This window comes from Rousettus aegyptiacus, unplaced genomic scaffold, assembly GCF_014176215.1.
Source record: "Rousettus aegyptiacus isolate mRouAeg1 unplaced genomic scaffold, mRouAeg1.p scaffold_m13_p_10, whole genome shotgun sequence".
NCBI lineage: Eukaryota > Metazoa > Chordata > Mammalia > Chiroptera > Pteropodidae > Rousettus > Rousettus aegyptiacus.
Window position 1 is genome coordinate 28067338 of NW_023416285.1, and position 144179 is coordinate 28211516.

Here is a 144179-nt window from a genome sequence, read left to right on the forward strand (position 1 = left end):
TGTAGATTTCTTTTCTACTTCTCGATCTGAATATTGGAATGGCCCAGAGCATTTCGTCCTTGGGCATCTTTTCTCTTTGATCTACATTCCTCCTTAGGTGATGTTATCTTCTGAGGGCTCAAATGCCGTCTTATGGTCATGACTCCTGCATTTGTGCCTCCAGCCACACTTCTTCCCTGCACTCTAGATTTTGTTTCCACTTGACTTTTTGGTAGCTCCACTTGGATGTTTAGTGAACATCTCAAAGTCAACATCTCTGAAACTAAACTCTTAACTCTTTCCACCCCCGCCCCCCCCACCAAACCTTCTCTTTCTAGCCTTCCTGTTTGAATGTCATTCTTCCCTCCTGAGTAAATAGTAATCTCAGTCTTTTGGTTGCTCAAGCCAAACGCTTTGAGGCCATGCTGACTTTCCTACTGTTACACTCACATCCCTGGTTCAACCACTTGTCATCGCCTCTATCACCCGGGTCTCTTATTTGGCTCGTTACAGCAGCCTCCCATCTGGTTTCCTTATTTGCATCTTTTCCTTCTTAAATTTTAAATTAAATTTTAATTTTAAACCCAGCTTTATTAAGATATAATTGACACTCAGCCCTGTATACATTTAAGGTGTAAAATGTGTTTATTTGATACATTTATATATTCCCATGGTGCTTATCTTCATATTTATCTTATTCTGTGTCTATCTCTCTCAACTAGAATATAAGCTCCTAGAGGATAGGGACTTATAGATTTTGTTCATCCCTGAATGGCTAAGTCCTAGAATTTAGCTGACACCATTTTTAAGAGTGGGTATTTAAACATATTTGCAAATGAATGACTAAAGGAATGATTTTATAAAATCAGAGTGTTAAGAAAGGTGATCTCTAAGGTCTCATTCAAATCTCCTTATCCATGATTTTGTACAGTTAATAAGTACTTTCTTTGTCTCACTAATTGCTTGCAAATGCATATAAAGCCACATGGTAAGAAAGAACAACCTTGAATATGTTTAAGTCAAGGAAATTGGCCAGACCCTGAAATGAGTTTACATATTGGTAGTTGCACTCAGATGTGAATAAAGAAAGAACAACCTCAGCTGAACTAATTAACATAATTATAATAGCCAGCTTTTTCAAAAGTTCTTCCTATGTGCTTTATATTATCTCATCTATTCCTCAGAACAACCTTGTAGGATAGGTATTATTATTTTTATTCTCCAGATGCAGAAATGGAGAAAAAGAAAGAAAGGATTAGCACCTAGCTTGAGGCTACACAGCTACTAACTGACAGAGCCAGCACTTGAACCCACAGCTATAGTTCTTTATTGCATATCACCTCCTAGGGAATACAAAATGAAATTCTTTTAAAGTCAATGGTACATAACATTTAAAATATAATTCATATCAACCTTCTATTATAACATACTCTGCCATAAAAACATTTTAATATACATCTTTGAAACATGGATATTATAAGCATTAATTCCATGAAATATGATTATTAACAGGTGACATTATAAGTAATGGAAATAAAAATATTATAATTTCCTCCATTTATTTTTTTTTTTCTGTTTGGTTGATTTTCATTCTGCTTTTAACTCCTAAATTGTTTGAGCTTTTTATTAGTCTTCATGTATTTGGCATATTAGGAACTGTGATGCCATTCCAACTAATGGAGTTTTCACACAATCATGAGGGGGCGTTATTAACTCATCTGAAAATCAATGAGCCTTTACAAGATTACAGGACAGGATTATTTCCTTGTTTTGTCACTGTCTTCTTTTTAGCTTTGAGGTCCCAGTGATGTTTCATGATCAAGAGCTTTTATGTTTTTGTGTAACCCTGTTCTGTCAGGTGAGGGAGTCAGGGGTCCTGCCCATGGGGAGGAGCGAGGGGGACTACAGGAGTGAGCGAGGTGAACTCTAAGCTATGGTCCGTGGAGTGAACCCCCTAGCATGATGCAAGGGAGAGGGAGATAAACACCTTTGTGAGTATAACAGTTTATTGTAGTTTGTGCTTAAAGCTTTATATTCTCATTAATCTTCAGTTACACGCCTGTGAGGAATGTGCTTTTTACAGGTGAGGCTTAGTGACACACGACTAGTAAACTGCAAGGCTGAATTGAAAGCCAGGTGCTTCCTACTACACTGTTCCTTGTACATCATTGTATTCTTTAGAGCTGAACCAAGAGCTGCCCATGAGAGTAGGGTGAGGGCACCACTGGTATCTCAAGTTTCAAGCAACAACATCCATGTTCCATTCATGTGACTATTCTGTACCAGGAATAAAAAGCAAGTGCTTGGTGAATATTGCCTATAAATCCTTAATTCTGCGAATTTAAATAATCTGAATTCATTTTTGTGGGGTAGGGAAGAAGCAGACTGTCTTTATGCAACTACTATTTTACTTAACGCCTAAGTAGAAATCTCATTTTGGTTTGAATTAAGAGTTGATTAAAGAGTAAAATGTCAAATTGAGTTGAGAAATTCCTTTTGATATAGCATAAAAGGAAGTCCCTAAAGAGCATATTTGTCAAGTGTATATACAAGGAAGAGAGTGGTCCTTTCAAGAGAAAATGTTGGGCTAGACAAGCAAAGAGATTTGTGAGAAACTGTCTGTAAGAGGGAAATGTAGGCAGGTGGCCTCGAATATGTGGGAACAAAAGTATCTTTGTTCTTCGAAACTGAAGAGGGCTGGTAAAACTGAAATAATCTATAATTGCAGTTAATTCTCTTCTAAGCATCTTTTGTGAATGCTTTTTCGCCACTCTAACAAACAGCAAGTGTGTTTCTCAGGGGAGGGAGGGGACAGGGGCCATGCACCCCCACCCCTTACTGGTGACTAAAGTTAGCAAGCATCTTTATACAGCAGGCAACTCTCCCCTCACATTAATTTTTCTGGGTGGAAAAAAAAGATGCTTCCCCAGACCCTCCCCCCCCCCTTTTTTTTTGCTGGATACTCACCTCCAGATGGCCTTTTAAATCAACAAAACCAAATTAAAATTCTCAGCGGCTTGAGGAGTAGGTGCCTTAATGAATAAGGTCTTTTCTCACTGAGTCTGGTTCTCACACAGCTGATCAAGTAAGGAGCAGTAGAGTCAGGCAGGAGTCAAAACTAAGCTAGAATTACCCAAAGCAGGAGGGCGTTTTCATGATAAGCCATCCGGAAAGACTAAGGAAAGGAGCAGTGGCACTGTGTACGACAGGGCAGCTGTGTGCATGCCTGCATGTGTGAAAAAGTTCATTCTTGGCAGTTATTTCCAGAGGAGGCAAGGGGCCAATAAAGCTTTGTGAATGCTGGCTCATCTGTCATTTCCAGCTGTCTTCCCTGTTCAAGTCCACCTGCAGGCTCCTAGCAGCAGGCCTACCTGCACCTTCATTTACAGCACACCAGCATCACCTGCCTCAGGCAGTCAGGATCGGGTACGGCCCTGGCAAGCAATGCTTTTGAGCTTATGGAATTTTAAATTCCCATTGCCCTGGGCAGTGGAGACTAGCAGATGAGAAGAGCGGGATGTTCCCAAGGTTCAGCCAGAGGATGGATGGTAAAGTAAGGGTTGGCAATGTCCCTAGAGCATTGAAATAAAAAAAAAAAAAAAAGAAAAGAAAAAAGAAAAAATCAAATCATTGGATCACTGCTTTATAACAGTGATATTTTTGCTTCTTTTAATATCCTGGCTTTGAGTAGCATGCTGGAGGAATCAGCTGGTCAACAAGCACAAAGTTTACTAAATGGTAGTCATTTCCTGGGCTCAGAGATGACTATTTAAATCAAATTTGGCCCAGGCTAAAGAGAGAGGAATATATGGGAAAGGGGATTCTCTCATTTCATGCATGGGGAAGATGATTTCTCTGCCAATTTGGGAAGGGATAGGAGTGGGGCCTGGAAGACTCCCATAACTATACCAACTGTTTAATATCGTTTCTAGGAAGTGTTTCGGTGGGGGTGCACTTGTGCTGTGTGAAGCATGAGTCACATGATAGAGAAGGGGCAGGGGTGAGGACGGTCTAGTCCCTAGCTCCCTGAAGCCACGTAGAATTAACAGGGACACGCACATTGGTCTGGTGCCTCCCAGGCCACCTCTCCCCTGTCCTCTTGCAAAATAAAATAGGTTAAAACATAAGCTGGGAAAAAAAGAAGTTGAATATCTAGACTATTTTGGCCTTAATTATGTAAATATTACTTTAGATATAGTTTAACATTAAGAATCATTATCTAAAAATTATCTTTAAAAAGCAAATTCTTTTCATTCCTTTTGCCTCGTTGACGTGGCAGTGATTGGGCAGCAAACAGAAACTTCAACAAGACAAAACTTAGAGTGCATTAAATAAATATAAATTTTATTAAAAACACTCACATAGCGTTATCAGGAATGATATAATAATAAACGCTTTCAAATAACCTGCATTCATAACATTACAATACTTACAGTATTTATAACCCTCCTCAGATTTTATGGACAAACCAAACATCTCATGAAAATGAAATGAAACTAAGTTTTTTAAAAAGCATAGAAAAATGCACACAGATTTCATTATCTTAGTGTCAAACTGCAAAAGTTTCCTACACAAGTTGACCACTAGCTTTAGAAGTGAACTGTACACCACTGTGCGTCAATCAAGATGAAAAATTCATTCAAGTAAAGTTGACACCACTCAGAAGCATTTTCAAGTATGGCTATATAGTCAACCTGATATTCCTATATAAGCAAATTGGATTTCTGCTTTCCATTCATTCTGAGGCAGGTTGATATTTACAATTATAGATCTGATATTTACAATATGCCACTCAATTTCCTCTTCTCCCTACCTAACCTCTCCCCAATCCCCAATATTACACTTTCTGCTCTTGTAGGCCAGCAGTTTGACAAGTGACAGTGGGTGATATAGAAACCAAATATTCATATAGGGATGACTGACTCAAAACCAAGAGATGTGCATGTAGTAACCAAATATTTGGGTTAGATATAGGGTATACACAAAATATTAAAAACATGTGGTTTGACATATGCAAAGCAAACATTTTTGAAATTTTTGTAAATTGGTCACAGCCAAAAACCAAAAACAAATTTTTTTAAAGACAAAAGCCATGTCATAAAGATTTGACCAATAAAACTCAAAGGCTTCCTCTGATTAAAAATTTATTTGAAATGTTAGTAAGCAAAAATGTACTTAGACCAAAATATAATTGTACAGTCGATTGTACACCACACCCCTAAGGGTTTTACCTGTTTGGAGAAGTCCTCATGGATCTGTATGTATACTGATTACAGGATCAAAAATTCTTTATTTAGAGAGTTGAAAGACTTTAGCCAACAATCACTTGCCAAACTCCTGCCTTACAATTTTCCCTTTATCAACTCAGTGCATTCTGTTTTCATGTAATTTTCTTCCTGCTAGAAACAATCAAAATATTCCCCAAACTTTTAAAATGCTTTTCTTTACAATAAAAAGAGCCAACAGATTTACAAAATGAGTTTAGTTACATTAGGACATTTACAAGAAAAATAGAAGGGATTCAAAATAAACAAGTTAAATCCCTGAAAAAGAATATATTTATTAACCTACAACAATTTTACATAAACACAGGTGACATGTTGGCATAAGGAGAACACGAGCTGAAATATCCCTGATTTTTTAGAACAAAAAGGTTGACGTTCAAGTTATACTTGCTAAGAAATCAAGTATTGAAAAAAGTTATGCTTTTTTAATAATAAAAAAGACTTGGAAAAAAACGATGGTACACAATGCTATAAGCTTTCACTCTCAGTTCAATATCCTATTGCCAAACTAGTGTTGAGGTATATGACAAGTAGGAGCATCACTCAAACCTTTAATGAATTCTTAGCTCACATTATGATATATTTGTAGCAGGCTGAGTAGCACCATCATGATGTGAATTCTGCTTCAAATCCATATATATATAGATATATATTTTATTTATTTATTTAATTTTTTTACAGTACTAAAATACTAAAGCATCGTGTTAAAAAAGTTTTGTTTACAATTTAATTTACTTACTATACATCTCTTTCTTTCTTCTTTATACAAATTAATGATTTAAAACCATCACAGCAAACCAGCTGCCCGTTTTCTCTTTTTAATTAACAGATTCACATGGAACTAACCCTGTTTATTTATCTTATGCAGGCATCAGTCTGCCCAATCTCTCTGGTAAAGAGGACACTTAAGCTAAGAAATGACATCACAATGTACAATTATCAACACAAAGGCAGACTGTCATTCGGTTTGCTGAAGAGCAGACAGATCCATAAAATTGCTTCACATAAGTGAACAGCTTGGTTGAGTCTGTATAGCATGCAGTTAATTATTACCTGCAGTTGATAGAAAATTCTTAAAACTCTACATATTTGAGCAATGAACTTGTCATACAATTTTGTATAAAACTTTTACAGTATAGCATGTGAGATGAGCACCAGAAAACATATGTTTTGTGTACTAATGTATTCCCTTGAATCCAGTAAGCCACCTTTGGATTTAACTGGCTGTGTTAAAAATGGACACTCTGCTCATCAGCAGATGCATGGCTAAAAGCAAAAATATTTTAAAAGCTTTCCTTTCCTTAAAAAAATCAACTCTGCATTCTAAAATGAAAGTAAACTTTTTTTTTTAAACATCTCAGTACCTTAGCATTGTTCAAGTTGTCAAAGCTTAGGTAGGCAAAGTGCTTCTAAGACACCATTTAAAATATTTATACATATACATGTGTGTACATATACATATGTATGTTGTGTGTGTGTGTGTGTGTGTATATATATATATGTACAAATATATGTTTATTGTCCTACAAGGACTTCACTGGAGGAGCAAAATCCAGAAGCCTTTAAATGTCCACATTTTAAAAACTAAGCTTGTGTAAGAATAGGTAATTATGATAAAAACTTGAATGAAAAGGAACCCCTATTATTCAAGGGCATTGGAGTACACTGATAGCATCTTGATGATATAAAGGCATTAAATTTTCAACTGTTAAAGACACCATTTTCTTAGCACCATTTCTTAGAACATCCAAACAAATTCAATGTTTTGCTGTCTATTCATTTACTCTTCTTGTAGCTATTTTGATAAATAAAAGTTAATATTAAGATTACAGTAAAAACTGCATGTTAAAATGCCATAATTCCAGTATTTCAGTATATATATTCAGCACCAGATGGTATTTAAGAGTCCTGCCACTGTAATACTACAGTACTTGTGTTCCATGACTATGCAAACTCGGTATTATTAAAAGTGGTCACAGATGTGTAGAGTTGCATGGGAGAAAAAAGTCACATTTACATATCATCTCATCCAATAATAGAACCAGTGTTTAAAAATGTAAATGGTGGAACACTTTCTTCCCCACCTTCTTTTTGCATAGAATGCTTTGGTCTTTTGCCTAGATGCCATCTGTGACCACTTAGGAGTCAGTGGAAATTAAGTGCTATGGTAAGATGACCTCTTTTTTTGCTGGTGAGCTGAGGTTCTTCCTACCCCATTTGTCATGAATACTGTGTCCTTTCCCCACTGTCCATGTCATGAGAACTATACTATGGACAGGTTGGTTGTGGTCTTTACAAATGAGGTAACCAACGCAAGGGGCGGTATCATATGTATCTGTTGTAAGGCCCTGTGACCCGAGTGAAGGCGTAGGGAGACGTGGTGACTGTGGAGTCTGTGGTCACGGACATGGTCCTTTCAGCAAGCGACTTGACGAAGCGCAGGTAAGTGGGCTCCGAGGGTTCGTGCGGCTCAGAGGGCTCCCGTTTCACTTTTTTGCCGTGGGTCTTCTGAGGCACATAGTCCGGGCCATACTTCTCACACTCTTCTTCTTTCTCGCGGGCTTTCTCGGCCATCTTGGCTTCCCAGAGCGCCAGGCCGTGCTTGGGCTCGTTCATGCTCTTGTGCTGGTAAAAGACAAGCGAGATCCTGGTGGGGTGATTCCTGTTGGGATTCTTCAGGGGGGTGGTGGCGTGAAGCTCACGCTTTGCACACTCAATGAGAATCGACCCGTGAGTCGGAGCCACAGCCACTCCCCCGATGTCGGGATCCAGAAAGCTCTGCTCGCTGTCCGACCAGACCTCGTCGTTGTCCTCGGCGGCGGGAGGCGGCCTCTCCTGACCGCCGGCCTCCGCGAGCTTGTGTGCGTCCTCCTGCCCCGAAGCCGTTCGGTCGTGCTGGAGAGCCGGGAGCATCTTCGATAACCCGTTGGCCGTGTGGGAAAGCAGGTCACTGTCCTTGCTTTGGAGATGCAGGGCGTGGAGAGAGCTGTTGAACACGCCTGAAGCTGCGGTGTAGTTATGGATTATATGAGCGGACGGGTGATGGTCACCATTTTTATAGTCTATGTTCGGACTGCTCAAATTGGGTGGTAGTCTAGGGGTGGCTCCCACGAAGTGACCATCCATCTCATGAGTGGAATAAGGAGGAAACGTCCCTGCATGGTGTATGTTTGGCCTAATAGTACAACTGCTAAAGGTATCTCCCTGCATATTTTGGTTCCCGTAACCTAAGTACTTAGAAGTAAAACCCTGGCTATTTCCAAACCTTGGCTGGTAAAATGTATGAATGGGTGGTAGATTTAACTTAGAGAGAGGGTTTTGGTTTGGATACCTATATAGATCCATGGGCTGAGACTGAGGAGAATAAGAACCCAGATACCGGGAGCAGTTGTCCATTGACACGTTTCCATTGCACTGATATGATGGATACTGGTTATTCTGATTTAAAAGCCTAGAGTAGGGGTTCATGGGATTAGAAGAATTCAAATATGAACCTGCAGCTTGGGATGAGGTGGAACAGAAGTTCATAGGGTTGGCACCTCCATAAGCATCTGAAGTGTGTGAAGAGCTCGGATACGGACTAACTGGATTGGGCCGTCTCATGTATAGACTGGAGGATCCAGAAGAGTAAGAGTTGACAGCCTCTGACTGAGGGTTATTAGCCAAGGGGTGATGTGGTGGCAGCTGCTGCTGCTGGGGCTGCTGCTGGGGTCGCGGCTGGGGCTGGGGCTGCGGCTGGGGCTGCGGCTGCGGCTGGGGCTGCGGCTGGGGCTGGGGCTGCGGCTGGGGCTGGGGCCGCGGCTGGGGCTGGGGCTGAGGCTGGGGCTGAGGCTGGGGCTGCTGCGGCTGCGGCTGCGGCTGTGGCTGTGCCTGGGGCTGGGTCTGTGGCTGTGGCTGTGGCTGTGGCTGGGGTTGCGGCAGGGGCCGCTGCAGCTGTGGTGGCTGTGGTAGCTGCTTCTGTGGCTGTGGAGGTTGCTTCTGTAGTTGTTGGGGTTGCAATTGGGGCTGGGGCTGCTGGGCCTGCTGTAAGACTGGTCCTGAAAGTCGCAAAAGTTCTGTGGACATGATAAGAAAGAGCAGTGACAAGTAGGTTCATTATTTTATGAAAGCCAGTGAAGATGCGTAAATATATGTTAAGAACCACCACAAAGATTATGCAACACTAATCAAACAAAGACAAGAGCAAAGTTAGGGTTCTGATCACCGTCTGGCATAATATTTTCATGTCTAAAGCATTAGAAATAAAAAGGGAGACCACATAACTACTATCTGGTGAGCAAAGAAAAATGTAATAAACATCCAAAAGCCATTCCATTGAGAGCATCATATTTTCTGGAGCTTCTGGGTTCTGACCGTGACACCCCCATCTCTACTTGAAGTGCCCTCCTCCCTTCACTCATCTCCCTGCCCCCTTTAGCATAGTCATCCCTTCCTTGAGGAAGTCTTCTACAACCTCATCTTCTAGTGCTTTTGCAGTAAATACCCACTGCAAATATAAGTCAGATAAAGCAACAGTCATCATGTACTTTAATTATCCATTTCTAGTACCCTCTTTACCCTCCTGTAAAGTAGTTCCTTGTGGGAAGGGACCACATCTTATTTTACTTTTTTTCTCCATTGCCTGGCATGCAGTGAAATTGGTTAAATCGTTAAAGTAGTATGAAATTTGTTATGGAAGATCCAGCAATCCTATGAGAATAGAATGACATTCATTTAATCGCCCAAAGCATCTTACAGAATATGTGAGCCCTATTTCTTTAGCACACTTTGGAGAAAGGAAATTTACACAGTTGTAGTTTTATTAAAACTTTAATGAAACTTTTAGCTTTGCAAATGAAATTTTTAAAAGTCATACTACTGTTTCATGACCTCATTTACAAAAGTAATGTGAGGTAAGAACGTGTAGAGCTGCAGTGAGGTTGTGACCAATGATTACTGCTGAAACTGGTTAGAAAGGACTAGAGGCCAAGTTCTACTCAATTATACTGCACAGCTAATGTAAAGGAGATGCCAGGGACTGGGCAGGACTAACTTCTTATAGGGTGTGCCAACCAATCAACAATTATTTATTAAGCATCTTTAGCATATTGTTCTAAATTACTTAGTTTCTTTGAGCTTCGAAATGAATCAGCAGAGAAATTTGACTTTGTGAAGCACAGATGGTTCATTCTAAGCAAACTGGGACACTAAACCTAAAAGATATACATTTTTTTGTGTGTGTTAAAGGCCAGCCCAATACCATCTTTAAAATTTGGATATGGACATTATATTATTGTAGGAGTTTTCACAGTACTGACTGCAGACGTAAAGCAAAGGGGTTTGGAAAGAAAATATCAGCTTAGTAAATAATGCTCTGTTGCTACTACTATAGATGTGATCTATTTTGATGGGTAAAAGCTTTATAAAAACTACATGTGGATCTATCTCCTAAACCTCAGACTGAATACAGCTAAAGAAAGGTATCTGGAAGGTGATTTTTTATATGCCCTTCTGGTCCCAAGATTATGGCCAAGAATAATTTGGAGGTTGACAAGGACTTGTTTTAAAGTGTTTTCAAGTCTGATCGAGAATGCTGACATTTAGAAACAAATAAGAAGATATGAATATTTAAAGGCATGTTTTCTTTTCAGGATTGATTTTAAAGAAACTACTCCACACAGGAAAAAAAAAGAAAGAAAAAGAAAAGTATCTTATTCTCCTGCCCTCCCCCCATTAATCCTATTTCCAAACTTATCTCAATAAATAGTACTGTTTTATAATCTAGGCTTAAAACTTTGCGGTCATCCTTAAATTTTTCTTCACTTGCATTCCAATGTTTTGTCACCAGCATATTGATATTCATTTTGGAAGAATTTGCTTCCATCATTTTCGCTATATCTTAATTGCTACCAAAATTCAAGCTCTTATTAGCTCACTCTTGGTTTACTGTATCTGTCTGCAGACTATTATTAGCCTCTCTACCTCTATTGTGGCCTACCTGCTATTGCTACATTAACACTAATTTCACCATATCACTTACCTATCATAACATTTTGACATTTACTACAGAATAAAATCCGAACTGTCCCATCAAGCTAGGGATGATGGTACCATCTCCAAGAGCAAAGCCTAGCCCTTGCAACTTTAGAGAAGATTCTGGTACAGAACTAAGACCATGATGAAATGTAACCTTCTGAAATTAACAACATTCATGTTTAACATAAGTATTATATAACACATATATCCACAGTGCTTCATGTTAAGTTTACCTGCTAGTTGTTTAGCCTGGGTTGCATTTTCCGTCTGTTTTGTACGCGATGAGACTGACTTTTCCTTTTCATTCTTACTTGCGCTGTTCTCCAGAGAGGAAAGCTTTTCAGCTGCAGCTTTCCTGGCTTCCAGCTTCCTTTGTCGGCATGTCTTGACTGGCTCTGCTAACATCCTGACTTTCCGCCGAAAAGAACTCAGTACCTGAATGGCACCATTTCGCTTTTTCTCCTCCTGAGCTTCTACACTCCCAAACTCATCCACATCAGAGACTTTGTAGAGAGGCAGAACGTGGAGCTGCTCATCCTCGGGGTTTCCTCCAATTTCTCGATTGTCTTCTCTAGTGAGGGTGCACACCTGGTAGGGAAATAAGATAGTACAGCCTCAGTTTCAGTCCATAAGAAAAGCATGTACATGTGGATATGTGTGCCTGTGTGTGTATGTATCTTTCTTCATCTCAGTATTTAGACTTGTGGTGGTAGTCTACTGGATCGGATCAGTGACCATAAAACCATGCCTCTCTGTTACTAATGAAGATTGTTATCCAAATGGTGTAGGGAGATGGACAAGTTCACACTGAGCTTTTTGTGTACGTGTGTGTCTATCAGGAACTGTTACCTGTGGTGACTCTGTTCTTCACATCCATTTCTAACTCTAAGAGAAGTGGCACTACTCCTACCAAAGTGAAGCAATTCCCCACTTTCACACTTCAAAAATAGATGTGATAGATGTGAAGCCTCTTCGGAAAGAAGCTGAAAGTGTGTTCTACCAAATGACTTCCTCTGTTTTTGGTAATATCACATTTGCCTCATCTCATACTTTTGTACACAAAGAAATTTTAAATCTTTCTCTCTTATCTGAGTCCTAACTCTCCTCCACTGTGTTTAAGAAATTTTTACAAAATACTGAAGTGAAATCTAAATAATATAAAACTGGAGATTTGGTTGACATTATCATCAAACATGTAACCCAACACTGCTCCTATCTTCCCTTTCTCTCCTCTGTCCCTTTAAATCTAACTTGTTGTTTCTCTTCTACCTCATTTCTTTTCTGAGCTATCACTACATAAAGGGGGTACTCCGAGAAGGGAAAAAAAGCAATTTCTGTTGCTTTGATAATTTAAAGGTACTTTTTTTTTTTTATTAGCCACGATCACATTGGTTTTGATGAAACATTATTTGTTGCTTCTAAAATACTAGCTTTTCATTTTTAGTTTTTGATTAGTGGGAAAAAAATGTGACCATAGTTATCTAAAACCTAAGGTAATATAAAATTGGAAGATACTCTTGAAAAAAAACATGATCATGATTATGACAGACGTACCTTTATAAATAAGTTTATTACAAGATGGTATTAAAATTAAAATGAGTTTTTTTTATTTCCTACAGATAAGTCTTCCAAATCCATATCTGAGTATCTTTCACCTTTTCCCACACATATTCATCCCTACTCAGTTCCTGTCTAGTGCTTCTTTCCATTTCACCTCATAGAACCTGTGACCTATCAGAGGCAAATTCCTCTTCATTCAAAACATCTTCCTCATCCTCTGCCCACTCTCCCTCACCTTGCTGGAGTGAAACATGGTTCTCTTCAGGGCCTGCTACAGCTCCAGCTACCATTTATTTCTTTTACTTCCTAGAATCTAGCATAGCCTCCTAAGAATGAGCAGGTGCTTAATACATGATTGGTGATGATTTTAGATACTGCAGATGTTAAGCCTTATATTTGTTCTTTTGGATCGGAAATCAGCAAAACAGGGTCTGGGGCCAATCTGCCTCACATCTTGTTTTTGTATGACCTGTAAACTAAGAATGGTTCATGCATTTTTACAGGATTTTTAAATTAAAAAAAAAAATCCAAAGAATGTACCCTATAAAAACCCTACGTATCTGCAAAGTCTTTGACAGAATATTTACTATCTTGCCTTTAACAGAAAAATTTTCTGACACCTGCTCTAGACCATTAAACCAATACCTTCTTCTCTGCTTCTCAACAAAAACTTTTAGCGCCAGCCTCCTTGAATTACTTCCAGTATTGCCGACTATGTTTCTGAAGTCTTTTCTACCCTAGAATATAACATTAGTGCTTGTCTTCTATTTTTCATCTTAAGTCTCACTGATCATCTTCTTGAACTGTAACGATATCTATGTTGATGACACATCAGGTTGATTAATTTATGGTTTCTTCATTTGAACTCTCTCATTCTTTATTTCTACTCTGAAGCATTTCTGCATAGGCACGGCCATACCCTGGACTTTGTCAGTGTGGAATGTTGCCCTACCCTAAGACTGTATCCATTTTCTCCCCTTATCATAAATCCAATGATAAGGCCCTATGCATTTCACCCACTGTGATATGGAGTTCTAATGGATTCTTTCGAACTTTGAACCGTCTATAGTAGTTACTGTGATCATGACAATGCGTTTTTTCATTTGTACTTCTCACTGCAAGGTGACTCGGTACCTTGGCTCGTAAATGGCTTTTCGTTTAACTGATTATAACCTATCAGATATCTGACATTGAATTATGAAATATTTGTTGGCAGCTAATTGTAGCTGGCAATGCAGGGTTGCTGGTTTAGATTAGCACCAAGAATTTCCATGATTTTCATGGGCTTGTCAACACAGTTTTCCACTAATGTGCCAACCTGTTATGAGAGTACTATTTATGCCAAATAATTATGCAACAGGAGTTCATTCATGAAAACACTGTTATGCAGTATGACACCTGCGGAGAACATATTACCCTAACCAAATGCTATTGAATTCCAGCCCTCCGCTCTTCAACAGGATATGCTGCTAGCCTGTCCTCAGCCCCACTCACCAATGTGCTGCCATTCTGCATGTTGTGCAAGTCTCTATGGGCATGAGCACAGAAGTCCAAACATGCAGTGACCCCTGAGAACGGACGGCCTTCCTTCAGACCCAGGCGGCATTCTGGTGCTCTGTGTTCATATTCAATCTGAAAAATAAAAGTGTGTGACTGGGGAGGTACTTAGGTGTTTGAAATTCTTATGCATATTTGCTGAAAAAAATACAAGACCTATGTACTGAATAGATCAAAACGACACAGTATTTAGGTTATTTAGAACTTTTAGAAATGCTGCTTACTTTTTATCCAAAAACCCAAATGATGAAATGACACAAAGCAAATACCTTGTCACGGTAAAGTTTTTATTTTTCAGTGTTATTGAAGTATAACTGACATACATTAAATGAAATATATTTTAAGTGTACTATTTGATGAATTTTGACATATGTATGTATGAAACTATTGCCACAATCAAAATAAAGTACACATCCATCACTCTGAAGTTTCCTCCTATCCCTTTATAATTCGTGCTTCCCTTGTGTTTTCAGGCAACTACTGATCTGCTTCCTGTCACTACTGATAAGTTTTCATTTTCTAGAATTTTATATAAAGGGATCTATTTTTAGTTAATTTTTATACATGGGATGAAATTAAGAGTAAAGGTTTATTTTTTCTGTATGGCTATTCAAATGTTCAAATATCACTGGATGAAAAGATTATCCTTTCTCCTTTGAATTGCCTTTGTTGAAAATTAATTGACTATACATACTGGATTTATTTCTAGACTCTATTTCTGATCTTTTGGTACATAATGGTATGTTTGTGTGTATATACCACTACCAACTGTCTTGATTACTAATAAGTGTAGATTTTTAGTAAATCTTGAAATCAAGGAGTATGAATCTTCAAATTATGCTCTTGTTTTAAAAACTATTTGACCATTCCAGGTCCTTTGCATTTCTATGTGTTTTAGCATCACCTTGTGAATTCCTTCAAAATGCCTGGTGATATTTCAGCAGGTCATGTATTGAATTCATTGATTAATTTGGGGACAATTAACATCTTAATAATACCGTCTTTGTGACTCATGAATATGGTCGTCTACAATTACTCTTAGCAATGTTTTGTAGTTTTCAGTGTACAAGGCTTGTACATTTTTGTAAAATGTATGCCTAAGAATTTGATATTTTTGATGCTATTTTAATTGCTATTGGTTTCCATTTTAATTTTTGTTTATTGTAGAATTAGAAATCCAATTGATCTTTGTGTTTTGCAACTCTGCTAAACCATTTATTAGTTCTAGTAGGTTTTTTTTTGGGGGGGGGGAGATTCTCTGGGATTTTCTATGTAACCAAGTGTGTAGTCTGCAAATAAGCACAGTTATATCCTTCCTATCCAATCTATATTCTTTTTACTTCTTTTCCTTGCCTATTGCACTATCTAAAATCTTCAGCTGGATGTTGAATAGAAGTGGTGAGAGTGAAGTCTTGTTTCTTCTAATCTTAAGGGCAAAGTGTTCAGTTTTTTACCATTAAATATGATTTAGCTTTAGGGGTTTGTTGTTGTTGTTGTTGTTTTGTTTTGTTTTTTAAATCTATGCTCTTTATCAGGCTGTTGAATTTTGTCAAATGTTTGTTTCCTATTTATTAAGATAATCGTACTTTCCCCGTTATGTTGGTTATTATGATGAATGATAGTGATAGATTTTGAGTGTTAAATGAACCAAGCATTCTTGAAATAAACTCCATTTGATAGTGATGTATTATCCCTTTTATATACTGTCAAATCTAATTTGCTATAATTTGTTAAGAATTTTCACATTGCTATTTATAAAGAACATTGGACTATAGTTTTCTTTTTCTTTAACGCTTTCATCTGGTTCTAGGATCAAAATATTTCCAGCCTCATAGAATGAGTTTGGATGTGTTTACTCCTTTTCCACTTTCTAGAAGAATTTCCTGTTGAATTGTTATTTCTTCTTCCTTAATTAATGGGTCAAATTTGGAAGGAAAATCATCTGGGCCTGGAGTTCTGTGGAAAGTTTTAACTACAAATTCAATTTCTTAACAGATATAGGACTAGTATATTTTTTTCATTACTAAACTTTGATAATTTCTCTTTTTCAAGGACTTTGCACATTTCAGCTAAGTTGTTGAATTTATTGACATAGAGTTTTAATAACATGTCTTTACCATTCTTTTAATGTCTATAAAATCTGTAGTAATGTCTCATCTCTAATTCTTGATATTGGCAATTTGTAGCTCTATTTTTCCTAACTGAATTGACTCAAAGTACCAACTTTTGATTTCACTGATTCATTCTCTTGTCCTCTGTATTTTATTTCATTAATTTGTTTTCTTTAGTTTTTCCTTCGTTTTGTTTTTTAGGGCCAAAATTGCTCTCCTTTTTATGTTTCATAGGGTAGAAGCAAAGATTATTGATTTGAGACATATTTTTTAATATCAGTGTTCAATGCTATAAATGTCTCTCTAAGCAAGGCTTTATAGCTTCATTACACAAATTTCAATGTCGTGTCTTAATTTTCATTCCATTTGAAATACTTCAAAATACTAATTTCCCTTGTAATTTTTTCTTTGATCCATAGGTCATTTTGAAATATGTTGCTCAGATACCTGGGGATTTTGTAGGTATCTTTCTGGTATGTACTTTTAATATAATTTAATTGGCTTTAATTTAGTGAATGCTTGCTTTAAAGTTTATAGTGTATTCTTTAACTTATCACAATCTACATTCAAGTACTGCTCAATACAGAAAATAAGAACCTTATAACAGTATCTCCCTCTTATCCATAATTTTGCCTTCCACTGTTTCAGTTACCCACAGTCAACCATGGTCCAAAACTATTAAATGGAAAATTCCAGAAATAAACGATTCATAAGTTTAAAATTGCAGACCATTTTGAGTAGTATAATGAAATCTCGCACCGTTCTGCCCAGTCCTAGTTGGGGCATGAATCATCCTTTTGTCCAGAATCTCCAGATGTATGCACAACCCTACTTGTCCATTAGTCTATTAGTAATCATTTTGCTAGTAGATCAACTGTTGTGGTACCCAGTGCTTGTTCAAGTAACACTTATTTTACTTAATAATGGCCCAAAACACAAGAGTAGTAATGCTGGCTATTTGGATATGCCTAAGAGAAGCTGCAATGCTCCCTTTAAGTGAGAAGGTGAGTACAGGGTAATAAGATATTTTGAGAGAGAGACCATATTCACATAACTTTTATTACAGTATATTGTTATAATTGTTCTATTGTTTATTATTGCTGTTAATCTCTTACTGTGACTAATTTATAAATTAAACTTTATCATAGGTATGTATGTATAGAAAAAAACATGTATATATAAAAACGTGTGCGTATACATGTATATACATATGTACATATATATGTGTGTGTGTGTGTGTGTATATATGTGAGGTTCCATACTATCTATAGTTTTAGGCATCCTCTGGGGGGTATCGAAATGGATCTTCTAGCGACAGGGTGGGGGAGGTAACTGTTGTACTTCCAAACCCAAAACCTCTTTGCTACTTCTACCTTTTATAAACCTCAAGTACACTGTTAACATATTTTTGGCAAATAATCTTTTAAAGAAAGTTTTAAAATAAGGAAAAAAAGTTTTTCCTTCCATATCTACTACTTATATTTTTCATTCTTTTTGTCAATCCAGATTTCTATCTGGTATCATTTACTTTTTTACCAGAGGGCTTCTTTTAACATTTTTGATGTGTTAGTCTGCTGGTGGTAAATTATTTTAGCTTTTGTCTGGGAAAAAAAAACTTTATTTTACCTTTACTTTTCAGTTGTTTTCACTGGTTTTCTAGGTTGACAGTTTTTTCTTTTAGTACTTTAAAGATATTTCTCCTCTACCTTCTTTCTTGCATTTTTCTTTGACATGAAGTCTCCTGTGTTTATTATCATTTTCCTCATTATATGTAATATTTTTTTTCTCTATCTGCTTTTTACATTTTTCTCTTTATCACTGACTTTAAGCAACTTGATTTTAATGTACCTTTCATATAGTTTTCTTCATGTCTCTCTCCCCACTCCCCCTTTACTAGGGGTTTGCTGAGCTTCTGGGATTAATGAGATTATAGTTTTAAACAAATCTCAAAAAAAATTAGCTATTATTTTTCCTGTTTTGTTTTTTCTCTGTATTTCATATTGGAAAATTTCTATTGCTATGTATTCCAGTTCACTAATCTGCTAATTCCATCTAGTGTATTTTTTTTTTAATCCAGACATCATATATTTTCATCCTTAGAAGTTTAATGTCTTTTTGATTTCTCCTTTAGCTTTATCATGTTCATACCTTCCTCTGTTGTCTTAAACAAATTATATATGTGATATATATTTATATATAATTTTAATGGTCTTGTCTATATATTCTTATCACACATCATTTCTGGAACTATTGCTATTGATTACCACACCCCTCCCCCCATTATGGGTCATATTTTCTTGTTTCTTTGTATGTCTGGTAATTTTTGATGGGATGCTAGATATTATTAATTTTACCTTGTTGTTTTTGGGATTTTTTTAAAGTATTTTTCTGGGATGCTGCTAAATTACTTGGAATCATTACTTGGAATGATCCTTTCCAGTCGTGATTTTTAAATATCTTTAGATGGGACCAGAATAGCCTTATCGACTCCTGCTACCAAGCCATAAGATTCTGAATATGCTATTTGTCATCTTGTATGTTAGGAGGTCTTTTCCTTCTGAGTGGTAGTAACAAAAACTATTCCAGGTCCTGTATGAAACCAAGAGAATGTTCTGCCTTTTCCTTTTGATAGTTTGTTCCACAGCCTTGGTAAGCTCTTCATATGCATGCACTGTTCAGTACTCAGCTGAAGACTCAAGCAGAACTCTCTGCAGATCTCTGGAGAGATGTAGATGATGCTCTCTCCTCCTTGGTACTCTGAGTAGCGAATTCTATGAGCTTACTTCCCCAAATTCTGAACTTTGTCTCCTTAATGCAGAGATAACCATGGGGTCTGTTTTGGTTCCATCTCCCTAACCTGGAGCCTAATGTGCTCTTCAGGAAACAGGATGGGATAACCATAGGTTCACCTTTTTTATTTTTATTTCTCTTTTCTCTAGTGTTACTGCCTTGTGCTTCTTGTCTTATATAAAAACAACTGTTTCATTCATATACATATATATGTGTGTGTGTGTATATATATATATACTTTTACATGTATGTATGTATGTATGTGTGTGTGTGTGTGTGTGTACACACACATACATACACACAATCCAGTTGGTCATTAGACAGACATGCCATTTTATAAGAAATACCATGGAGGGACTTGTGATATGAATTACTGAAAATTCATCTCCATGTTTGGAAGGCAATTCTAAGTGCATGGCTTCCTGATGATGTAAAGCCTTGCTGTTCAATATGGTAGCTCCTAGCCACATGTGGTGATTTAAATTTAAATTAATTAACATAAGAATAAAAATTCATTAACTCACCTGCATTAGCCACATATCAAGTATTCAATAACCACATGTGGCTAGCAGCTTTGCACTCAACTTGTAGACAGAGAATGTTTCCATTGCCATAGAAAAGTTCTCTTGGATAGCACTCGTCTATAAGTCATTTTTACATATGATGAAAGCACATGATTTTGAGATACAAACCTGCTAATTGAGGCCTAAAGTTTAATGGTAAGACAACTATAGAAAACACGGAGTGAATGTAAGCTCATTGGGTAGATATGAAGAAAGAATATTTAAATTGAGAAAACGTATGTTCTAATTCCATGGAGTTGTTGACAGAAGAAATGCTGTAAAGACCCAATAAGATTTTGGGTCTTTAACTTTACCAATAAGATTTTGACTAAGAAATCAAGGAATAAAGCAAGGGAGCACATTTAGTTGGAAGGAGGCAAATCGAATTGCAAGCTTTGACAGCATCCATAACCTCAAAAGGTCCTCCCATATACTGTGTGGAAAGATCACATGGCTGCTTTATTTTTTTCAATCTCAAAACCATATTAAGGCATATAGATAAACATTATCAATAGTACCTACCATCCAATATAAAATACACCTTATTCAGTCACAGCCATTAATTGATTTTTTTATATAGACATTACATCTATTTTTTATGTATCAATGTAGTATTTAAATTTTATTGTGGTAGGAGCACTTAACATTAGATCTACTCTTCTAACAAAATTTGAAGTGTCCATTAATTATTGTTGGCTACAGGTATACATGTACAGCAGCTCTCTAGAGCTTATTCATTTTGTTTAACTGAAGCTTTATGCCCAGTGATTAGCACATCTACATTTATTCATTTATAAATATTGAAACACATCTCAGGAGTTATGCCTAAAATAATTCTCATAGACATTCACATACATTTCTTAAAACCTAAGTTGTGACACAAAACGACTTATAAACAGACCATCATTATTAAATTTGCTTCCTTTGCTGCCATTAAAAAAAAAAAAAAAAGAGTCGACGTGTAGGGAAAGTGTTAACATCCACAATGGAAACAAGAGTAGCTAAATCATTAATTAGGATTGGTCCCCTGCATCTGCTATGTAAACTAATCTAATCCTATGAGTCTTCAGTGTTTGTCAGTGTACTACTACCCTTCATGCTTCCCCTCACCCCTTTCTGCTGTGTGCTCTGCTCCACACCTTCTTATTATCTCTAGCCTTCCTCCATCTCAGTCTCCCGCTTTCCGTTCAGTCTTTTAACCTCTCCTACTCTATTGCTCTTACTCCTAGCACTGACTTCACTGGTGTCTCTTCCTCCACTCTCCCCTAAAATGTTGATATGTTCCAGAATCCCATCAGTATCATTAGCCCCTCCTCCTCTTTATACTCTCCACTCCGAAAAATGGTATTTACACATATGTATTCAACTTGAACTATTTCCTGCATTTTTGATAACTCTCAAATCTACAGTGCTAGCCTGAATTGTCTCCCAATTTTCCATCTATTATCCTAGGAGTACATCAAACCTAGCACATCCAAAGTGAAATACGTCATCCTCCCGCCTCCCCCAACTTTTCCTCACTGATTCTGATACTAGGTAATAGAGCAACCTGTCCAAGCCAGACATTTAGTGGATCTTCAAAATCCCTCTTTTTCTGATCCTCAAATCTGGTCACTAAGTTCTATAAGTTCTACCTCAAAATATTTCACATACTTCCTTTTCTCCACCACTACTGCCATCTCTTTTAGGACCTTCACATCCCTTACCCAATGATTGTAATAGCTTATTTCTTTTATAAGTTAATCATATACTAATCTAAGTTATATTTCATCTATTTGGCTAATTGAGTGCCCTTTTTAAATTAAATCACTTCACCCTCCCCTATCCTGAACATACCGTTAACACAGGCCAATGGTAGCCCAATGGTACCTAGAAGATAAAGTTCAAAGATCTTTATGTGGCCTCAAGGACATTTGTGACCTTACATCTCTACTTTCAAGGAGAACCTTCATTTCTTCAGAAATGTGTGCATACCTCTCTCCCAGGTGTTATAGCATTATGTTGCTATTTTACATATGTATCCTCTAAAGAATTCCATATACGAAAACCTGTTAGAAACCAGACACTGTCTTTAGCAAGGCTCATCTTTATGTCCATGACGGCTAAACATAGTATCTCATTTGTAACAGGTTTTCATTTAATGCTTTTGTTGTTATTACTGCAACACGAATGACTTTATAGTCTTTTATTTCCTTCATGAGCATTTCTGAACAAATCAGCTGGCCTTCTAAATAGGTACAGTCTAGAAAACACATTAAATAGGCAAAAAAAAAAAAAAAGCCCCCCCACCAAAAAAAAAGGAAAAAAAAATCTACATCTAGCAAAAGATGGCATATCTGGACACATATGTGTATACTTACAAAGCAGTACTCCTACAGCTTTATATGTATAAACTTCCTATAAAAACCATTATGAGGTGGTTAGAGCCTATAGTTTGGATCACATAATTTTAATCGATCATCAAAGTCTGTTTGCAGGGACAAAATTATTTGTATGAGAACAAGATCAGTAGATATCACAAGCCTTAAAAACTCATATATACATATTTTAAAGGCCAAAATACACTCTATGTATGGTGTAATTTTCATAGACCAGAAACAGAACACTGCTGTGGCTTCAACAACTGGAAAGAGAAAAAGTTAGAAAAATAAAGGAAAATCATTGTTTCAAAATATTTTTGGAAGTAGGTAGGTAAGTCATCAATAATGAGTAAGTTGATGGTTCCAATCACTGTCAATAAGTATTTAAACTTACTTGATTATTATATGCATCAGGTGCAAGTTTCTTGTACGTTGGCGCCATAAGAGTAGACAGGTTTTGTAAATGAGACTCCAATTTCTCTTCCTGTATAAAATGAATAATTCTACATATTAACTTCTAAATCTATTCTCTCTGTATATGAGAGAAGCTATCAGTTAGATTCTCTCCCCTACCCCCATATCTTGGATCCAAATAACTATGTACTATCTTTCTTATTAATAATTAAAGCATGTTAATATGACTATTTCTAAGTGAAAGTGTACGTAATATATTATCTATTTTTGTATGTGTTATTAAATCTAGTTGGCAGATATTTGGCATTTTAAAATATAAGCCTATACTGACAGTAAGGTTAGGAAAATGAAGCCATCTGGTCTTAAAGAGGTTACATTTTTCACTCCCTCTCCAATGAACTGTCGAAGAAGGTGGGCTATTGAAAGGGGTTGTTTGGTTTAATTTGTCTATTTCTAATCATTATACTTTTAAACATCTACCAAAATAGCATTTCTAAATTTGAAATACTTCCTACATATCACAACTAAAAATTACTAGACTAGACGCTTCAAATACAGACAGAACTTTCAGAACTAGAATGTGGTAAACATGAAAAACTTTGTAAAGTTCATTTGAAAGGAGAAATGTTCGGTTACTCTCTCTCCCCAACAAAGAACAGATTTTTCAAAGTAATATGCTTTTAAAAATTGTTGGGGATATTTAATTGTTCCATTCATGCTTAGAAGTTCTCATTTCACATTGATATTTCTCTAAAAGTCTTGAGAGATGTGACCATCTGGCAGAGATGTACTTGTTTGCATTTTATACAGTGAGAAGGTCTGAGTGGGGCCCTCCTGCATAACTGAGGGAGGATGTTGCTAGTTATTACCTGGATATGATTTACATCAAATAGTGGTGAAAAAAGCTCTCCAGTGTGAAAAATAAAAGTGGCTGATGGACTGCAAAACAGCTATTCTTCATTAGGCATATTAAATATTCATGTTTTTCTTATGAAAAGAGGACATCAAGTATGTTTAAGTAATATTTAAGAAATTTTTAATGTTTATGAAAATTATGATCCTATGAAAACAATTTATATCATGATTTTAAGAGTTTTTGCAGATTATTAAATTTCCACTTATTATAGTCATAAATAATAAAGTTAATAAAGTTTTCTTTTAGAAGGACATATCACTATTGAAATATCCATAGCATACTGCATATTATAAGCTGCAGAGTCACTAAAAATTTGGTTGTATCTAAATGCTAAATATACTGAGGTTTTCTGATTATTCAATTAGTATACTCTAGAATGCATACTACCCGAAAGTTGTTAAATTTGATACTAACCTGCAAGTTATATTCTGAGGAATATCTATTCTTGAGGAAAGACAAAAAACTGACTTCAATGAGAAATCAGTGTTCATTTATTTCAATTATACTTTTATATTAAAAATCTAAATATATTTTAGTTACTTGAGTCCATTCATTTAAGTTACTTTAAACTGTCAAATCTCATGATGTGAAAATGTTACCAGAGATGGTCTTTTCTGAATGTGGCAGTTATGAGCATGACTTCTATTATTCACCTTCAAAAATGGAATTTTAAGGCTGAAGTGTTTACATTTAGATTTAATACTGAAATGACAGCGGTTTAAAACTCTGGACTTAACATAAAAGAGAAAGAATATAAAAGGCCATAAGTATGAACAGTTTATGTTACTCAAATTTTATCTATTACTTTGGTATAATATGGTTATTATACTAACTTAATAAATTGTTATAATGTGTCTACAGTTTAGCAAAATTTTTGTTGCTTCATCTCTGAGATGAAATTCTTTGTTAATAAGGGAGCTTAATGGAGTATGTCATATTGTTCATCTGTGCTCATCAATTCTCCATGAAAAATAAAGAGATTATACATCAGGAAGTAAACAAACCTCTTTTGGGTCATCCCCAAGCAGCTTAAATTTTCTTGGTATCTTGCTTCTGGCAAACTTACATCCATTGTAGTACATGCTCCACGAACAACCAAAAGAAAAGGAGGCACCACAGGTCTCTGGGTCCAGCCCTTGACAGGCACAGGTTCTCCTGAGAAATCAAAGGACCAAGTTTACGGCTATGGATAGCATTATCTAGGCTACCAATCTCATATTCTGGGTGTCTGCATGTAAAAATGAGTGCAAAATAGTTTTTAGTAATGCTCGATCTAACTCTATATTAAGCTGTAACATAACCACATCAGAAAAGAACGATTTCAATTGACTTTAAAACACAAATTAAGCAAACTTTTTATTGTAGTATAATACACAGAAAAGTACATAATTTTACAGCTTACAGATGCTCACAAATGAAATAAATACCCAAATGAGTAATAACCAAACTAAACATATACCTGCACCCCAGAATTTCCTTAAGTCTTCCTTCCAGGCATTGTCCCCTAACAGTAACTCCTATCAGAAGAAATTAGCTTTGCCTATTTTTGTTATAAATACACATGTATAGCTTTGACTATTTTATATATTTTACATTATATGTAGGATACTATATATCTACTGAATATGTGTATGTATACATATATATGTGTGTATATAGTTTTGCCTATTAGTATAAAAATACTATACTAAAAATACTAGTATTAAATATATATATAGTATTAAAATAGGCAAAACCGTATACATGCATGCACACATATACATGCACACATGTTTATGAGATTATATAGCATAAGCTTATTTTGTGTCTTGCTTCTTTATGTTTGGGATATCCATCCATATGGCTGAATGTTTTGCATTTTATTTGTATATTTTTTCACTGAGTACAGTTTTCCATCATATGAACATGCCACAAATTAATCATTCTATTACTGATGGGCATTTGAATTCTTTTTTGTTTGAGGCTAAAATGTAGTACTGTGACTTTATAGCCCAAGTCAAATATATCCTAAGAGCAATAAAGAGGCAAGCAGAGAAGCCAAAAAACAAACAAAAAATGGTAAACCATCTACTAGGAAAACTATATCTAGCAGGTATTTTTCAGCTTTATTAAGGTATAATTGATAAGTGAAATTGCGATATTTAAAGTGTACAATATGATGATATATGTATACATTATGAAAGGATTCCTTTACCTTTTTTTTTTTTTTTGGTGGAAAGAACATTTAAGTTCTCCTTTCCTAGGCAATATCAAATATATACTAAATGTTATCAACTTTAGTCCCCACATTATACATTAGATCCTCAGATCTTAACTCATTTTATAACTGAAAGATTTTATCTTTTATCAACCTCTACCCTCAGCCTCTTGGCAACCACTTTTCTACTCTGTTTCTATGAGTTCAATTTTTTTGTTTCCAAATATGTGATACTATGCAGTATTTGTCATTCCCTGTCTGGCTTATATCTCTTAGCATAATGCCCTTCAGGTATATTCACTCTGCAAAACATCAGAATTTCCTTTTTTAAGGCTGAACCTAGAAGGGTAGAGGTAAGTTTCTTCCTCCCCTAAACCTCTTATGCTTTCTTCTAAAAGTTTTACAGTTTCAGATCATATGTTCAAGATTATGATTCATTTTCGGTTGATTTTTGTGTAATAATGACAGGAGTCCAGTTTTCATTCTTTTGCATGTTGACATCCAATTTTCCCATCACCATTTATTGAAGGTACTATCCTTCCCCCACTGTATAGTCTTGGCTCCTTTGTCGAAATAAGTTGGCCATATATGCATGGGTTTATTTCTGGGCTCTGTATTCTGTTCCATTCATCTATATGTCTGTTTTGATGCTAGTACCATACTATTTTGATTACTATAGGTTTGTAATATAGTTTGAATTCAGGAAAGTATGACAACTCCAGCTTTGTTCTTCATTCTCAAGATTGTTTGTTTAATTTGGGTATTTTTGGTTCCATACAAATTTTAGGATTTTTTTTTTTATTACTATGAAAAATGCCATTGAAATTTTGATGGAGATTGCACTGAATCTGTAGATTTCATTAAACAGAATGAGCATTTTAACAATATTAATTTTTCCAATCCATGAACATAGAATATCTTTCCATTTATTTTTGTCTTCATCAATGTCTTTTCATCAGTATTTTATAGTTTTCAGTGTACAGATCTCTCATCTCCTTGGTAAATTTATTTCTAGGTATTTTATTCTCATATGCTGTTATGAACAGGATTATTTTCTTAATTTCTCTTTGTGTCAGTTCATTGTTAGTGTATAGAAATACAACTGACTTTCATATATTAATATTGTATCCTGACGCTTAACTGAATTTGTTATAACAGTTTTTTGATGTAGTCTTTAGAATTTTCTATATCTATCATGTCATCTGCCAATAGTGATGGACTTACTTCTTTTCTGATTTGGGTGCCTTTAATTTCCTTTTCTTTCCTGATTACTCTGGCTAGATTTCCAGTAGTATATTGAATAAAAGTAGCGAAAGTGGACATTTTTGTCTTATTCTTGATTTCAGAGGAAAAGCTTGTAGCTTTTGATCACTGACTATGATGTTAGCTGTGACCTCATATATGGCCTTTATTATGTTGAGGTACATTCTTTTTATAATAAGTTTTTTGAGTTTATCTTGAAAGGATGTTGAATTTTGTCAAATGCTTTTCCTGCACCTATAAAAATGATCCTATGATTTTTATCCTTCATTTTGTTAATATGGAGTATTGCAAAGATTGGGTATGTTGAGCTATTCTTGCATCCCTGGGATAAATCCTCTTGATTATGGTATATGATCCTTTGAACATACTACTCAACTTGATTTGCTAATATTTTGTTGAGGATTTTTGCATCTATGTTCATCAGGGATATTGGCTGGTAATTTTCTTTTTTTTGTAGTGTCTGTCATTTTGGTATCAGGGTAATGCTAGCCTTGTAAAATGAGTTTGGAAGTTATCCCTCCTCTTCAATTTTTTGGAAAATTTTGAGGACAACTGCTATTAAATAACTAAATGTTTGGTAGGATTCACGATTTGGTTCTGGACTTTTCTTTCTTGTGAGGTTTTTGATTACTGATTCAATATCCTTATTAGTAATTGGTTTGTTAAGATTTTCTATTTCTTTATGATTCACTCTTGGTAAGTTCTGTGTTTCTCGAAATTTATCCATTTCTTCTAGGTTGTACAATTTGTTGCTATGTAATTGTTCATATTCTCTATAATCCTTTGTATTGCTGTGGTACACCAATACATTTGCCATTGTATATCTTTGAGATTTTTTTTTCTTGATAAGTGTAGCTAAAATTTGACTATGTTTGACTAAAGCTTGTTTCTATTTTTTTTTTTAAAGTTCTTAGTTGCATTCTTCTTTTCTATTGTCTTTTTAGTCTCTATTTATTTCAACTCTGATCCTTGTTATTTATTTTCTTCTTTCTGCTAACTTTGGGCTTAGTTTGTTTTTCATCAAGTTCTTTGAGGTTCCAAGTTAGGTTATCTGAGACTCCCCGCTCCCACCTCCAAATGTAAGTATTTATTGTTATAAAGTTTCCTCTTAGAACTGCTTTTGCTGCATCCCTTAAGTTTTGGCATGTTTGTCTCAAGGCATTTCCTGAGTAAGCTTTCTGCTTCTAGCACCATATAATGGTCCTATAAATCATGGTGTCCTATAAATCTTTTAAGCTGTCTTCACTCTTTTTCATTCTTTGTTTCTTTTTTCTCCTCTGACTGGATAAATTCCACTGCTCTTTTCCCTGTCTTTGATTTTGCTAATCTTTTTTTCCCTTGATGTGGTCTACTGCTGAACCCTTCTAGTGGAATTTTCAGTTTAGTTATATATTTTTCAGCTTTGTAATGCTGTTTGGTACTTTTTAATATTTCCTATCTCTTTGTTGAAATTCTCATTTTGTTCATGCATTACTCTCCTGACCTCACTGAACATCAGTAGTCTTACTAGTAGTGATATTTTGAAATTACTTCTTTATATTGTGACAAGAAGAGACCCTGTTAATGTCAAAAAACAAGAATTTAGATAAAAATAAAAGTGTGAAAGTTAAGTAAAATATCCTGTAATCTTAATTATGAATAGGAAATGATAGTATGAACTCATGATTTTAGTTAAAAAGCTCATTTCTCTTTCTAAAAAATAATTATTTCCTATGTCTGCTCACTAAAAATGTCTAAAAGGTAAAAATAGCAATGAGCATATCTGGATGCTTATTCTGATCTCTAAATATCATTTCTCTTGAAAATGAACATAGGTTAAAATCTATGAGTTAATAATGACAGTAAAAAGAAATAACAAACTAATTGATAATTTTGGGGTGCTTATTAAGGCACCAAATCACTACTTGGAAATTTCACATCTAAAGATACCATTAATTTATTCTGTCTTTGTTTACAAACTATATTTAATAGTAACCTAACAGTTGGTAAGGAAAAATTCTCTAAAGAATTCCAGTTAATGAGTATAGAAGGAATGTTATAATTAGAAATTATCATTTTATAGATGTCAGCAAAGATGGCCAAATAAGAATCTCTGAAAGTTTTCTCCATCATAAAAGCAATGAAAATACTGGTAAATGTTACCAAAATCAACTTTTGAGAAATCTTGAAATTAAAAGGCTTGCAGCTTTCTAGGAGCATTTATTCAAGAAAAGCAATGGAATTTTGATGAGAAGAATAAGTTTTATGGTGTTCTAACCTACCCTATTCCTACTGTCCCCAGAACTTCACAATAGCCTTGAAAACTACTAATCCACACTTGTGCATACCAACATGTGCATAATGGGAGTCCCTGAAATAGAGGAAAGAGTGTAAGACAGTATGAAGCGGAAAGATCGTTTAAATAAATAATGGCCCTGAAAGTTGCCAAATTTGATGAACAACATTAACCTACATATTTGAGAAGCTCAACCACCTCCAAGTAGCAAACTCAGTACTCCACTCCCAGAAGCATCATAATCAAGCTGTTAAAAGTCAAAGAGAAAGAGAATCTTAAAAGCACCAAGAGAGAAAAGTAACTTTTCACGTACAAAGAGTTTCAATAAGCTGATGTTTCAACAGCTGATGACTCATCAGAAACAATGAAGGCCTGAAGGCACTGGGATGATACGTTAAAGTGCTGCAAGAAAAGGACTGTCAACTATGAAATTCTATATCTTGCAAAACTATCCTTCAACAGTGAATAATAAATTAAGGTATTCCTTGATAAATAATCTGAGAGTGTTTACTGCTATTAGGCCTGCCCTATATGAAATACTGATGGAGTCTTTCAGGCTGAAAGGAAAGGAGACTAGACAGTAACCTGAATCCACATGAAAACACCACCAGTAAAAGTAAATACACAGTTAAACAGAAAAGACCTTATGCATGTATTTTTGTTTTTAACTTTTTTCTCCTATCAGATTGAAATTGCAATTATTATAGATCTCTGTTAATGCACACAAAATGTGTAAAACATCACTTGTATAACAATAATAGCACAAAGGAAAAAAAGGAAATGGAGCTGTGTAGGAACGTAGTTTCTGTACACTATTATAATTAAGTTAGTATTTCAAATTAGGTCATTATAAATTAAGATGTTAATTGAAATCTCCAGGGAAACCACTAAAAATATAACTTGAAATAATAAATTAAAAGAAATAATAAGGGAGTTATAATGGCATACTGGAAAATATCTATTGAACACAAAATAAGGCACAAAACAAAGATATAGACATCAATGATAAATTGGCAGACATAAATCTGACTTCGTCAGTAAGTACATTTATGTATATGGAATAAATAATACAATTAAAATGAAGAGGCTAAAAAATGGATTAAAAACAATCCAATTATATGTTGCCTACAAGAGAAATGCTTTAGCTTCAAAGATGCAAATAGGCTGAAAATAAAAGGGTATGCAAAAAGAGATATGCAAATAGTAATCAAATGCGAACTGCAGTGAGTATACTAATATCAGACAAAATAGAATTTCATACAACATTATTGTCTTAATAGTAAGTACTTAATAGGTCGAATAAAGAATTACATTTTATAATAAAAGGGCCAATCCATTAAGATGTAAAAATTGTAAACACATATGAACTTAAGAACAGAGCACCAAAATACATGAAGTAAAAAAATGACAGAATTAAAGGGAAAGATAGATAATTCATACTTCACTTTCAATAATGGATAGAACAATTGTACCAAAAATCAAGGAGAAATAGAAAAGATGAAAAGCACTATAAATCAATTAGAATTAACAGACGTTTAGAAAGCACTCCATTAAAAAGTAAAATACACATTCTTCACAAGTGAACATGGAACACTCTCTAGGACAGACTGTGTCAGATTATAAAACATCAATATAATATGCAAACTAGTTCTCTTAACAATGGAATAAAATTATCAATGAATAAGCAATGTTGGGTAATTAATAAATATGTAGAAATAAAACAACGTATTCCAAATCAGTGAGTCAAAGGAAAAATAAGGGAAATTACAAAATACTTTGTGAAAAATGAAAATGAAAAGTGATCATACCAAAACTTTATGCAATGCAGCTAAAGAAGGCTGAGGAAAACTTATAGTTTTAAATACCTACGTTAAAAAATAAAAAATTTCTCAAATTAATAAACTTCCACTTTAAAAAAAAAACTTGAAAAAAGAGCAAACTAATCTCAAAGCAAGCAGAATGAAGAAAATACTAAAAATTAGAGTAGAGATTAACAAAATAGAGGAAAGCAATAGAGAAAATCAAAGAAATCAAGTTAGTTCTTTGAAAATATCCACAAAAATGACAAAAAAATATCTAGACTAAGAAAAAAAGAGAGAAGACCCAAATTATTAAAATTAGTAATGAAAAAGGACATAACTACTGACCTTATAAAAAGCATTATGAGACAATATTATAGCAATGCTATATCAACATTAGATAATGTAGATGAAATAGAAAAATTCCTACAGAACTATAAAGTACTGAAACTGTCTCAAGAAGAAATAGGTAATCTGAATAGACCTACAACAATTTAAAAAATTAAATTAGTAATCAAAAAGTTTGTCACAAAGATAAGCCCAAGAGTGCATTCCTTTGCTGATGAATTCCACCAAACATTTAAAGAATTAACTCTAATGCTTTACAAATTCTTCCAAAAAATAGAAGGAACACTTCTCAATGTATTCTATGAAGCCAGCATTACCCTGATACCAAATACAAAGACATCACAAGAAAACTATAGACCAATATCTCTTATCAATATAGATGCAAAAGTCCTCAATAAAATACTAGCAACCAGAATCCAGCAACGTATAAAAAATATGTATTATGGCCAAGTTAGATTTATGCAATGCAATGTTGGTCCAATGTATAGAAATTAATCAATACAATGTACAACAAATTAACAAAATAAAAGACAAGAACCACACGATCATCTTATCAGTTACAGAAAAAGCATTTGAGAAAAGTCCAACACTCATTCAGGGTGAAAATACTTAACAAACTAGGATCAGGAAGAAACTTCTTCTACCTGATAAAGAGCAGCTAAAAAAATAAAAATAAAAATATAGGTAGCATCATACTTAATGGTGAAAAACTGAGTTTGCCCCCTAAAATCAGGAATAAGACAAAGATATTTTCTCTTGCCAATTTTGTTCAATATCTATTGTAAATTCTTGCCAGGGAAACTAGGCAAGAAAAATAAGGCACTCAGATTGGAAAGGAAGAAATTGAACTATCTCTATTTGTAGATGACATGATTTTATATGCAGTAAATCCAAAAGAATCTACCAAAAAAATTAGCACTAATAAACTAGTTCAGTAAGTTTGCAAGATACAAGACTAATATATAAAAATCAAATTATGAATGTAAACTAGCAATGAACAATCCAAAAACAAAATAAAAATAATTCCACTTAAACATACATCAAAAAATAAAATACTGAGATATGTAAAAAGTATAGGATTTGTACATTGAAAACTATATGCCATCATTAAAGAAATTAAAGCCCTAAACAAATGTAAAGATATCTGTGTTAATAAATTGGAAGAAAATATTGATATCAATAATCCTCAAATTGGTCTACTGATTCAACAGAATCCCTGTCAAAATTCCAGAAAGGGAAATTGACAAGTTGATCCTAAAATTCACAGGGAAACGACAAAGCCTCAGAGTAGCCAAAACAATCTTGTAAAAGAAAAACAGTTGGAGGGCTTACATGTCTTAATTTCAAAATTTACTATAAAACTATAGTAATTAATACCATGTAGTACTGACTTTTAAGGACAGATATGTAGATTAATGGAACAGAATTAAGATAGAAAAAAACCCATACATCTTTGTCAATTAATTTTCACAAGGGTGACAAAAACCAATGGAGAAAAAATAGCCTTTTCAACAAATAGTGCTGAGACATTTGGATAGCCACATGCAAAAAAATAAAGTTGGACTCCTACTCTATATCATAAAATTAACAATGATCAAAGACCTAAACATAAGAGCTAAAATTATAATACTCTAAAGAAAACACTGACGTAAATCTTCACGACCTTGGATTAGGCAATGGTTTCTGAGCTATGTCACTAAAAGTATAAGTAATTGTTAAAAAACAGCTAAATTTGATTTAATCAAAATTGAAAATTTTTGTGCTTCAAGGAAGTGAGGGGACAACCTATAGAATAAGGTGAAAATATCTGCAAACCATATATCTAATAAAGTTCTAGTACCAGAATACATAACTCTTACAACTCAAAAAACAATTTAAAAATGAGCAAAGATTAAGTAGGCATTTTTCCAAAGAAGATATATGAATGGCCAAAAGCACATAAAATAATGCAAGACATCATAAGTCATTAGGGAAATGCAAACCCAAAACAAGAGATACACTTCACACCCACTGGGAGGGCTATAATGAAGAAGACAGACAATTACTAGTTTCGGTGAGGATGCGGAGATATTGGAACCTCCATATGTTGCTAGTAGGAATGAAAATGTTGCTTTGGAAGAAAGTTTTTTTTGTTTTTTTTTTTTAAACTGCAGTGCCTGGTCTTCCCAGGTGGTCTCCCATCCAAGTACTAACCAGGCCCGACCCTGCTTAGCTTCCAAGATCACACGAGATAGGGCACATATCAGGGTGGCTTGGCCATAGACTGGTACAACTGCTTTGGAAAACAATTTGACACCTCCTCAAAAAGTTAAACATCAGAATTACCATATGATTAACAATGTCACTCCTAAGTATATACCCAAGATAACTGAAAACATACACTCACACAAAAACTTATATACAGGTTTTCATAGCAGCATTATTCATAAGTAAGCAAAAAGTGGAAACAACCCAAACATCCATTAACTGAAGAATGGATAAGGGAAAAACAGTACATATATACACAATGGGCTATTATTCAGTCATAAAAAGAAATAAGTACCAATTAATATAATATGGATAAACCTTTAAAACATTATACAAAGTGAAAGATAACAGACGGAAAGGCCAAATATTGTATGACTCCACTAATATGAAATGCCCAGAATAGGCAGATCCATACAGACAAAGTTGATTAGCGGTTGACATTTAGGAAAGAGGAGAATTGGAAGTGAATGCCTAATGGGTATGGGTTTTCCTTTTGGGAGTGATGAAAATGTTGTACAACATTGTGAATATACTAAACCACTGAACTGTATATTTTAAAAGGGTGAATTTTAGAGTATGTGAATTATATCTCAAAAATATTCCTCTATAACAAGTTGAAGTGACTTCAAGGTGATTTCTTACATGAAGTGGCTACTAAATGGCATTTTTATTTCTATATGGGCTTTTCAAATATTGTCACAAATTAGCAGAGGGCAGCCTCATTTTAACATGGCACAGAATTTGGCTTATGGTTAAGTGACAAATCAGTAGAGCAACTATAATAAAAATAATTCATCTACATAACAGATTTTTAAAAACATTCTCAACCTTTGAGTTATTCGTTGGACTTCTGTGAAAAAAAGTTAAAAATTAGACCAATCTGAGGATTACTGATATCAACATTTTCTTCCAATTTATTATCAAACTTATGCAAACACAGAAAAACTAGTAAAATAAAGTGTATATAACAAATGTATACAACATCAAAAAATAATAAAATTATCAATTTGTAAACTTTAACAGAGTAATAGAAACAGGCAATGATCATCAATGGATATGCTAAGCCATTAAGAGAACGTTTTCTGGGTAACTATGATGGATGACTCAAGCTGACAATTCCTAAACTATGTGAACATTTAACATCACTAGACATGGAACAAAGCAGACGTATGGTCCTCCTGATGGGTAAGAACCAGGATTATTTCATCACCACTTATGAAGCATTTTAGCCAGTATGTACATACATGTATACATATGTAACTTATTTGCGTCTCTAACTACCAGTACAGAAGATACTGGGGATAGAGGAACGAGTGAAACAGAATGTGTGCAATCAGCCAAATCCAGAATGTGGGAATTTTTACAGAGCACATTATATAGTCTCTTTAACAAATAAATTCATAAAAAAGAGGGGGAGAACTATTGTGAATCATAAAATTTATCTTCCAAACTGAGGCACTTGTGAGAATAAAAGGAATTTCTATAAACAGTTATGCTAGACAATAGGTATGACCTGGGACCACCGTACACAAAAGCCTCAATCAAGTGCAAGGTGTGGACTTTATTTTCTCAATATCTTTTTAGTTTTATTTATTTTTTGAAACAGGATCCAATCAAGAATTTGAACATGGTCTGATCATTAAATGATATTAAAAAAATCATTGGAAATTTTCAGATGAATGATAATACCACAACTAAGTTTGGTCAGAAAAACATCTTGTCAGATATATATACTGAAGAGAAAATAGGAGAGATGGTATGGTACCTGTGTTTTGCTTTAAAATACTAGTGGGAGTAGAAAGTTGGGAAAAATATATGAAACGGTATTGGTAAAATGTTTATCAACACCGAAGCCGTGTGATGGGCCCGTGGTGATTTGTTATACTACGCTTCTCCATTTAAGTATGTTTGAAAATTTTTACAATATAAAGTTTCTTCAAAAGTTAAACATCACTCAGTGTGGCAGTAGGCATTTCTGGCTTTGACTTTCTTATAATGACAGATACACTCCCGCAATTCTTACTTGCCAAAAAAATATTGGTTAGGCTTAGTCATAAAATGGAAATCTCAAAGGGAAATCTTTAAAGGAGAAACAGCTGGTTTGGCTCGAAGGAAATGTAAAAATCCATTTTTGAATTTCCCACTGAAAGCTGCTCTCAGAGTTCTTTTCTTTATGCACAGTGGGTGGTTATGGCGTGTGTGTGGGCATCGGGATTTGTAAGAACTCAGAGATGAGGTTCACACAGCTTCAAACATTAAACTGAGTCAGCAGTCCCAATCTGAGATAATCCTCTGTTCTTGCCAAAAAGTCATAATTTAACTTCTGCCAGACATAGAGTAACATTAATTTTATAGGGTAGAAGAAACTTCAAAAGTAAATATGAGAAAAGTCTCTATTGCCCCTGGTTAAGTATCTTTTTAAATGGCGTATCTCAAGGATATTTTTTGTTTCGGTTTTGGAGAGTTGCCCTAAGTATGAATAGCCTAAAACTAAAATTTCATCTAAATAATAACTCATCTTTACTTTTAAATTCTAGATACAGATTGGCCTTTAAAATGTCCTAACTATGGATGGTGAACACACAATGCTCTCTCTCTCTCTATAATATATATATATATTATATATATAGCATATATATTATATATATAGCATATATATAGCATATATATTATATATAGCATATATATTATATATGTAGCATATGTAATACATATAGCATATGTAATATATATAGCATATATATTATATATATTATTATATATATGCTATATATAATATAGCATATATATAATATTATATATAATATATAATATTATATAATATATATTATATAATATATAATATATATGTAATATATATAATATAGCATATATATTATATATATGCTATATTATATATGTATGCTATATATGCTATATTATATATAGCATATATATATTATATTATATATATAGCATATATAATATATATATATATGCCTTACTGTTGAATTGTACACTTGAAACCTACTGGATTTCGTTAACCGAGGTCACCATAAAAAAGTCTTATTAATTGAAGTATGTCTTTTAATAGTTTTGTACTTGCCTCCTATTAAGACCAGTTAAATTAAAATTTTTCTTAGACTCTGGCTCAAATATCATTCATGGTTTTGTAAATGCAAAATAACACACTTTACGAACATTTCTAACATAAAATTTCTCTCTACATGTCAGATTCCATTTTAGGCAATTATCTTTATAGAAATTTTAAAAAGGCCTTAAGAGAAAAAATACCAGTGATGTATGTTAATAAAAATTAAATCAATTACAATGAATGTAAAATATAGTTGGTATGATACTTCAAGATATTTAAATAAAACAACAGTCATTTTCACAAAATGTTCTTCAGTGGTTTAGAAGCTTAAGCCATCAAATCTAAGGAAGTCTGCTTTAAAAAGAACAAGGCAATGTTACTGAATTCTTGAGAAAAATGCTAACACCAGCATCAGCTCAAAGTGCCTTAACTTTAATTTTCTTTCTGATTAAAGGCACTTACATACATTTCTAAGGGAGCAAGAAGGGAAGTTAGGGTGAACTGAATAGTATTTTACACCTAACGCAATCTATCGTAAGTTTGAGTCATGTGTTATGTATGAATCAGCAACTTCTACCTTCCTCCACATCATCTGTTTAAGAGGATTTATGGCACTGAGGTACACACCATGACATTTTGGATTATATCTACCATAGAAAGCCAAGTAACACTACCATAGAGAAAAAGTCACTTTCCTAACCAGATTATTTATAGTTGATTTGCACTCCCTCATGACCCAGAAAGAGAATCTATGTTAACATATAGTAAAACTGTACTAGTTAGAGTAATAGTCAGCAAAAGAACGAATTTGGTTAGCAATGTGTTGTTGTAATGAGCAGCATAGTATTTCCATAAGCTCAGTAAACTATTTTGTAGTTTAGTGGATAGAAAGGAAAGGAGACTAAAGGAAGAAGTGCAAAATTAAAAATGATTTTAAAACCAATTGTGAGTAAAATAAGTGCTGTAGAATTTTGGTGTAGCATGGTGAATTTTATATTCTTTGAATGTTGTACAGGAATAGCATGGCAGGAGAATAATAAAAACAAGAAGAAGAAGCTTTCTCTAGGTGAAGATTTAAACTTCCTGCAAGTGGAGGGGGTTAAAAACAAAACCCACAAAGAAAAATACACTAACACTTGGATGCACTAAATATATTTACCTGCATAACCCTACTCTTATATTCCTAATATTTATTTGCCTGGAAAAGAATGCATATCCAGAGCCACTAAATCCTCAATTATTTAGTAGTGGCAAAAATGGAAGAAATTTTTATTATTATTGTAGAAATAAACTAGATTAAACTGAAGTCAAAATCAATTTGTTCTCTATAACTTCTATAGGCCTTGCATTTTTGTGTTTGCTACATATATATTAAAGTCCTCGACCTGGGAACCCTAAAGTTTCTCACCAAACTTACTTTCTGTTTCAAATACTGCAATTTAGAAATGATGTCAATACTTTTAATGTGGTGACCAGGCACATACAAGGGTTGTCACTTGCAGCAAGTGGACACACAAGTATTTTTCGAGTTTATGGTATGACTGAGTTAATGTGGGTACGGACGCTCTGACTTCCAGCGAGCTGCTTCTAATGACTACCCAGCCTGAAAGTACAAAATATTAGTTAATGAAATCATCTCGAACTGCCCATGTTAACAAATACAACCTGCTACTGCATGACCAAAGCAGGCGTATTGATCCCCATTTTATAAATGTAAAAATGTAGGTTCAGCCGTCTTCCTTCCAACCAACGATCAGGCTTTCCTAAGAGTGGAAAGAGAGGAGAGGCCCTGACTTCACTTACTCTTCATTCAGGGCACACCGACGGTTGGTGAGCGTGCCATATTTCCTCAGCGTCTCAGTGAGCTCCGAGTAGAGTTTGTCAGCCAGAGACAGTGGGATTCCTTCCCACACCAGGATGAGAATCACAATCACTGCAGCCTCACAGGTGTGGCCAGCTCGCTCCCGCACCAAACACAGTAGCTTCTCCTCAATGCAGCTTCTGCGCACCACCTGTGCGGGTCACCATTCCACCCCAACACCCCCCACCCCAACCAAAACAAAACAAGGGTCACTTGCAGCAGATGAGAGCATTGATTGATGTATATATACAATTTTACGTCTGGGTCACAGTGAGGACAACATTTACCACCACCTGCCATTGCCTTTTGCTGCCCATTTACAAAGTGGGGGCTTGCCCTGGGGTCAGAACCGGGAGAGAGAAAAAAGACTGCTCAACGTTTAGCAGACTACTCTATACCCAGTACAATGAGGGGCTATGCCTCCTGATTAAAGCCAGAGCTAGATGGAAGACATGTAGGTATTTTTCATAAAGTGCAAGATTTTTATAAAATGACAATATAAAGATTAACTGATTAAGGACCACTTCTTTACATTCTAGGAAGAATTATACTTTTAGCAGCCACTTGAATGGACCTCCCCCTCACCATTAAATTCTTTCAATTAAATATGGTTAGTACATGATTTTAAAACTAACCTGCCTTTTTCTTAAGAGTAATGTTTTTCTTACATTTATGATAAAATAAATGTAAGCAATATCTCTTTAGCTGACATAAATGACTCATCTGAGTAACCCACGTCTCAGGGTTAGATTAATGAATCAACATACTCAAGACTGAAGACCAAAATCTTGTCAAGGCACACTTACCCATTTGGCAATAGGACATCCCTGAGAACTTTTGCCTTCTTTACCAGTATAGATGACTCTTTCAATCCTAATAGCTTTACCCTTCTGTCCAAACCTTAAAGAAATCCACAGAAACACACACATGTAAAATTAGCAAATGAATTCAAGTGGCATCCAAAATACTGAACATTTGAGCATAACTTTATTCTACAACCACATCCTGAGAAATGAATCATTTATTTTTTTTTAAATAGCTCTAAGCCAAGCAAACTGGATAACAGACTTTAAGCTTTGTTTTACTTCAGTATCAAAATATGTTGATAATTGTAATAAACCATTTTGAAATTATATGTTGGGTGAAAATAATGGGAAAGCTTATTTTATATATAATATCCAAAACACAAAACTTTTTTAAGTTAGCTAAATTCAGTCTTTTAAGATACATACTATTTGATTTTTGTCCTTTACTAAATTTAGCTATTTTAAAATTTAGGGAATCAATAGATTTTAGTTAGAACTGTTCCTCAAAGATGCACTCATATTTTTAAAAAGAAGGCTGGCAAATAACTAGAATCTGGCAATTTTGAAATTATGGCTAGTTCTAGAAATAGTTTATATTTTCCCTTATGACCAAGTCACTACTTACTACTTGCTAATAAAAAAAAAAAAAAAAAAAAAGGCACCAGATAATTATTTAGTGAATTTCTACATGCTAATTTAGAAATGAATAATTTGGAAATGGGGCAAGAATTATGCAAAATATGTCCTTGCTGCCCAAAGTGTCTTCTAATGTATTTTAATAACACCGCCTACCTCTTAAAGAAAAGGCACCCTAGCACAGCAACAGCTCAAAAGCTGTAGATACCTATATGAAAGTCTCTGCATCAATTATCTTGCTCTTATGAGTCTTTCATGTGCAGGAGTAATTGTGTAGATTCAGGTAAATACTTGCATACCTGTGGCTGACAGTATAAAAGAAAATTCAGCTATAAATAGAATCTGTCTCCATTTCTATTCAGTATACCACACTTGCCCTTTGTCCATACAAAGGGACAACTTTCTTAGAGATAACTATTCCTTTATAATGCTAGGTGAATTTAACTCAATGGTTCCTTTCTTATACCACATCCTCCCCTCTTCCTCTTTGACACTTTATCATCAAGTGGGAGAGCCGGAGTGGGCCTCTCCTTGCAGTCCGTGCCAGCACCCTTGTGTCTGACAGGCTGGCTGGCTGGTTCTTGTTCATGCCTGGGTTTTCTGGCATCTATCTCAAAGTGGGCAGCCTGTGCCAGCTCGCAGACTATTAGTCCTGTCAAATATTGTGACTCTCCGGTGAATAGCACAGTGTGTAATGTTGGCAATCCTGGAATAGCTAAGCCTACTAATAATTACTCAATTTACAATTGTTTACTGCTTTGTATGTGAAAGCTGGAAAAATTCTGACATATACAAAAGGATAAACGTTAATCTGCCCTGTGCCTTTGCGTTAATTACCTTTCTTCCATGATTTCTCTAATAGCTGCCACATTAGGACCTGCTCCTAGATGGGTATAAAAAGGACCTTCATCTTTTTCAATAATTTGCTCTGTTGAGATAATAGAAGATTATTATTTTAGACCTCAATTATACTAAATATAAAGGCTACATCCACAAAGCTTATCCCCCAACTGCACATTAAGGGCCCTACATGTGACTTTATACATTTTTTTCTTTAAAATGAGTAAACTGATGGACTAATCTATTAGAAAATGTGCAAAATAATTAAGTATATGTACATGCTGGCTGTTGGATAAAAATATATTAAATTACATTTCAGATATGGGATAAGAAATTATTTTACACCAAATAAGTGGAACAAGGAAAACAGTATGGGAATTTTGATATATATTATATGTAATATCAACTACAATAAAATTTTTTAACCTGAAAAAAATTTTTTTATGGCTCACTAGAATCCTGCCTGTGACTAGGATGTTAAAAGAGTAAAAATAAAATTTCCTGTCTTATCTCGCCCCCAGGATATTGCTGTTTATTGTCAAGATACCTTTTTCTCCTCTGGTTTCTCCACAACATTCAATTACTGTTTTTGAAAATAAAAACATTGACCTCAGACCCATATTTGTATGTACTTTAGCACAATTTATGATGAGAGAAATAATAGAGAGAGGGTCAGGTAAAAGGAAGAGGCTCTTGCAAAATATCAAAGATGAAAAAGGGATGGGGAGAAGGGTTAGGGTGCTAGGAGAAGGGAGTGAAGGCGGTTATAACTTACCTAATGTTATCTATGACATGTGTGGCGCTTTAGCCCCGTAAGGCAACCTAATACTGACCACACACAGAAAGGCAGTAGGCATCCTCCCTCCATTCTTCTATAAAGTGTGTTGTGTCCCGTTGAAAGAGGAGTAACATCAGGCGGGTGGACCATTAGCCACATTAGTTTAACATTTTTGTTTTCAAATGTCTTCTATCGTATCCAAGCTGAATAGCTATAATTACGATCTCCATGTATATATATATATGTATAAAATCTGCATTTATCAGCAAAATGTTTCCCTATTCCAACAGACCTATCATGTATCTTCAATTTTATCAAAAGGTGTTTAAAAAAAGGAAATATTATATTTTATATCGAAAAGATGAAACTTTAAAGAGGAAATAGAATCAAAATGAATATAAATCACATAATATTTCAAGTGTATAAATGGAGAAAGGGCAATTTCATGAGTATTCGGAACTTCGGCATTACAATTTCCCCCCATCTCCCAAGACTGAAGATAATTGCTCCCTTTTCTAGAAATTAATCTTGTAAAACTATTAACACATTCAACCCTGAATTAAAAATATTAAAAGCTTCTATATTTGTTTGCATATGGCAGTTATTTTCTCATTTTAATAGATGTTTTTAATACCTGGCTGCTCTTCAGAAGATGATATATAAGTAGTTAAATAGATTGATTAAACATAAAGATATCTTTATATTTCAGAAGGTTTGAGTAAGGGGGGGAATGAGCATGCACAATTGTTTTAATTTTTGGAAGAATTGAATGCAAGTGAAGTTTTCTCTTGCACAGCACAAGCATTTATAATTTAAAGACAAGAAATGTAAGCTTCAGATTTTTATGGGCCTTTTACATTGCTGCCAGACTCAAGATTTTTTTTTTTTTTAAAAAAAAAAGAAAAAAAATCCCATATCTGAAGATAAATTTGCTAATTCTGGATAAACACCATGTGTCTCGGGACATTTTTGGCACTTACCTACACATCTGCATGATGGGAAATCATATTGAGTCTTGACAGGTGTATCCAATAAATTTTTTATAGGAGTATCTAGTAATTTGGATGGTGACTCTAAAAAATTATTGAGAACAGAACCAACTGTTCTTTTGGTTGGTGTCTTTTCTGAAGAAGGAGTTGCTTGCTGCTCTAAAGCTGGGGTATGGCTATCAAGCTCTGCAGCAGTTGTTTGTCTAGTTAAAACTGTGACTGGCCCTGACATCTCAACTTTTACTTGCTTCTGTGATTTGAGAGTAAGGGCCTTATGGTCAAATAATGATTTGACTGGAAACTGCTTCAGATGTTGCTCCATGGTCTCAAGGATGCTCCTTTGCTGTACATTATCACAGCTCGGAGGTGGAATCTCTTGCTTGGTTATCTTTTTCCATGATTTGTTTTCTGACATGGGATGCATACAAGCATGGGGCTTGGATCCAGGTTCAACCTTAATTGGCCTCTGAGTCTGATTATGGCAAGACTCAGCTTGGAGTTGTTGGGCTTGCTGCTGCTCTTGCTTCTGTAAGAGATGCCACCTTAGAGCAGCATGCTTTTGAATGTCCTTCTGGGGAGGGATGTGAATGTGACTTCCTCCCTGGTCAGGCACAGGGAAAGCATTTGCTTGGTTTTGCATCAGGTACCTTTGCTGAGTGAGTTGTGCAACTTGCTGGCCAGACGTATCTTGGTTTTTACTTTTATATCCCTGTAGAACTGAAGCTTGTTGAGGCTTCTGCTCTTGTTCCTGAAAGCACCTGGGAAGAGCATCTTGCTTTGGGGTCACATTATTTGGAAAATATTGCATGTGATAAAAGTTTTGAGTCTTGTTTCCTGCAAAAAGTTCGGAATTTATAGTCTGTTCTTTATTCTCTGGAACTAGGTGTGTATTGTTTGAACAAGAAACCTGCACTTTGCTTGCACTTGATTTCAAGATATGACTATAGGGAGAATTTCTACTGTTCATATTCTGTATGTGCTCCAATCTCATTTGGGAATTATGAGTCTGGAACTCACTTGATTTCGAATACTGATTTTCACCATGAAAGCATTCTTCCACTTTAACCTGGCTAAAGAATGATCCTTCTTTTTGCTGATCATTGTTGCCTTGGGGATGAGAAAAAGTCTGGGGCATTTGTTCTTTATTCTTCATGTGTAATTTTTGCTGCTGCTGCTGGTTTTGAGGGAGATGTGAATTCTGGGATGCCTGTGTTTGTGCTGCCTGCTTATGAGGCTTGTGTTGTAAAAGGTATGAGTTTGAAAATGGCTCAGTCTCTGAAGCCTGCTGATTCAAGTGCTGCTTTAATGTTAAGGGCATGAGTTTCTCAGTTTGGGAATCTGGTCTTTGTTGAAAATGAAGTCTAGGGGCACACAGCGACTGCATGTGAGCTTCGGATGAATGGTCTGTCTTGAAGTGCACCTGGAGTGAGGGTTTTTGGAACTGAAGATGCTGGTCCACCGTACCTTGAGACTGCCCTTGTTTGATCTCAACTTGGTACCTTTGTGGCCTCTGCTCCGGCTGCATTATTTTCTGGATATAAGCTTGCCCTGGGAGCCCCCCAGGCACGTTGGAATTTCCAGTGTATTGTTTGGAGGTCATTTGATTGGAGGAGTTGGATTGACACTGAAGAATTGACCGCAGTGATGCCTCATTATATCTTAGATGGGATTCTGCTTGATGAAAGTGAGGGGTCTTCAATTCAATCCATCCTGATTTCAGATAGGGCTGTTTGGGGAGCACAAAATCTCGTGTTTGTTCCTTGTCTCGACTCTTCAGAATCTCTTGCTCTTTGTGTCCCATCGACTGCTGGCAGTGGTCCTGTGAAACCCCACTGCTACCGAGAATTGGTGAATTATGTTTCAGATGTTCTGATACTTGTCTTGTTTTCTCAGAATACAATGGAACAGTCATTGTTCCTGGAGTCCTTATGTCATTCTTGTTAACACAATTACTCTGAAGCCTTTCTGGAAGCATCAGAGAGGGGTTGGAACTATGTGTAGATAGATTAGGACTCTGGGATGGTGGTGCCTTGGGCTGACCCTCTATTTTCACTTCCCTTAAAGGAGTTGTATCACTTTGGTTGTGGTAGTGATGGTGTTCTTCCAAAACACCATCATTCAGGATGCTTTTTCCTTCTGAAGGAAGCTGAGGAACCTCTGGAAGAGGAGGAGGGGGAGAAAGAAGCAATTGTGATGGTGGTGGTGTGACAGTGGCAGAAAAGGAATCCTTAGTGAACACTGAACTTTGCTTGAAGTGAGCACCATTCATTTCATTTTGTTTTAAATACCGTTCAGAGCTGCCACCAGGAGCTTGCAAATTGCTGCTGGAACCTGAACAGAATTCTGCACCAGATAATAGCTTTGTGGTTCCTTGGATGTCATTGTTTTCTGTAGGAGATGGGCAAATCTCAAAAACCGATTTCTGTTTTTCTGGTTTCTGAAAAGGACAGGTACCTAGCACTGTAGCTGGTTTCCTGCCATTATCAGCATCACAGGCCTCAGTCACCACTGCAGCTGGCTCTGGAGGCAGCTCAGAGTTCGAGGTCTGTGGGAAATTGATCTGCCCTGAGGTATGCAATGGGTGAGTGATCTCACTGGACAACTCATTAGTAGCCTGACTGTTAATGGCATGTATGTGAGATGTGGTTTTCTGCACCGCAATGGAAACACAAGCTGGATAATATTGAGACAGTGTTTTTCCCAGGAGTTTACCATGTGTATTTTCCATGGAAGAGGCAGAAACTGTAGCACCATTAGGCATTAGCACTGATTTGTTTTTAAGAAGTAATACAACGTTCTTGTCATGGTAGTTAGCATTTTTCCCCTCATGCTCATTGAGAATCTGAAGCTCTGGATTTTCACACCCACTGCAGTTATGTGTTGAAAAACTGGTGACATCTTTAACTGCATTTTCTGGGGCTACAGAGCTCACAGATTCTCTCTTATCATTCAAATTGGAGACATTTGTTTGACTGCTGCCTTTGCCTGGATTTCTTTCTTGGCTTTCCCCGAAGTTCGTTCTTTCTCCATTAGCCTTTTGATCTTGTTTCAATTTCTTGTTCTGATGGAGCCCAGAGAGAGAAGGTTCGCTAACCGTGCGTTTTATTCCTCCATTTTGCAAACACCTGGAATATTCTCTACCTTCTTGTATAAAGTCTGGACTCACACGGCTGTTCTGGCTTCCTTTCACATAGGGTATCCCATAACTTCTGAAAGACTGCCACTTGGTGTCTCCGTTCACTTCTGGATAACGTCTCTCGGTTAATGGGCTTCCATTCTGGAGCTTTATAGCCAGATGTTCTGTCTGGCAAACAGGAGAAGGAGATGGTGTCAGGAATGGACTTAGTCTGTTGCCCTCAACATGGTTGGTTCTATCCTGTTCCATCAGGCTTGCTTCGGGGCCATCCACAAGGCTGCCCTCTGGATGAATTCTAACAGCATGGAAACAAAAATCAAAGTGCATCGATCAATACATATCTAACACTAATAATACATCTTAGAAAACAATCATGTCATTAATAGTACTGGAATTTCTAGACACAGCAAACTATGACACTTGTTTTCGTGTTTCAGGGTGACAACCAATAGCTACTCAGGAAATGATTAGTCTTGTCTTCCCAGCAACTCTCAAATATTTGTGGTCATGAAGAACAAAGATGATCAGATTCACCAATTAATGTGACAAATAACTCCTGGTGTCAAAATGCTAAGAAAATAGAGAAAGACGACCTCCTTTCTCTCTTCTCTAGCACTTTACATACAAATCACTTCCTAAATTCTATCAATTCCATTTCCTGTATATTCCTTGAATTATCGTCACTGCCACTCAATAGCCAGATCTACATTATCTTGCTTCGTTATTGACTGCAGTAGCCTTTTAAAGGGTTTCTTCTCAGCCTGTCCTCTCCCAAGGCCTTAAGGCTCTTCAAATTGTCATCAAAGAGAAGGTTCTAAAATGCAAATCTGCTGTCGGACCCTCCTCGGCACACTTTACTGGCTCCACACTGCTTGCATCAGTAGTTCTCGCGCTCTTTCACTCAAATACACCTGAAAGATAAGGCACACTCCCTGTAGTGATAGCATCCCAGGGGATGGGGTAGGGGTGAAAAGTGGTGTTTATAAAGTGCGTTTTTTAGGTGACTCTGTGTTTTCTTCTGTAGGAGCTGGCTACCCATTTTAATTGAGAATTCCTTCCTAATGGTTTTTCATATACAGGTTCCTATTTTTCTCTCCTCCTACTTCCTCTCACAGTTTATACTCCAACTGTAACAACAGCTTGTAAATATACAAACATGTAAGCTGTTTCGGACCTCTATAGTGTTGTTGTTTTATCTGCCCAGAGAGCTGTCTTAGTCCCCTTATTTGCCCAGCGACTCCTATGTGTTCCTCTAAAACTGTCTCAGATATCACCTCCCTTAGGATTCCTCCTTTGATTTTCCCAAGAGAATTAATCACCCCCATTTCTATGCTGTTTGTAAGTCTACCACTGAACATATCATATTCAATTGTTTTTTTTTTTTTTTAACTCTCTTACTGGACTTCGAACTCCTTAAGGATACTCTACTCTGTTCATGTTTGTACTTAGTATAGAGTGAGCATCCAATTAGTTTAACTAAATTGATATAAATTTTCTCATTTTATTATCATTTAATCATTCAATTAAACATTTTTTTAGACCACTACTGATGGAGATTTCAAAGGCCAAGTGACAGAGAAAGCAGGAAGAAATAGGCATTAAAAAACATAAATAATCCATTATATAAAGTAAATGTTGCCCCATTCATGATACAGTCATGCTTTATTTTCCCACAGTTTTTCTCATTACATTTTAAGGATGTAAGTAGAAAAAAATCAAGACTACTTTGTCTTTGGGCAATGAAAAAAGCTCTATTAAAATAGTCAATGCTTACTAACTAAGACAAATAAAACAAAGGAAGAAAAAAGATATAAACACTGGAAATCAACACTAAAATTATTATTATTTGTAGATAATAAGATTGTATAGTGGTCAACCAAGAGAATCAATGGAAAAACTGTTACAGTTGATGAGAATTCAGTAAAGTAGCTGAAGAAAAAAAAATCGATAGCCTTGATATATAAAAATGAGTCAGAAGCTTTAGTGGAATAAAATACTGTAACAGAAAAAATATTTTTGAAACACTAGGAATACATTTAAAAAGAAACATGGAAGACCTATTTGAAAAAACCATTAAAACAGTAATGAAGGATACATAAACACAAAAACAAAACAAGTAGAAAGGTATAATATGTTCTTTGATAGTTGTCAAATTAAACTATTCATTCAATGTACTTTCAATAAAAAATACTAACAGAATGTTTTGAGGAATTAAAGAAGCTGACTTTAAAGTTTCAGTGGAAAAATAAACAAATTGAATGGCCAGGAATAATCTGAAAAAGATTTGTAATGGGGCTTGGACAGGGCAATAGCCAAATTAAAAGATATTAAAAAGCAACAAAAGCTATCATATTTAAAACAGCTTTGCACATCGGTAGGTAACAGAGTGTTAATAAGACCAATGGAATTGAATAGAATGTCCAGAAGTAGATACAAACAGAAATATGGTTTGAGGCAATGATGACATTTCAAATAAATCTGATATTGGAACAACTAGATAGTCTTTTGAAAAAATATGATAAAATTGTATCTATACCTTACATCTCATACAAAAATGAATTCTAGATAGATTTAACATTTGAAAATGGAAAACAACCCCTCCACCCTAAATGAAAAACTCTGAGAAAACCTGAAAAAAAATATATAATGACTAGATAAGTTCTTTGTGATACAAAATTTAAAAGCCATAAAGGACTAGAAAGTTCTGTAAAATTTACACATGCAAAAATAAACCCATAAGCAAAGTTAAAAAGTCACATAAAACTTTCCTAATATAAAAAACACACAAAGTGACAAGGAAAAGTCCAACCACTAATAGAAAAATGAGCAAAAGACATGGGCAGTTCATGGAAAATGAAATGCAACTGGTGCTTAAATATTTAAAAAGATATCTTGTATCACTCATAAAAATAAAGGCAAATTAGAACTGCAACGATACTGTTTTTTTCTAAAATTGGCAAAGATCAAAAAGTTTGATAATACACCATGTTGGTTAGCATGTAGGGAAACAGACACTCCCTTGTATGGTTCTCAGGAGTCAAAGCTGGTATTAATACAATTGAGGACAATTTACTGATATCTACAGAATTCCACAGAAACTTTCTTTGACTGTTCAGTTTTAAGAACTTATCTAACAAATATGCTATTATATGTTAAATGATGTATGCACAATCTTTTGTAATAGCAAAAAGAAACAACCTACATTTTTAGATGAAAGTATTTTCAAGTAATTAAATGAAATAAAGCAAGCTGCAGAACAGTATGTATAAAAATGCCACAATCTGTACATTTACAAAAATAAAGTCAGTTCTGCAAGAATATACAACAAACTGGTAATAATACTTTGCCTCCAGGAAAGGAATGAGGAGGCTGGAGAATAGCAGTGGGAAGGAGATTGCTTTAAACTGTTTGTTGTTTCTATAAATTTTATGCATATGTATTAGTTAATAAATAAAACGAATTAAAAAGTCATAATTCTTATTGGACAAAAAAAAAAAGCAGAGCAAATAAGTGTCTTTAGTTCCACTGCTGGACCTCCTTCCAAATATTAAGGGATGGGCTAGATATGCATAGCCACTAGTTACATAAGGCTATTCAGCCCTTGACATGAGGTTAGACCAAATTGAGATGGGCTGTAAATATAAATACACGCTGGATTTTAAAGACCCTACTGTGGAACAAAAAACCCATAAAATAACTCATTTTAACAATTATATTATTACTATTTTAGATATGAGTAAAATATATCATTAAATTAATTTCATTTGTTTCTTTTTACTTGTTTTAATGTGAGTACTAACAAATCTAAAATTTCATATGTGGCTTATATGTTGTATTTCTGTTGGACAGCTTTGAGCTAGACTAATACTCTTAATTATCAACAACCCTTAATAAAAAAAAAACTCTAGGTTTTAGAATCATAAAAATTAATTTATAGTTTTTGATGTAAAACAATGCTCCAAAATCAGGGGTACTACTACTTTTCAAAAATTAAGGAGCACAGAAATAAACCTAAATAAATCCTTCATAGACTAGGTCAATTAGTTTTCCAAATACAGCAAAAAAATATTTTTTTTTGGTAACTGTAAGATTGATTTCACACATACACCAATCAAAAGGTATTTACATGTACACATGTGTACACTTGTTATATAAAACTTGCGTGCTCCATGTACAATATATATTGTCCTACTTAATATTCTAGATATAAAATATTTTAAACATTTAATATGTTATGGTCTATTATGTCCACAATTTGGACATTCTTTGAAAATGTCAAGGCCAGAATTACAATAGATGGGAATTTGCAAATCTTTTATGAGCATAATAACAGCTCCTAAGAAGAAACAAAAAATGAAATTTATTTCAATATGGAGTTTTTAAACACAATAAGCATTTTTAAACACTAATTTAAACTAATTATCAGAACTATTGTGTGACAGCAATTCCTTTATTGAGCACAACCATTGGATGTGGAAAATTAATGGTTAACTTTTTCAGGGAAGGCAGGAAATTTATATATTATGTTTCCATTTTAGGATGAGGATAATTTGTTTTTCAAGGATTATTTGTTATTGGCTTATGAAACTGACTCAGAAAATTTAAACCAATAAAGTGCCATTTTAGAGGGAAAAAATATTTTTTTTTTGGATTCAATAGGTCCTAAACCACACTTTTTGTGTATATATCCTAGAATATTACATGATCCTGTAACTCGCTTGCACAGTACTCTTTTAATCACCCAGTGCTTTTATACTGACATTGGCAACATTATTTACTTTTAATAAAATAAAAAACATAAATGAGATCTGTCCATTTTGCTCATTGTAGAAATACTGAAAAAGCTTTTGTGTTGTAATTTTTACAGTGTCATTTTTACAAAGTTTTTTCAAGCTTACATAAAGTCAATAATTTATGCATAAAACAAAAAAAATCTTTTGACATAATCTTTGCAGATATCTACCTGCTAATCAGTGAAAATAGAGTTAATAGGATATTTTTACAAATTTAGCAGGAAAAATTTTTTTCCCCAAAGTTAAATTGGTTTTTGAAAGAATATAAACTTTTGCTATAGACATTGCTTTTTCATGTGACATTGCTTTTTCTTCTTAGAGACCAAGAACTAAGAGGGTTGTTATTCATTCATATCTGCTCTTCTAAGTGGTATCAGAAATACTTTGAATTCTCATAATTTGTTTTTGGTTTCTTTTTTTGAGTTTGAGATTAAATACCCTTAATTTTTTTTCTACACCAGAGAACATTTAATTAATATAATGTACAGTACCAATCAGGATACTACTTCCTTATGCAACTGAATATTCAAAAGTTTTTTAAAGTAATGGCAGCTATTGAAGATTTGTAATATGGTGATTTATGCCAAATAAAATTGTATCCATAAAAATACATTATTTTAGAATGAGACTCAATTCTACAACAAGGACAATGACTCATCTAAGAGGACACTGGCCAATCAAAATTAAGGTGCTGATTTTTTCTTAAAACTGTTATGAAGTTTATATGCAAGAGTATAGGCTGAAGAGCTTTTGGCAAACCTGGAAAGGATGACTGGTTGTTTACCAGGCATGTTTTACATGGTGTCAGTACTTTACATTATAGTACAAGATGCTCTTATGGGTCATGAATGATTTCAAGCTATGAACTACTAGTTCATGAAATTCCTGAAATTTTCACAATCTGCTCTTACAAATTTATAATCTAGTTCTAAACACACTACTGTTGTAGCTACCAAAATATTAACAAATCATATTACTACCCCCTCCCTTTTTTTTGCCAAAAGAATGAAAGTTCTCCAAGATCAAATACATGCCACATTATTTTGGTAGCCTTCCTTTTGCCCATAGAATTACCGAACAGTATCTGAATTTCCAAGAGGCTAAAAATTTTAAAGTGATATATTCAAAATGAGTGATAATATGTGACAATGATGGTGCTAACAAACGTATTTAAAACATTCAGAATATAATAAAGGATCTAGGGCCATTATCTTATTTTACAGATGTAAAAACTGAACAATTTATTCAAGGTTAGGCAAGAAAATAATCACTCCCGCAGGGGCTAGACTGGCAGCTCCAGAGCTTCCTGCCACATGATACTAAGAAAAACACACAATTCAGGGAGTAGGTTAATAAATTCATACTTAGTGAACATTTGACTTTTTTCCAGGCTTAGGCAAAAAAATTATGATTACAAGTCTGTAGGCCTGTAATTATTAGCATTATTAACGCCATTTTGCATGTTATTTCATCAAGGTATCATTTCTTTGTGTGGATTGGAATAGATAAAAAAGAAATGTAAACATTTAGTACAGAGAATTTGAAGTTACCACAGAGTTATTCTGATCCCTTCTTTGCTACCTTTTTTGATTACCTTTCCAATCAATGCTGGGTTGCTGATGATTTTTCTCTGAAATATTTGAGGACAATTTATACAGATCCACTGATAATGTCATTGAGAGAATTGAAGCTCTATGCTCATTAGTTCATTAGTCCAGCATTATTTAAGCCCCCTCAGTGCAAGCGCTATGGAGTAGAGCGAACACAAAGATGCACAGGTGCTACAGTGCCCTGGACTATGGTTATCGTTAAGAGAAGGTGACTGTTCAAGGGCCACAGGAGCACAGGAGAGGGGAAAAGCACTTCTAGATGTCAGGGTCTGCCTACCATATCAACCTGCATTGTCTCTTGCCTCAGTAAAAAATACGTGTCCCATTAAGTCAAAGTTAATTTTAAAAGGATGACAATGAACATTCAGCAAACATATCCATTAATATCACTGAGGCAGAACTAGTGGCCTAAGTAAAACACTTATCAGTTGTCATTAAGTACAGAGGAGACTATGTTAAAAACAAACAAACAAACAAATAAACAAAACCTAACTAAATGGCATACATTAAAAAAATAATATTCAACAAATGACTTATGAAAGTTTTTCTGATTACTGAACCCTTGACCTAGGAAAAGTCACAACATATTTATCTGCTTTACTCTAACAGTTATCTTTGCTAATCAAAATGTAATAAGTAGCTCATCATTTAAATTGTATACATACACACACACACACACACGCATGTGCGTGTGCTTTTTGATTACATGGTACGGCAGGAGGTTTCTTCACAGTTTTACCAAAAAGGCAACAAAATGACTTAAACTTTAGAATGGACAAAACATAACACTCAAATTCTCAAACCAGCTATGGTATTTTTTTTAAAGCCTAAAGAGGCAGTTTTAGAAATTACTTACATAAACGACAGAAGTTAATTAAATCACAATTTTAAACGTCATGGTTTAGATCCTACAAGACATAATTTATGTTTATCTTTTTATTCTAATAGTCTAATATTCCCCATAAAGTATGGCCTTCTAAGGAACCAAAAAGAGTTGTATCAGTTATAAATACCACCAATATTTTTGGAAATTCTAAAGGTCACATTATAGACAGGTAATGTAATATAAATAGGATTATGCAATAATATGTTATGACCACTCTATTATTTCAGCCAATGCTCCAAAATAATTTTTCAAAAGCTGAGAGAGAGAGAGAGAGAGAGAGAGAGAGAGAGAGAGAGAGAGAGATTGAGATTGAGAACTTTAAATAAAAATGTAAAAATGCCATGAATGTAAACCTTCATCCTCTATGTCAGAAGTACACATTTATAAAGCATGTTTATCTCAGTTAAAAATACTGGCCTTTTGACCAGTAGCTAACATTTAGGTTTCCTAAGCCCAAAACAGGTTTTAGCTACAGCAGTTTTCCTTTGGTATTTGATTTTGCTCCTTCTCCCGCCTCTTTGACAGTAATTTATTATGAATTCAAGTCACATCGGCAGCATCTGTGAAACAATTACTGCATCTAGGACTGACTCTGCAGTCTAATCCATCATAATTATGACAGGCCTCTTTGAAGATGCTATGATGCATGACTTAAAAATAGCACATTAGTGTGCAAATGGATCAGCATCTCATTTCACCAATATGCATTTAGGGTTGTAATTTAGCTCAATACCATTTGACTCTTTTTGAATCACTCAAGAATGGAGGCTGTATCTCTCACCACATAAAACTGTAGATGACACTTAAAATTTGTGAAGAGGGTTTTTGTTTTTGCTTTTATTTTTTGGTTTATTGATTTTGTTGGTGGTGTGTCTTTTACTGCTCTAAGAGAAAAAAATACACATCATTTAAATCTTATGTCAGCTTTTTTCAAGGAGACAAGAGTCAATTTATAGATTTATATAGTTGCCTTATTATAAGGCAATACATTTTTTTTCTATAAAAAATCTTTGACTTCATGTTCTAATGTTAAAAGTATATAAAATACTCTGCCATCGTCGGATGAGTCCTGTTTATTGATTTATGCAAATTATTGGGGGGTCGGTTCTTAAGACTAATTATTTGCAGGAACTGTATGTACTGAAAGACCACATGCTCCAGCATCAGCTTTATGAAATTACTATGTATGTCTCTGTCACCTCCACTGACAGGCTTTGCCCCTGTTGGTAATTTGGGTCCTAGGAATTAATTAATTCTTGACATGGAAAATGTTGAATAAAGATGATATATTTGCCAACATATCCTGCATAGATGGCACTATTCTCCAAAACTATTCTAGAGTCTTCCTACCAAAATGGGATATGATTTTATGTCAATTATACATTTATTTAAAATTATGTAGAGGACAAGAAGCCTCAGCATTGTCTGGTGAAATGTCTCTGTGGATAGTCCTCTAAAATGTCGGTTTCAATCCCTAGCTTCTGAATCTATAAAATTCCTTCTATTTAATTTGACTTTCTTTCTTAATTTATACATAATATTAGTATGGTGGTTAAGTCCCACTCTGGTAGCAAACAAAGTGTTTTTTATAGGGCATTACTTATGGAATTAAAAACTTCTTTATTAATTTAATATTAAAGCTAAAATTTTAAAGGAAAACAATTCAAAACATTTATTTTCAACAGCAAAATTAAGGTACCCAAACTACAAGTTAAGTTTGGAATAGAATGCTTTATATATGCATTAAGTATGGAGAATATGAAGTGAATTAATATTTTATGGCAAAACTGACATTTATGTTTCTCGTGAGAAACCACAATCTTCACATTAAGAAATCTGTGAAGATGTATTTCACACTCTTGAAAAAAAAAACCAATGTCAAAGTCTCAGAGAACTTTCTTGTTATTTCCAGAAGTGCATTAATTAAACAAGCAGCTGCACACACATGATTGGGCACACGCACTGAGCACACCATGGTGTGTTGCACACTTACAGGGAAGACTTGCCAGGTTTTTTATAATCCTCAGTAGATACTATTTAATTCCAATGTTTGAAGTTTTAAAATTTGTTTCTTATCTCAAAATAACAGTAAAGACAAAATTTAATAACGTATAGATTGCCAGAGGGAGGAGTATCAGGAGGAGTGTCACTGAAGATTAGAGAAGAGGCTTACAGACAGAAGTCTGAGTTTAAGATGAGGAGACAACTGACAGTTTGGAAATAAATCTGCTTACAGTCTGCAGTTCTACTCAACCAGTTTTCCAGCCAATAAGATGGGCGTGATCCTTTTGTCAGGTCTCAACTATCCATATATCTGTTAATCCTGGGATTGTTTTTCAAATTTGGGCTTATTCCTGGTCTCGCTTTAATTTTCATCAAACTAATATGTGCTGAGGAAAAATATCATCAAACATAATTAGAAATGTAATTTGTCACAAGCGCATTATTTGTTTCTCATAAATTATAAAAATTACTTAGATTTTTCAGCTTCTGTCTACTCCATCATTACAATGGCTACTTGTGAGCTGGTTGATCTTACTAGGACACTCTCTAGGACATCCTTATTAGGATATACTCTATTCAAAGCTTGACATTTTTAATTTTTTAAAAAATGTATGAGAGAAGCTGTAGTTGTTTGGATTTGATCTTGCTGATACCCTGAGAATCTGTCCAGTGGGCAAGTAGACCCCAGCAGAAAGGCGGACTCTGCAGGCAAAGCTGAAGTGAGTCTGGTGATAGAAGAGATGAATAGGAGACACTCTTTCTGTATCAGGGAGCTAGCTGTACAGTAAGAGGCCCCTGCAGGGCCCTCTGAGAATGCATGTGTACTGAGAGAGAGAGCTAGTCTTTGGATGCCTGCCTCACAGAGGGCATCCACTGGCCAGTCTATGTCAGCTACTAAAATAGAAACACCCAAAGTCCCACAGCCTTGTTTAGGTCCATATGGAGCTCTAAGCTTTTTTTCATTCTTTCTTGCCTTCCAACCTCCTAGTGTCTGGTGCTTAAAACAGAAAGGTGGGGGTAGGTATTCAGAATGAGACTTTCCTGCTCTCAAGGCCAAGTGTTGGAGCCAGAGGTTAAGCCTGTGCTGAGGAAGGAGAGGAGTACTGATTCAGGCTTGACTGGGAGTTTTAAGATAAATAGGGCTGAGTTTCAAAGACTTTAATAAAATTGTGCTAATAACCAAAGGATGCTATAAAAATAATGGAATCTAGTCAAGAAGACACCATAGGGAGGGTGTGTGGGATGAGACTATCATGGTATATTTGATGGACAATTATAGGACAAAAATACTTTTATACATTGAGGTATGATGTATAAAATGGTTATATAAATCCAATAAAATGACTTCTAGTGATAATAGAACATTATGTAATTTAGGACAGGGTTCATAATCATTCAATGTTTTTATATGACAGTGGCAGTCATAAAAATAACCTGTCAATGTATCCATTCTGCTATTCAACAAATATGATTAAACATATCCTATGTGCTAGGCACTGCTGTAGCCAATAGCAGTACACCACTGAACAAAAGAGATGAACATCCCTGCCCTCTTAGACCTGATATTCTAGTGGGGAGAGAAACAATAAACATAATAAGGAATAAATTCTATGGTATAGTAAGAAGACATTGAGAGCTACAGAAAGAAGAAGAAATAATAGGGCAGGATCAAGAGTATGCAGAATCAAGAGTACAGCGGGAGGGGTTGCAGTTTGCAATCTTAAATACTATAGTTAGAGTAAGTCTCACTGAGAGAGTGAGATCTAAATAAAGTCTTGGAGCCAAATTATATAATAAACATCCAATTCACCAAGGTGATCTTAATCACATTGTTATTTCTATATTACTGGATATACTGTCTCTAAAATCAAGAATAGAAAAAGAAACAAAACTGTAAGATGTAGAAGACAATTCTATTAGTGTCAAAGAAATTGTTACAACTCCAGAGGCATCTAAAATATTAATGTGAAACAAACTAATAACATACCTAACATTTTATTGAAAAGCTCTGCAATAGTGATCCTTGCAACACAGGCATTTTGGCAATTATGCATTGTAGTATATTCATCAGATCTGCTCCTTCTCCAAAGTGTTTTATTCCCTACCATTGCCTCAAAAGGCATGCCATCTGTGTTTCTGAAAAGTTCTGTACAACCTTGAACAGCTCCATTTTCATACCGATCTAGTCCTAATTTGCTACAGTTACCATGACAACCTAGTCATTTTTCTTTTTCTTATTCTGGAACAATTAGTGGTTATTGTGTTTTCGTTAACTTTGTAGGGCATAACAAAGTTATTCTTGAGGGTAAAATAAATATACTTAAAGATTACTAATGGATGTGCCATTAAACCCATTATCCATCAGTGAGTTATCAACGTAAGATAGTTCCATATGTGCCAGGCCTAAAGAAAACTGCCAACATTATTTCATAATATAAATAAAGTAATTTTAATCCAGAGGAAAAACATAGAAGAAATTCTCTAGTGGGTAAAGCATTAGGGAAATGAGAAACAGCAACTACATAGATGTTTTAAAAGGACTTCATATAACCCCGTATTCATCAGAAACACATTCTCCCACACATTATGAAGAGTGCTCTCATCTTCTTTATCTTCTGTGATCTGTTAAAAAATCTGAAAAACGTGTTAGATCACCTCAAATTATAGTACACCTTTTAAGTGGTATCAAAAATATATATATAGAAAGACTATAATTTTTTTTTTCCTTGGAAAAGTTTCTTACTTCTGGGAATACAATCTATGGGATCCAGAATTAATATCAAATACAGTCTCTGTCTTTACAGATTTTTAATTTATTTAATTGGCACATAAGATACATATATGTTGGAACAGCTATTCAGAACAAGACAGCTCATTTCTAGTTTTGGATATAAATATTTGAGCAAGTTACAATCTCTGCAAATCACAACTACAAAAAAGGAACTCTAATGTAATATGAGAGAAATGAACAAGAATACATCTAAGGTCTTTATGAGTTCTAAAATGCGACAATTCTCTAAAATTGGCAATGATAAATATCTACTGGGGTGTCATTGAAATGTCATTACAAAGACTATCTTTGGTCTGGGAGGTACAATTTTTATCTCATTTCCATATAAGGAAGCAGAAGCTAAAAAAGTAAAGTAGATTGGCATAGCTGATATGAGGCAGAGGTAGATATAAAATTCAGGCTTGTCCAACTTCTGAGCCAAAGTGTGAATAGATGGAGGTTGGTCAGTTCAGGGCAAAGAAGCAGATTTGGCACTCGTTATCAATATTCTCCTGGAAACAGAAACTCCAGGTTGGCCGATGTGAGTATAGTCACTAGGCAAGCAAATTCTTCTATGAGACATGGATGACTAAGCAGCTTTCTACATTGAGGTCTAGAAAATAAAATCACTTACGACACTCTGCCTCCAAGAAACATTGGGTACCCTTAATGCATTTACTTTGGACAATGAACACAAATCATATTGTAATCACTGGAAATGTGAGTTCCTGATTAGGATTTAATAAATGTATAAATGTGTTTAAACATCAACCTCTTGTGGGTTTGATTAAAACAAATCACTTTACCTCAATCAAATCAACTCTGAGAGAAAGATAAAGTTGGGTGTCTGAATCTTCAAATTAAGAAGCAGATCCTGGGCAGTGGTGTCCACCCCAAAGTGATATCTTCTTGACATCTCTATCAAGTCTCTGCTAATAAACTAGACATGACTGCATACAGAGGCGCATGAGCACAAATGTAGACCCACACTACTGGGGCAGAATCACATCATGTGCAATTGACGAAGCCGTAATCCTATTGGATATTGATATATATTTTTTTAAAAAGAAGGGCCAGACTGAGGGAGAATAAGGAAAACTGGGTTAAAAACAAATTTAAAACTTTCATTAACAAAAGACCTCAAAGCTCTTAATATGATTATGGGATCTCAAAAAGGGTGCTGTGATACATGGAATTTCACAGACATGGCTTGGGTACTGAACAGTTGTTTACAGAGTATCCTGCAAAACCAACATCTCATGGAATAGCGCACACTGGAAAACTCTAATTCAGATGTATACGATGATTGATTTTATGCAGTTTTAATGTGTACGTGGATCTTCAGTCACTGATGAGAACTTGTGGTCTGGGAAAATATAAATTCATATCACTACTCATAACTTAGCTGTAAAGAGCTCTGTGTCCACGTTCAAGAACTAAGGATGTATATATTGCAAATATTGCTTTAACTTCAAATTAAACATGTATAACTTTAAAGAGATGCTGTAGGAACTTAACTCTTGTTTACATCAATTAGCCTATGGTAAAACTGTTTTCTTTATTTGTCCTTCAGTTTAAAGTTGCTGAATCTGCCCACAATGTTAAGTGAGGGCTTGCTGTATTGTGAGAGAAATGAGTACTTAGTCTTAAGATTAAATCTTGTAAACTAGCCTTTGTGATCTCTACAGTTCCATCTGCCACATCAAGAAAGCCACTCCTAATTGTAATTGTTCAATACCAGATCACAAGAAAAGTAATGAAAGCATGAGGATTGACATAAGGTAGGTTTTTATATTCTAAGTATAAATAATGGAAATAAAATGAGATTAGAGTTGAGAAACTATTATAATATAAGAATCCAATTAAGGGTAATATTGAGTAAAATAGGAATGGAAAACTTAGCTTTTTATAATTATTTTCTAAATACCAGAAATGCTATTATGCTCATATATTAAAGAGAAATAATTCTATCAAAGGTTTTATCAGCCTTGAAGTTAACAATTAAAATTTTTGATAACATGACCACAAAAACTGTTTTCTTCTAAATCCTTTCAAATATGCCATTATCAGATAGACTAGTCTTTAGCACTAATGTAGACTAAAAACAACCCTGAAGCATAATTTAAAAAATGAAATAAACAGGAAAATTCATATTCCCAGCTAAATTTTCATTCATATTAAAATATCCTGTGTAACTCTTTACTTTCCCAAATTACACAGAAAATCATTAAATTTTTTGCATGAGGTAAATAGATCATTTATGTCTTTAAAGAGAAAGGTCGGCTCTCAGGGTGTAATCTGGGTGATTGTTCTTTTAATGTGTCATTTAACTGATGTATATCTTCACAAGACATACCAGAAAGAACAAAAAGAAAAACAATATTAAAAAAGATTGTAAACTTACTAAATTTAAGCATTGAGAAACACTAAAAATATACTTCCACATGTGTCTGCATTAAAAATACCACTGAATTCAAAATAAGACCTAATTACCTGCAAAGTAATTTCCATATAACCATAGCATTATTTAGATGTCAGAAATTTACATGTTACACAAAACGGTACATCTAAAATTAATTTGGCCAATGGTTTGCCCAACTCACACAGCTATACATCTGTTATCATGACTATAATTAAATCTGTTAAAAGATGAATTAGTCTTTTGTCTGAAAATAGCTTTAAATTAATAGATTAGTGAATGATAACAGTTTATGGCATTTTTTTCATAGTACAAAATGGAATTTTCTAGAAAAATATTAGAAAATATAACTTTTCTGCCTTGTTTATCCTATAAATTTTCTTGTGTCAAATCACTACTTCTACATTTCAATTATATTTGAATGTGGTATATGCAATATAAGTCTGATACATTGTACACTTAAAATGTCACCAACCCCTAAAAATAGCTTTCCCTTGTTTCCTTCTGCTTTCCATCTTTCAGTGGTTATAAGAACTCTGATTTTAATTGTCATCTTACAAATGCTGCACCATAAGATAAGTCGACCAGTTATAACAAGCACTGAATTAGGATGAAGATAGAGAACTTCTCAGATTAACTCTTTAAAGTTACAGAGCTCTATTAACCTGAAACACCAACATTTCCACGAAAGGACTTTGTTAAAATTCAAAACAGTATTTCCTTTGAACTCTCCTCCCCCTCACCTGTTTCAAAGAATTACAGTGAAATAAACATATTTGAACTTGAACATTCACTTGTTTTAATCTTTAAAAATATTAATTTCTACTCTACTTGCATCCCCCAGAAACACTAACCAAACTCCAAGTCCACTACCTCTAATACTCACAGTGTGGAAATGTTTTACATTGTCTTCTAAACCCATGTTTAGCAATAAAGATCATAAAACACTCTGAAGTTAAATTAATTTTATTTGAGGGAAGAGTAAAAGGTAGAAGAAAATGGTGGTTATTATTCTAATGAGAAAATTGTTTTAGTCATATATGAAGAAAACAATTCTAACTTGTCAGACATTTCTACTCTAAGGTATTGACTTACAGTTAAAATATTACTCAGGCCACCCATTTATGGTATTGCAGAAAAATTCATCACTGCACTGCTGAAAGAGGTTATGGGTTAGAGTCCCAGAACTGATCCCCCTTTCAGTTTCCTACAATTTAAGGCAAACTCTTTTCCATGTTTAAATATTCTCTTTGTAGTACATGCAGCATAGAGTGGTGAAATCGCTGGGGCCAAAAAAAAAGAAACAAAAGAAAAGAAAGAAAAGAAAATTGCTTGATTTTATCTTAACAACAGTTAATGCTTTCAGATGATGTTTAAAATGACATTATTGAAGCAATGCTTGGAAAATTCTATATTTCTTTCTGTTTCTCTGTTCAAAATACTTTAAAAACTCTCAATCTTTCCTCAGGACACACTCTGGTGTTTCCAGTTTTGGGAGACAGCCACAGAGCTACCGATTTTATGAAGATTTAAAGTCCCTCCTAGCTAATTTAAATTTTAAATAATTGAAATTATAATCAGGCTTTTTGATAATAAATATGTTAACTGTCACCAATTTTTTTTTTTTTTTAAACTCTTTCATTAACTTTCTTGAACATACATTTCACACTCTGGCAAGTGATCATAAGATATTATAGGGAGACACTAAAAAAATCCCTTCTTTGCCGTTTAAATGTTGCTTAGTGGAAGAAGATTAGATATTATAAAAATGTCTCATGACATTTTCTGTAAGAATAAGCATTATATCTTTACTACTATACATGGTAAACATTTATGGTATACTTTTTAACACATATTTTCAAATCTCTAGTTCGGCTCATTGTTTGTTGAGCCTGTGAGCTGAGTACTATGCTAGGTACCATAAGAAATATGATGATGGCTGATCATAGTGCTCTCAGGGAGCTTACCCCTAAATTTAGAGGTAAATTAATGAATTATAAGAAAATAAGTGCCATCAGGCTCATACAAACATGGAACTCTGAAAATATACATCTAAACTGAGATGATTTCGGTAAAGAAACAAGAATTTTTAGAATTTTTTCAGTTATAGTGAGAGAAGAGAAAATTAAGTGAAGGGAAATGCTTGAGAAAATGTATAAAAAGAAGGCTTAAAACATAGAACTCTTAAGATAACAAGATATCCATATGGTCAAGCATAGATATATATATAAAACCTTAGAGTGAGAAGGGTACAGATGTGATAGTAATTAGGATATCATTTTGTGTAGGGCTATTTGTGATTGACAGTACAAGGTTTAATGCATAAGCACTCAACTTGATTAAAATTGGTTAAAAATACTTCGTATACTTCTTTTAGATTTTACTTCTGAATGTATTTTAAAAGCGGAGACTCTTCCTAAGTTCCACCTTTCTGACCTTACGAAAACCAAGTGAGTATACTTTCAAATTTCAGTAGATTATCTCAGTAGCTTATAGATCTTGAGTTCTAGTCCCAAAAGGAATCACTATAGGCTATTTCATACTGTAGCTGAACATTTCCATGTCAAGGGTAAGGGTTGAGTCGAGATTTAAACTTAACACTTGATGCAGTTGAAAAGAGAATATATGAGCTAATACATTTGCAAAATAAAACTTCTGTGGAGTCATTTGGTGGGGAAGGGTGGGGTAGAGAATAAAGACATTTTTTAATAATAGAAAATTAGAAACGAAACTAATAACAGCAATTCAAATTTTAATGTATTTAAGATGGAAAGAACAGCACTAAAAGACACAGCCCTTACAATTTAGTTTCTAAAATTTGGGGAATCCTAACTTTGATTTCGTGTACACAAATGATTAATTTTACTCTAGCTTAAAGTACAGATGTGCATCCAAACTCAAAGAAGGAAAAAATAATAAAAATTAGAGCAGAAATAAACAAAATTAAGAACCAAAAAAATTAGAAAAGATTCACAAAACTAAGAGATGACTTGTTAAAAAGATAAACAAAATTGACAGATTTTTTAGCTAGACTAGCTAATAAAAGAAGCAGGAAGACCCAAATAAATACAATTAATTAGAAATGAAAGAGAAGACGTTATAACTAATACCACAGAAATAAAGAGGATCATAAGAGACTACTATGAACAACTATACACCAATAAACTGGACACCCTAGTTGAAATGGATATATTCTTAGAAACATACAAACTATCAAGACTGAATCATAAAGAAACAGAAAAATATGAATAGATCAATAATGAGGAAGGAGGTTGAATTAGAAATCAAAAACTTCCCAACAAAAATAGTGCCAGATGGTTTCACTGGTATATTTCACTAAACACTTAAAGATTTGGACCAATCCTTCTCAAACTCTTCTGGAATACTGAAGAGGAGGGAAAACACTGAAACTCACTTTACGCGGCCAGCATCGCCCTGAACCTAAAGCCAGATAAAGATACCGTAAGAAAAAACTATACGCCAATATCCCTAACAAATATAGATATAAACACTCTTAAGAAAATACTCGCAAACCAAATTCAACAGTATATTAAATAAGGGGTCAACAAGAAAAAAAGCCATTATTGCTCTTTCTTGTTCCCGCCTCTTATTTACTGATGCTTAATGGAGATTTTGAGTAGAAGGTGGAGCATTTTTATTTTTATTTTAAAACTAAAACTTTCTAAGTCAATTAAAAAAATTAACTGCCTTATATTTCTTGCTTTCATTTTTTTCACTAAAAAACAACTTTGAATCCTTAATAAAATAAAACATAAAGAATTCATACAATTTAATAGCAAAAACAAAACAAAGCAAAGAATCCCTTTGAAATGTGGGCGGTAGAAGTGAATATACATTTTTCCAAAGAAGGCATACAAATGACCAAAGTATGCTCAACATTACTAATCATTAGGGAAATGCAAATCAAAACCATAATGAAATACCACCTCGTACCTTTTAGAATGGATAGCATCAAAAAGACAAGAGATAAACACTAGTGAGGGTGTGGGAAAAGGGAACACTTGCACACTGTTGTTGAGACTGTAAATCAGTGCAGCCACTATGAGAAACAGTACGGAAGTTCCTCAAAACTTTTTAAATAAATAGAATTATCATATGATCTAGCAATTCCACTTCTGAGTATATATCCGAAGGAAATGAAAACACCATGTTGAAGAGACAGCTGCACCCTCATGTTCATACTGTCCCTAGCACAATTATTTACAATAGCCAACACAAGGAAACAATGTAAGTGTCCATCAATGGATGAGTGGCTAAAAAAAAAAAGTGGTATATACACACAATGGCAAATTATTCAGCTATACAAAAGAATAAAATCCTGGCATTTATAGCAACATGTATGAACCTCGAGGACACTATGCTAAGTAAAATAAATTCGATGGAGAAAGACAAATACTGTATGATATCACTTATGTGGAATCTAAAAGCAAAACAAACAAAAAACCCATAGATACCAAGAAGAGACTGGTGGTTGCCAGAGGCTGGGAATGGGGTGTATGTTTGTGTATGAAATGGGTGAAGATGGTTAACAGGTACACAATTCCAGTTATAAAATGCATAACTCTTTGGGATGTAATGTACAGCATGATGACAATAGTTTGTATTGTATATTTGTATATTTGAATGTTGCTAAAAGAATAGATCCTAAAAGTTCTCATCACAAGAAAGAAAAATTGTTAACTATATGAAGTAATAGACATTAACTAAATTTACTAAATGATCATTTTACAGTATGTCTATCAAATTATTATGTTATGCACATTAAACACACAATGTTGTATGTCAATTATATTTCAAAACAGGAAAAAAAGCAAGATATAGACATGTATACCCATAAATATGGCAAATATACATAAATGATCCACCACAAATTATAAGTAATTGATTTTGAGTATATAAGAAAATTGATTCAATACTTAAAACTAGCATAAGCTTATTAATTTAATAGTTTTGTGATTAAATACAATCTTTTGAAAGTCTGCTGTTCCTCTCAACGTGAAAGGTGCAGCATCAAGTTATCTATACAGATCGTTTTGCAATACAGAACAGTAAGAGAAACAAAGAGGTGCTCTTCCTCACACCTCTGAGTAAACTGGACTCCCCAGCCATCTGACCAACACTTTCGAATTTCTCTTATTTGGGGACAGATAAAGGGCTGAAATGGGAATAGTTAATTTTATCCTCAACTCAGTTTCCCTTGAGGCTATAATGGGAATATTCAAAGTCTCCATTGCCACCCTGCTGTTTGCACCTCATTCAAGGGTTTACTGTTACCTGCAGGGTGAACGTGAGGAACCTGTAGAGAACCTGGATGACTTAAGCTGGCATAAGAATGCAGGCTTTGCTGTCCGCTAGACTAGACGTTTAAATTCTCATTATCCCACTTAGTGTGTGATCCTGATGGAGACTTTGTTTCTGAGTCTAGTGACAACACCAACACTAAAGAGGTTGCTCTCAAAATTGAATGAGATACGTGAAGGACGACTGGGATGACTACTCTCCTAACAGGCCTGTATCTTCTCCCTCTATCCCTTGGCACCTCCATTCACATCTTCATACAGGATTTCCCTGCCTATCTTCCCAGGTTAATAAAAATTTGCTTCCTCCATACAGCTTTTCCCACTCCCTTTCAGCCCTCTTCTGAACTCTTTCCCTTTAGGACCCTTATTAGGGCATCTCACTTTAGTGACACCTTGCACTTAGTTGTCCTCTCTCTCTCTCTCTCTCACTGCTCCTTCACGGTGTCTCAGCAAGCTGTTCCTCCTCTGCTTATTCTGTAAATGCTGGTATCCTCAGGATTCTAGTCTAGAGTCATTCAACTAGTTATTCTTTCTATTTACCATGTAGCTATATTCAAGATATTGCTCTGAGTTCTAGGAATGTCCAGGTGAATAAGATAGTCTGGGTCCTTCATTAGTGAAGCTTATTTAGAGAAACAAGTCGACAAATAGACAATAGCAGATTGATGAGTGCTAGTAAGGAAACAGATCTGAGTGACAGGATAGGGAGGGACTGAAACGGGGCTATTTAGCTAGAGAAGATAGGAAAGACTCTCTGAGTTGCTTAAATCTATGTGAGCTGAATGAAAAAGCCAGTGGTAGAATCAGCTGGGGAAAGAATGCTCTAGTGAGAAGGAACAGAAAGTACAAAGGCATTGAAGCATAAATGAGGAACGGAGAAACTAGTCTAGATGGTTCTAGGTGAGCGAGAGTGAGAGAGAGGTTTTACGATGAGTTTAGAGGTATACAAAGGCCAGGGAAAGGTAAGTGCTTAGATTATTATTAAATCTAATGGAAAGCCATCAGAGATTTATACATAGAAGAGTTGTATGATCTGATTTGGACTCTGGTAGTTTGCAAAGAATGACTGAAGGCATTAAGAGTAGATATATCAAGTTGGGGACTGTAGCAATCCAAGAGAAATGACATGATATCCTGGATTAGGGCGACAGCAGTAGAAATACAGAGCAGTTGATGGATTTAGGATACACTTTGGAGGCAGAAACAAAACAACGTGGTAATGGATTAGATGTGAGGGAGTGAATAAAAGGGAAGAAACAAGGAAAATGACTACAGTTTTGGCTCAAGCCGAAAAGTTAAAGGTAGTGCCATGTACTAAGACAAAGGTGGATGGGAGGAACAAGATTGATGGGAAAATTATGAGTTCTGTCTTGAACAAGCTAAGTTTGAAATGCATATTACCATTCAACTGGGTATATTATTAGGAAGGCATTTGAATATGAAAGTCAAGAAGTAAGTAAGAGGTCTAAGCTGGGGATAACCTTGAGCTATATCACCCTATATCAATGGTATTTAAAGTCATAGGACTGGATGAGATCATCCTGAGAGAGAGTACAGTTAGAGAAGATGGCCAAGATTGGGACCTGGAAAACTCTAGAGTTCAGAGCTCTGCAAAGAGAAAGTAAAGAGAGCAAATTGACTCAACACATGGCCAGAAAGATAGTGAGATAACTGACTTTTGCTGGATGACCTGTTTCACTCCCATGAACTTACACTGCAGATCTGTCTCAGATCTCTACCTCCAGTCCTCAGCAGAGTTCCCAATTTGCCCTTACAACTGTCTCCCAGTCATCTGTATATCCAAAACTGAATTCATTTTCTTTCATTCTAAACATGTCCTCTCTTGTATATTCCCTAGCAGAGTGTATGGTAATATCTATCTACCCAGTTACTTAAAAAGAAACCTTAACATTTAATTCTTTCTTCCCTCTTATAAGCATCCCATCAAATACCAGGTATTATTGGTTCTACCTCCTCATTGTCTCTGGAACAGATAAATGATTCACATCCTTACTCTTACCACTATGTCTTTTGCTGCCACCATCTCATTCCTGGATTACTACAACAGTCCATTAAATGGACTTCTTGCCTTTAATCTTGTTCATCCTCTATTTTGCATACTAAATAAAGTCCAGTGCTGAACATCATAACTTCTCCACTTACTTCCCACCCTTGAGTAGGTCTTCTTAGCCTTCCATACCCCTTAATTTGAGCCTAAGGCCTTCTCTCTAACCCTTTTTTTCTCACATCCATTTACACCAGCCTCTTATTTATATATTTATAATTTTACAGTTTCTTTAACAGATCACATTCTCTCCTGCCCTTGTGCCTCTGCATCTGTGGTCCCTCTCACTGCAACAAATCATCCCTATCTCTTTCCTCTTTACTCTTCTCACTCTGGACAAATGAACTCTTACTTATTCTATTCAGGTTTTAGTGCATTCACTGCTTCCTTTAGGAAGTCTTCAATGACTTTCCAAGAGGGTGTTAGATGCTCTCTTGGATGGTCCAAGAACACCTGCTATTTTTCTTCATCATAGCACTTAACACACCATCCTGCATCTGCCTATTTCCTTATCTGCATCCTCTACCCAGCTTAAACTTCTTGCAGAGTAAGAGCTGTGTCTATTGGTTTCATAGTCATAACCATAATACTTAACTCAGAACCTGACAGAAAGTATTTGTTGAATGAATATATGTACATATTCTCTTTTCTACTGGTTTATAGGAATCTTAAGATCTGCATTTAGCAATTACATCTTTTAACACAAATTTATTTTAGTGACTAAGTGCAGTAAGAACTGGAACACATACAACTTCTAATAAAGAGAAAATGTATGGGATCACATATATGGTGACAGGAGACTGAACAGGGGGTGGTGAGACGTAATGTGATATATGGATGATGTATAATCTCGTGAGCTTGGAACTTTATATAAGCTTACTAACCAGTGTCCCCCCCATGAATAAATGTAATTGAGAAAGAGCAAAAGTATATACTATCAGATACAGAGAAGATGATACTTAGAAAAAATATATCTAGTCATTGAATTAGCAATTGAGGAAAAACAAATTTAAAGTCTCTTCCCATTCATGTGTATTTTCAGCCCAGGTCCCAAAACACAAAAAATAAATCTTCATAAAACGACTGTGACTACAATATAAATGATTCAGTTTCTTTTTTAAGCACTTTGGATAAAAGTGCAAAGACCTCACATAGGAATCTGGAGCCCTAAATTCTCTTAGTGATTCTCCTTACTATCACTAACAAGGTTTGTCCTTTAACTCACTGATTTCTGAACTACCTATGGGCAAATTCCATGTCTTATCTGCCTTCCCTCTCTATCTTAAAGTCTAGCACAGGTATGCAGCAGGTACTCAACATTTTTCGGTTGATTGAATGAAAATAGAATAGATATGATTAACCTTTAATAGGCTCCAATGTTAAACAATAAGCAAACAAACAAAACCTTAAATGTCTTTAAAATATCTATAACTGAACATTTTATACCAATGGGGGAGGGGAGGGAGAGGGGAGGGAAGAAGTGTGAGGTGTGGAATATTAATTAGTACTGGTGTTTCCAGATGATTAAAAATAATCTGAGTTTTCTATTTTCATTTAAGATAGTTATTTCATAGCTGGCTAGAAGTTTATGATTTCTCAATTTTCTTAAAGGTATCTACTATTAATAAAATATCTTCACTGTGAAAGAGTAAAATTACATATTTAATTTCATTATGAAACACACACACAAAAGAGAGAAATCTGTTGTCAGATTTCTGTTCTGTTCCCATTCTGACAGACTAACCTGGCCTAGGTACGATTTTAAATAAAAGAAAGTTGTCAGAAGCATATTATGTCGGCCATTAACAAGAATCAATGGACACAGTGTATTAAGACTTCTAACCCTGGAAATCAGTTTAAGCTGACTATTTAATGTAAACATCCAAAGTCAGTGGGTTCTTGTCCAGGATTGTGCAGAGCATTTCCATCAGGGTAAGAACAGAAATTTCAAATTTCCACCCAGAAAAGGTTGAAGACTCATTTTGATCCAGAAACCTGGTTATTTACACTTGACTTATCCTAGAACAAATTCAGACTTCAAATACTCTTAATCAGATGCAAATTTAGAGTTATATTGTTACAAACTCAATCACCTTGGTTGAATAACTCATAACTGAAATGAACCCCAATAGTGAATACATAAAAAATATTCATGCAGATATTCCTCATAGTGTATCTAGTTTTGCCGGATGCAGCCACCATCCAAACATATACGCCATACAAAAGGCATCTATTTGTATTTCTGCCGTGCAAGTTGTAACTTATGGAATTCCAAACTTAATTAAACTGGCATGCATTTCAATCATTTTCCAGCAGATGTTGAAATTTAATAGCTTTGTCTTTTTATTCCTGTTTCTTTTAAAACACTATCACTATTTGAATTCGAGTTTACATCCGCTGTCATTTCAATTCTTTGGTGGAAGGAGACTGGTTTTAATTGTTAACAAGCTTCTTGCTGTTTCTTCTTTCTTATGGCAGGTCATTATGTGAAAAACAAACAAACAAAATCAACAAAAAAAAACCCCAAGAAGACATCAAAGCATAAAATTAATACTAAATTAATCCCAAACTTTGAGATTAATTGGAAACACTATCTTCTCACCACTGTGCCTTTACCCTCTCACATTTTATTCTTCTTTATCCTCTAATCTAGTAAATGAACTTGTGCACACTCAGTAAAGATTCAAGAAATATAAAAGGGTTAACTAGTAAAATAAAGATGCCCTAGTTAGGTTTTTTAACTTGTTGCACATAAAAATAAATCAAGTGTCTCTGTCCTTTATACTTTATTTAAAACAGCAAGAAGAAATAATTAGATGATAAAAATAAAAAAGGAGTTTCCCAATTTGGAAAACTGATTTTACAGATGACTCAAAATGTAATATGGAGAAATATATGAGAGAGCCCTGCTCAGTGCTGGGCAGTTGATTAGTCACAAATTGAATAATCAACTTCTTCAATTTTTGTAGAAAACTGTTCTACCAGTTCCCACCGAAACAAAAGAACATATGAAAATACTCATGCATCTTTAGAGTGAGTGTTATTTATTCTGCTAATGGCTAACTGTATAACACAGGTATTTATAGTGACTTCCATAGCCGAAGAGTTTGTGTTAAAGAGAAAAATAGCTGAGCTCTTTTCTCCTCTGAAATCACATAAATACAGAGTAGCTATCATGACCAATCATTTCAGTTTCTTCTTATGTTCCCTTAATACAGACACTGAAATAGAAACTAAAAACTCATAAGATAGTGAATTTTTGCTTTAGTTTTCTTATACATTTATAGCATTGGTTCCTTAGCTTTGAGATCCTGTTAAGAATCTTATGAAAGCAACTGGTCTCCTCTTCCTAGCAAAATTTTTGTAAAATTTCCAATAAGTTTATAGCATCCTATAAATTAATGCTTAGAATATTTAGCAGCTAAAAACCAACTGAACACGCGTATACCACTTGTCTTTTAAAACTCCCTCCCCTTCCTCCTGCGGCATACCAGAGGAACTACGCAATACAGGATCTTGCTTAAAATGTGTTGGTCATTCTGGATACACTTCAAATCATCGCAAATCCAGTTTTCTGCACTCCAGTTTCAGCCTTTACTCTCCTTTTAAGGAGAGTTTCCATGCTTAAAGTGTTCATGTTTGTGTTAAAGCAATCACTTATGGAATTAAATTTATTATCCAAACTAGAAACTCATAAGATAGTGAATTTTCACTTTAGTTTTCTTATATATTTATAGCATTGGTTCCTTAGCATTGAGATTCTGTTAAGAATCTATGAAAGCAACTGGTCTCCTCTTCCTAGCAAAATTTTTGTAAAATTTCCAATGGGTTTATAGAATCCCATAAATTAATCCTTAGAATCCTTATTGGCTAAAGATTTTAGCTCTTCAGTTTCATTTGAAGAGTTCAAACCTTAATTGAAAATGTAAAAAAAATTTGACTCTAAAACCTGTTGGTTTATTTTTGTCCTCGTGAGACTGGCTGATAATTTATTCTCTCATCTTGAAAGCTCATGTTCTTTTTCGAATTTCCTCGAAAGCAGCATGCACTATTAAGTCCATTTAAGGAACTAATTTTCATGTTCATGAACAAAATTAGGCTGGAAGACTTGTAGAGAAGTGGTAACACAAGAGCAGACATCCAAGCCCTCTTTCCAGTAAATGATTGAAATAATCAACAAAAAAACAAAAAATTGAAAAATACCCTGCGCATTAGCACTAAAAAACAAATGAACAGTGTCAGCTGAGAGGCAGAAAGTTTGAAGAATTTCTAAATAACATGCAGATGAATTCATATTAAGAGACATCACTAAGAATCTAATGACGACCCTCCTTCCAAAGCCAGTTATGGAATGCTGTGGAAAATAAGAAAACCTGCGCCGACTGCCTTACTTGCAGGACATGGGTTGGAGTAGACGGGGCTCACAGGAAAAAGCATACTTTGTAATTGAAGCCCACACTCCTGTCCCATAGCTGAGAGGGAACTAGAAACAATAGAAACCCAACAGTGCTGTGGTTTCTCTCTCTGAGCTACATGTTCTTGTGGCAGGCTTGCCATGACATAGGAGAGCTGTTTTCCCAACCGAAAGGCACCTTCCTAATGTAGAGCGGCAAAAGCTAAAGATGAACGAGCCTTTGGAGAAACAGGTATGTCTTATTTAACCATGAAGCAGCCAAAGGAAGCCGTGCTGGGGAAAGAAAACATGCACGAACTCTCTGAACAGAACACTTATGGGTGGCAAAACTTTTCTCCAATCTGGCTTCTCATTCAGATTTGACTGACCTTGATTAAGAGTGCCCAATTTCCTCAACTGGTAGGGCTCATTGGGGGAGGGGAGCCCTATATGAGATTGAGCTCTTCCCTAACTAAGTGGGCTGAAGCACCAAAACTGAAAGTCAAATGAAAACAAATTATGAACCTGGACTAGAGGTTACGACAAGTGAAAGAGAGAGATGATGGCAGCGGCTGAGGGAAAGGGGTGGGAGGTTAGGATCTGATCTCTTAAGCAGTATTTTCAACAAACAGAAAAAAGTTTTATAGTGATAATGTATTAAATATACCGCTAAATGAATGTTTTCAACGATCTAAGAAGATTCTATCAAATGTATATGGTAGCAGGTGAGTAGGTCTTCTTTCACAGATGCATAAAAAGAGGGAACAAATCCAGAATAACATCTATGAAAAAACACCAAACTTCAACTAAAAGAGGAAAATAAATGTACTTTCAAGAGTAGAAGAAGAGTATGCTTTCAGGAATGAATTGCTTAGTGTTCTAGAAATAAATTTAGACCTCATGGGCCTTATCTTGCCAATGAAAGTTTTCATAGGTACTCTTTGAAACAGCTGAATAATTAGATTATTAAATAGGCTAGAATTAAGAAGGAAATTAAGAAGTTAAGGAAAATAAGCCAGGTAACATAATTTCACAGCAAAATATAAAACAATTAAAAGATGCATCCCCCACTCACAAAGAAATTAACATTACAAATAAAATTATGTCAAGTAGAGAATAAGCTGAAGAGATGTTTCTATTTCTAAATAAGTTTTGCTCAAAAAATAAATTAAAACTTAAAAATATAATTTCTAATAAATGGTAATAAATACAGCACATCTCAAAATGCATAGGCTGTAGCCAAATTATAATTGAAGTCTTAAAGTCCTTTTATTGACAACAGAAAATAGAATAAAAATAAATGACATAAGCATTCTAACACAATAATTTAGGAAAACAAAACAACAAATTTAAGCAAAGGAGAAAAGTCATTTGCAATAATAAGAGAATAACAAAAACATATGCAGTAGGCTTAATAAATAAATCCAAGAATTAGATTATTCAAAAAGAATTACACGGACAAAAAAGATCGCTACAGCAACACACACACACACACACACACACACACACACACACACACACACACACACACACCAGTGTGGACAGAGGTGTATGTATATCTATAGATATAGAGAATATTAAAAGAATAATAGAATGGCATATACCTTAGACCAATAAATTAGAAAACCTAGATAGATTAAATGAGCTTACAGGGAGATATATATTGCTAAAATCAGCTCAAAATAAAGGTAAACAAATATATGTCTACTGTTAGTGTACGGCTGAAACTTATTGGATTTCATTAACCAATGTCGCCATAGAAAATACATTAAAAAAAAAAAGAAGAAGAAGAAGTTACTTATCTAAAATTCTAATAAGAAGAAGGTATAAAACCTAAGGCTATATTCAAATGCAGTATTCCATCCTGCATTTGATGTAGAAAGTTTATTTACCCTCCTCTAAAACTATGGGTTTTAATAATCACTTTACTATTTGGTTAGGGAACTTGAAGCTCAGAAGTCTTTCCTAAAATGCTCACTAGAGATCCACCATATTGACTTAGTCCCTCAAGCTTGCATATATTCTCAGCTATGTCCTCTTAACAGTGCAAAGGACCTAGATGGCAATGCCAAACATAAGGCCTCCCCTAAGAGCCTACATTCTAAAGTACACTGACCACTTTCCTCCTCTTATCTGAGGGTGAAAAACAGAACAAAACAAAGCAAACAAAGAAAAAAAAAACTGCTGGATAAGAAAATCACCAACTAAACTTTCTGGAAATTTCAAAATATTTCCTCTATTCCTGTCTTATAAAACAAGGTCTTGAGGGCGTTTATTCATCAAAAGTTATCACCCAATAAACATCAAATATCCACAACAGCTTTCAAATTTATTTTCTTATAGTGAAACATTTATGTTCATCAGTACTACAGAAATTAGAACATTGACTACATCCCTAAAGTCTCCTGAAATAGCCAACAAAAGCTCAAGTCCCAACTGTAATAAATGTAATTGGGGTAGTATACTTTGGGGAGGAAAAAAGTATCGAATGTTACAGATGCAAGTGTTTTGTTAAAATTGAGATTCTCTGAGGTTCTAGCTCTGAAATAATGTAACTTTGTACATGAGATTTCCATGCCTAAACACCTAAAGTTCCAACTGCCCACCTCCACAGTTCTTCCACGCTACCGTACCCCTTCCACCATGGGCAGTTGTGGAATCCATTCTAAGAAGGAGCCAGAGAGGATAAAGAAAAAGAAAAGATATGAAAAACACCACAAAGTGAATTCATTCTTTTGAAGAGTGTGATTAAGTGTCTACCATGTAGTGCATGATATTAAGTATAAGGAGATAAGACACAGCCGTTGTCCTAGGGATTTCAGAGTTTGTAGAGAAGACAGGCACAAATGACTACAGTAAGTATGATGTTGAGAACAACAGTGCCACAGATATAAGGCTTTGCTGATGAGTAACTTGAACTGGGTTTTTAAGGAGAAAGGGCAAGTATCTAAGAGAGGAACAGCAAATACAAAGGTTTAAATCTGTGAATTGTTTTGTTTGAGACCTATAGTTAGGAATAATTACATTACAGAATCTGAGGGACAATATGATGACAAGGAGGTTGAAGAAGAATCAAGAGTCAGCTCAGGGATGTGAAGCACAGAGTTTGGTTTCCTGTAGGCCAGAGGTTTTTCAAACCGAGTTCTTTAGATACCAAGGGTTCACAGAGCTCTTCAGAGTTGCACTGGCTGAAGTGAGGGAAGGCAGGTGGCCTTGTGCATCCCTCCATCACATCCATCTCTGCACTGACCTGATAAACTCCATTTTAATTGTAAAAACTTTGTGGGGTAGGGAGAAGGAGCTTCTACTGCTATGTTTGGCAAAGGGCATCCATTAAAGGGTATTAAGAAGGGCTGTGAATGGTTAGATTTGCATCAAGAACCAGCATACTGGGGCACATTAAATTGACCACCAAAAAAAAAAAAAAAAAAGAATAGAAGCAGAGAGAACAATAAGGACACGATTAATTCAGCGGAAAAGGAAATTTGAAAAAGTGATAAGAATGAAGGTGTAGGTAAGTGAGATTTGGGAGTTTGTGTGGGAAAGACAGGTAGAAATTCTTGCCCAACAAGTTCAACATTCTCAACAAAGTAAGAAACAAGCTATCTGGGAGAATTTAAGGGAGGAGTCTGTTGTGTGCACGTGTATGCATATGTGTGTGCACATGTGTAAGTGTTCAACGAGATTCAAGATCTTGAGAAGATGGCCAAGATTCTTTTTGTAAGTTCCTTCAAGACCCCCAGTAAAATTTTAAAAAACTATACATGCCTTCAGTTGACCATTATGAGTTATACATATACATTATACAATCACAGATTCTCCCAGAAACCCATTACTTGTTCTCCCAGTCTTCTCAACATTAAAAAAGTTAAAATAACACACTAATTTCACATTTTTTAGGAAAAGGTTGGGTCAGATTAACATCTATAAAGGTGGGTAAACATTTCTAGGGCCTTTATTTGCATTGGAACTTTCTTTCAGAGTACAAAGTGTTTTCACTAAGACTTTCATTTCTGCTTAAAATATACTATGAGATCAAGAGAGGCAACTGATGCTTCATCTTTTGGTAAGGAAACTGAAACACCCGAATGGTGAAAATAACTTTTGTAGGTCCAGTCATGGCTTACTTGTTCTAAACTCAAAGTACATGTCATATATAGATAGGCATTAATACCAAAAATGCTATAGTGCTATTTGTGTACTTAGAGATTGCCTAAGTTCTCAGCAGAATCCCAAGAGAGTGTCAGTAGTCTCCCATAATTCAGTCTCTTGGAACATAGAGACTATGAGGCCATTCTGGGCTTTAAAATACACACAAGATACCACATATAACAAAGGTTTCATTTTCACACAGTCCGGTCATAACTTGTACCATAATGTGGCATGTGTAATGGAGAGAGTAAAGAAATATATAAAGAAAGAGTTGTAGTGCTATTGTAAATAGAAAAATAAACATTTTCTCCTTTAAATACTCTTCTGCTCACTTTCTAGATAATTATATTTTATTAAAAACAAGAAGACTCTTAATAACAAATATATGGGTAGCAGAGTAGTTTAAAGAACGCTGCATTTGATGATCTCTAGGGTCTATTTTTGCTTAAAGTTCTATGTTTCAAAGGTTAAATTTATCAAGCTTTTTAAAACAATGACCATGAATTTCAATTTGTAAGATTAATCTTTAAGAAAGAGACATTTAAAGCCTTAAAGTCCAGGTGGTGATTTAAATTTGAGATAACCAAAACCATTTTTCTTCTGAAAGAGAAACAAGAAAAAAGTACAATGATAGAAATATTATTACATCTTAAACTACTAAAGAGATAGAAAGTGACTTATTTTAAATCAAAAAACATCAACAATGACTAGGTTAAAGAATCTAAGCATAGACAAGCAATGACCCTCTTCTAGTCTTATCAATGCTTCTTTCACCCTTTCTAAACAAGGTAGATCTGTTTAATAAAAGAGGATAAAAATATCTGCATTAATTAGAAGAAATGCTATAAAACAGTGCTAATGGGCAAATCCAAACCTTCTAACTCTATTCTACACAAGCAAGCTACAAATTACTAACACTTCTTACAGCCAGAGCTGAGAGTTGGGCTGAGGGGTGCTCTCAATATGGAGATCTGAGGCCAGTCCAGTTTCTGCCAATAGCTAACAGCATGACCTTAGGAAAGTCATGTTTCACCTCTGGCCATCCTAACTTCCTTATTTCCTTTCATGACAAACTCAAAAGAAATTTCATTCCTCTCCTTTATCTCCCATGCAAATTCACAATTAAATCCTCATGATTTTTCCTTAAAGGATAACAAATCTATCTTTTTTCAGCCTTATCTCTATTATCGTAATCCATGTTTGCAACCTCACTCCTTAATCACTCGAACCATCTCCCTACTCTTCTAAACCTGTCAAAACAGAAATATTGTTAAAGACCTGAATTCACGTTACATATCTCCTTCAATTTTCCTCAATATGTGGAGGATAGCATGTAATAATCTTTAGCCTGGCCTTAGGGTTTTAGAAGATTTGGCCTCACCTGCTTTTCCATCTTCTCTGCCACTATTTGCCAACTCTACGCAAGGGTACCTGCCCCATTCCCTCCCCTCCACACACACACACCACCTGATATCTAGCGGACCCCTGCGCTCAAAGCCAACATCTTTACTTCACTCCATCTCCTGCTGTTTCTCCTCCACTGCTCTCAACGAGGACGTCATTCCTGAGTGTGTATGTGTGTGTTGCTTTATGGCAGGCAGTGTGAATGCTATATGACTATACCATGTATAAAAATAACATTAATTAGAACTTTTTCCTTGGAGGGTTCCTTTTTTCAGCCTTACTGCAGTATAAATAACAAAACTGTAAGATATGTAAAGTGTACAATATAATGGCTTGATAGAGACATATATTTTGTGAGAACATTTAGGTTCTACTCTCTTAGAAAATGTCAATTATTAAATTTTAATACAGCGTTAGGAATTATAGTCACCATGTTATACATTAGATTCTCAGACCTTATTCATCTTACAACTGAAAGTTTGTACCCTTTTACCAACGATCTACCTTTTTCCTCTCCTTCAGGACTCAGGCTACAACCTGCCACTTCCCTTTGTGAAGTCTTCTCTAACTGTTTTAGTCTAAATGAAACTTGCTGTTCCTATGACTTCCAAAGTTCTTATCTGTTATCACTTACTTGGGTACATGGGTCAATGCTTATTGGTGGCTTAAGATGCTCTGATTCTCTTTACTTCACCCTGGAAAACCTTTTATTCACCTAGGGCTTTGTGCTTTTCCCCCTCTACCTGGAATACTCTTCCCCCATGTGACTTTATGGTTATGTTTCATTCCTTTTTTCACACTTCTACTAAAAAAAAAAATTCTCATGAGGTCTTTCTTGACTACTCCATCTTCAATTACTACCTTAATATACCCCTACTTTCCTTTTTCTACTTAAAATATCTGCTTAGCACTTCTTGGTATTGAACATACTATACATTTTATTTGTTTTTGTTTATGTCTCTCTCCCACTCTAGGTTCTAAGCTAAACAAGGAGAGAGATTTTTGTGTGTTTTGCTCATTAATGTAGCTCAGTTCTTAAAGAGTGCCTGGTATTTGATAAGTGCTCAAGAAATACTCAATTGATTGATTTCACTATTAAAAAACTGAAAACAACATTAATAATAGTAATTGATAACAAAAAATGCTAATATAAAATTGAGACCTTACTATGTGTCAAGCCCTGCACATATTATCCATATAATATTATATGAGCTCATTAGTTTTAACTATAACCTATTTTCCTCCTTGCCAAAAAAAAAAAAAAAAAAGGCTTAAAGAAGTTAAATAATTTTAAAGAGGTTAAATAATTGCAAGAATATAGAGCTAATAAATGTTACTAAAAATAAGCCCTGGGTTTATTTGCTACTGAAAATAAGTTCTAGACTAAACTTATCCAACTGTAAAAAATAAATGCCAAAGTTTTTTGGATATGAGGAAAGGACTCCAAGAGTTACTTTTAAAATCTTTTATACAAGCAGCTAATATTTTAATTTCCTGCCATCTTTTCTTGTTAGTAACTTATTTTACACTTTTCCCTAACTTTTACACTTTCTTACTCACCTACCTTTCATTTCCAAGAAGAGAAAATCATAAGACTTCACTACAGAGATAAAAATTCCATTAAAAAAAATTGTCTCAGTTTTCATGTTAAGCCCAAGTACAGAATGAGTAGCCACAGTCCCCTCAGTGAGAGGCAAAGTGTCCACTAAGGGAGGAGGGGGAAAGTGAAGAATGCTTTATTCATAATTACCTAAGATTTTCCAGCATGAGAGGGGAAAGAGGAAGTCTATTTTCGGTGACAATGATTACTCTAAAAACATTAACATGCAAGGGGAAAATTTTCATTCTGAGAGTTACTACAGTGCTGAGTTCTCTTTCCCTTACAGAGTGACTTAAAATTCCCAGGGCAGAGAGGTAATCTAGGCAGATGCACTTGCCCCATGTCTCGAAAATGGCAACATCCAGGAATCATGGGAGTTTAACTGAGGACACACTGGGAAGGATTTCTCAGCACCAGGTCAGACTCTAAGAAGTATCAAGTGGCAGAATGCATACTTATATCCTCAGGCGTCTGGAGTGAGGGCAGAGATTACAGCTACACAGGCTTTTCAGAAGATTTGTTATGCTGAAGACATAAACAGGATTCAGGAAATCAAAGCTGAATTACCTGCTATAGGAGTTATAAAGGGGAGGGGGGGAGACTCATCATTTTCTCTACCTAACTTCCACTTTATTTCTTACAAGGCTTCATGATTTTAATTGGCTTATAGTACAGACAAAGCTACATATATATACTACAGTTCATTCCAGTTTTCATCTTAAATATTTTGGAAAAGAATATATCAGTTCCCTACTTCTATACATCGACCTTAAGTGATAATGAACTGATAAATATCCCTTAGGTAGAGACATTCTTTAGGATGTCAGTGACTTTCAGGACAAACTGATCTTTATTAAAATCAACCTGAAGAACTTGATATATAAAGTATTTGGTGTCTCCCTCTCTGTCAGTACCTCTATTTGTCTTTTCAGAAAAATCACATAGGTTCTCCTGAGTTCTGTTATTCTATACTTTAGTTCTCCACTAGTTTTGTGGAATCAAACAGTCATGAAACTGGGCTGCCTTGGCTCAATAGGTGCTCATTTTTCAGTCCAGCAAATAACCACAAACATCACCTTTTTGGTCTCCAACAAGACAGAGATAAAATGGCCATAAGTGAGGTAAAATGGACAGGAGAAGTACTGTAACGTGTGGTTATAGATATCACATTTTTCCATGCTTCTCGCTATATTTGAATGGTTCTTATATCTCTTTTTTAAATTCACAGACACTGAGAATCTGATGAAAATTTTTTGTCCAGAATAAAAATGTATATATATATATATATATATATATATATTTATATACACACAAAAGCACACAACTTTAGGAAATTCATAGATCTTAAAATTTAAGCTATATGTTCAAAGTACAGATAATAAAGATATTTGAAAGAATACAGAGTAATTTAGGGTGAAGGCTGGAAGAGTCATTGGCCATTAAAGTGAGAAGAAACTTATAGTCCTTGCAAATCAAGCACCAGCTGCCCCCATGGTCTCACCAGCAGCTCTTTCCCTCACTGCTCCTCCTGGATCATGGCCTGTTGGCTGCTGCTGAGCCCATCTCCTGCTTCCAGGCGTAACTCAACAGGAGCAAGGGTGAGTAAACAATCTTGAGAGGGGCTGCTGCTGAATGTTGGCCAGCCTGGGAAAGACACAGAGATTGAACATTTTTAAGTTAGTAAAAAGGAACGAGGCATGTACATCTGGTATGAAAGCTATTACATATAGTTTAAAAGGTTTAATAAGCCTACAATTGGCTACTTCTACTACACCATTGGCTGTTAACGACAACAAGAAAAAGGATTCAAGGATCTTTCTCAAAGCAGCGGAACTCCCAAAGGCACCATAGTAACACTGTCTAACATGTACAGAGCACTTGGAATGCCCAAAGTATCTCCACTTACATCGGTGCTCCTCACATCTTCATTGTGATAACCAACTGGGCTTAGGACCCGCTGGCTTATATTCCTTCATCTGTTGAATCCAATGGCTCTCAGGTTTGATTGTAAATAGTATTACGCCTCTGCTCAGAGACTGTGATTTGTTGGGCTAAAATGAAGCCTCATTCCCCAGGTGATTCTAAGGTGCAGCCATTTGTACTTGTTGAGATGTAACACTAACTTAACTCCTAAATAGTAAATGTTTATTCTCAACACTATGCTACTATATCAAGGCAATGTGCTAAGTGCTATGGAAAAGGTAAAGCATTATAACAAACAGTCTGGGTGCTCAGGGGCTTAAATTTAGCTAGAGAGATTAGATACGAACTTTAAAAAAGATCACCTCATTAAAAAAAAATACTTTGAAAATATAACTAAAGAAAGGGGTTCATTAGTCAAAGATGCAGTAAAAATCTTGGGTGCTACAAAAAAGTGGAGACAACCATGAAATAAAGGAAAAAGTTTAATACATGAGGAAATTTTTCTGAGTTCTAAGGGTGACATTCAGAGAAAGAGAACAGGAAGAGAGCACCGTTTTCAAGCAGATAGAGCTGCAAGAATATGTACAGCAAACTGAAGGAGACAAAAAGCCCAAAAAGGGATTTCTATAAAAGAGCAGTAAAAGAATTTGGACTGGAAGATTTGAACCAGAACATAAAGAGTATTGGTAAAGTGGCTAAAGGAGTTGGGACATTTTCCCAAATATCTGGAAATAGTATCTAGAATAGTATTGGAAACTCTTGAAGGCTGGTGTCCCAAAGGGTCTTAGTAAATTTACTGGGTTCTTACTAAATGCCAAAAGCTATGCTGGATGCACTACATATGTTACCTCATTTAATACAAACAGCTGGTGAGGTAGTTGTTATCATCACTATTATACAGAGTAAGAAGAGAGGTCACTTAATTTTCTCAAGGTTACATGGCTAGAAACAGTAGGCTGAGACTGTGGCACACTGTTTCTTTAGAAACATGGCATCATACACATCATGCATTAAGATTTAGGGTTTTGAAAAATTGAGATATGATTCACATATCATACAATTCAGCAGTTTTTGGTATAGTTAAAAAGTTATAACATTATTGCCACTATCTAATTCCAGAATGATTTCATCGCTTCCAAAATAAATCCAATATTCATTAAGGGTCAGTTATCATTCACCCCTCCTCCAGCTAATTGATTTTCTATCTGTATGGATTTATCTATTCTGGATATTTCATATAAATGGAATTATGTAAAATTTGGCTCTTTGTGTCTGGTTTCTTTTACTTAATGCAATGTTTTCATGGTTCATCTACATTTTAGTGTGTATTAGTACTTGATTCATTTTTATGGCTGAGTAACATTCCCCTGTCTAGATATATCACAGTCTTTATTCATGATGAATATTTGAGTTATTTCTATTTTTTAGAAATTATAAATAATGTTGCTATGAACATTCATTTATAAGTATTTTTTATTGTGGTAAAATATATGTGACAAAAATTTTACCATCTTAACCATATTTTAAGTGTACAGTTCTGTGGCATTAAGTACATTCACATTGCTGGGTAACCATTACCACCGTCCACCTCTAAAACTTTTTTGTCTTCTCAAACTGAAACTCTGTACCCACTAAACCCTAACTTCCTATTTCCCCTCTCCCAAGCCCCTGGTAAACACAATTCTACTTTTTGTCTCTACAAATCTGACTATTCTATGTTCCTCATAGCTATTTTATTTAGCATAATATCTTCAATATTTGTACGTATTATATCATGTGTCCTAATTTCCTTCCTTTTTGAGGCTGAACGGTATTCCATCATATGTACTACGTTTTGTTCATCCATTCATTGGTTGATGGACACTTGGGTTGCTTCCACCTTTAGGCTATTGTGAATAATGCTGCCTTAAACATGAGGATTTATTACTTATAAGTTTTTGTGTGGACATATGTTTTCATTTTCAGTTCTCTGGGAGTAGAAGCGCTGGGTCATATGGTAATTCTATGTTTAACCTTTTGAGGAACTGTCAAACTATTTTTGCAAAGTAGCTGCACTATTTTACATTCCCATCAGCAATGTATGAGTGTTCCAGTTTTTCCACATCCTCACCAACACTCGTCGTCTATCTTTATTATAACCATCCAAATGTGAAGTACAAGATTTGGGTGTTATGATTGTTCAATGCAAGATACTGGCTTATTGTAGGAGTTCGGGTATAAAGTGATAAGAGAGCCTTTGCTTAGGAGGAAATGAAATAAAATGATCAAGCAGGGAAATACGAATTGAGAAATGAATGGATTTTAGTAACATTCTAGATATAGGGAGAAAAACAACTCGATTTAGTAATAAAGTTTTGAGTTTGGTAGCTTGGAAGAATGATGGTATTAATCAAAGAAATAGATAATTCTAGAAGGAATCTGAAATGACGAAATCAATTCTTGACATGATATATTTGAGGAAGATACACATTCCAAATAAATAATTACCCGACAGGTAGAGTTAGGAGGTCAGGTTAGAGACAATATCTCTCATTTTTAGAAAGGGTCAAAGCAGCACTGGTAAGACCCAGTGAGAGTCAGTGTCCGTATATGCTTAGATTCCTAAGGCTAGATTTAGCAACTTCTGGACCAAACATCGAGAAAGACAGAGCAACAGAACTATATACTTGCCTTCTTGTTTTCTGTTTAAAATAGCTAAACAAAACTTAAATAGTAAAAATAACATTCTTTACACTCAGAGTTTTATTGGAACTTTAGCTATAAATCCATTGAGTTGGCGGTAGATTTTTTATCTATAGATTGGAGCATTCAGAACAGCAGTGCCCATGGCTCAGGATGGTATGAGTAAGCTTAATGGGAGTGCCCCCTAAGGCCTGACACAGGATTGGGAGTCCTAGAGGAATGAGTGTCACTACAAGCAGTTATCTGGTTGGCTGGGAACCACGCTGGCAAACTATGTTCACTGTGCTTCTAACAACCGCCTTATAAAAGAGGCTATCCCACAAATAGAATGTACACCTGTAAGAGACCACAGGTCTCTTGTTAGAACACAATTCTTCAATGGTCAGCAATCCTGACTTTGTTCAGTTTGGGAAAGTCTCCAATATGATAACATTCAGGAATCAATACAGTAATGACTCATATGCTTGGATAACTGTTTTGAAGGGAAGCTTAATGATACTATTTAGGATGCTACAGTAAATATTCTCAAAGAAGGTGCAAAATATTGTCAGTCAGCTTATACACTGAGTTTTTCCTCTGACCTGATATACCTAGATTATAAGAAAAAAAATCACTTAGAAGGCATAACAGAATAAACATGAAGAGGAACTGCTAAAAACAGGTTAAGAGCCATAGAGAAAAAGATAAAAACAGGAAGAGAGCAGTATTAAAAATAAAAGGTTATGAGTACATTTAAATGTTCTTATTCCCATAAACACATCTACATTTTTAATGAAATGAAATAAACCTCACTATCAAAGTTGCAGTCTTTCTGAGAATAATGTGGTTGCAAAACAGATTTTTCTTTGTTTCCCTAAATTGAAACCGCTTCTAGTATATTTTATCTTCATGAACTGTTCACTATGTTTCAAAATGATAAGGTCTACTTTCTGTGATGTTTTTCAAAATATAGAAGAAAAATAATAAAAATAAAAATAGCTAAGATTTATTGAATGTCCTAGTCATTTAATCTTCAAATACTACCGGTCATATCCCCTGGCACACATTTTGTAGGCGGCAGGCCTCCAGAGCCTGTGCTCTTAGCCACCAGGCCTCACAGCCTCCACTGCTTGCAAGAGAATCAATGAAGAAAACATTTCATTTGGGTGGAAGGTCGGTTACTCTATATTTCAAACTCGGATGCAAATATTTTCTCTCAAAAAGTAAATACAACTTTTCTATACAAATCAGTCACTCCACCTATAAACGTGGATACATCAATACTAGCTATGCATCGTGTATGAAAATCTTTCTTTAGGGCCTTAAATACATTGTCCTTTCAACAGATGGACCCATCAATGATCAAAAGCCATTAAATACTTCCGTTACAAACAGGAGACTGATATCCTGCTCAATCTAGTCCTTCCTTTCCCCTATCTCTTCAAAGATTACAGGCAATAGCTAGCTGTTTCCTTCTGCTGTGATGCTGCCTGGGCTGCTTCCCACTCACCGGAGTTCACGCAACAGCAGGTTACTGACCTCAGCGGGACACGCCCACAAAACCGTTTTCCTCCCCCTTTTTTCTCTCCCTCCCTCTCCACTCCCAATACACACCCTCTTTCTGCAAGTGAATGATCTCAACTGTATGGTGCCCGAAGGGAAGCACTACTTCAGAACGTCAGCAGCAAAGGTTATTCTATTAATTTTTTTTTTAACATCACTAGAGTAGTTAAGCTCTAAGAAGAAAACTAAAGGAAGTCCTCATACTTATTTACTCTCTGCACTTCCTAACACAAAGTGGTGACTCTAAGGAAAAATTCAGTAAGCATTTAGAGAACAAATTCCACTAAGATAAAAACAATCATATGCCAAACAAGATTGTTTCTAATCGACTGTGTAGATAGAACTAAAATTGCCCATCAAGGCTGAAATATTAGGCAGCAGTTATAAACTGTTTGGCAAAGTATTTCCATTGCACAAAAAAAATTATTTAAGAATCAAACACAGAAATGGAGAGGTGCAGGTATGAATTCACTTGGTATTGTTTGCAGGTTATCAGATCAACTTAAATACCTTCCAGAAACAACCAAAAAAAAGTTATGAGAAAATGTTTTTTAAAAATCAAGATGGAAAATCCACATTAGAAAAAAAACTGAGTAAAAATCAAGCAGAGAAGCATATATAAATTCTTGCATGTAAAACACAAATATTTCTATAACACTCTGTCACCTGCTAATACTTGACCTCTTTGATCAGAGACTGGACTATTACAAACCAGTGGAGGTGTATCCAATATCTTAACTCTGAAGAGCCAGTAGAGGATATGGTTTATTTTTCATTCACTAAAACAGGAAACATAATTCTCTACAAAAGCATTCTTATCTCTAACGTACAAGTATTTTGGGGATCCTCTCTAGAAATTTCATGTATAAAGGAGAAGAAAGGGTAAAGTAGAAGAAAGAAATAAAGTGTTTTCACTGATTTTAATGATTCATCTGTCATTTCTTTTTTCTGACACACAAGGAGCTTTAGGCATTGGCAATTGTATTTATGTGGTTGACTGCAGGGCAATAATTCTGTTGGGAGCTGGGTTTTGAGCTGAATCTCAGTAGAAATTTCTCTACTGTAACTCTCATAAACCCATAAGCAAATTAAGATAGTAGGCAGGTAGAAGAGATAACCAAATTATAAATTCATCTCAGGTTCTAATTCTGACACTAATTCTACATAACTTCCTGATCCTGAGCCAATTACTTAAGAAAAATGAGGACTAGAGAAGTCTATAAAATGTTGAATTGTATTATCTCTGTTCCAAACCAGGTTTAAGGCTGTATGATTCTATGACTTAGATACTAATTTGATGCAGATAGAACAAACATATATATAAGAAAAAGAGGCACTGCACAAATGAATAAAATGTAAAAACATGAGCAAAATACGTTGGTAGATTTATCACAATTTAAATATATAATATTAAAACTTTATAATGAATAACTCTTAAATTGTAGTATGTAACTGTAACTGATAGTCACAATGCTCATTGATTCCAAAGAAATTTTTATAATGTCTATTCTTTTAGATTTGGTAATTTCATATTATAAGTGATGTAATGGATTTTTCAGAGTAATGAAGTTATTACCATGGTTCATTTAGATTGAACTGCTAATTACATCCATTTATAACAGCAATATATTAAGGATCAATAACTTGGTAGACTGTAAGTGCTTTTTAAAAAACTGCTTCAAATCTATAACATTAACCTAGATATCTAAAAAATGAGTTCATTTTCCCTACTCTTTAGGAAAATTATTAGGTGTATATTAACCCCACCTCCCCATTTCCTTAAGACAGATAAGAAGTAAAAGAATACATTTTTAAATCAATTAATTAAGATATAAATTATTCAACAGCTCAAAGAATATCTTTATTCAAGGATGCTGCAAGTTATATGAGCTATATGAGTGAAGGTTTAAAGCCACTGCATTAATAACATCAATACAAACACCAAAGGGTCAATGAGAAAAATTCTAATACTTGATGAGATGGCAAACAGTGTATAAAATGAAATTTTATGCCATATATAAAAATGCCAACATTTAATTTAGTACTGTTTTTAAAAACAATATTACTTCAGTTATAATATTGTTTACATTTTGCATTCTTAAAATGTAAACAAGGAAATTTCAACAAATCTTATTTTGAATAAAGAGGCAAAGGAAAAAAAAAAACTGCAAATTTCCCAAAGATTCTAATTTTATCTTGTTCCTTAAAAATGGAATATTATACTGAAAAGATTTCAGAACATACAGGAAAACTCCAGAGTAATGTTTACTTGGATTGTTAAAAACAAATCATGCATTTTGCAAAACTGAAAGAGTCATTAAGATGGCATAAATTACTTCTATCATAAAGTATTCCTAAAAATAGTTTAGTAAACGTCAAGTTAAGACAAATAAATGATGATTCTCTTGTCATACATATGAGTGATAATCAAAATATTTAACACCTGGCATGTCTAAAAAACATAGGACATAGTGCTGGAAGAGGGCCTTCGAGCCTCTTACAAGCTATATATAATTACTATAATTGCAGGATTATGGGAGGCCCAGAGAGCAATGGGGAGACAGCCATAGTGGCTTAGGACAGCAGAATCCTCCCGCTACCTCGGAAATATTTCAGTAACCATCAGCATAGCACACTCATGTACACCTGTTGCGTATCAGTTCTGGGTGTTTGTATGATTCTTAAATAAGGGACAGAAATGGACAGTAAGGAATTGTTAAGTCTTTGCAAATCTACCACTTGTTATTGGAGAAAATGTAACTTAATTTCAGCAGTAGCTAGAAAGCAAATTATGGAGAAAATTTGATTAGAGGAATAAAATATTAAAAATAAAAGATAGTTTATTTTCAAAATTAAACATGAACATTATATAAAATATTTTATGACAATTTTGAAATTATTTAAAAATAAAAATATAAGGTTAAATCTTCAAGTAATAACTGCAATGGCGGAATTTAAATATATTTCTCCTTGAGGAAGACATTTAGTATAAAAAAGATATAAATTCAATCACTTAAGACTACAGAGTCTTATAAGTAAATGAGAAATTGATATAGATATTTTAACAATTTTGACATTTTTCATAAAATTTTAATTTTCATATTAAATTGAATTTTTATACATTAAATTTCCTGGACATGCTGTCAACTATTGCTACTTAAAAGCTGATTCCTTATGAACAAGCATATTATAATGATGAAGAAATGTAAGCCTAATTAAAAAAGTATCTGATGCCATATTAGAGATGTAAGGGGTAGTCTGTATAGAATTGCACATTTTTGAAAACTGTTTTAAACAATTTTTTTATTTACTAGATCTTCTAGATGAAATATATAGGGTTTATATATAGGAAATATAAAGGGAACAGGAAATTGTTGTTGAATGTCTTCTTGTTGAAAGGGATTAAAGTCACTTAGCAACCTCTGTGTTGTAGAAACCAAAATAAAAGAAGAGTTGGTCGTCTACCAGTTCTTCCAGAAGAGAAGAGTACAGCAAGTAGAAAAGCACTATTTGTGTTATAGAGCTTTGAAATACATTTTCATCACATGACAAAATAAAAATCATTAAGAAATTCTCAGGAAAAGACATCCTCTAAAGGCATATTGATTGTAACTAAAGTGAGAATTTTCAAACCACACCACACAGACATACACACACACTCCAAAAATAAAACAAACAAAAACAAACAAACAAACAAATAAAAAAAGACTTGACCTAAGAGTACATAGATCATAGCTTGGGGGGGAAGGGGGAGGGATTAAATGATGAAAACTTTTGTAAGGTCTTTAAGTAGAATATAAATGAGCATAATGTTAATAATAATTGGTAGAACCAGAGACTTTATTTTTAAACTTACCTTTGTAAAAGTAAACAAGGAATGAATATTAAAGACAGGAAGTAGTTAGAGAAAATAACTTTAACATAGAGGAATAAATATGAGAATTTCGGTAATCAAGAATGATAAAAGGACAACCAATTAGATGTGAAATAGTTTGTGATAACAGTAAATGATAGAGAATGTTTATATTTCAGAAAGTTTTTCTGAGTGTCATATTTCAGAGTACAGAAAATAATCTCTGAAATCATCATAACTTAACTCCCTAGTAAAACAAACCTACTATATATTTTAAAACAATAGAGCTCAATAATTTTAGAACTCATATGCATATATTTTATACATGTTTAAGTGTGAGAACAGAAAAGAGTAGGCATGTGAGAATTTGTATTTGCCCCTATGTATTGACTGAGGTTTTGGAATGTGGGGCAGTATTTTTAATAGTGAAAAAATAAAATCAGCATTTTAAAATTATCGTTGAACAAAGTAGAGTTTGGGGGGAAAAGGGAGCTACTGACTGCCTTTAGAGAAGGATGTCTAGAAAAAGCTCTTTGCCAAGTTAACTCAGGTTCATAGGCCATGGAAATCAATATTAATGTCTTGATTGTTCATTGTCTCTGAGTGGATAAGAAGCTAAATGAAAACTGGAGCATCTAACTTTTTATACTTGGGGGTATTTCTAAGAAAGATCAATTGTCAGAGAACCAGAAAAGCATACCTGCTCTTACCTCCAAGAATGAACCAGTGAAAGAAGGGAAACAAAGGAACAACCGTTAGTACATGCATGGGTTTTTTTTTTTTTTTTTTTTTTCCAGCTCAGAAGCCATTAAAAGCCAGATACTCTGCATGCTAGAAAAACCTTTTTTCCTTTTGAGAAAGATGAGTAAAATTAAAGAACCAATAAATGTGGAGTAAACTTAATCAGTTCCCACTAGGAATGCAACTGCTTTACAGAACCTCACTGCAGATAGTCTTATAGTGGGAATTCACGCTTCCCTCCAAGTGCCACTAAAATGACTTAACACTCTAGGTTTATCACAGGTCAGTGTACACAGGTCATCTCCAGAGCCACGAATGAGGTCATGCTTTATCAGAAAGCAGGTCAGAGGTGACATAAATCATCTAAATAAAACAGCTATCTAAAAATAAGTTTCTATTATAAGCAGTAATTTCTTAAATAAAGAAGATATATACCCTTCATTTTTTGAGGTGTGATGAGGAGGGAAATCTTCATTTAAAACCAACCAAGACTTTTTCATCTTCAACATTCTGAGAAAAGACATGGAGTCTCTAAGTACATAAACCTGGCTTATCGCCTTTGATGTACCATGGGCACTCAATGAAGCCAGCTGAATTCTGCCCACTGACTCCCCTTCTGGAAATCCCCTATCCCCATCTCCACTTGTCTTCCCTTTGAGGGACTGGTGCTAACTGTTCATTGCAAAAAAGTTGTGGGTCAATTAAGAAGGACCAGGACCGGGTTGCTTTCTTTAACCTCAGGTTGGAAAACTGAGTGTCAAAAGAGGATTTGCATTGAAACACTGTAGCTACCCATAAGAAAGAGAAACCATACTTTTATTGCCTAGTTTCTTTCTATAAGGGCTTTTTCAGAATTTTACTTTTTTTTTTTACTGAATAAACTTTATTTTTGAGAACAGATTTAGGTTCACTTTAAAATTTAGCAAAGTCTAAAGAGCTGTCATATACTTCTATTCACACACATGCATACCTTTCTAAACATTCCCCTCCTGAGGGGCACATTTGTTATAGCTGATGAACCTACAATGACACATCATTATCACTCAGAGACCACAGTTTACATTAGGTGGGAATGTTGTACATTCTATGTCACAGCTGTCCCCAACCTTTTTGGCACCAGGGACTGGTGCTCCTATGAGAAGTTAATGCCTGATGATCTGAGGTGAAGCTGAGGCAGTGATGTTAGCGCTGGGGAGCAGCTGTAAAAACAGATGCTTTATTCACTGGCCCGTTGCTCACCTTCTGCTGTGCAGCCCGGTTCCTAACAGGCCAGTGACCAGTACTGGTCTGCAGCCCGGGGATTGGGGAACCCTGCTCTATAAATTTTGATGGATATAAAATGACATGTATCCACTATTACTGTATATTACAGACTAGTTCCAATGCCCTAAAAATCCTCTGTACTCTGCCTATTCACCCTTTCTATCTTTTACTCTCTGGAAACCGCTAATCTTTTTACTGTCTCCATAGTTTTGCATTTTCCAGAATGAAATACAGTGAATCAAGCAGCGTATAGCTTTTATAAAATGACTTATTACACTTAGTAATATTCATTTAATGTTACTACATGTATTGTCACGGTTTGGTAGCTTATTTCTTTTTAGTGCTGAATAATATTCCATTGTCTGAATACCAGTTTATCCATTCAACTACTGTAGGGGATCTTGTTTGCTACCAAGTTTGGGCAGTTGTGAAGAAAGCTGCAATAAACATCTGTGTGCAGGTTTCTGCGTAGATTTAACTTTTCAACTTGTTTGGGTAAATACCAAGGAGCACAATTTCTGAATTGCATAGTCAGAATAAGTTTAATTTTGTTAGAAGCTGCCAAACTTTTTTCCAAAGTGACTGTACCATTTTGCATTCCAATCAGCAATAAATGAAGAGTTTTTGTTGCTCCACGTCTTTACCGGCATTTGCTGTTGTCACTGTTTTAGATTTTGACTATTCTAATATCTGTGTAGTACAATCTTGTCATTTTAATTTGCAATTCTCTAATGACATATTATGTTGATTATTATGTTTTCATATGCCTAGTTGTTATCTGCACATTTTCTTTGGTAAAATGTCTGTTCAGGTCTTTTGCCCACTTTTAAAATCAGATTTTTCATTTTTTTTTTTTGTTTTAAGAGTCTGAAGAGTTCTTTGTATAGAATATTTTAAACAGTCCTTTATATCTGTCTTTTGCAAATATTTTTTTCCTAGTTTGTTGCTTGTGTTCTCATTCTCTTGACATTCATCTGAATGAATTCCAGCTTAAAAATTATTACTTTTCATGTGTCATCTTTGGTGTTGTATCTAAAGTGTCATTGCCATACCCAAGATGATCTAGGTTTTTTCCTATGTTATCTTCTAGAAGTTTTATAATTTTTCATTTTACTTTTGGGTCCATGATCCATTTTTTGTTGATTTTGTGAAGCGCATAAAGTCTGTATCTAGATTCTTTTTTCTGCATGTAAAAGTTTGCTTGTTTCAGCACCATTTGTTAAAAAGATTGTCTTTTCTCCTAGTTGGGCTTTGTCAAAGATCAGCTGATTTAATTTATGTGGGTCTATTTCTGAGCTCTCTGTTCGGTCTGTTCCACTGACCTAGTTGTCTATCTTTTCACCAATATCACACTGTATTGATTGTTGTAGTTTTATAGTTAAGACTTGAGGTCAGGTTCTGTCTTACAACTCTGTTCTTCTCCTTCAATACTGTATTTGAATATTAGGTTTTCTACTTCTCCATATAAAATTTAAAATGTTTGTTGGTATTCACAAAACAATTTGCTGAGATTTTGATTCAAATTGTGTTGGATCTATAGGTTAAGTTGTGAATAACTGACATCTTAACAATATTGAGTCATCTTATCCATGAACACGTACCACTGCTTCATTTATTTAGTTCTTTTTTGATATCTTTCATCATAATTTTGTGGTTTTCCTCATATAGATGTTATACATAGTCTGTTAGATATATGCCGAAGTATCTCATTTGGGGGGATACTAATGTAAATGGTAATGAATTTTCAATTTCAAATTCTACTTGTTCATTGTTGGTACATAGGAAAGTAACTGACTTTTATATATGAACCTTGTACCCTGAAACTTGCTATAATTGTTTAGTAGTTGCTGGAGTATTTTTGTTGATTATTTCAGATTTTTTCCATAGAAGACCGTGTCACCTAGGAACAAAGACAGTTTTATTTCTTCTTTCCCCATCTCTTATTTCCTTTTCTCATCTTGTTGCATTAGCTAGGACTTTCAGTACTATGCTGAAGAGCAATAGTGAGAGGGAACATTCTTACCTTGTTCCTAATTTTAGTGAGAAAACTTCGAGTTTCTTATCACAAGTGTGATATTAGCTGTAGGTTTTTTATTGGTGTTCTTTTTCAAGTTAAGGGAATTCTATTCTTAGTTTGAGAGTTTTTATCATGCATGGTGTTGGATTCTGTCAAATGCTTTTCCTGCATCTATTGATATGATTACATTTTTTTCTTCTTCTTTAGTCTATTAACATGATCAATTACATTGATTTTTGAATGTTGAACCAGCCTTGAATACCTACCTGACATAAATCCGACTTGGTCAGAGGATATAATTCTTTTTATATATTGTGGGATTTGATTTCCTAATACATCTTTGAGGATTTTTGCATCTATGTTCATGAGTGATATTGATCTATAGTTTTCTTTTCTTGTAATGTCTTTCTCTAGTTTTAGAACTAGGGTAATGGCCTCATAAAATATTTTAGAAAGTATTCCCTCTGCTTCCATTCTCTGAAAGAGACTGTAGAGAATTAATATAATTTCTTCCTTAAATGTTTGGTAGAATTCACCAGTGAACTCTACCAAACAATTAACTGAGTCAATTTCTTTAGTAGAAGATATAGCCCTATTCAGATCACCTAATTATTGTGATTTTTGGCAGATTGTGCTTTTCAAGGAACTGGTCCTTTTCATTTAGGTTATCAAATTCATGGGCATAGAGTTGTTCACAGTATTCTTTTATTATCCCTTTAATGTCCATGAGTTCTGTAGTGCTATCCCACTTTTTATATTTCTGATATTAGAAATTTGTGTCTTCTCTTTTTACCTTAGTTAGCTTGGCTAGAGGTTCATTAACTTTATTGATCTTTTCAAAAAAACTAGATTTGATTTTGTTGGTTTTCCCAATTATCTGTTTTCGATTTCACTGTCTTTTGCTATAATTTTTTATTTTGCTTCCGCTTACTTTGGATTTACTTTGCTTTTCTTTTTCTAGTTTCCTAACATGGAAGCTTAGATTATTAATCTTGGATCTTCCTTCTTTTCTAATACACACATTCAATGCTAAAAAAAAATTTGCATTCTACAAATTTGCATTCTACAAATTTTGATAAGCTTTATTTTCATTCTCATTAAGTTCGAAATATTTTTATATTCCTCTGGAGATTCCATCCTTGACCCATGTGTTATTTACAAATGTGTTGTTAAATCTCCAAGTATTCTGAGATTTTCCAATGATCTTTCTGTTACTGATTTCTGGTTTAAAACCTTACAGTCTGAGAGCGGACATTGTATAATTTCTATTCTTTTAAACTTGATGTGTGTTTTATGAGCCAGTATATAGTTTCTCTTGGTGAATGTTCCATGAGAGCTTGAAAAGAATATGTTAGCTGCTGCTGGTGGACAAGTAGTCTATATGTCAATTATATCCAGATGAATGACAGTGCTATTGAGTTTAGCAATGTTCTTACTGATTTTCTTCCTGCTGGATCTGTCCAGTTTTGATAAAAGGATGCTAAAGTTTGCAATTCTATCAGATTTTGCCTCACATATTTTGATACTGTTGTTAGGTGCATGTACATTGAAGATTATCTCTTCTTGGAGTATTGGCCTTTTTATCATTATGCAATGCCCTTTTCATGCCTGATAGCTTTCTTTGCTCTGATGTCTGCTCTGTCTGAAATTAACATAGTTCTTCCAGCTTTTCTTTTGATTACTGTTAGCATGGTATATTTTTAGTTTTGGCAGATCATCCCTTTTGTTTTAATATATGTCTTTAAAGTGGGTAACATATACAATACATAGTTGAGTCTAGTCTTTTGATTCCCCCTGATGATCTGCCTTTTAATTTTTGAATTTAGATCACTGATATTTAAGGTCATTATTCACATAGCTGATTTAATATCTGCCATCTATTACTGTTTTCTAATTGGTGCCTTGTTCTTTGTTCCTATTTTTGTCTTCCACACTTTGTCTTTTATGGTTTTAACTGAGGTTTTTATGTATTTTCTTTTTCTCTCCTTTCTTAGCATGTTAGATATACTTGTTTTTTAAATTTTTTTAGTGGTTGCCCTAGAGTTTGCAATACACATTTACAACTTATCCAAGCCCACTTTCAAACAGCACTATACTGCTTAATGGGTAGTGCAAATACATTATTAAAAATAAAAATTCCAAATTCTACCCTCCTGTCCCTATATCATTGCTGTTATTTATTTCACTTATACACAAGCATATAAAATTTAGTAGTTAGTCTTATTATTCTGAAGAAACTGTTATATAAGAGACCAACTAAGAATAAAGAAAATGAGTTTTTATTTTACCTTCAGTTATTTATTCTCCAATGTTCTTCCTTGCTTCCTTGCATATGTAATCCTAGTTTGTGGCCTATGTCATTTTCCTTCTCTTTGAAATACTTTTAACATTTCTGACAAGGAAGTCTATTGGCAACAAACTCCCTAATTTTTTTTTTTTTTTTTTTGCCTGAGAAGGTATATCTCCTTCATTTTTGCAGGATAATTTCACAGAGCATAGAATTCTAGATCGGTGGCTTTTAAAAAATATCAGTTTTTAAATATCTTCCTCTATTCTCCTCTTACTTGCATAGTATCACAGAAGTTGAATGTAATTCTTATCTTAGCTCCTCTGTAGGTAAGGTGTTTTTTCCTTCTGGTTTCTCTCAAGATTTTTTCAATTTTGATTTTCTGAAGTCTGAAAATAATATGTCTATGTGTAGTTTTTTGTTTTGTGTTTGCTTTATTTATTAATTTAATTTAATTTATTTATTTTGGCATTTATCCTGCTCGTTTTTCCCTGAGCTTTCTGGATCTGTGGTTTGGTGTCTGATATTAACAGGAAAATTCTCACTCACCATTGCTTCAAACATTGCCTCTGTTCCTTTTTCTCTTTCCAATATTCCTATTATGTCTATATTACATCTTTTGTAACTGTTCCACAGTTCTTGGATATTCTGTTCTTTTTTTCTTTTCTTTTCAGTTTTGGAAGTTTGTATTATCATATTCTCAAGTTCACAGGTTCTTTCTTCAGTCATATCCAGTCTACTAATGAGGCTATCAAAGGTATTCTACATTTCTGTTACTGTGTTCTTGTTCTCTAGCATTTCTTTTTCTTTCTTAAATTTTCCATCTCTAGGCTTACATTGTCCATTTGCTCTTCCAAGTTGTCTAAAAAGCTCCTGGGATGTTGTTAATCATAGTTTTAAAAAATTCCTGGTCTGTGTTTTATTCCAACCTTCTGGCCATATCTGGTTCTGGTTCTGATGCTTGTGCAGTGTCTTCAAACTGCAATTTTTGCCTTTTAGTATATCTGGTAATTTTTTCTTGCAAGGTGGACATGATGTATTCGGGGAAAAGGAACTGCAGTAAATAGGCCTTTAGTAACGTAGTGGTAAGGTGTGGAGGGATGGAAGTTTTCTATGGTCTTGTGATGAGGTCTCATCTCAGCCTTCTGGTGAGCCTGTGTCCCTGGGCTGCAAACTTCACCAGTGCTTCTCAGGGTCCACTCCCCAGCCCCATCCACTTTGGTAGGATAGGACAGCTGAAAAGGCGAGGGGTACGTATTTCCCTTCCCCCATGTGGAAGGTTAGAGGAAGCTGCAGTTGGGCATTTCCATTGCCCAGGTATTTTAAGCTCTGGTAAAATAGTTTCTGCTGAGGGGAGGCCTTGTGAAGAATAGAATGCTCTGACATATTTCAAAATGCTTCCTCCCTCCACTGAAGTACAAGGGAATTTTTTTCTAATATCTACCGTAAAGATATGCTATAGTTTCTGGAGGCAAAACTGACAAAATGTATGAGCTCCCTATAACTGAGTTCCCCTGAAGTTTTTGACTTTCTGATTTATCTACACTGAGTCTCCGGCAATCTGTTGATTATAGTTCAGGCTTTTCAACTTAGGCACCGGTTTTTGTGGAGGTTTCTACTCCTGAGGTTCCACTAAAATAAGTTGTGATTCTCTGTAGCTGCCTGTCTCTCCATTTTGGGGGACAGTGTTTGCCCTGTGACCTCGCTTCTCTGACAAAGCTAAGAAGAGCAGCTGATTTTTTCCCCCAGTTTGTTCAGCTTTTTACTTGTCAAGATTGTAGTACCTTACATACTGAACTTGAAATTGGAAAGCTCAGTACTTTTTGAAAAGATTTAAAAATAAAAATAAAAAAAACTTTTAACCATAGTAATCCTAGTAATACATCAAATATTTTTTTCCAAATATGTATTAGGAAATACTGGTGACTAAAAATTCTGTGGTCATGGTGAGCTGCTTCTCAAAAAGAGTTTTTACAATGTAAAAATAAGGATTTTTAAAAGAAAGCACTGGGGAAATATCTTTTAAGGCTTATCGAATTAGGTGTAAGCTTACCAGTTATATATATATATATATAATATATAATATATATCATATATATTATATATGACAGGGAGATCTGTGATCTTTTGAAATCATTACTACCTACTATCCTACTATTAAGAAATAACATACACTGTTTTTATTAGAATGGGTAAAATATTTATATTTTAATGTATCTATCTACCCTCAGTCAATATTTTGTTACATGAGGTCCTGAAGAAGTTTCAAGATTTTTCCTAATCTGTATTAATCTATGTTTAATTGTAATCCTATGTATACATCGGCTTGTCAAGAGTTCTCTTAAGGAAACTGGCCTGATTTCAGAAACATTTTAATTTACCATGCAATTAATATCTGAATAAATGAATTTTGCACTGCTGAGGATAAAGAGAAAAAGGAACTGTTGGTGGGACTATAAATTGATGCATCCACTAAGGAAAACAATTTGGAGGTTCCTCAAAAAATTAAAAATAGAGCTACCATACTAATCAGCAACTCCACTTCTGAGTATTTATCCAAAGAACTCTAAACCACTAATTCAAAAAGATATATGCACTCCCACGTTCAGCAGGATTATTTACAATAGCCAAGATATGCAAGCAACCCAAGTGTCCATCAACAGATGAACGGATAAAGAAGTAGCACATATACACAATGGAATATTACTTGGCCATAAGAAAGAATGAAATCTTGCCATTTGTGACAACATGGATGGACCTGGAGGATATTATGCTAAGTCAAATAAATCAGACAGAGAAGACAAATACCACTTACATGTAAAATCTGAAAAACAAAATGAACAAACAAAACAGAAACAAACTCACAGGTACAGAGAACAAACTGATGACTGCCAGAATGAGGGGGCGGGGGGTTGCCAGTGGGGATGGGTGAAAAGGTAAAAGGATTAAGAAATACAAATTGGCAGTTATAAAAACAGTCATGGGGATGTAAAGTACAGCATAAGGAATACAGTCAACAATATTGCAATAACTATGCATGGTGTCAGATGGGTACCCAATTTATCAGGGTGATTACTCCATAAGGCACATAAATGTCTATCATTATGTTGTACATCTGAAACTAATATAATATTGTATGTCAACTAATATTGAAAAAAATTTTTTTAAATAATTAAAGTTTGGCTTATAGAAATATGACCAAAGTAACTTTGCTCTCTGCTCTGTCAGAAAAGCAGTATCATTGTATAACAAGATAGTAGTAGCATAGGCAACTTACAAAAAAAAATCCCCTGCTAATTGCCCCTATCAATTCCATTCCCCCACATATTTCATTTATTAGAACACTTCCGATGAATACTTTTTCCCTCCCTGAAAGACCTTCTTTTAAGTTAAGCAACGAATTAGTAAGTTTCACCTCTTAAGGCAAGTGATATTATGAGAAATATTATAGAAAATATACACAGAATCTATAAGAACCCCTAAATTTAACCTTCATAGTTCTGAAATTTTACATAGGCATCTGAATGTAATACTATTTTTGCCCTTGAAAGGAAATAACAAGATCACTTACGAAATGCAATTAAACAAATATTTAACATTTATGATATGCTACAAGTAGTCACACATAATATATATCTAACTATGCTGAATTTGAAGTTTAGTGAAATTTCAGAAAATGTTATCTTGTCTAAGTCCTTCATTTTATAGATTAGGACATGTGTAGCACGCATCCTGCCCAACATCACATGGAAAGTCAAAGATTTCATTTAAAGTCAACCACTCCTTTTTGCAGTACAAAATAATATGTACTAATCCTGTTTGGCCTCTCTAAGAAATGCATGCTATGGGCATGTGATAGAAATGATAAGCCTTGGAAGAAATTTAGAAAACAGACTCCATAACAGGTAAAGACAAGCACATGAAAATAAATACTGCAATCTAGAGGAAAGAGGCCAGTCTATTTCTGTAGGTCTATTCCCAGGTATAAATGCTGCCCTACCTGTGTCAACATCCCAGGTACCACAATGTACTTTAAACATTGTAAATAGGCAGATATAACTAACACTGGCAGCAAGGACCAGAATCCTTTATCAAGAAGCAGCTGTAGATCAAGAGTTGCACCTTGGTAGCACCAGTACAGAATTTAAAGATTTCAGAAGATGCTTCACTAAGTTATACTGGTTATTAGAATTTTTTTCGATCTGATTTTTAAAAAAATTCTTATCTTCCTCCCATTTTTTATTTTAAAGAATAGAAGATTGACGAGGGACTGCTTGGCTTTTTAAATCTAGTTATGGTTACATATTATGTTCATAAAAGATATTTAAACTCGTAAATCAATTCTTTGATTTCAGAAAGTTCTCTAAAGTTGGGAAAAAAGCAAAAACAGAAATACTCTATCAATCTGTATTTCACGTTAATAGTATCAAGTAGAGTACTATCACTATGGTTCTTTTATGCTACTAAATCTTTGGCACGAGAATTCTCTAAAAGTGTTGGTCCACCATCAACAAACATTGATTGTGAGCTTACAATGTTCCAGCACTGAGCCAGACACTGGGAATAAAACTTTGAACAAAACAGAACTAGAACCCCATCATGAAGCTTACAAATCAAACCCAAATTCTGCTGGATTTTGAGCCTTCAATAATAAAAGTAAGAACACCAGCAAGAAAAATGCATTCAAAACACTACAGAATTATTGTAGCCACTTTAAAAATAAAGAAGGTATTTTAAAACCTATGGAAAACTTGCATATGAAGAATTGTCTACTTATGAAGATTTTTCACTATGAAATAAATACCAAGGACACTCAGACTCAGAACTAAGCTGAATGATAGTATCTCATAATAATAATAGGAGATACTAAGAGAGAGTGGGAATGGTGCTCTTTCTCCTAGTCTAAAAGGAAGGTGGTAGCCACACAACTGAAAGAAAGGATGCAGAATGAAAACCACAAGAAGTGCTCATCTTTTAGGACGCTTCAGTTCCAAAAGACTATTTATAAACCACTGCTAAAACTTAAAGTAGTTTTGCAAATCATGTTTATATTTTGAAGTAGCCACAAAAGTCTTTTAAACACACAATGTAACTGAAATACTATCCAATTATAATAACACCAGAAAAAAGTATAGTTGCCAGTATGTATAATATTTTAGCTACAAATGTTTCCCTGGCCCCTGGAAGCTCTTGGGAGATTGTCTCGGCTATGCCACATGGATATGAAAGCCTAATTTTACCTATGTGTGCTCAATAGATATTTTATTTATCTTTAATTTCAGATAGGGTGCAATAAGGAAAGAGAACAGAACACTGGTAGTCTTAAAGAGAAAAGCAGTTAAAATAACATTATATCATTGCCATCTTTTTTTTTTTTTTTACCATTTTCATTCACCCATACATTCACCAAATATTTATTGAGTGCCTACCATGCATGCACCAGCCACTGTTTTTGTGTGCTGAGGCTACACCGATGATCCAGACAATGCCCTGTTCTCGTAGAACTCCAACTACTGCTGGGAGCAGACAATAAACAATTTTTAAAGCTTTAAAAAAAAAAAAAAAAAACAAATACTCTGCCAAGTGATAAGAAACCTTATTTAAAAAAAAAAAAAAAAAAAAAAAAAAACAAGGCAAAGCAAAGAATAGCAGTTGTGTTAGAATGGTTATGGAATGTGTCTCTGAGAACAACACTCAAGGAGAGATCAGGAGGAAAGGAAGAAATGGCATGTGGATAGCTGAAGGAAGAGTGTTCCAGGAAGAGGAAACCTGGAAGAAAGAGGATGCTCATCTTCTTGCCAGGATAGCAAGAAAGCTTTGAGTGAGCAAGATCTGAGTGAGGGAGAACAGTGGCCAGAAATGGAATTGGAAATGTAAACAGTGGCCAAATCACCTTACACCTTGTGGGCCATGGAAAGGACTTTGGCTTTCACTCTGAATGAAATAGGGATCCATCGATGGTTGTAAGCAGAGGAGAAGCATGAGCTGACTTTATTGATCTACATTTTAAATGATCACTTGAATTTCTGAGTTTGCATAGAAGACCATGGCAAAGGGAAGGAGGGAGAACAAAGTCAGGAGCAGGGAGACTCACTAGCAGGCTACTGCAATATTCAAAGCGAGATATGATAGTGGCTTCAGAGAGTGTGGAAATGCTGGAATAGTAAAAAATGGGAAGAGTCTGGACATATTTCAAAAATAGAGTGCACAGACTTTGTTGAAGGATTGGATATTCCTTGTCTATCTGTTGCTCCTAGTGTTCCTTTCATGCCCTGGAGTTAGAGAAGTGAGGCTCTCAGAAAAGATTATGTCCCTGTGGATTGTGCATTTATTTTTAGAGGTGACTGAGCTGTGCAAAATGAAATTTAAGTTTCATCTCTTTTTCTTACTTTCTAGAGCCTGTTACTGAGCAGCACTATAGGAAAACAATATGAAGATAAACAAAGTATCACCAGAGGTCTAAAAATGAGATAATCAACCTTAGATCTGCATAGGATGAACTCCTACTGTTAGGACTAATAAGCAATATCTATGTCTGGGGAATTTATACTGATGCATGATGGAGGAATAGTGAGGGCTTAGTAAATAACAATACACACCAAGTTTTGAAGATTAGTCAGTAATGGATTCTAGCTCTTTATTATTTTTTTTAAAGGAAGTATAAAGTACCAATGAAACTATATGTATATTATCTATGTACATATATAAAGTATGCACACACATTTTTAAAGATTGGTTAACTTGTTTCTTGGAGATAGTTAAGATAAAATTTAACTTTCTTTGCTTCTCGAATTTTTCTACAAAACTTAATCTGTTCCATAGGATTTGAGCTGCAAAACAGGCTGCCATTAAAAATAATCAAAGGCTAAAAAAATTTTGAGAACTTAAAAAATTGTTAACTTTAAAAGATCAAGAGAGTTGGAAAAATAAAGTATAGAGAGAAAATACATGGAAAATATGAGGGGGAATTTAATGAACAAGAAAAATAAACTAAGGAGGTCTAATGTAGAGTTAATATGAGTTCCATAAAGATAGAGAAGAAAGAAATAGAGGGAGAGAAACAATCAAAGATTTAATAGAAGAAAAAGTTCCTAACGTGGAATAAAGATACTTATTTCCAGATTGCACAGGATCATTTAATGCTGAAAGGGACACATTTTAAAAGAGCTATGGCTAGACACATTTGGACTTAAATTTTCCTGTGAGGTTTTAATTTTCTGGTGGAATTTCAGAGCTGAAAAGATAAAGATCCTAAAAAGCATTTAAATAAGAAAAAAGTTATCTAAAGAATGGAATCAGATGTTTCCTAAGCAAAAAAGGATGAAACACAGCACTGTCCCAATGTCTACCAAGTTCAGAGGGAAAATTACTTTGAATCTAGAGTCACATACAAAATAATTTATCGATTAACTCTGAGGACTAATTTAGACATTTTAGACATTGATTCAAGGACTCAGTTTGCCACCTACACACTATTTCTTGAGGAAAAAAACCTGGGGATGTATGCAAGTAAAAAAAAAATCGAATACACATAAAGAAATGAGACTAAAGTAATAGTAAACTGAAACACGAAAATAATAAAAAGAAACTCTAATTCAACATAGAAAGATTAGAGAACTTAAAGAATATTGACTTTAAGAAGTATATTTTATTTACCAAGTAGTATAATTAAGAAATTGGAAAAATCATTGCAATATGATAACACATTTCTTCTCCCAAGAACAAAGGAGATCAGAATTTTCAAGAAAAATTAAAGTTTACAGGAAAAACCTAAGTCTAAATGTGAAAGAAACTAAAATGTGGCACAGTTTTGAGGAATTAAAGAAATTTCAGAAGAAGGAGTCCATTTTACCTTTAAGATTAAATATTGCTCTTGGAACATATCAAGTTTTGGTGCCATATGCTCATTTTTTTTTTCTTACATGTTCAATCATAGTACTTGGTATTACAGTGTGCTCTGTTTATTAGATCATAACATTGTTAATGCTGGGGTTCTTTTTTTCGAATTAGCACTGAGCAACAAAGCACAGGAGAAGTAGCAACAGATGCAGAACAGAGTATTATAAATGTAGCAATACAGAATTGTAGAGAATTCAGAATGGCAGAAGGCAGGGGAAGAAAAGTAGATAGAACTGAGGAATACTAATTTTCGTATCTTACAATGTGGGAAGTTGGGAAGCTATGGTCTAACATTGGTAATTTTGAAACTTAAATGTGTTACTGTAGGAGAGAATTAAGACATACTTCTGATTGAATTATTTTAAATTGTTTGGTGGTGTTGTTATATGTACTTGAAATTTTTGAAAACTCACTGTAGAATCTGACCAATCATACATCCCCATTTTGGGTTATTTCCTTGATGACAGTTCAGACTTAAAATGATACTCAAGAATGTTTCCAACCTATATATGATGACAATGTATCAGTAAGTTTTTATGTATATGTGTATGTTGAGGATCTGCTATGCATTTGGCTGCATGCTAATTACTGTGGGAGATTCAACACACACATACACAAGATGTGATCTTGGCTCTCAATGAAATTTCAATCGTGATGAAAGAAGACAGTTGCTGACACATAAATAGCTGATATATTTTAAACTGTTAACTAATTGGGAGACACTCCAAAACATCTTTAACATGGGCCCCAAATCCCATGACACCACCATGTAAGGAATTTTCATTCTCATAGGAAGCTCCTGGGATAAGCACAACAAGACTATCGTCTATCTTTAAGCAGGGCATGCCAAAGTATCTGTTCCTGTTCCTAAAAATGGGATATGAAACACAGTAAGAACAGTAACATCTATAATCCTTAGTAGTTCTTAAACTATACATGCTATTTTATATTTCTAAGGACACGCTTGTATCCTCCCAGTGTACCTAATAAAGATAGTAAAGGATGACTATGAACAGATAAAACTATGGGCTCATAGTTTGTATCCTAATTGAAACCATACAAGAGATGGAAATAATCTTTTATCTCTTCCCCCCGGGGGCACTTTTCAGAGATTATGTTGTTAGACCTGTGTAATCTCAGTCATGCCCCAATGCTGAGAGAACTAAGCCAACTCTAGTACCTAGGGCCATTCAGGCAATTGAGATATCACATCTTTGAGCAAAGGGCTAGAAGCATCCTGGGAAACTCCTCACACAACCAGTCTGTGAGTCCTAGAATCTCCATTCTTTCCTATGAATCTGGATACTCTGCAAGGACAAGGACGACAGTGCTCTTTTTTCCTAATACAAAGATGCTCAACATAGGCTTGATGAAGGAACAAATATTTATTCAATCATTGCAATTTTGCCAAGTAATACACTGGATGTTTTATTCATGTTAAGTCATCTGACCATCTCAGGAACACATGAGATAAGTTTTACTAGCTGTTCCAATTTTACAGATGGAGAAGCAGATTCAGAAAGGTTAAAGCTACTACATTGAGTAAGAACTACACAGCTTATAAGAAGCAAAGTCAAGAATTCGAAACTAGATCTTCCTAACTCCAAAAACCAGACGGTTTGATGGCATCCAGCAGTTTAGGAGTTAATTAACCCTATATCCTTGTTTCTTCCTCAGTAAAATGGGAATAATAAAAGCACTAACAAACATAGAGGTGATGTGCAAATTAAGTAAAACAGTCTCTGGAAAGTGCCTAGCATGCTACATAACACACTGTAAGAACTTATTCGATATCAGCTATTATTAGAATAATAATATCTTACTATGCAGCTTGGGACAACTCTTTCCTTTCCCAGGACTCCATTCTCTCATTTGTAAATACAACAGATAGTCTGTAAAGTCTTTTTCAGCCAGTAGCAATCTATGTGTGATAATGAGCTACATTTTTGTAAATCTGATGAATTTATTGAAATATGGAAGTAAAGGTGGTGGGAATCCAGGTGGCAATATTTTACAAGTAGTTGGGAACAACTCTAGTTTACATAGCTAATCTAAAATATAACAACATACTCAAACACAAACATACATGCACACAGAATTAAATCCACAGTCCAAAAATATTAGAAGTTCAAAGGAAGGTAAAGAATTTTTTGATAGTTTTTTTTTGATGATTTGTTACAAATAGGAAACAGAGCTTGAAACACCTCTTTAAAATGTTCATAATTTGTAACAGAGCATTTATTCATTGAAAACTCTTCATAGTCTCATTTTTTACATGTTTTCCCCTTACTGTTTTAGGCATTTTTTTGTGTTAAACATAGTTGTTGATATGCAGTTGAACATCACAACTTTATTGTTATATATTTTCCAAAATCATCAGTTACCTTTTCTTTTCCTTTATCAGGATTCTACCAGATAAGGAGCCTCCCTCCGCCCCATCCCCATATTGCTGCAGACATAGGCTCTTAAAGAGATTATAATGTTAAGCAAAGTAGTTCTATATATATTTTGTGATTTTGGAAAGCATTTCTATATGCAATAGGAAATACATACTTTCAAAAATAAAACAAATAATGGGTGAGAAACAATTTCGAAACAAGAAAAAATGGCAGCTCTCATTCCAATTGTCTGTTTCCATGCAGATATGTAGTTATATTATTCGAGATAGTTAAGTTGCCATAACTTCTAAAAGAGTCTGAGTCAGCTTGGTTATGAAAGACAGTGACACTCTTAAGAGCTTCATCACCTCCAGCCTTTGGAAACTAAAGCACTTACTCATTTGCCCTAGTTAAAAGCTACTATTTTAAGTTCAAAGTAAAAAACTCTTTTGGGGTGGTAATGGTAGTTTAAAATAATGTGGGGGATCACGGGGAAGCCTCCTTTCAAGCATCCACAATGTCACCCTCGCCCCCACCCCGTCAAGTTTTACTATAATCAGTGCTTCCTTATTCTGTATCAGTATTCATGATTCAGGTCATTAAGCATTTCGAGATACAGACCACTCCTCCTCTCCCCCACGGTTACATCACTGGTGTTCAGAATCCTGGAACGGCATGTGTAAATATTAAAGCCATGTGTGCTTGGCTACATGGGAGAGCATCAGGGTGATCTGGAACTCCTATGCAAGAAAGAACACACTGGCACCAATCTCAACATCACCAGGCCAGCCGCTTGTTTTAGTGTGTGAGCTCCTATGTGATTCCCCAGCTGTCTTCTAAAAGGACTGTATAATAGCAGTTTATACAAAAGATCTTAAGGATTTTGTGCAACTGCATGATATTTAGAAAAATACATGACATCCGTATTTTTTCATTTTATATTCATAGACAGAGACTTTTACTGTGGTTTGCTTAACCATTTCTACCAAGAGGACTGAACTCATGTATCAAAAGTCCAAAACAGGTGTGAATGAGAACATGTGTGCATGTGTGCATGCATACACACACACGCGCGCGCGCGCGCACACACACACACACACACACACACACACAGGTTATGGAAAAGAGATAATCAGCCTAAAAATTTCCACATTGCTTTTTGGCATGTATATTTCACATTCAATCTACCATTTTGATATTTTATAATACAGAAACATCTGCAACTAAGTCTCATCTTTATGAAGAGAGCTCAATCATTGAATAAATCAATTCTTACCGCAGGCTCGCCACTTTATGTGAAACTATAGTCAAATAAAAGTTATATTTAAATTCCTTTCTTAGCAGAAATGCATTAACCTATAGCCCTTATCAAATTCTGAATACTTTCAGCTTATAACCATATATGATTTACTGTTCAACAAAAGTGTAAGAAAAGAAGAAAATATTAATGCTCCAACACAGGATAAGATGATTGTTGCAAAAGCCTAAGAGTATTCAGATATGGCACTGTTCTTAGTGGGAAAGTATACCCATAAGTAATTTCATACAAACTTGGACTATTTGGGCCTGGGGTGATTAAGATAAATCTGTCATCTTCGGCCCGAAACAATAAAAAGCAAGCAAATAAAACAAAGAAAAGAAAAGACTCTTTTAAAGCCTATAACCTATGCTTACCATATCTTAATTTGATGAATTAGAAATGTACAGTATCTTATAACTGACAAACACTAAATAAGTTATATCTTTTCAAATCCAGAACAAATGCTTACTTAGCAACAGAGATGAAAAACATCCATCCTTAGATTTAATTGGGTTGGTTAAATGAATCACTCTTTTGGTAATTTCTTTCAAATGAGAACAAATTCAGATGTTAAACAGCTAAATTTATTTAAATAAATTTAATAACCAAAAGTGACTTCTAAGTCTCATATGTAAATAATATATTTGGACAGATAATTTTAAACTATTACAGATCTAAACTCCTCTTATACAAAATGTTACTTAAAACAGATTTGTTGCTTGGTTTAACCCCAAGTCTTGATATGGAATTAAAAATGGAGGAGGGTTGAGAAAGGTGTGGTAACGAATTGAAAAGGGAGAGGGGGAGGTAGAAGGAGGGGTATGTGGTGGGAGGTGGAGGATGATGAAATCGTTTTCCTGAGCGTTTCACGGTCAGAGTGTCTAGTTCAGTAAGAACTAGTTCAGTGTCTAGCTCTTGCATCTGACTAACACTTACAACTATAAAAATGCCCTTTGTAAAAGAGGCATTGTGAGACTGTGCAGCAGGCATGTGCGCTTCAGGCACAGCGGCACCATAACTGACAACCCGGAACCAAGGCACAATCTGCACATATTTTCCAAAATCACACACAAAAAAATTGGCATAATTGGTTTTGTTTGCTGCAGGAGGAGAAAAAGAAAAAAAAAAAAAAAGATTGTCCTGTATTAAGGCACAGCCTTTGAGGCTTTGGTAGAAAAACTGCTTACTGGGTGGGTGAATCCTGACCCAGACACCTTGATCTTTGGTTCATAACCCTGTCAGAGCCAGACAAGGGCTCCCTCCAGGACTATGAATTAAACTGTGTGATTCCTCCGCCCACAGACACACAAAGCCCTGTACTCTCTCAGCTGTTACATAAGAGCCTCTGGAATCCTAGGATGGTGTTTGTAAATAGCGCTGCCATGCTCACAGTACCCACGTGTCAAATGTTGATGTGACCACGTGTAATCGGAGGGCGAGTAAGCCTCAATGAGCTCCGAAGAGAAACCTCTCACTTCTTTGGCACTAAAGATGAGCATATGCATGTCGACGAACTATCTCTAAAGGTATTTATTTTTCTTTCCTTTGTTTTAACTTTTCTTACCCTGTCCATCCTTCAAAAAGAAAAAAAAAATAGTGGGAGGAAGAACTAGATGAAATGACCATTACATCTTTTTCCTTAAGTAGCTCCTGACTTGAGGACAGGATCAAAATTAACTGCCTTAACTAGAGTAAATTCTATATTCTCAACAACACATTCTGAATGCACCTTCTACCTCTTCTCAACCCAAGACTTGTTCCGATTTGCTCATTTACTTGAGTATGTACCGAAATGTTGAGGCAGGATCACACACCACAGGATACACTAAGTTTGCAAAGTGGCAATTTACAGCCAAATAAACTTACGTGATCCTTTCAGCATAAAGTCATAAAGTATCCAATGACTTTGTTTGGGTGAAGAGAAACAGAATTTAGTGTATTACCTGTCTTCTTATTTTAAATTTACCCTTATCTACATTCATTTTCTATTTTACAATGGATTTGTGAACAGGAAACAAACTTCATTTCTTAAGAAGGCTGAATTTTTACTGATAATAGAGTAAAGTAACAATGTCAACAATTAAGTTACTTTCCCCCCTAAATGTGAAAAGTTTCCCATATCCTTTGGGATTATTTAAAGTATGACAAATTATAACAATGCAAAATAAAAATTAAAGCAAAACTGTCAAGAGGAAATTAAACTTGTGTTTTTAAAAATATCCTCCCTCACTTCGACAAAATCTCAAGAATGGCTTTTAAGTCATTTTAGAATGCTATGTCCTATATAACTCTTATACACTTGATAAAACTTTTTAAATTATATATTAAATATTTGTCTATAAAAATGTTTATAAAATATTCTACTTGAAATAAGAATCACATTGAAGAGTAAACAGGTTAAATTTTAAAATACTGAAAATTAGTTTCCAAAGTCAATAACCAAATGTCTTTTCCAACTTTGATTTTCAGTAGAAACACATAATCAAATCACAGCTATTAAAAAGGTAAGTCATTAGCAAAATGTCTACTAGCCTTGTTTTCTGTCAATATGTTCTTCTCCAAGCAACGATGTGGTAGACATTCCAAAATTAAGTACAACTTTCTCGTAATGTCAATTATAGATGTTTTACCTATTATTATATTAAAATAGTATAACTATTTTTCTCCTAAAATCAGAAAACCAGTCCATCCTTGTTATAAAAATTTTTTTTACAATTGTAATTATATTGGTGTTCATATTGTTTAAAAAAACTCATTAAATAAGGTAGTACTTTGATTTTACAACATCACACAGGTGGCTAGATTGAAATACGGATTCGATATACAGAGCAAAATTTAAAATACATGCTTTCCTGCTAAAATGTACCTGCTTCTCTTTTTCCTAAAAAAAGTAACTTATATAGTATTTTTGGTTTAGAAGATTTGCTCTTCCCTCATGTTTAAAAAGTATCTATTTATGGTATTTTTCCTTTCAACAGTTATGTTTGGTACATTGAAATATGTAAATGAATTAATGTTTTAATAAGTGAATTCACTTTTAAAATGCTCGCTCTAATTTTATGAACTAGCAGACACTTTATTTGCAGAAATAATTTCTTGTTCTGTCGTGAAGTATGCAGTAAAACAAACAAAAAGCTAATAATCATCTAAACTAATTAGAGGGTGTCTAAAAGTAATCCTTTTAATGCAAAAATCCTGAAAGGTTATAAAAGAGCTGAGAGAACTTTATAGCCAATGGCAAATATAAAAATTCTATAACTTCAAAGTAAGAGACTTCAAACAAAAATGGAAAAAGTTCTGAAAGAACAAACAGATTAAAAAATAAATTAATAGGAACAAAACAGTATGTTAGCGATGGAATCTGGGTGTGATAGCATTGTATTATTGTCAGGTTCTGGTGCTTTACTTTAGAAGCAGCACAACCAATAATTACGGTTATTTTAATGGGTACCCTTGTTTCTTAATGCAGACAGGGAAGAGAAAAAAAGGAGGAATAACTCAGAGGTAGATCGTGTTATATGCACTGGGTTCACTATCATTCCTTTAGCCTGTTTTCCTCTATATTGTGAGACAAAGAATAATTTAAGGAGACTATAGGAAAAACTCATCTTGAGAGTTGGGTTGAATATTTCCCATTAAAGTATAACCTGGACATAGAAACTAGATTTAATATTCTATCAAGAAAATAAGTGACTTGGTCAGGCAGGTTTTAGCAGTAGCTAATGAGACATGACAACACTCATTAAAATTACCTTACTTTGCAGAATCCACAGAACAAGCTGTGACGAATCTCAAAATAATAAAAGTAGCAAATGAAAAATATCAATACCACGTGCGGCATACCTTCACGGGAGAGCTGCTGTCTGACCTGACCACAGACAACGCGCGCTCGAGGGAGAGCAGTCCATCAGCCAAAAGTCACAGCCCTGTGCTTTTCTTTTGAATAAAGTATGCCTTCTGTAGTAATTATTTACAAAAACCAAAGCTAAAAATATAAACAGCAAATCAAGATATCTTATTTTCTATATTTCTAATTTGTTTGAAAAGGCTTATAATTTTTGAAAGTACATTTAAAAAGCAGAGATGGCATACTACACTCAAACCACTGAACAATGTTTTGAATATTATGGAAATACTAGTATAAAAAATCTACTGTCAGCTGAGGTCATTCACAAAGTGTTAAGAGAAACAAGAAAGGAGTAAATACAAGTAAGCTGCTCATTTCTCCCATAAAGAGAACCAGACCTTTATTCTACCTTGTTGCTTTCCAGAATGATCAGTCAACTTCTTGATGGGTTAAAGGTTTCAACATGAAGGCCTAACTTGTGCCTGGTTAGAAATACAAACAGAACCTACAAGAAAGTACTACAATCATACTCTTAAAAAGTAGAATTCTGGGTCATTTCTATAGCTCTTCCTTTAAAAAGTAATGATCACAGCAATTATGTGAAGCCAAGACATTTCCTTATTGAGTACAATAGCATGTATGCATTATTAAAGCCAATGCTTCCAGATCATTGAATCTCCCTCACCCCAATTATCAATCATGGCCCCAAGCTATGAGATCCAATTGGCAGCAATCCAACATTCTCATCAGAATAAGAAGGGAGATAAGTATTGTTCAACAAGAAGAATGTCCGATATCTAGAATTACATAAAGTTAGAAATTCAAATAAACCAACCCCAAGTAATTCACCTTGTGTGTCCAAAACTACAAGTCCTAATTTCATAGGGACAAGTCCTAAACATCTGTACTCATTCATTTTACCATTAATAAATCTGGAAAAATTCTGTTGGTGTTTGTAAAGGCTGTGGCAATGTACCTGCTAAAATGTAAGTGCTTCTAAGTGCTTCTCTTTTTTACTAAAAGAGAAGCCATCAACATTTTGACTCTTTTCCTCACTTTGTCTTGGCATCATGAACAATGTTGCAGAGCAATTTCTTTCTGATCCCTATTTTATATCTATAGTATACTACGATATTAGTACACAGAAATGGATTCTTTGTTTAATCCAATGAGATATTTTGTCATTTTAATTTTAAAAAATGATAAATGATAATAAGAGAAGATATAAACAGTTAAAATCAAAATTTAGAAGTCTTCTCTTTATAACCTCCAGTGCCCTTCTGTTTTCACTTAAACACAAATTTTTTTTTTTTTTAAAAAAAGGATCATCTAGGATTCGCTCTCATTTCTAGATTAAACTGCACATTTCACAGAAGTTTAATCAAGAATGGCAATTTTTATAGACACTCCTTTTAACACTTGGGTTATATCTCACGAATTAATTGGAAAATGGCTAAGTAATGGAATACATTTGAGAGAAAGTTTCTTGCAATTATATATTAAGTCCTGTTCTCCAAGTTATCTATCTAACTTATCATCTGTCAAGTGAATCATCTCCTAAAGTCCTAAAGGCTCTTATTCACTACAATGACGAACTTTTGTGTAATTAAACATCCTTTTTCTCGTCTATGAGAGAAAGGCAACTACATAGAACTCACTGGTGCCATATTTCTAGAAAGATATGCTTAGCCTCCATACAATTCAAACGGTGCCTACATTTCTTTGCATAAGACATGAAAGCCAAATAGCTTGTCGATGGTATGCATTTTTAAAAACTTTGAGATATGATTCACATACAATAAAATTCACTCTTTTCAAGTATACAATTCAATGTTTCTTTAGATTTGTGCAGCCATTACTGTCTAATTAGAGAACATTTTCATCATCCCTAAAACAGATTCCATATCAATTAGCAATTAGTTCCCCTTTCCCCTGCTCCAAGCCCCTAGCAATAACTAATCTACTTTTGATCTCTTTACATTTCTTTCTTACTTACTTCTTTCAAGGTTCACCTATGTTGTAGCATGTATCAGTACTTCATTCCTTTTTATTGATGAATAATATTCCATTGTATGAATATACCACAGTTTATGCATTTGAGTTGATGGACATTTGGATCATTCCAATTTCCAATTTTTGACAATTATTAATAATGCTGTTATGAATATCTGAATACATGTTTTTGCATAGACAATTATATGCATTTAAAGTCTCCTTTTATGACTTTTCCTAAGTAATCGACATTACAGCTACTCTTTTATTATTAATGGTACTGAGGCAGTATATATAGCACAGTGTCTAAAAGACTGGGCTCCAAGGACAGGCTACCTAAAATCAAATCTTCAAAGCCATTCACTGGCTGTACGAACTTGGGCAAGTCATTTAACCTTGCTGAGCTTCATTTTCTCCACCAGAGATAGGGACAATAATAATAACACCTATCTCTAGAGTTGTGAGAAGAATAAATGATATAACTTACCATATCATACAACATTAAAACCACTTAAAGCATTTGGAACACAAAGGCCATTTTATGCAAAAAATTTTAAGTAAATAAAACATATTTTGATGCACATTTTGATAAGGCATGGTAGCACAATCATTTACTGCAATAAAGTGTATACATCTATCACTTCGCAGTTACAATTTGTGTGTGTGTGTGTGTGTGTGTGTGTGTGATGAGAACTTTCAATATCTACACTCTTAGCAAGTTTCAAATATGCAATATAGTACTGTTAACTCTCGTCACCATGCTATACATAACATCCTAGAACTCATATATCTTACAACTGGAAGTTTATGCCCTTTGATCTCATCTACACCACCGCCCACTTTCCTCCTGTTCATTAAATCTTGATTGAGCAGAACACTGCTAGGATCTATTAGGAAATAAAAAGAAATAGAAATCTGATTTCATACCCTATCAACAGATATAAATATAATTTGAAAGAAACTCTTATAGTATTTTCAGTGAAGTAATCAGTTTATTTTATAACCTAAATTGTTGTTCCAAAACACTTCATCCCAATTTATTCACCTCTTAATTTAATTCTCAGATTATTTGGAGCTTGATTTCAAGTCAGTCTGAGTAACATCCCTTAGTAAGTATAAAATATTGAATTCTAAATTCTTAAGACAGTGGATAGGTATATGTTATTACTAAATTTATTTTTACACAAAATATTGAAAATCCACCTACTATCTATTTCTACTTCTTGAAGCCTGGCACATTTAACTGCATTTCATGACAAGTGGAGAATGCATAAATCAAAGCTGACAGAATTTACTATTTTGGAATGGGCAACCAAAATCCATTTTATTGAGAAAAGATTATACATCTATCTAAGTCAGTGATTTTCTGCACTGTACAATGCAGAATCAGAATAATGCTGAACATAAGTAGATACATTGAATTCTTTTTGACTTGCAGTTACAATGATTCAAGTGCTCACTTTACCCTCTCCTCTTCTGGAACTCTTCTACAATATACCAAACCAACAGATGTACTAGATAACCTCCTTAAATAATGTCACAGTATTCACTGAGCTTTGGCAGTGAGTCAGAATAGAAATTAGAGATCTAGACCAACTAAACACTGTATATTTGGCCAAATCATTTGTAGTTGTGTTCTTCAGCACAGTTTCCAAGATAACCACCAGTTCGACTAGGCAACCTGAGTCTCCCACAGTTAAGTCTTTAATTGTAAAGTTGGCTTGTGAGATATTTTCCTGCTACTGGCTTTGGTGCCATTACTATTCTTAAGACTGGTGGCATAATAGTTGAGAATAATGTTATGTTGATAAACCAACACCGATAACTGGTCCAGAGTTTTAACCTGTCCTCATGATAGGAAACAATGATGGTAAAACAGTCTGTATGATTCTTTATAACACAAAGATTCCCTCTAGTAGTATGAGATGGCTAGATAAGACTATTAAATTCTATTAAGCAACAGCAGCAACAAGTGAACTTGTAGTAGAAGCAATTAGGGCGTAAAAAAGCAGATCTAAAATTTTTAAGTACTGCACGTGCTAAAATGTCAAACATCTAAGCTTTTGGAGACATTTTAATTCAAGGTAATTTCATAAGAACTTATAAGAATTCACCCATTTGGATTTGGGGCAACTTGGAAAATAAGAGTTTCTGCCTAGGTGTGTCTGTGAATCATAAGACAGGCTTTTTAATGAGGTCAGCAAGTAAGGAAATACATTTCAATAGTGACATTTGGCTTACAACACTGTGTATGGGTGGGGCCTTGGAGGGATTGATAAAGATATTCTAACTTCAGCAAGTGAAACCAAAACATTAACTGCAGTTTTTATTACCTAATACAAGTCCATTGCCCAAACAGGACTTTGGAAGTCTGTCAAAACAACTTCTAGGCAGGTGTATTTCACTTGTTCTGGAGGTGATGCTGACCTGCCAGTGCCTAGTCCATGTGCCACTGCATCAAAATTGCAGCAATCCTTCTGCTTCCTGGCATGGCCCAGCACAAGGCCAGATCTAATTTAAGCATTAAGGGGGGGGGGGGGTGCAAAAAGCTTGGTAAATGTGTGAATTTAAAGAAAGCAATGGAGTTCCCTCATTCCAAGTTAATTTCTCATTAACCATTAGTTCAATAAGAAAATAAGTGAAACAATATTGCAGTTTAAGAAACACTAACACTTACTTGTCTTTGTCCACTTTGACTCCCCTAAAATTCAATTACCCAAGACAGTCCCATCTATAAAAATTTTTGGAGCACTCTGGTGGTACTGACTCTCACAAATATCATAATAAAAAAACTGAGTTCATGTCTTTTATTATAAACTATCCCATACTGATTCAAATAATTCTTCTTTTCTAATAAAGGAGAAAGTGGCACTCTTATTCAGATTGGTGAATAATACTCCCATCCTCTCCTTATAATCACTGAAGCCCTCATACAGCACTATAATTAGCAGCTATTTTTAGCATGCAAATAGGATGCATTAAATAACAAAATAGTCTAAACTTGATAGGAAAGAATAAGCCTTCATGGTCACAACCGGAATTATTAACCAATGCACATATTCTTAGCTATCAATGTCAGTGGAAAATATATCTACTCTTAAACAGCTTGAAGATAGTATATACCATAACATTTAAAAAGTCCATAAAAAGTAGTTAGCTACTAGTCTATTAGAAAAAAAAAAAAACTTTATTTTTTTAATTCTGAATTACTGGAATAATTAACCATTGTTCTCTCAGCAAATAGTAAGCATTTATGCTAAATTCCTAAGTGTTTTTTCTTTAATATTTTATGACAAATAACTAACCAAATGAGCTGTTTCTGTTCTGCAGAGATGAGTAATACTTCTCCCTTGTAATCATGTGAAATAACCTCTAGTATCAATGATTAAAGTAAACTGCTTTCCCAGAGATCAAAATAGAGTTACAAAGTGAACTACTGGGGACAAATGGTTTCAGAAATCTGATTTATGGAGTAGTGTTCATTATTTTCCTTCTGTCCATCTTTTAATCATCTACATACCTTCTAAATTTAAGCTTAACTTTGCAACCCTTCACTTACTTTGCTTAATAACATTAAAAAGATCAGTATTTATTGCACTGAAATTTATATTCTACTTCAAATCTGTTATGAAACACACATGTAAACATGGAAAAGAACATAAGTCTCCTCCAGTATTACAACTTTCATTAAGATGCAAATATAATGATTTCATTAGCCAGGCAACAATACCCACAGTTTAAATGAAACAAAACCAATAACTTTTTTTCTGTACATCTCAACTTCCCCCTAAGATATAACCTTACTCTTATGTTGGATCATTTGTTAATGAATATTTTTGCATTTGGACTTGCATTATCCTTGATTGGAAGGAGAAAACTAAAATATGTGATTTGAGATTTTAAATTCATAGATGTACCCTACTCCCTAGACAGGCAAATATAAAAACATTTCACTAAAGTTAAGCAAACAGCTGGAAAATAACCCTTCTTTCATTCCTAAACACAGGATGAAGTGTGTGTGTGTGTGGGGGGGTCACTCAATGCAATTAAAAGTATGCCATGAAGGCAATAGTCAGCAAATAACATTGTATTTGATATTCAGCCTTCCGTGGAGTCTATCCAGGCCATACTTAATTTTGTCATAGGTAGAAAACTCTCCATGGAAACTCTGCTAGCTTAATAATACTATACAAGCAGCCCCAGTAAAGAGATTCATCAAGATTCAAGAGTGTGTGTGTGTGTGTGTGTGTGTGTGTGTGTGTGTGTGTGTGGAGAGGGGGAGAGGGAGAGAGAGAGAGAGAGCGAGAGAGAGAGTGAGTGTGTGTGTGTGTGTAAGAGGAGGAGGAGATGGAGGGGGTGGAGTAAGAAAAGAGACACAGAGAAAGGCAGAGAGATAAAAGACCCAAGAAAAGAGAGCAGCCAAGAGAGAAAGAAATTTGGACGGGACTGTTAGAAATCTGCTCTTTACTTCTCTGCCTCTTTGCTGGGATTGGGTTTCATTTCTTTCGGCGCCCCTGACCTTGCAGTCTTCCAACTCTCCACGCTCCCCCTCCCTCCCGCCCCCTCCCCCGGCCTGCGCCTGCCTTTGTGTCTGCCTGTCACTTACCGGGGAGCCCAACGAAGCGGATTCGGGAGAAGCACAAAGCCAGGACACAGATTTGCCCACAAATTCTCTTACACACATTCCCCAGGCTGCAAGGCACAGCCCATCACAGAGCTGATGTATCTTGAGAAAGTGGGTTCTGGTCTTGTTTGGGGGACCAGAGAAACTATTTTTTCCTCACTCGGCACCACTAACAAAACGTGCGGACTCAAGGAAAAAACAAAACCTCACTTCGTGTACTCCAGTTCCACTCCCGGTGACATTCGCCCAGTACGCCCCCCAAAAAGGGGACAGGGGGACAGAAGGGGCGGACGCTAACCCAGAGGCAGAGCCAGACCCAGACCGACAGCAGATAAAAGGGTCGAAAACCCCCCGTCACTGTTCTTTCCGGGGTGGGTTAGGACAGACCAGAGACTCGTCTGACTTAGAAGGGGAGTGGGAGGATTAGAGGGAAATGTAGTGCCCCCCAAAGCTGAACTATTTTAGAAAGGAAAGCAAAGAAAAACCACTTTCCTGGGGATAAAAGGCCGGGAAACCGGCTGGTCAGAGTCACAAAGGTAAGTTTTCCGGGTCCGGAGGCAGAGAGCAGAGAACCCAGAACTATAGGTTTAAAGGGGGGAGGGGGGAGGAATTAAAAGTATATTTGTCAGCCATGTTGAAGAGGCTCCAGTAATTTGTGAAGCTTCCCTCTTCCCTCTTGATATTTGTGGGTGACACTGCAGGGTTTGCTCCCCCGTCCCTGGAAGCCCGAGAGAAAGCGAAGGGGAGAGGAAAGGGAGAGTTTCGCGGCAAAAGAGAAGCGCTCTGACCTCGTTCTCGTCTCGCAGCCTTGCAGCAATCCAGCAGTTGCAGTCAGGTCTCCTTTCTAACAAATCCTAAAGGGCAGCCATCTTGCTTCCTTCTGCTTCTCTACGAAAGCAGCCTAGCCTCCGCATCAATATTCATAAGGCAGTTTGACGTCTGTTCTCATCACTCGGCGGGGCCGGCTTCTCGGGGCGGCCGCGCCGAGGGGGCGGACGTGACTCGCATGCGAGCCGGGCCTGGGCGCGCGGCGCTCGCGGGGAGGCGGCGGCCGCCCGAGCTCTGCGCCTTCGCCGCCCGGCCTCCTGCTCCTCCTCCGCCCAGCTGTCCTCCTCCCTCGCCCGGCCTCCGCTGCCGCCCTCGGTCCCTCAGCCACGGCTCCCAGGGAGGCAGCCCCCCGCCGGGGCGTCCCGCTCCAAGGCCGAGGCACCGGGGGCCGGACACTGGGGCGCGCGGTCGCGGCCGGGCTGCCCTGGCGCTCGGAGCTGGCAGAGCAGGGGAGCGGCGCGCCGGGCTGAGCGCGGGGCGGGGGCGGGCGCGGGGGAAGGTCCAGCCCCCGGGCGACGCGGCCCGACCCGGAGCTGCCGGGACCTTCGGACGGGTCTCCAGGCCGGGTTAAGGCGTGGTGCCGGCGCGCAGGGGGCGGTGGCGTGGCTACTTGGCACCAGGGTGCGAGACCCCGGGTTCAGCTTTGAAACTTTTCGTTGGTACTGCACTCCACCACCTCCTTCTAGGTATCTGCGCACCCCTCGCCCCCGCGCGCACCCACCTCCGCCCTGCACCCTCGCACCACCTCCTGCTCCCACCTCGTTGCAGGCATCCCCGCACACGCCCCGCGCGCACCCACCTCCTCCCGCAAAGGCCCGCACCCCTATCCCCTGGCAGGTTCCTCCGCCCCGCCCCGGCTTTGGCATCCTCTCTACACTGTCACTTTAATCTTGCCGAGCAGAAGCACTCCCCTGTTCGCTGAGGGCATGCCCTCAGTGCATTAGGGGCCTGTAGTTTTAAAGACACGACAAATTAGGAGACAGACCGAGTCCCGCTTCTCCCCACGGTGGCCCACCTTCTGTTTACTTTGGGCACGTGCGCTGGGAACCAGAGGGATCCTCACAGACCCAACGAATTGCTCACCAGTGACGCGACTTTTCGCTAAATTCGGTTGTAAGAAATAAGCTTGCACCCTCAAATGCTTGAGTTTTCTCCCGTATGAGCCGCTATTGTGGGGGGAAAAAATTCCATCCGTATAATTAAGTAACGAAGAAATCGACCCATTAAGAACAACATTCCCAAACACAGACTCTCGATTTTCCGTGACATTCGGGACTCTACAGCTACGCCCGTCCTTTGAAAGGATTTTTTTTTTCTATCGCCAACTAGTTTTACTTCGCTTTTTGATACTCTTTTTTTCCTAACAATATATTTTTTTTCATTCGAAGATGAGATAAAAAAAAAAAAAAAAGCCTATACGAATCATTGTGTCGGACAGTAGTTTTTGAGATTTACCCTCTGTCTTTAAGTTCTTAGGTTACCGACTTTGAAATGTTAATAGATATTTGGGGTACATCTTTCATGCATGGGATCGCTGCATTGTGATGACAATACTTTTAAGTCAACAGAGGTTATTTTGTGTATCCCACCGTTTTGTGTCTGTTGTTTCTTTAGAAGTAAAGTGTTTTGCTAATTTCATGAAATTGGGATATCTCTTCTTTGAAAAAGTTTAAAAAAGGACCTCTTTCTATGTAACACATTGTTGCTAAGACGAATGTTTAAAGTGCATTCTAATGAAACATTGTTCATTCCATTTCGAGACAAAGTTGACTCAGATTTCTGATTTTGCACAATCTAAGCAAAATCGTTCATTTCCCGCTCAGTATTTCATTCTGTGAAAATGAATTTCCTAATGGTCTTTTCTAATGGTACACTAATGTGTCACCAAAAGTCTTGGCAATTGTTAATGAACTTTAAACTAGGAGGTTCCTTGGATTTGCTTCTCAAGTTCACAAAGTAAAGTTTCCAAAGACCGTGGCATATATTTATGTAGAGCACATTAGAGCAGAATTGTTGAAAGCATGAGTTTTGGAGCCCAACAGACCTAAGTGAATCTTGGCTCTATCTTTTATGAAAGTGTGACCTTGAGCCGCATCGTACTTACCTCTGTATGTATCAGCTCTCTTATTTGCTAAACACCTTCTAAAACAACAAGGTCGTTGCAAAGATTAAATAAAACACTAGGTAAGTGCCTGAGTAGTTATTACTATTACTAATCATAAAACATCTACTTCCGAGAGTTTGGGGTAGAAACACATAGTCTTCTTACATTGAATAACATGTGGCAAACATTGTATTCACATGTGTCTCAAACATCTGTATATAGCTTTAGTTACTTATATGGTAATGGTAAAAATAATCTTTAAGTTCATCTACTTATTTCATCTTTCAAATCTCTCTCTGTTATAACAGGTGGTTCTTGTCTATCTGGAATCATACTTGGCTTGCAGTTGGTTTTGCAACAGGCCCTAAACTTTTCCTTGCCAACTTCTTTCTCTGCACCCCCACCACACCCTTAACCACCATGACATTTGTTAATTTAAGAGAAAATACATTACTTCTCTTGGCTAATGTGACTTTTCAGCAGCAAAAGGAGTAAAATTCTTAAGGTTTCCAAGTATAAGTTTAGTGAGACTTTATATTGTTAATTAAAAAGAACTCTTGGTTGCTATTTCTGGGAAATTAAAGATATGATGCACATAATCAGTTGTTTACTGGACATGAGTGCACATTTGCATGGGTAATTCAGAGGCAGCTTTTATTAATTGTGTGCATTCTTCAGATTCTTCCTATAGGTGTGGATAATCTATTTTTAAAAGATAATTTGCTGTCTTAACAACAGTCAATTGCTATCAAATTCCTTACCATTTTTTTCCCCTCGAACTAGAAATTTTACTGCTTCCACACAGAGAAATCCTTGCTTCTTTAACAAAGAAAAAAGACTAATAGAACAAGTTCCACGACATGCTATTCTGTGTTAGAAAATTGACTTGATTGGCCTGGGCACCTGCTGTCTAACTCAGTTGCTCAGACTCTAAGCCTCTTAGGGTGGAGGCCGCTTCCTGTCCTGTCCATTAAAAAGCTGACAACAGCAGCTTGCTTTACAATGCAAATTTCTTATAATAACAACAATAAAAAAGGTAATTCTTAATTTCCTTCCCACCTGCAGAATAGGAAATTTTAAGGACTTGATTTTCTCTTTAACAAAGAGAAATAGTCATGATACATATTGCTTTGAAATAATTATAGTGGTTTAACAAAAGCATTAAATCATACCCTGTTGTTTCTCATCTCTGAAAACATATTTCTGAAGTATGACAAGATAAAGATTCTCTGCATGCTTAAAAGACAATTGACCTTCAAACAGCACAGCAGACATTGCTGTGAAGGGCTTTCTTGTTGCCTTTTGTCTGGTGACATTACTGCACATCATATGAAGTTACATATTTAACATAGGTAGAATGCTAATTTAAAAATCTCTAATAGATGAAACATTTAGACATAACAGTTTAACTTATTGAGATAAATAATTATTAATAAAAACATTACTGTCTAAAGACAGGGGTCATAATATTATGAAGGTCTTGATAGAATATGATTTCTACTTACTTTTCTCTGATCTTTTTGCATATTGTTAATTTCTCTTTCTGTAATTTGGAAATTTTAAAGAAAGAGGTACAAATGTTATAATTCTAATTTACTTAAATCAGGAGCTATCCAACATGTGTACTTATTTGATGGGGGCAAAATGAAAGTCTGATGAAATGCAGAAGTCTAATGCAGTTACAATATAGCCAAAAGCATTATAAAAATAATATTAGGATCAAACATTATGGAACAAACATCATGGGAATGTCTCCAGAAGTATTGCAAATATGTTGCTGATATCAATCTCTTTTCTTCTCATAAATTCTGACTTCACTATGTAGTAACTACTCTTATTCTCATCCAAATTTGGTAACTCAAATAATATCCCACTTTCTTTTGAGAGAATAATGTTTCAACTTTAATGACAAACTTTAATAATGGATAAATTTTAACTATTAGCAATTACCTCAGCACCATTTTATATTTAGCTAGGATTTTACAGTTTTAAAATATTTCGTACACTATTATGTTTTTATAGTAATGTGTATACTCTTATGTCTAATATTGAAAATCGTATGCCATATTCAAGATGGCATTTAATTTAATTTCCATCAAATAAATATGAAAAATGAGGTTAAGTGACTTCCTCAAGGTCATATAAACTGTTAATAGAGGAGCACCTCTCAAATGTATGTTTTGTGATTTTAAGATCAGGCCATTTTTACCATATCGAAACTATCCTCTTTTATTTCCCTGCTCATCTTCCTTTAAATTTTTCTCACCATTATTAGTCTGACTGATATAGGAATCTTCCCTTAAAAACTCAGAATAATTTTTCATTATTCTTTGTTATAAATAAATAAAAACAACTAAGCATCTATATTAACTTATTCTTAGTACTCCAAAGGTAATACTATTTGTTAAATACAGGCTATGCAGAAAGCATTGGGATAATAGTTTTACCTCCTTTTCTCCTTTAAATGTAATGCTTATTACAACCAAGTAATGTAAGTGATATCTTTTTGAGAATTAGGAGTTGAGTAAGTTGGTGGAATTAAAGAGCTAGAACCAAGGCCTAAATTTAGGATTGTCTGATTCTAAAGCTCCTATCCATGCAAGAATATTGTGCTAGCTCCCCAGTTTAGCAGATATACAAATCTATGTGTATACCATGATAAGTTCTTCACATCATTAGTTTCTGGTTTGTTCGTTTGGGTTTTGTTTTTAGCAATAACATCAGTGTTCATCTCTTCCTCACATAATGCAAAAGCAAAAGCAAAACAAAAACCTGTCTAAATCTCAAATTGATTTTTAATATCATTTGTTTTCTACCTTTTTTTTTTTCCTTTTTAGTTTCCAATTTGATGCTAAAAAGTTGGCATGCTTGAATTCTTTGGAACAACGATTACATTTCTGTAATGAACAAATGTGATACCACACCTTTGACCCCTCCACGCCTTGTAGCTGCTTTATCTTAGGTCTTACCCCATTAACAAATTGTTTATAAAGATAAGTTCTATCTGTTTTCAGTATGTTTATGGTGAAGGGGAACTCTAGCACCCTTGATCTGCTTCTGACTTCCTTGAATGACTTAGGGTTCACTCCTGCCAAGCCAGAGAGCTAGCAGGTGGAAAGATCGCCACCTACTGAAAGCGTTAATAGGTCATGGATCTTTGGGGATAAAATCCTCAGAATGAGGATCGCATGAAATCTTTCCCTTGGGAAAATAAATTAGACTCCCTTGTGGAGCTTTCGAAACTTGTGCTCAACTAGCTTCTACTCCCACCAGCCATTCGGAGGTTCTGATTAATGAGGTCTGGGATGGGGCGGGAGTAACAATAGTTTTCAGAAGATTCACAATTAGATGTACCATTCTGCTTAAAAATCACTAGTATAGCTTAATATGTAAAAAGACATGAAAACAAGTCATTTTACACCTAGTAGTAATAGGCACACAATGTTGTCACTCATGAAGCAAATGTTATCTATCACACCTTTACAAAGATCTAAACTATTGACTCTCTTTTGTATTTCATGTTGATTAATCCCTTCTAAGTTCTCTCGTGACAGGTAAAAAAATAAATAGATGTTTTTTGAGGAGGTGATAAATAATTAGCAACCAAAGAATGACCCCAGAATATCAGTAATGAAAAACGAAGATTAGGGGGCAAATAGAAGTGGCGAGACTGATACCGTGATGCATCGGGGAAAAGAAGTATAACATTGGAAGTTGCCTGGGTTCAAATAGTAAAGAATATTTTGGGATTTTTGTTCTCAAGGCAAAATTCTCAGTTGAGTTTTATTACATTTTTCTATAAATTTTTAAACAATTCTTTAATCTAAACAGTTAGACAAATTGACTCTAATTTCTTCTCCCCCCCCAAAAAAAATAATGGTTATGCAATAATGTATGAGTGTATTCTATAGCATCATATTAACCGTTAGTGCAATTCTTCCTGGAAGGAAGAGCTATGGAGAATAAACTAGTTTTAGATCTCCGTGAGTTAAATTAATCTCTTTCTTAAAGATACTCTTTACGGAAAAGAAAGAAAAAATTTAAAAAGGAAATAGGGTAACCATTATTTGGCATTCAGTTTTCTTCATATATTCTGAAGTATGTTTTCATACTTTCTAGAAATGTGTGAGAAAATCTAATGAGATCTGACTCAGTGCCAACTCAGAGCCTGTGGGAGCATGAGAGGCCAGATAGTTTCCTGCAAACCTCTGCTCTATCAACCTATGTTTAACGTGTTTTCTTCATTTTTATCCTGGAACACAATATTATAACTATTTGGCAGAAACCTCCTTGATCTGTCAGTCATTAGGCATGCCTCTAAATTAAACATGGGTTGATTGCCAAACAACTGTTCTGCATCTTGCATTACCTTTACTCCTAAGAGAATAGATTATATTCAAGCAGTGACTACAAAATAGGGGTTCCTGAAAGAAAGGTTGGAGTAAAAGGTGAAATAAACAGATATACACGAATGCACACGCATTAAACTAGAACATCGAAAACAAATCCTAAAAGAGCTTTCATGGGGGGCGGGGGTGCTAATTTTTGTTTCTTTGAAATCTTATGATCACTGGCCCTAGTTAGACAGGGTAGGGAGAGATAAGCAAGTGAGAAATACTGGAAAAGAACATATTTAGCATGGTGGTGGTGGCATGTTTGGTTGTCAGGTAGGTGTGATCCTAATAGCGATACCAATATATTTTAATAAAGGAAGCTTTTCTGAATCTCCTTAAATTGTGAAACATCAATAGCCACTGCCTTCTAGTGAACAAAAACTAGAAGAGTCTCTAAAACTCAGGAAATGGTAAAGTTATCATTTTGTTGGGTGAGGGCTACTGTTAAAGGTAAAAGTAGTATGAACTCATAAAATAGATATTTTTTAAAAATAGAGAAACTAATAAAAACATACTTATTGGAAGTGTTAAACTCAGACTGATAGAAATAAATGACAGTTCAGGATTGTAGTCTAGATTCTGCTACTGAAAACTTGCCCCCCCAAAAAAAATATTCATTATTTCATTTAGTATATATAATAATCTTAAAAACAGATAGGACAGTTATGACACTATTTTATTTTTTAACACCAGAGAACATGTGTTTAACACATGAGGGGATATGTCGGAGAGATTAAGTAAGTTGTCCAGGGTCACACAGCAGGTGACACATTCTCAGACTTAAGCTTTGTTCAGTATTCTCTCTATAAACCAAAGGGAAACAAACCAAATTTAATTCCTGGGAGTAGAAAAGAAGCTCTGATCAACTTGTGACATTGTATCTTAGGCTGATTGCATTTTTATTTCTTGCCTGTGTAACACAGAGAGAGCAGAATGCTACAGTAGCAGAAACATTTAGAAAAAGTGTGTTTAAGGTAATTTTTTTTTAATGTAGGTTATCCACTGTGATAGGAAGTTTTTCATTCTAAATGTGAGATGAAAGTTAATCTATTCCCTTAAAACATTTCTCAGGGAAAGAATAACAATTTACTCAAAGTCCCAAAAGATAAAATATTGGAGCTCTTCCTTTACTTCTCTTTTCAAGCCACAGGGAAAGATATGTGTGTGGGGTGGGGTAGGGGAGTGGGTGTGGGTGTGGGTGTTTAAAGAAGCAAAATCATTGGACCAGAAAACATACTCACATTTTTATCAAAAGCAAATATTTTTTTTAAATATCCGTAGTTAATTGAAATAATTTTTGTTGTTATTGAATAGAGCTGATGAGGGTGGGGTTTGGTAGCTTTTATGTTAAGTCAGAGTTTCAAACTCACAGATTTTCTAATGAAACGAAAACTCAAAATGAAACTTTATGCACACAATCTGGACTGAGTAAATGTTTTGCCCTAAAATATTTCATGAAAAGACAAGTTTCATACAATTTTAGCAAATAACAGTGCTCTCCAAAAGGGCTGCTTGCCAAGCAGTAACACTTTATCACATATCCAAGTCGTTAGGAAAAAAACTAATGTAGAATTGTTAATTCTTGGTGACAATACTTACTTTACTCAGTACTTTATGTTTTTACTTTTAAACTTTTAGAGACTTCATGTGGAGGGTGTGGATTTTGGTAGTAATGCATGAAATTTGAAAGCATAGTTTTGGTGACAAGAAAAATAATTATAGGTTCCACTTTTTAGTTGGTACATTTTGAATTGCTTTGTTCATAAAAGGATTGTACTGTGAATTCAGAATTCAGAGGTTGAGAAGAAGCTTACCAAAGGATTTGAGATAAGTGACAACTAACCTAGTCAGGACACCTTCTCAGAAATGTTTTCAGAAAACTTTAGAAATGAAGAGTGGTTAGTCTCATTTTCCATGGCATAAATGGTTGTTCAAGTCTGAATTTCTAATTTATCATAGTTCATAGTGGTGCTTGAGAGATGCAAACATGTCATTTGTGTTTCGGTTTTCCCGTTCTTAAGAGGCAGTTGCATCAATAAATACCCACAACCAAACCAAGTCAAACTGACATTCTGGGAGTCTGCTCAGGAAATCCTCAAAACACAGAAGGATCAGAAGTAGATGGAAATAACTACCATAGAACATCCCTCAAAGGCGCAGTATGATAATGACATATCTGTTCATTCCTGGTTCACATTAGTGATGGCATTTCCCATGCTCTGCTTTCTCAGCTGTGTTCTGTGTTAAAATCAAACTTGTTGGGATGGCTCACTGTGTTATTCTTTTCTCAATATATTTCTTATTTATTCTCTTACTCAGCAATATAATAGCGAGCGAAGTGTGCCTCCTGTTCTTACAGAGTTTATAGTCAAGTGGGAAAACAGTCATGTAAATGGGCAATGATAAATCATTGTAAGATATGTGAATAAAATGTGCTGGGTGCAATAGGAAGGGCCTTTAACTCATAGTTGCAGGTTCGTAGAAAACTTCCCATGGAAGTAACATTTAAGCTGCAGCCTTCAGGATGAGTAGGAGTTACTCAGGTCAAGAAGAAATTCAGGGAAGAGTACTTGGCGGAGATAAAAGAGCACGTGCAGACGAGAGGCACGAGAGTACACGACATGCCTGAAGAAATAAAACACATTCCAGATGACTTCTACAGGCAGGCAAGAGGGAGAGTGGACACATTCAGGCTGCAGCAGTGTGCAGGGGCCGGATGGTGAGGGTTCGTGTAAATCATGCTAAGGGGTCTGGATTGCAGCTTAAGTACATGGGAAATCAATGATACCTTTTAAAAGAACAGAAAGGAATCAGATTTGGACTTTGGAAAAAACCTCTGTAGCTGTCGTGGCAAGAAGGATTGAGAGAACACAGTAGCAGAGGCTAGGACACCAGTGAGGAAATGGGGACGTCGCTCAGGGAAACTTAGAGAGTGTAGGTAAGAGACCAGGCAAGAGGAAGGAGATAATTGGAGAGGTCCACAGTGTCACAGAGGTAGAAGAAAGGGAGCATAACACCTGCTTTGAAGCAGGGGTGGGGCAGCGGCAGGGCTCAAGGGTGTCACTTAGGCTTCTGACCTGGTCAAAAAGATGGTTGGTGGCGACTTTCACTGGAGAAGGAAATGACAGAAAGAGATGAAGACCTGGAAATAGAAGTTTGGGAGTTGTGGGAGGAAAAAAATCAGTGATGAAAATTTTTAAGTGTGAGGCACTGGATGGCCCTTCGTCTGCAGCAGGCAGTTTTGGCATCTGAGCCCAAAACCTAGTGGAAAAGTTCAGACTGGAGTTATAAATTTGCAAATTATCTGCAAAAGGGTGGCAATTGGGGAAGATAACCTTAGTCTCCGAGTGAGAAGAAAAGCAAAGCCGCAGGAGAGAAGCAGAGGAACGCCACGCTTGAGGTCTGACAGGAAGAGTAGCCCTGAAAAGAGGAAGCCCGAGGTGGGTGGCACTGTGGGAGCCAGCTGAGGACAAGTGTCATGCAGGAGGGCTGACCTGGCTTGGAGTGCCACACACTACTGAGCCGTCACCTGAAACAAGCAATGAGAAGCGTCCTTTGGATATAACAGCAGTGCATTCATCACCATCCTTGGCAAAGCGAGCTCCAGTAGAATAGTGGTGACAGAAGCCAGATTGCCTGAGGTTGCAGGATAAACAGGAAGTGAGGATGTGGAGATAGGGAGTGCAGAAGACTATTTAAAGAAGGTTAGCTGAAGAGAGGAAGAAGGAGATAGCGAAGTAGCTACAGGGGGAGGTGGGATTGAAGCATTTTTTAAGATGGGAGAGACTTGAGCATGTTTGCTGATGAGAGAGAGCAAACTGAGGTGGGTGGTTAAAGACAGAAAACTTATAGAACAAATTCCCTGAAAGGTGGTTTTTGTTTGTTTGTTTGTTTGTTTTAAAAAAGTTTATTCTAATGATAAGCTGAGGTAGAGGACAGGAGTTCTATAGGAGTAGAGACGAGTTGTTCAGTGGAAAGTTTCCTTCACATTTTTTTAAGGGTCAGGTAGGGTATAGTCCATAGTAAGTGACAAAGGCTAAAAGGGGTCATTTCATTGTGGGACCTATGAACTTCCTTCACAAGTTTTATCATTAGAGAGAAGAATGGGGCCTGTGAAATGTATTATGAATTAAATGCTAATGGTTTAGACAGGGCCGAGGTGGAGCCTGTAATACAACATAAAATTCTAGAAGTCAGAGCTTCCTTGAAAACACAGGGCATATTATAAACCACTACAGGTAATAAATGAATAAAGGTCTTCTATGGTGGAAAGAGACCATCTGGGTGATATGCAGTGATAGCTGTAGTTTTAATCCATACTCCTTGTTATAGTGAAACTTCTGTGATCCAAGAAGAATAATCATAAGAATACATACCAAGTATTGATTGCCTACTGAGGTCTGGATGCAAAGTACATATTATTTTTATATTCTTATAAGAATCCTATATGGTAGATTTAATTTTCATTTCGTAGGTAAGTAAAAGCTCAGAGAGAATAAATAAATTTCTACAATCAGTCTACAGCCATGCCACCCTGAACAAGCCCAATCCCATCTGATCTTGGAAACTAAGCAGGGTTAGTTAGTACTTAGATGGGAGACCACCTAGGAAGACCAGATGCTGTAGGCATAAAAAATAAAAAAATTAGGGATAGTAAGCTGACAAAGTCCTTGCAATCTGTGATGTCAAGCAAGGGTTGCCTCACCTAAAAAAAAAAAAAAGTTAATTCAGAAAATAACTTCTACAATCAAAGAGCTAGGAAATGGCTGACCTAACACTAGAACTCAGGTTTGTCTGTCTCAGAGTATGAGTACTTTGCACTGAGCAATATGATATATCCTTCAGAAATATTTAATTTAAAATTATTTTTGCTTCACATTTGCCTCACATTTATGTGTTGCTATGTAACTGACATAGCTTCTCTAAGACATTCGTGGACACACATAGGGAAAAATTGTATCAGGGAAAGAATTGGAGGAAAACCGGATCCAGAAATGTAGAGATTATTGGGAGGAAAAAAGTTATCTTTAGCACCACACATTCCTTCAGCTTGTCCATTTAAGTACTTCATTTCTTCATTTAATAAATACTCTTCAATTTTATAGACAGATACATTTTGTCCTAGTATAGCTAAAAGCAATTACACAATTAAATAATTCCAATATGACAAACACTATAAAGGAGAAATTTGGAGGCTGGTGAGGGGGGAAGATAAAAGGAAGGATGAAATTCAGTTTAGAAGTCAACTTAAGCTTTTCTGGAAGAAGTGATCATTGAACTTTGAGAAAAGCCTTTGAGAAATGAGCAGAAATGAACCAATCTGATGGGGCATGAGGAGGAGTCTTGCCCCAGGGGGAGGGGCACAGCAACAGAAGGCAGGTCCAGAAACAGAAAGAGAAGTGGCGTATGGCCAGTGTGGCTGGCGAATGCAATCGGGTGAGGCTGGGGACATAGGCAGGGGCCAGAATGTACAGGGTCATGCAGGTCACATTGAGTATTAAGTCATTTTTTTGGTCATTATCTATCGATTTCACCTTTTGTCAGGCAATGACACTATGATTTACCTTGGGGGAACCAGCCTTCAAACCGCGGCCAGGCTCAGGGAAAGAAAGCCAGTCTACCTTCAGTGTTAAGAGTGGGCACATGTTAAACTAACCTTGGCCAGAGAACAACCTCCACCTCTTCCCACAGAAATAATTAAGTAGGAAACGTAACAAGCCAGGCATATCAGAACCAATAAGGCTAACTCTGGGCCTTTTGCTGGTGGTGGTGTTGGGGAAAATTACTTTTTTTCTGCTGGGATTACTGGCGCTATGTGATGCAAACTGAAATCTATGGCAAGCGAAATGGAAAAGCTCAATTCTTTTGTCGATGTAAGAAATGTCCATGCTTTGGAATTTTTATAATAGTTTATTTGAGCTCAACTGATGACACGTGCTAGGGAGCATGAGTTGAAATGTTCTGAAATGTTCTGGAGAATAACAGTTTTGCAGCTTCTTTTATGCATTTAAAACTAAGGAGGGGACATAAGGAAGATTGGAGAAATCAAGGCAGGGATTGGATTGCAGGATCATTAACAAGATTATGTGCTCTTTTGAGAGTTACTGCCCCCCTTGGAGGGGTATTACTTCTGGAATTTCTAAGGTGTGTTAACTTAGATGCATAAGAACAATGGACAGGGCCGATTTGAAACCTTCCACTAAGAAGTTATAGGCCTGGGGCGTGACTGCCCACCATGATCTGCCCGGTTAGGAATTTATGATCAGATCGGCCTGGGAGGTTACTTTCTTTAGAACCTTCCCCACCCTGTTCTTTTTTTAAGTCTACACTTTCAAAGGAAATGTCTTTTCAATGTAGCCAACAGAGAGGGAAGTGGAGCTGAGAGATGAAGAAGGGAGTCCGCTGACGTCACTGAACAGAGCTACTCCATTACTTTCAAGTTTTGTGAACCAGTAAATTCCTCTTACCCAACCAGCCAGTTTGAGATATACTTTAGTCACTTAGACCTGGAAGGAACCTTATTTATTTATTTTAATAAATGGTTCAAGAATTGAAGTGTGGTAAAGTAACAGACTCTAAAATATGGCATTAGCTGAATCCAGGTAGGAAAGAGCAATGAAGACCTCTCTTTCTTTAGCTGAGAAATAAACACAACAATTGATTAACTTGCTGTCTGTGATATCTTGGGGCTCGAAGCATGAGCCTACTGAGACTAGAGTTTAGAGGATATGTTTGGGGAACAAAAACAGGAATGTACTGGTTCCTCGTGAGGTTTAGTGAGTTCCTCTATGAAAGACACAAGTTGCAGTTAATGCTGGTTCCTCTGGACGCAGAGGAAACACTCAGAGCAGCCCTTTAGCCCTCACCCTGAAATCCAAAGCAGCTGAGAATCAGAAGCAGTTTAACCGTTTGGAGTTTTAAAAAGTCAAACCCTCTGCTTCAATCTAAACGTGGTGCTAACAAAGGTGGGGAGGGTAGAATAAAATGGGAAAATAAGATTGAAACCAGGAGCCCCACTCACCCATTGACAAAATATCAAGGTCAGTTGTCCAAAGAAAGAAACAACCTCTTTGGCATCTAGCTTCAAAGATTAGGCATCAATACTAACCCCGGCTTTTGTTTCTAATTCAATGAATTTACTGAAAACAAATAGATTGTAGAGTTTACAAAACTTTTAAGGAACTTGTGTTTCCAGAGAAACTTTAACGCCCATAACCTCGGGGCCGTGATTGCTCAACTCCTCAAGGCAACACTCAGGATCCTAAACCCACACTAGCAGAAACAGCATGTTAACCAGAAAGTGAATACTCCCCAGGGCTTTTCTCAGCTGTGGCCATGCAGGACAAATTACATGGAGAATCATCCCAGAAGACAGGTCCGAGAGCAGAGGGAAAGGCTCCCAGAGACATTCACTCCAAAGCCAAGACGAGGCACCCCTTTGCTCCAGTCCAGAAGGATCATATATATGCAGATAGCATATTACATGCCACCCTGCCTCCCATTTCTCCTTTTTCAAGTGGAAGATTTTATGGTAGCTATTTTGTTTCCTCCTCATAAATGTATATTGTTTGTTGGAGGTAGTGAATGTATCATTTTTCAATAGGTTTCTGGACCATGAGGAATATACATTAATAAGAGAGTCTGGACTCAGACTTTGATTGGACATGGAAAGTGGAATAAACTTGAGTGGTGCTGATACATGTTTCTTCTTTTTTTTTTTATCCCATATTATTTCATATGATATTATTAGTTCGGTTGGAGAATTTTGAAATTTGGGGTATAAGGAAAAGATATGCAGAAGCCGTACAGCCTAGAGGTAAACTGTCATAAATATGTATGTCTTGTCCTATCCAGAATCCATTTCTCCTAGGTCCACTCCCTGATTTTCACAGAGGGGCTATTCTTCTCCCCCACTTTCATTACAGGTGACTAGGTGAATCTGACTTCACTTTCATCTTCAGAAGGTCAACATCCACACAGACCTGGCCAATGAGAAATTGTATACCTCTGACTTCAATGATTGATTCTGGACATCTGACCCACATGTTCATATCAAGGCCAATTAAATCGAAAGCAGTGAGACAGTTATGGGACTAGGGAAGAGGCATTTTACTTCTGTTGGGATCGCTGCATATGGACTATAAGCCTGAAGTTTCTAGCATCTATCATAAGTGAAGAACCTACCTGACAATAGAGCTAAAATAGACAAAATGAGAGTAGAGAGATGTAAAGAGTGAGACTCAGTCCTGGTGATATCATCTGAGACACTTCATCTAGCTGAACCTAAAAATATTCTAGCCTTGAAAACTTTCATTATGTAAGTCAATCCCCCCTTTCTACTCTCCCACTTTTTTTTTGTAAATGGCAATCTAGTTTATGTTGGGTTTATTTCCTTTCCGACTGAGTTTTTAACCCCAAGACTAATGAGAAGTCATGCAATGGATTTAATCAGGCGAAGGATGTGTACACCACTAAAACCTTTCTCATTTCATTTCCCCAAAGTGATAAAGAAGAAGAATCAGTTAGATGACTGGTTATACCTCTATTTATACCCAATGTTTTTAGCGAGACCAAATATAACTGTGATTAGGGGTCATTGTTGGGGAGAAGAGAAATGAATGTTGTATGTACATCATTTTATTTACTCTTCTGTATTGTCTATCATTGAATTTCCCTTCACTTTGCAAATTCTATCCATGTATACTTTTTTTACATTTACTAAGCCAGTTAGCATTTCATAAAAGAAATTATTAAATTTCTGGCTCATTCTCTAGCTGTGAATTGAGAATTTGAGAAGGTGGTTTTTAGGATTCCTTTTTCTTTTCCAAGATAGAAATTTATTAAGTTTTTTTTTTCATGAAAAGATGGAGAATAATAGGCCGACCAATTGCTACAACTTTCTGTAGTAAGATTAAAAATGATTTATCAGCATTGATTATATCACATAGGGATACATTAATTAAAATTAAGGAGAAACGTTGGGAATTTCCTGGTGAAGTTAAAAGTATCCTATCTCCCGGTATATTGTATAAACTAAGCCGTTTTCGTTTGTTTAAATTCTTTTTTAATTTTAGCCAGTGGGTAAAAGTAAAGTATACAATTTGTAGATCACATTTTTTAAAGAAATTTTATTTCCCTCTGCCTTATTTCTTTCCCCCATGCGGGCTGGATTGTGGACGTGATGTTAGCAGTGAGTGGTGACCGTAGGCCATACATAATACTTTAGAGGAGGCAGAGCAACAAGGTAGCGCTAACTTAGATCCCTCAATGATCTGGATTGGAGCCACCTACCTCCCTTGGACAACACATGAGAAATAAACTCTGTTTTAGCTAATGTATTAAATTTGGACAGCTCTCAATTATATCAGTTTAGCGTGTAACCAACCCAACTACATGTCCATCAAATACAACACATTATTATTTCCAAATAGTCAGGTGTGCATGTGTGCATGTGTGTGTAGCAGATTAGGTGACCAAAAACAACAACAAAAAAATTTTCAACTTTTTCTTTATTCTCATAACATGGAGGACTCTCCATGGCAGTGGTCATCAGGCTTTAAGGTACATAAGAATTTCCTGGGCAGCTTATTTAAAAAGACGAGTATAATTCTATCTGAGATATACACAGAACTTGAAACATTTAATTCTGCATGTTCTAAAAATGGTCTTGAAATATACTAAAATTATAAATAATGATTGAATTATAGGAAGTGACTGAGAGTCTAAAATTTTTGTAAAGTATGAGATAGCACTTCTGCTGTAGTATTCAGTTCCGTATGGAAGAAATAGAAGTTCTAAACTTTAAATTAAGGAAATATTAATTTAAGGGTAGAATGACAAGCTTAGAACTTGTTTCTTGGGTGTTTCCATAACTTTCTGAAGCAGAAAGAGGTAAGAAAACAGAAATGAAAAAGGCAAGAAAATGTTAACCTTAGCCTCCTCTCACTAAAATCCTCAAATCTAAAAAAGATTTAAGAAAATATTTTATTTGATAATGCTTTGGAGGAAAACAAGAGCCAACCTGGAGGTGGGGGCAGGGAGGGGAGACACCCAAAACAGTATACTTTCAAACTCTTTCCTTCATTTTTGTTGAATTATGTGTCTTCTACCTCTAATTTATATTTGCTGTGAAGAAAAAAGGGCCTATTTTTAAGCTGAGGACTTATTCCACTTCCTCAGAAGGCAAGAAAAATACAAAATGAGGAAAATTATGACCTAATGCAAATTTTCCTTCAAGGTAACTATGTTCATTTCATGAAGGGAAGCGGCTGACACAGCATGGCCCCAGCTGCAATGGAGAAGCATTTTCCTCTTCCAGACAAGTGGCTCTAAATGCTTCTCCCACTCAAAGAGGAAACAAGTTGGGCTTCACATCTATGCACCTCAAAAATAAAAAGGTGAAACTTTTCATGCATTAATATTTTCAGTGGGTTTTCCAAATAGTTAAGCAGTTGCCTTTAATGAGCGTTTTAAAATACTCTCCCTTGTGTTTTCATTCCAAAGAAAGAATGTGCTTTACTCTCTGATATTAACATTTTCCCCGAGTATAAACACTTCTCCCCAATGATCCAAGAATTCCTTTTAAAATAAGATTTCTTGAACCTGAAGTCTTATTTGGTATAAATATAAATTTTTAAAAAATAACAGTATCGAATTTCTTGATAACTTGTTACGATCCGAATTTAGGTAAAATACTATTATCTACTTTCTATTGTGAAGCAAAAATTGAAAAGTAAGTATTTACAGAAAGATACAGTATCATACCACTATGAGGAATAATTTTGTAGCATAATGTCAATATGTTTCTATTTTTTTCTTTTATGTATTATGTTTCTTATCAAAGACTTTTAGAAAAGATAATTTTGAGAAAACTGAGCCAGGTTTTTAGTGGCTGTTAGTATGATTTTAAAATAAATGCTTTTGATATATTTTTTTACTTTCAAAGGAAGTAGCATTTTTCCCCCATTGAATGTTACCACCACGTTACTACCTTCTAGTTGTGAAATCTCATTATCATTACAAAATTTTTAAAAAGTTTTGATGTTATAATGTCTTCCGGTGTCAAGATAGTCACCATACCTATATTTTGAGTTGTTTCTTACCTTTTATCCCACAGTGCTTCTAAGTCTTACACTTTCCTTCTTCATAGCAATGTTTCTTTTCCCTCTATAATTCTCAACACATTGTACTGGGGAAGAGTTACCTAAAAATCTAGACCACTGAATTTTGTAGGTGAAATTTTGCTTAATGATTGACTAAGAGATATTTGTGTTAACAATTTTGAGAATACCTTGGGTAGTTCATTGGACCCATTCCCAGAAAATACTCTTCTTGAGACTCTTTATATAACAAGTTCATCTCTTAACATTCTAAACTATTTCCCTTTGAGCAGGAACAGAATATTGTAAGCATAAAGCTGAATTTGCTGTTTGACAGAGTTTGTCATTTAAAACCAGGCTTCTTGGCCAAATCTAAGTGGCTGAGGTTTGGGGCAATCTTCTTGCAGTTTTACTAGTGATTGTCCTTAAAATCTGAGTATCTTCAGGTGAATCCATGTATACATCAGTGAAAGTAACATCCCTGTTCCCCATTCTATTTTAATCAATATCTAAGTGTAGGTTAGCTATAAGAAAATTGAGTGCCCCTAGAATTTCATGATGCTAGAGGATACCTGTTAACTATTTCAAAACAAAGGGCATTGGGTGGCATCAGCGAGACAAATGAAGTTCAGCTTTGAAAACTGATTTTATAAGTGTTTTTGTTTCCACTATGCCTCCTGGAACCTCCTTTGAATACGTTTTGCAATAGTGTGCTTACTCTCATATTGTTCTCTGAGAAAAATATAAGCACCTTACTTTTTAGAGAGAAGAGAAAATGTTCTCCCCACATTAGATTAAGGTCAATTTATGAAGCCCAAGTACTTTTTGTTTCAGCATAGATTGTTCCATCTGTCTCATGAACAACTTTTTCGGCCAAGGAAAATATCTACAAAAGCAAATATTTTATTGATATATCTGAATTTTTCTAGAGAAGAATACATAATTAAATTTTCTGTTTCATAAAAATTTGAAATTATGATCACGGTTTGTGATAAAAGAGACATCCATTTCCTAGCTTCAAAAGAGTGTTCAAAAAAAGTCCCCAAATAGCTTACATGAGAGATTACACTACACAATTGGATAAGCTTCTTTTCTTTCATAAAGGGGCATAGAGAAAGTTTTCTTTGTGCTGAAGATTTTTTTTTCTTCAAATCTGCGTATTATTTACTACTTAGAACAATATGTATAATTCTCTTCTTGGAACCTGTTAACAGTACTTCTTAATCAAAATAAACATTAGAAGTCAATAATATAAAGCTAAAAAAGTCAATATCTATGTGATATAAGTGGATCTTTTTATTTTATTTGTTTCCCACATTCTTCTGAAAGAGACTATTTTGATCCATAAAATGTCAGGCCTGTCTGGACTTCTGGAATTGTTATTCTTGCTAGAATACTGTGAATAGAAGTCCTAGAACATGGGAAGATATTGAAATTTGAAGGTTTTTAATTGTTTCCACTTTTAAAAATGTAACAACTTTTCTATCATGCTAATTTTTAAATTAAATACAGAAGATATGACCCCTTTAGGCACCTTTATAATTACATTAAGCAATCTTTAGCTTATTAAATTTTAATTAATTCTGCTTGTTAGTGTGCTGTTTAGGTATGCTACCCTATTATTTGATAGGTACATATTCGGAATTGATTATTCCTGAAATAATACTTCCTGAAACGGCCCCTCAACCTTTTAGAAGAGTCCCAGTGAAAGAGCCGTGAGTCAAAAATGGTCCTAGCAGAAAACAGAGTGCAACTAAAGATAATTTGAGAAGGGTTTAAAAAAGAAAAATTGTAGATGTTTGAAGAAGGTTTATAGAAATCATAAAGGAGAACATTATTATCATCCCTAAGTTTGAAGGGGAAAGACTAGGGAATGGTTTCCAGAACGCAGAAGGGACCACGTGTAGAGTAGGCCACCTTGGGAGAAGCTATGCCTACAGGATAAAGGACAAAGAAAGTCTAAGGTGACCCCACAGGGTAAGGGTCAGGGAATAAATATCCCTCTTTGCCCTCTGCATGAGCCAATACCAGGCATTTTCATGGGCTAAAATGCACTGCTTAATATGGTAGCCTAGTTACAGATGGCGTCTGAGCATTCAAAATGTGGTTGTAAGCATGAAAAACATACCAAATTTTGAAAACTTAGTATTGAACATGTAAAATAAAACATTAATGATTTTATGTTCATTAAAAATAGAAGGATGGTATTTTTGACATATACATTCAAGGCACATATTAAATATTAACATACTACTAAATATATATTTGTCAATACCAGTAATATTTTATAAATAATATATAAGCTATATTAATACTAATTTCACCTGTTTCTTTTTAATTTTTAAAATGTACTACTGGAAAATTGTAAATGTTTAGAAAATTATGAAAATTAAAAAAATTTATATAATATCCTAGCCTATCTCATATTATTTCTCTTGGAAAGCACTGGGATAAACCCACCAGAAGTTAGAGGATACTCAAGAGTCTGTTGACACAATTAATTATAGGCCAACTTCCTATAGTAGAAAGTAGGATGGAGAAGGAAGGGAAGTGGACCTGGACGGGCCGACAGAGCTATCTGGCTTAGCCCATTAATAAAGAAAATTAACATGAAAAGGTTTTTCCTAGGTGTGAGGACATTTCTCTTGGTGATTTACATTGTTGGCCTGTGAAATTATTTGTTACCGTGTTTGTTAGGACATTCCACATCAATGAAAACTTACATTTTTAAAAAGTAGCATTGGGGGTGAACCAAATAATTAGCTGAGTCTTTTAGAAGTATGTTTTCATTTTTATGCATGTTTCATCTTGCTGAACCCTAATTATAAATTGAAATTTATATTATGGAAGTGTATTTAGTTCTTTAAGGGACTGCTACAGCAGGTAGAAGACATAATTAAAATGGTTTTTCAGAATGGCGTTTTGATGAAAAGTTTTTGATAAAAATGATTTGATAAAACATATTTGATTCAAAAAATCTTGTTAAAAAACTTTAAGTTTAGGTATTTATTAATTAAACAAATATTTGAGCACCTTTTATACTCACCTATGGAGCTTACAGTCTAACATTAACAGAGGGATATTTAGACAGTAAGCGAGCAAATAAGTAATATTAATTTCATAGATTTTCCTATATTACAAAGGAAAAAAAGCAAGCCAATGTATAAACATTGACAATGAGTATAACAATGACTGAAGTGTGATATTTTCAGATTAATTTTTAGATTAGAATGGTGCATTAGTTTTTTATTGCTGTGTAACAAATGACCATAAACTTAACAGAGTTAACATCACCAATTAATTATTTTATGGCTCTGGTGGTCAGGAGTCTGACACAGTGGGACTGGGTTCTCTGCTCAGGGTCTCGAAGGCTGAAATCAAGGTGTTGACTGGGATTCATTCTCGTCTGAAGGTCCTGTGAGATAATACGCTTCTGTCAATGAAAGAATGTTTAAATCTAAAGAAAAATTTTGTGAGAGTTTATTTGAGACAAAAAACAGAGGACATGCACAGAAGCAAGATCTCAATGACTGAAAAAGTGCTTCAGAAAATGGTGGTTTTGCCATTCATTTTATGCATTTAGAGGCAAAGGAGAAAATGTAAGGAATATTACATGAAGTCCACTGGTGGTAGGTTAAGGAGGTGGGAGAAAGCAAAGTGGGGGACATCTCTAGAATTGGATAAAAAACAAAATGGAGAGACACTCCTTTTACCTTTGTGGGTACAGGATAGCTAACACTGAGCATTAACAGTAAATAGAGACGGTATGCGGGCATCAAGATAACAATGAGTTTCTTGGTCTCATGCTCTGGTGCCTGCGGTTGTGCCTTTGAGGGGTCTGGAAAAGAAAATTACTCTGACATTTCAAAGGTATGTTGTACTAGATGCATAAGAACAATGGATAGGGCTTAAGGTAAAGATTGACCTTTGCTAAGAAAGCTATAGTCCTGGGACGTGACTACTCACTATGACCTGCCGAGTTAGGAATTTATGATCAGTCCATCCTATGTAGTTGCTTTAAGTCACTGAGCTTGTCAGTCCTACTATGTAGCCCTTTTTTTGGTTCATCCTCCCAAACACAATGCTATTATTAGCAGAATTTAGTTCCTTGCAGTCGTAGGACTGAGATCCTTGTTTCTTTGCCAGCCGTCGGTGGGGCCACTCTCACCTTCCACAGTTTGTCCAAATTCTTTGACTTTCTCCATCTTCAAGTCATCAGCGGCATGTGAAGTCCTTCTCATGCTTTGAATCTCTGACTCCTGCTACAAGCCAGAGAAAATTATTTTTTAAAGGCTTATATGATTAGGTCAGATCTACTTTGTTAATATCGCTATTTTAAGGTCAGCAGATTTGAGACTTTGATTCCATCTCCAAAATCCCTTTATAGCAAGAGCTAGATTAGTGTTTGATTAAATAACTGGAAGAAGGCATATGCATACACCAGGGCCAGGAATCTTGAGGGACTATCTTAGAATTCTGTCTTCACAGATGGTCAGCAAAGAAAAACCTCTCTGAGGAGTTTCCATTTGAACTAAGTCCTGAAAGATGAGAAAGAATCAGCGATAAGATTTAGTGGGAAGCATTATAGTTAGAGAAAATAGCAAAAGCCAACACTCTAAGGCAAAGCAGAGATTTAGTTGTTCAAAAAACAGAGAAACCAGCAGGACTAGCTTGTGGTGTGGGAAAGTATACAGAGTTGAGGTCAGAGAAGTAAGCAGACTTGAGACCCAGAAAAGAAATTTGGAATTTAGCCAAATTGCAATGGGAATCTTCTATTAAGGGTTTAAGTGAATGAGGGACATTTTCAAATGGCTAAAGATTTCTTCTTTTCTGTAGCACCCTCACCAAAATGTACATTTGACCACATTCTGGTATATGTATTCTTCCCAGGTATCCCCATACTTTTTCTTATGTTCTTGGCTTAATGAATGCAAGACATATTGAAATCCATTTCATTGAATTTGTTTTTATAGTTTCGAGTTCTGTGATACACTGCTGATTATAGTTTTATAAAGTAGATGGAAATAAACAAATATTGTAGAAAGAACATTGAAAATCGAAGTCCTTTATTTCTTCATTATACGGTCTTTGATTAAAATAAAGTTTAGTTCAAGTAATACTGGAAAGATTGTTGCTTAAAATCTTTTATTTTATATAAGCTTGAGGGAAGGAATGATATTTTCTCTTCCATGAGAAATGCATATGCTATATCTAGACTTCGAAATTCATTGATGTAAGAGGCTATGTTATTTGACGTTTGGATAATCATTTGGGTAATTTTCTCCTTCTTTTCTGCACCCAGTGTGCTGAATCATCTGCATAGTATACCAACAACCCTGATTTTTGAGATGATGTACATCTCAAATTGGAAATTTCTCAAAAAATTACAAAGGAAATACCATTTCAAAAATTCTGAAAGCATCTGGAAGCATATAGACCATCGAATTTTACAAGTCAAGCAATATAGCTATATCCATATGTCCATTGTGTAAACGATGATTTTTACTATTAGAGTTTACCAGAGAAACACACAGTAAACAACATCTTTGGGGCCTTATACTTTCTATGATTTCCAAAATTTCTACTGTCTTTCTTTTTCGTCTATGCTCCAAACTCTTGTTTATCACTATCATGTATCTTCTTGTTCCATCTTCCTTTCTTTACTGTCACATGGTCTTAATCATCATATGCCTTTGTACTATCTTTCAAGTGATCCCACATATCTAGATAAATCCTATATTTTATCTACATTCTATCATTAAATGAAGTTTCAGGCAAAACTAGAAAAAAATCAGAGCCTAATGTCCCTAGGAACTGCCCTGCTCAGGAAAGGAGCGCCAGGTTCTCTGTGCATTCTTTGCACAAAGTCAGGCACTAATTTGAGCAGAGTGGGTACCTGGTCAACTAAGGTCCACCCATAAAAATGCCAATAACCTATAAGATTGATTAGTACAAAAGGTTCTGCCCCAGAGGGTCAGATAATTTACTAAGCCAGTTAGCCTATCTCCTGTCAGAGTTTTGTCTGAAGGTTTCAGGAAAAATGTCTTAGTAAGTGTGCAAGAGCAGAATGAGCAGTCCAGTTAGGAAAAATAGAGATAGGAGAAAGACTGTAAGTAATAAGAGAGAAAATAATTGGTTGCCAAATATTTTGGTTATCTATTGCTGAATTCCTCTCTAACTTGGGGCTTTCAATAATAATTTTATTTTCTCACGATTCTGTGGGGCAGGAATTAAGGAAGAATTTGGTTGGTAGTTCTTCTACTCCACTTGGCATTAGCTGTCTCATTCACTCATTTGCACTTACCCAGTAATTGAGCTGGACTGAAGTTCCAAGCAACCTTTACTCCAGTATATGGCTTTTGGGTGCTCCTCCGTGTGGACTCCCTTCCTTCACATGGTTAGCTTGGGCCTCCTCATAGCATGGTGGTCTCTGGGTAGTTGTACTTCTGACATGGTGGCTGACTTCTAAGAGAGAATGTTCTAAGAGGGGCAGAAGCAGAACATACAGATCTCCGAAGACCTAGCTTTGAAGGTTATACAGTCACTTCTGCCACATTCTATTTGTCAAAGTATGCAGTAGAGCTAGTCTAGATTTAAGAGGAGGGGAAATAGACCTCACATCTTGATGAGAGGTGTGGCACGAATTTGATGATATCTTTAAGTCTCCATATCAGGTTTACCTCAGAACCATATGGCTTTCCAGTTTTGAGTCTTTGTATTACGCAAATGGAAGTTCCCAACACACAAACTTGGGTGGCAGTGGTGAGACTGGGTGTTGTTCAGGGCCACTTAAGTCATAATTTGCTGATAATCACTATGCTTATTAGTAATGTTTTGCTTAAATCATGTCAAATCCACAATATCTATCTAGTCTAGCAGTATAAATAAGGATTTTAACTTTATTTAAAGCGTCGCCAGCAGTTATTTTCTAAAGAATCCCCTTAAATGTGCTAAAAAAAGAAAAAAAAACTCATTAAGATAATAAAACAATACAAACATAAAATTGGAAAATACAAAACAGATCTTTATTTTTTCTTTTTAATATTATTTTAAAAATTAAGTCCATTGAGGCAACATTGGTTAATAACATTATATAGGTTTCAAATGTACACTTCAATGATATCTGATCTGTATACTGCATTGTGTGTTTGCCACCCAAAGTCAGATCTTCTGTCACCATATATTTGACCTTCTTTACCCTTATCTACCTCCTCTGCTTTCCCTTTTCCTTCTAGTAACCACTAAACTGTTGTCTGTGTCTATGAATTTTTGTTTGTTCATTGTGTTCATTTGTTGCTTTCAGTTCAATGTCCCACATGTGAGTAAAATCATATGGTTCTCAACACTTTCCATCTGACTTATTTTGCTTATCCCAAGATCCATCCATGTTGTTGCAAATGACAGTATTTCATCTCTTGTATGGCTGAGTAATATTCTATTGTGTATATGTACCACAGCTTCTTTATCCAATCATCTATCAAAAGATACTTTGGTTGTTTCCATGTCTTCGCCACTGTGGTAATGCTGCAATGAACATCAGGGTGCATATATCTTTACAGATAAATGTTTTCAAATTTTGGGGGGAGGTATCCAGAAGAGGGATTGCTGTGCCATAATGGCTGTACCAATTAACATACACACTAGTAGTGTATAAGGGCTCCTTTTCCCCTACAACCTCTCCAAAACTAGTTATTACTTGTCTTGTTGATAATAGCTTCTTACAGGTGTGAAGTGGTAGCTCACTGTGGTTTTAGTTTGCATTTCCCTAATAGCTAGTGATGCTGAGCACCTCTTTATGTCTGTTGGCTGTTTGTATGTCTTCTTGGATTGTTCTTGTGTGTGTGTGTGTGTGTGTGTGTGTGTGTGGTTGAGTTGTATGAGTTCTTACATACTTTGGATATTAGCCTCTTATTGGAGGCATTGTTTGCAAATATCTCCTCCCATTTAGTTGGTTGCCTCTTTGTTTTGTTGATGGTTTCTTTTGCTGTGCAGAAGCTTTTTAATTTGATATAATCCCATTCATTTATTTTTGCTTTGACTCCCCTTGCCTTTGAGGTTTAATTCATAAAATTCTCTCTAAAACCAAGGTCCATGAGTTTAATGCCTATGTTTTCTTCCATACAATTTATTATTTTGGGTCTTACATTTAGGCCTTTGATTCATTTTGAGTTAATTTTGCTGTGTGGTAGGA

General features: G+C 35.2%; 1 protein-coding gene and 2 pseudogenes across 4 annotated transcripts; 1 reads left to right on the forward strand and 2 right to left on the reverse strand.

The window, feature by feature from the left end:
• Nucleotides 1-4302: 4302 nt before the first annotated feature.
• Nucleotides 4303-118501, reverse strand: TET2 (tet methylcytosine dioxygenase 2). Of its 4 annotated transcripts, XM_036227645.1 has the most exons (12): nucleotides 118352-118501; nucleotides 80717-80859; nucleotides 42654-46093; nucleotides 40893-40983; nucleotides 39420-39513; nucleotides 38556-38764; nucleotides 24555-24705; nucleotides 22615-22704; nucleotides 14334-14471; nucleotides 11513-11867; nucleotides 9216-9319; nucleotides 4303-9032 (listed from the first exon to the last, which is right to left on the reverse strand). In XM_036227645.1, the coding sequence occupies exons 3-12, from the start codon at nucleotides 46045-46047 to the stop codon at nucleotides 7590-7592; spliced, it is 6069 nt and encodes a 2022-aa protein (XP_036083538.1). In that variant the 5' UTR covers nucleotides 46048-46093; nucleotides 80717-80859; nucleotides 118352-118501; the 3' UTR covers nucleotides 4303-7589. The 4 variants fall into 4 exon arrangements, 3 of the variants coding, with proteins under 3 accessions (XP_036083538.1, XP_016003425.2, XP_016003434.2); XR_001597279.2 differs by lacking the exons at nucleotides 4303-9032; nucleotides 9216-9319; nucleotides 40893-40983 and having other exon boundaries at nucleotides 11578-11867; nucleotides 118352-118488; XM_016147939.2 differs by lacking the exons at nucleotides 4303-9032; nucleotides 9216-9319; nucleotides 11513-11867; nucleotides 14334-14471 and having other exon boundaries at nucleotides 24617-24705; nucleotides 118352-118489.
• Nucleotides 33577-33696, reverse strand: LOC118609053 (annotated as a pseudogene).
• Nucleotides 118502-129405: 10904 nt separating the features above from the next.
• LOC118609250 lies at nucleotides 129406-129518 on the forward strand (annotated as a pseudogene).
• Nucleotides 129519-144179: the final 14661 nt, after the last annotated feature.

Bases quoted from the DNA above. Each gene is read 5' to 3' on its own strand.
- TET2 (XM_036227645.1), bottom strand. From the start codon at position 46,047: ATGGAACAGGATAGAACCAACCATGTTGAGGGCAACAGACTAAGTCCA. The intron at 39,514-40,892 runs GTAATTAACGCA...GATTTCTTTAAG, and splicing joins AGAGAAATCATGGAAGAAAG to GTTTGGACAGAAGGGTAAAG. The intron at 22,705-24,554 runs GTTTGTTTACTT...CATTTTATACAG, and splicing joins TTGGGGATGACCCAAAAGAG to GAAGAGAAATTGGAGTCTCA.